Below are 102,345 nucleotides of genomic sequence, written 5' to 3' on the forward strand. Positions count from 1 at the left end.
TTTTTCAGTATTTAAAAAGTGTTTTGAATAATATATTAAAAAGTCTATTGTATAAATAAAGTCACCCTATTGTAAGTATTCTGTCTTTTTAAAATGTAATTGCAAGACACAAATACTGCAATTTTTCCATTTTACAGAAAGCAAGTTTTTTGTTTTTGGCGCCCTCATTTCACAAGTTTCTTTTTTTTAATGTACCTAAAGTATTAATGAGCATTACAATGTCCCAAAGAAACAAACAAGGACACTTCCAGCTATTCAGTTTCCTGAATGTGTAACAACGAGAATATTGGCTGTGTTCTTAATAATAAAAGTTTTATTTTTATACCGCCCTTCTTACAATCAGGGCGGTGCACAACATATCAACAATTACAAATTCAATAAAAATACAATTAAAACCCACATTAAAAACCCATTCTGGCCAGCTTGCCACTGCTGTCAGGGGGGGGGGGAAGACTAACTGGAACTTGTGTCCGGGAATGCTAACTGGAACAGGAAGGTCTTTAATTCCTTCCTGAACTGGGCCAGGGAGGTGGCCGAGCGGAGCTCTATGGGCAGCGTGTTCCAGAGGGTCGGGGCGATGATGGTAAACGACCTCCTCAATGTGGAGGCTAACCTAGCCCCTGGGACCCTCAGTAGTTGCTGCCCAGATGTTCTGAGGGTGCGGGGCGGATTGTATGGGGAGAGGCGGTCCTCTAGGTATCCTGGGCTCAAGCCATGTAGGGCTTTATAGGGTTTTCTTGGGTTTTGATTTCCTGACATTTGTTTAGCAAAGGCTTCACCTGGGTGCTACTTATAAAGGAGAAACATTTGGCAAAACGGATGTGGAATGTTGTGTCTGATACGCTGTTGGACCACAATACCAACCTTCACTACAAACACTGCAACTGTTAGAGAAAAACATGTCTGCTGCCCAAGACAGGAGCATCCAAGCATAACAAACACTATGCCGGATTGAGGCCAATAGCTAGAAGTGGGCACTTTGGCCTAAAGGAATGCAATGCAGAGTGTATTAGGGATCCAAATTTTCATTCCTCATAAAGCACAGAACACCTAAGAAATGTTACTTTCCCATCATCCCCATCACCAATCTGCAGCTATTTTACTTGGGGGCGGTGCACACCAGCCATAAAAGCAAGCCTGGGGTTGGAGTGCACATGACACATAGCCCAGCACCACCCTCAAGGCAGCATGATGCCATGCACTGCTCCACACGGCATTACAGCACTTCTCTGGCGCTGCATCCAAACTACACAGAGTGCCAAAGGAGCACCTTAGCTAATGCGTCTTTTCCAGGGTGCAAAAAGGAGCCATTTTTTTGTGGCTCCCTTTAACACCCTGGAAAGGCCAGATCGGGGCTGTGGCATGCAATTGCCGCAGCCATGATCTGGCTGTAAAAGGGGCGGCCTGCACAGCCCCTGAGGAACAATGTGTTTTGTTTTGGTTTTTAACTATCTCTGAAAAACAAAAGACACCCCTTTGAATGCATCAACAGTATTATCTTGAAATGCATGTGATCTTTTGGAATAGATGATAGTGAAGATACTGCATAGACAGTAGTTGGATCAGTAACTGCCTCTCATTCTATTGCAATGGTATTGTTTTCTTGAAGAAAGTGGGAAATGAGCATATGCACATGCTACAGTACATTTCAGGTAAAAATGAGCCTCTGTCTGATAATAGACATACAGATTGGACTCTTGTTGGCAAACTATGAGAGCAGCTACAGCAAAGAAGGCAGACAAAATCTGCCAGCTTATTTCTTTAGTGCTTTACCTCCTTCACAGCTGCTTCATCTGCTGCCTTTGCCCTTCTGCTGTCATTGTCTACACCAGCATACTTCTTCCTGTCTTATCATCTATGCTGATATTTTCACCAGCATAGTGCACAATGAGGATTCTGACTATGTACTAGGTTTTCAAAATAGGCTTCAAACACTGTTGACTCACCAGTAAAGGCCACAGTTTAACAGACGTTTTAAGTATAATTACAACTGAAGCTACAATCATAAGGTCATACGTTTACCACAATATAAAGTGGCATGAAAGTAATCCTAGTAGGGCAACACTCAAGAGTCAGAAGTTCAGTTAAAAAACTCCTTCTTACATAGATTGTACCTTGTTACAGTTATGTGGATTACTTTCTGCCAGCACCATGTATTTACCAAGTAAATGAATGTACAGATGTACCTCATACTTGGAAGGGTGTCTCCAATGTGACACCCATTGTACCTTGTAATACCAGCAAGAAGACTCCCCTACTATTTTTAATTAACGTTATCTTGGTATACTATAAAACATAGCGTTGGTCAAGTTCCAACTGCATGCCATCTTATTTTAAATCATCACTTTCCAGATCCCAGGCTGGCTCACAAAAGACAAAGAAATCCCTGCCAATAGGCTTACAATCTAAAATGATCGGAATCACATGGATACAGAGAATTTCTAGAGAAAGGAAGATGGCAGGGGGCTAAGTAGAAAGGAGAAGACACAAACCATAGGAAATGAGCAAGACTGTGCCCTCTGCAGACAGGGAAAGGAAAACAGAGTCCCAGTGGTGTTGAGGTTTATGTTTCAATACTGGAGGAGATTCAAAAAAGGGAAGGTTTTGTTTTAGAATTAAAGACCATTACTCTGAACTATTTTCAGGCATTATTTAGTAAGTGGGTTACTTATCTTTTAACCTCAGCAGTTTTTGAAATGGGTATTTTGTGATGCTCCACATCCATTATTGCAGAAATTTTGTGATAATGTCTGTAACAGCCTAAAAATTTTAAGTATATCAGAAAGGTTATGGATAACTGGTAATTTCTTGTTACTAGGACATCCTTATGTAATCTGTTTTTGTTTTCAAAACTGGTAATATTTTTTACAGCACCCAAAACATTTTTGGCATTTATGTGTGAACGCTATATAAGGCATACCTAGTCATCTGATGTAACTTCTGGAACTGATATCCTGTTGTGTATATCTGAATTTGATTTTTCAAATGTATGTGGATATATACTAATACAACAATGGAAATGAAGCTTTCAATATAATTTTTTTACTAACTGTTCCATAACACAAAAGCTTCATATTATGAAGATCAATACATTCATCATTATTATTATTTTGCAGGGTTTTTTTTAGCAATCCCTTTTCTGGTATTCTTTACACTTAGATCAAATGAAATGAAAGGGAGGGGAGGCTTAAATCTCAAGCCAGCACACTAAGTATGTCCCACTTCAACAGATGTATGCACCAGTTATCCACATGTGTCATGCAAGTGTATATACAAAGACATGTAAGGAAAACATACTTCTTGATCTAGCTTTTAACAATAACTCCATCATGCACCGTTTGTGCATACACTAATTCAAATAAACAGTTCTCAGGCACAAGGACTTCAATCTTCAGGTGGAAAACCTTACACACATTTTGATTCAAACTTAACAACAGATCAGGCAGGAATCCTGCTTCTTAAGTATTCAAGCACAGCATCTGTCCCCTTGGCAAGAATAGTTGCTCGAGGAGTCCGAAAAGGATTGCCTCCCAGCAAAAGTGTCCTGACAGAAGGATGAGAATCTAATTACCATTACTGTTTTTTTAAATGCATTGATTTATGTGTGTACACACAACCTTTATGTATAAAAGCAATAATAATTTCATTCCTACTTTTTAGGAAAGAGATGAGCAATTTTAGTAATTTCTAATTAAAATGAAGGTTAATTGTGCCTCCAGTCATTTATCTTCACCACCTTTCATTCATCTAAGTAATTACTGCAGAAAAAAGACTAACCATGGAATTATATTCTCCCAGTGTGTCTGCTCTCCATTATACTTCCTCTCACTTATCCCAATTGAAAACAACTCCAAATTTTGCTTTAAAACTGGTGATACTGTAGGCCTTGACCATGGCTGAGGCTGACAGAGGAAGCATACTGAAGTTCTTTTAGCCTGAATCGAATGGAATTAGAAGTATCCATCTCCATCAACTCTACTTGACTACATGAAGCCTCATTAGAACTTTGGTAGTTTACTGAATTTTATACACAGAGAGACATTATCATATCTTGAATAAGTCCCCATCACTTAAAATTGTCAGATAAGTACTTGTTTATAAGTTGAAAAATTTCTGACAAAAAACTGACCCCAGAATCATGGGTCGACTTATAGACAGCTCAACGTGATAATACTGCTCAGAAAGAAGTACCGTCCAACACCCCATTCCCCTTACTTTGGCAGCTGCTGCTCAGCCAAGAAGAGTTTGTGAGTGGCCCTCCTTCCCCAGGAAGCAGAGAGAGATGGTTGCTTTGCAAGGGCATGCACGCATGTGTGTATGTGTCCCTCTTTCCAAGGGAGCAGAGAAAGTTGGTTGCTTTGCAAGGTGCACGTGTGTGTACGTGTCCCTCTTTCCCAGGGAGCAGGGAAAGAGCTAGTTGCTTTGCAAGGCACACACGTCTGTGTGTATGTCTCTCTCTTTTCCAATGGAGCATGGAAAGAGCTGGTTGCCTTTGCAAGGAGAGAATTGGGGGGGGGGGGGGGCGGCTTTGTCATTTACATCCTTTGTTACATGCCCCTAAGTTGTACCCTCAACTTATCCACGGGTCATATCAAATTGGCCCCAAAACCTGTCTTCAACTTATACATGAGGCTAACTTGTACATGAGTATATACAGTAATTTTCTTTTGAGAGTACATTTTCTCCTGTACAGTGGTACCCCGGGATACGAATGCGCCGCCTTACGAAATTTCCGGGTTACGAAAAAAATCCATTGAAAAAAACATTTCCGGGTTACGAAGGTTATTTCGGGTTACGAACAAAAATTTGGTGTTTTTCGGCGCGATTTCACACGGAATCGCGGCTTTCGCTATTAGCGCCTATGGGCTTTTCGGCTAGCGAAAGTTTCCGGGTTACGAAAGCGGCGGCGGAACGAATTAATTTCGTAACCCGGGGTACCACTGTACTCCCCTAAAACAGTAAGGCCTAAAAACAGGGAAATTATTCAAACATACGCTTTCCAATAATACTTTTTATTTGCTTTAGCCCACAGAGTAAGGAGGTTGTCCACTGGCGTATTACGTTTTATTATACTCTTGCTTACAGAAGTACATGAAAGAACCACTGTAATGTCTGTGGGAGGCCAGGTATGTTATATCGTTCTAAACTAAATATAGGTAGTGCACCCAAGTTTTCTACTATAGTTTGGGGGGGGGAAAAGGTCTGTGGCCTAAAACAAGAAAGGGACTATACAACAATAAAATGTAGATCTTGTAGCCATTCTGTAAATCTGAATTACAGCGCGCCTGTGTCATATGCGGGCGTGCCTTACGCGGCTTGAGCATACGCACTCAAGCCGCGGGGGGCGTGCGGGGCAGCGCGTCCCATTCAATTGAATGGGCGCACGCGCCCGTTGCGCCCCGCGCGCTGCCGTGCACGAGCCCCATTGGGGCTTGAGCATAAGCGAAATTCGCCTTACGCGGAGGGATCCGGAATGGATCCCCACATAAGGCGAGGGCCCACTGTATTACACTGAATGGTTCTGGGTTTCTAAATAAAAAAAATAATCAAATTTCTGGCTTACACAGTTCTGGGAAGCAGAATATTATTGACAGCCTCTGTCTGAGAAACACTAAAAAGTACATAGTTTTAGAATTACAGCCTAATGCATTCAATTAGTTGGATACAAAAGACTGGATGTTATCCAATATTCATAAAGTGCAATCACCTGAGATTGATGCAGTTCCCAAGTTCTGGTGGTACATGCAAGAGATCATTGTTTTGAAGATCTAGAGTACTAAGCCTGTCCAACTTCTTTAATTGCAGAGGATCCAGGGAGCCAACTTGATTATTGCCAAGGAGGATTGCTTCAAGGGTTGGGATGCGGTAAAGAACATCTGGAAGTACTTTAAATCTATAAAGACAACAGGAACTTTTTTAGTATAATTCTAAGTAAACAACATTGCAGAAAAAGATACAGGACTACTACTAAGCAGCAGCAAAGGTACTAATTTGTTGTTATGTGCCTTCAAATCATTTCTGTTTTATAGCATGCTTAAGGCAAATCTATCACAGGGTTTCCTTGGCAAGATTTGTTCAGAGGAGGTTTACCACTACCTTCCTCTAAGGCTGAGAGAGTGTGACTTGACCAAGGCCATCCAGTAAGTTTGAATGGCTGAGCAGAGATTTGAACGCTGGCAATGAACCACGTGCAACGAATGTATTCTGCAAACCTAAACATGTACTAAGAGTACAGTGAATACAGTGGGACCTATTTCCATATAAACATGCATTGGATTTCACTGTTTATGCAACAAAATACTTGCAACCTAAGAAGAAGAGAAAAGTGCTTAAAGAACACTTAAAGAACAACTAGGCTTCTGAAGAAAAAAAACAGAATGAATGACAGATTCCTCCTATATAAATGGGTGTGCCACAACTTTTGATTGTTTTGATGCATAACCTATATTCAGGACAAGTGGCTATTGTTAGGACAGAATACAGAGAAATGGAATGGGTTAGGCAAAGATGCATCATTTCACCTTATCTGTTTAATTTATATGCTCAACATATCATGTGTAAAAAAGGATTAGACTCAGAGAAAAGAGGCATGAAAATTGGGAGAAAGGAACAGCAATAATTTAATATACGATGTTGATGATACCATACTACTAGAAGAAAATAGAAAGGTTTTGGAATGATTATTGAAGAAAGTGAAGGATGAAAGTGCAAAGGCAGGTTTATAACGGAACATTAACAAAACAAAAATAATGACCACAAATGACTGTAAAGTAAACCACAAAGATTTTGAAATAGGTCAAGATTTTCCATACCTTAGCTGAGTCATTAATCAGAATGGAGACTGCAGTCAAGAAATGAAAAGAAGATAGGACTTGGAAGGGCAGCTATGAAGGAACTAGGCAATATCCTGAAGTGTAAAGATATATCACTAAATACTAAAGTTAGGATTGCCCATGCCATTGTATTTCCCATTTCCGTGTATGGTTGTGAAAGCTGGACACTGAATAAGAAGAAAGACAGGTGATAAGAAGAAAATCGACTCATTTGAAATGTGGTGCTAGAGAAGAGTTCTACTGATACCATGGACTGCTAAAAAAGGCAAATGAATGGGTCCTGAACTGATTTCAAGCCTGAACTCTCCCTAGAAGCCAGAATGACTAAACTGGGAGTATTGTACTTTGGACATATCATGGGAAGACCTGACATATTTGGTATGGCAGAAGGCAGTAGGAAAAGAGAAAGACCACAGTCCACATCGATAGACTCAATCAAGGAAGCCATGGCCCTGAGTCTGCAAGACATGCGTAGGGCTGTTAATGACAGGAGGACTTGGAAGTCTCCCATTCATGGGGTCACCATAAATTGATATTAACCTGAAGACACTTAACAATAAAAAGGTATAATTGAAACTCTCTTTCTCTAAGGAACATATATTACAAATACAACAGTATTTTTTTAAAAAGTAGCTAAGAAAAAGTAGTTTCCAGAGTATATAATTTATCAATGCAGCAAAAACCTTAGCAGGGGTAGCACATCAGAGGATTTTTTTTTTTAAAAAAAAGTGGCTTCTATTGAGACTTTGCCTTACACACAGAGACACACACAAAGGCCCTCAGCTGAGGAACATTTTTAATTTCCAGCAGAGCATTTTTGATGGTGGAATGGGGAAGAAGCCCATTCCTTCCCATTAGTTCACTCTGCATCCTCCAGTCTTCTCTGGAAATCTGATAGACCCCTAGAACATCAAGGAAGGTAACATTGTGGATTGCAGTGGGAGAAGGGGGATATCAGAGAACACTGTTGCTCTTTAAAGCAGGTGTGTTCTCAAAGAGCATTCCTATGGGCTGAACAAACTCTGGCTCCAATCCCTGCGTAAACTAGATCACATAAAAATATTTCCCTCCGGCATATAAGTAGAATTCTTCCCTTCCTCCCAAAATGAGGTGATAAGTCTTCCATGAGTTTCAAAGGTTCTGTAAATGTTATATGTCCACATAGAAGAATTTTCTTGCATGAGCACTAGAACAGTGAAGAAAAGAACACAATATTTCAACATCTCTGAGCAGGAATTTTCACTTCTAAAACAAAGCCTATTCACATGAAGTGTCCAAGGAGACTACTCCTTCCTTCGAAATGATACTGTCCATATAAGTAGACTACTTTGGTGAACTTATGAATGCAGAAATCTGCTATGAGGTCTAAGATAAAAAGAACAGTGTCCCATGACATTATAAAATGAAGGGAAAAGACCAGCTATTTAATAACCTTGATGTGATGATAACTCTGATAGGGACTTACCTATTAAAGGCCAGATTTATTATTTGTAGTTTTCCCAGTGCTTCCATTTCATCAGGCAGAGATATCAAACAGTTATTTCTAAATTGTGAACAACAACAACAACACTCTAATCATTCATTTTTATTAGTTGTCAATACTGTATTTTAGATTTCTCTGTAATAAATAAACCTACACAAGTATCACTTCAGTAATTAAAAAACGACATCCTCCATATATACAGCATAATTTATGGATGGATGCACATAACTCCAAGTAGAATTCCCATGTTCAGGAAACCTTCTAACTACCAGGGGCTGGGGTTAAATAGCAGGGTGGATTGCAACTCCCATGTCCTACTTGGCACCAACAATCTACTCTGTTGACCTTCTAATCCCAGATTCAGCAGGGCTCATCTCATCATACATCTCAATTCTTCATCATAAGAATTGCATTTTGTAAAGCCACATATGGAAATCCCAGATATCTTTATGTATTGTAATATACATTTCTATCGTATGTGTGCTAACAAGTGAGTAGGGACACAGTTTTCTTTAGCATATGTATGGAAAATTTTGTTGCATATGTAATGACTCTTGGATTGAAATTCAACAAACTGGCATATATTAGTATACTCCAACAAACTGTTTATTTTATTTATTTATATCCCAGCACAAGACACAATAATATAATTTTAATAAATTAAAATAAAGTACTGCTACTATATTATTATAAAAAGAAGCAAATAACAAATAATTCGCTAGATCAAGGGAAGTAATAGTGCCACTCTATTCTACTTTGGTCAGGCATCACCTGGAATACTGTGTCCAGTTCTGGGCACTACAATTCAAAAAGGTGTTGACAAGTTGGAGTATGTCCAGAGGAGGGCCACCAAAATGGTTGAAGGGTTTGGAAACCATGCCTTATGAGGAAAGTCTTAGGGAGCTGGCTATGTTTAACTTGGAGAAAAGATAGTTAAGAGGTGATGTGATAGTCACATTGAGGATAGAGCAAGCTTATTTTCTGCTGCTCCAGAGATTAGAACATGGAACAATGAATGCAAGCTCCAGGAAAAGAGATTCCACCTCAACATTAGGAGGAACTTCCTGACAGTAAGAGCTGTTTGACAAGTGAAACATACTCCCTCAGAGTGTGGTGGAACTGCCTTCTTTGGAGGCCATTAAACAGAGGCTGGGTAGCCATCTATGGGGTGTGCTTTGATTGTGAGTTCCTGCATGGCAGGGGGTAGGACTGGATGGCCCTTGTGGTCTCTTTCAACTCTATGATTCTATGATTTTATGAATTCTATTAAAAGCACATAGCTTAAAAGTTTAAAACACAATAAAAAAGATAAAAACCAGAACACACCCTGTTAAAAGAACTTTGTTTATACCTTCCCATTTTTACCTACTGAGAACAGTTCATAAAGCATAGCTAGGGAATACTAAACAAACATAAATCATTGACTTAGCAACATGGAATTCAACTACCCTTATATTCTTATATAATCCAGTGTCCTTCAAATGTTTTAGACTGCAACATTATCTCTGCCCATGTTGACTGAGGCAGATGAGACCTTCAGTACAAAATATCAAGAGCACACCAAATCAGGGAAGGCTGATTTAGGGTTTTAATGTTGCCCCACTGATGGTTCCAATATCCACACACTCAAAAAGAGTCAAACAATGCTAACAGCTGAGCTGATCTTTATCAACAGAAGAAGTCTTAGGCCCAGAACAGACCGCTGGTTTGTGGTGGCCTGGGGCCAATTTTAGGGTTCTGGAGTGCGCAGCATCTGCACGCTCCAGAACCCTAACATGTATAGACGGCACCATCTTTACATGGCGCCGTTCATATGTGGCGCACATGCATGCCACTGGTGTACTGATGACGTTGTTCCCACACTCCAAAAAGAACCTGGGTTTTCCGGGTTCTTTTTGGTCCAGAGGGAAGCCACACAGTTTAGCTGCTGCAGCACCCCTCCACAGGAAAACAGGCTGCCACCAGCCCAGACTTTCCCACAGGTATGTACCAGGCCTAAGAGTTTTCATCCCTGCCAGGATAGCTCTTCTGTAAATCACATGGATCTTAATTACCCATTCTACTCTAAGCCATTCCCAAATATTCCATACATAGCTCACAACAGTATCTTGTTGTTAATAAAACTCCATCCCCCCTCCCTCCAGCTACTGTGAGCGTAACAGCTCAGTGCAAACAGGGAATCCCAAAGGCAGGGGATATAGGCGCTGAGCAGATGGAGGGGAAAATCTGAGTTGCCCCTAGAATTTCCTGATTCAGAGGGACCACCCACTATCTACACAGCCCAATCCCAGAATGGGCTGAATACCCATGGGCAGTCTGCCAATGCAAGATTGGAGCAGCCAAAATGGAGCAATTGCGGCATCAAGCCATGCACTCCATTATTTTTCCCCACCTCCACAAATGCATGCACATTATTGCATGATGTGATCTGTGATTGCTAATCATCTCCTTCATCCCACCTAGTTGCTAGGCCATTGGATGTTGCATGTCCAGCTTCTCAATCGCATGATCACATCGGCACTGTATTATGCGTACACAGGTGGGATAGTGCACACTTTCCAGCCTGGCCTGAAGCAAGTCCATGATTATTTTGCCCTGGCATTTAGCCTCAAAGTGCAACTTCATCCCAGTTCCCTCCTGTTTTGACCACATGCATTGTATAAACACATAGGGCTCAAAATGGAATGAAACTGCTTCTTTTTGTCCAAGCAGACTGCTCCATAGTCATCAATGATAATCAAAATCATCAATAATAATCAAAACCATCCCACTGCTTTGATTCCAGTACTTCCATTTTGCAAGTCCTGGTTCTGCTATACCAGGGGGGTTGCTGTTTAAACCCGACTGTTGGAAAAGAAGTTTAGGAGTATCCTCAGGTTTCAATCTTCCTCAACCTGAAGTCATCCAGATACAATGAACTACAACTTTTCCTATCTAGCATGTTGGAAAAAGCTATCACATTTAACCATATCCTTGATTCTGCACTGGCTAACAGCTATTACCATATTCATCAGGGAAAAATCTTCAGGGGCAATTAAAATTCACACATATCTTAGAAAAAAAGTTATCATTTACCTGATATCCAAATGAGTCAGTCTATAAAGCATGCAGAGCTCTAGGGAAATTGAAGTGAGCTTATTGTGGCTAAAATTAATATCACTGACAGTTTCTTTTAATTCCACAATTCTGCAAACAATTAGAAAAAGGGGAAAAAAATTGTCAACTATTTGCAGTTTGAAGAACTAGTTATGAAATCAGCCTATATATTAGCCATAGAGGTTTTTCATATCTACTGCAAGAATCCATCATATAAATTTAATTGCAACTGATTCAAAACAAATTACTAAACCTCCAAATCAGAACAAATATTGCTTAACAAAAGAGCCTAGTAAGTTGCTAATAAACACTATTAATCATTACAAACTTATATTTATTTCAAAATAAATCAAGAAAACCTATTCAAAAGCCCCATTTCAACTCAGTAAAAATAATATACCAACTGGCTGCTGGGAGATGATGCCAAACAGCTTGAAAATTTACTTCTAAGAATGAGGATGACATACTGAAGCCATCATAGGTCCTGGAGGATTTTCCTATCCTTGCTCAGCTATGGAGAGCTTCAGCATGTTGTTACAGTTATCTTTCTTCAGAATAATTTTTGACACTTTATAATGTAAGTAGTCCAAGGAATGGCTTGAAGGTTACAATTCTATTGATGAAACTAAACTAGCCTCATCCTTGCTTCTTTGTAAGAAAGACCACCTTGTAATAAACTGATTTTAATCTTCTGGTCTTTATTTTTACATCTAAAGTTTTAAATAGGGTTAGTTTATAATAGTGTCTGGCCAAAGAGAAAATTGTTGTCAGTAATTCTTGATAAACCAAGGAAACTCCCACATCCTTACCTTTCCTGGTGGCCAGGAATGAGGGCAGAGAATTCCAGGTTGGCCAGACCTGATTGGAGGGGCCTCAAATCTTCCTACTAGCATAGCCCAACACATGCCCTTAAACACATACACAACACACTATTTGGTCATTCCAACTGTAAAGAATAACAGAAGAACAGCTAGGTGGGCAATGCTGGTCAAAACCAGCCTGAGCACCACTAACAGTGTCAGCCAACTCACATGCATACACTACTAGTCTATCCTGATGGGAAAAGGCCAGCAGGGTAGAGTGGCTGTGGTTGTGGGGTGGGGACTAAGGCCTCTGCTTTTTTCTGCTCCTTATCAGGAACAGCTGAAGGAATACTGGTCCAATTTTCCTTAGGTCACTGGCCATTTTTCACACTTGCCATGGCAAGGGCATTTGTGGAAAGCGGATTTAAGCTACAGTGCCTTGATCCTGATTGATTTCATCAAACTATAATTTAAACTAACCATTGTTTCTCCTTTTTTGAAGTAACAATAAATAATTTAAAATGGGTAACAGACATTTCCAGTCAACCCCCTCACATCTGAGTCAAAGAAGGGCAACCATGTGAGCTGGACATTTGTTCATGTAGTAGTAAAGTATGGCTTAATGTTATGTCCAAATCAGATTACTGCCTTATTAGTGAATGTATATGTAACTCAAAATAAACAAAGATAACACAAGCACACTGTGAATTGTAATCTAAAGTGTAAACAGAAGTGAAATAATATTTTTTCTCCCAAGGACAAGACATGCCAGTACTGGCTTTGCAATAAGAAAAAGCAGTATTAATATTCCTATGGCAAAAATTGACTACCTTTCTGGAATTTCAGTCAGGTGATTCTTGCTGAAGTTTACAGTAGTGACTGGATTGTTCCCAACTGCATTTAGTACTTCATCTGGAATTACAGGTGCCTGCTTCTCACTAAATATTTTGTAAAAGTCATCTCATTTAATAGGATAATTATTACAATTTATTAAAATTATCAGCCACATTCTAAGAATATGTATGATTGGTTATAATTAAACACATAATATACAATATAAACACAAAAAGTTTAGAAGCAATTTTAAAATAGTTTTAAACACACAAATCAACAGCAGTATACAAACAAAGTTAGGGAAATAATTTTTACTACCCAGGGAAGGACTGTTTAAACAAAGTGTGCTTTGAAGAGGTATTTAAAACTTGTATGATATGTCTGTGTATATGGGGGGGGGGGGGGGGGGTAAGGGTGTTCCAAAAGATGAGTGCTATTTCTACTATTACTACTATTGTTGTTGTCATTATATCCCACCTTTTTTGAAGTATGACTCAAGGAGGCTTACAAAAGATAAAACAGACATCCTACAAAAGTTAAAAATATAATTAAACTAGAAGTGTTATTTTGCTAAAGCAACATAAGTTTTTTTTAAAATAAAAAAAATTAATGTATCATAGTGGATCATAGTGGACAAGTGACCAGATTCTTTTGCTTTGTGCAGAAAAGTAATAAAGATTGTAAAAAATAATAAGCTGAGGTCTAAGATATCAGTCATGCTGGAGAAGTAGCTGATTGGCAGGAGAGCTTACCCATCTGACCTCATGTACGAGATATTGCTCCACTTCTTGACCAGAATATAATCTTACTGTTATTGCCACAGATGACAAGTTAGTTTTAATGGAAAAATTATTGTTATTGCATTTTACTGATGAGCTTTGTATGTATTTTATTGGCTTGTAATCCCACCTTGATCCACCCTGGGAGAGGTGGGAAAATATAAATAAAATAATAATAATAATAATAATTATTATTATTATTATTATTATTATTATTATTATTATTATTATTATGCTGTTGCCCTTTGCCCTTTCAGTCAGTTTCTGTTCACAGATGGCTTTGTTAAAACTGGAGGGACACCCTATAAAACTGAAAACTTACAATATTTATTTTCATTGGTAAATCTCCTTCTCATCATAGAATGCTCCTACCTATAATCCAATGTTTTCAATGCAGTTATAGCATGCAGGTTAATTGCCAACTGACTGGGCAGGGTCATTGCTGTCACAGGCAATACTCCGTTTGGTCTAATTTCATTTTCATCTAAAGAAAACAAAAGTAAATATACTCAATGTGAAAAACATTATAACTTATGAACTGTGAAGGAGATAGAATTAAGTGCTGCCAGACGCTCAGGACTATTAATGTTTTCCAATTTTATCTATCAGTTTCATGTGTAGTATATAGCAAGTCATTAAATATTCAGTTCTCTCAATACATCACATCTGAAGTCTATGTATGTTTATTCGGTTCCAATGGGTTCCAAAAAAGTTTAAAAATCTGAAACAAGCCAAGGTGAAGGCTGTTTATTTTTTCAAAATAAAGTCTTTGCTTCCTTGTGTTGTTTTCCTTTTCTGAAGAATTTTGTTTTGTTTTGGAGCAGCTTCTTCACAGCCTGAATTGAGTACTTCAGTGCCATTCACATTTCAGACTACAAGCTCTTTTTGCTAACTAAACAATTTCAGCTAAAAAGTAATTTAATAAAAGTGGTGACTGTCATGGCACTGACACATATGTACAGTAAATATACGACAATGTAAAGCCTAAAAGTGATGATAGGAAATTCTGCTTTTTCACTGAGTGCTGTGGGAGGAGGAGCTGTATGATGAACGCTTTTGTTTCTTCGTTGAATTTTTCAGATGCCATCTCCAATTAATGATTAGGCATTACACACTGTTGTACTACTAACATCCTCTGGTGCAAACAGTTCAATGCACAGAGAAACAGAAATGCAATTTTATGTTTCATTCCTCCACCATCAGGAAAGCAATCATATTTACTTGGTGTGCATGCCTAAGCATATTTATTTCAAAACAGGCTCTTACATTAAAATCAGTAAAATTCTTCCAGACAAATATGTTTAGGATCAAGATACATGGTTTCCTTATTCAGTACAGAAGGAGAAGTTCCAGGAATAACAAACTAAGGGGCTCTACAAACTGGCACTTTGTGCAGGCCTCTAGGCAGAGCCATGGCATAGCATCGACACACTAGATGCTATGGCTCTGCACCCTTTTTACCATGACACCGTGCTCCCTTCTGGACAATGTAGCACTGAAAGAGCATCCAAAAGCCATGCCACCACGGCTATGACGCCCTTTCCGGGGCATAACAAGAACCTGCCGTTTGCGGTTGCTGCATCCCCAACCCAGTGCTTCTAGGGGTGGCATGCAGCTATCCCATACCGGCTGTCTGTACAGCCCCTAAGATTCTCAGGGATTTCTGCTTACACTGAGCCATTAAACATGATGTAGCAGGAGAGAAGAAGTGGATAAAGTACTGTAGTTGCCATGCCATGAGGGGTGGAAGTTGTCTGTGTATACACTGGAGTAAAATATACTGATGTCATTTCCTTTTGTTTTAAACCATTCCAAGATAAAAACAACCAGGTGGAAACAGCTCAAGTTATAGGTTTGATGCTCATTTGTTAGCTCCAAAGGCAAAAAAGTGTTGTTCATTTCAAATTATGCTACCATCGAATCCCAACTTATTGTGATTTAGTATCAGTAGGAGGATATATCTTAGCTATTCATGGTAAGTACAAAAACAATTTACAGGAGAGGCATAACTTTAACTTCCCAAATGTCCTTCAACTAAAGTCATGGATGGCAAAGCAGAGAGCCTCCTCTCAAAGAAGACTTGACATTTTTCTTTAGAAAAGTAGGCTGCACTGTTACAAACTGCTTTAGAAATGTTCTCTGCTTTCCATAACAGAATGCTATGCAGTTTGAGCAACCACTGTGTTCTGCATTCAGAAGTAGCTATGGTTGTGATCAATACATTTCACCACTGCAATGGTCCCACCTCCTTACTTAGGATCTACAAAAGAAGTAGCAGACATTCTTCTAATATGTAACTAAAAACTACTACTTTTTACAGAGAAAAGGAAAAAAGAATGTAAGCAGACATGGATGAATGGGCTTTCTAGTCATAATGTAATTTTTGAAAAACAAGATTAAAACACAGCTACCTCAAGCAGTCACTTGATTGTAACCTTGTAAAATCAGAATCCTTTACCTTCTCAAGAAAGAAAACACTTACCTTGTATTTTATTTCTTAGGTACTTCAAGACTTCTTGTGTTCCCTTCTAAAAAGAAATACAAAAGGCACAGAAAAGCTTGTCAATTACAACATATTCTGATTGTGGGGGGAGAGAAATAACTTCAGTTATTTTACAAATTATGTGTGCTTACTTGTAGAATATCTCTTCGGATTGTTCTTAAAGGATTTCCTTCCAAAGCTAGGAATTTCAGCTGTGAAAGGTTTCCTAGTTTACAAGGAAGGCTGCCAAGATAAAGTTCATTTTAGAAATCACCTCTTGTCAAAAACTGAAAATGTAGAAGCAAAACAGTTACATGGAATTCCAAACTTCATAATTAGAAAAATTTCCTTCATGGTTCCATATTACTCATAATGGTTTTTTAAAAATAAAATAAAATTATATTATTGATTTCAGAATTCAATCATTATATAAACCTGGATTTATTACTCCAGATCAATGGAGCCTGTTACACAGGACAGACATCCAACCAAATAATAGTCTTACCTACTAATATCATTGTTGGATAAATCTAGTCGCTCTATGCCCTCTAGCAGAACAATTTCATCTGGCAATGATTTCAGATTATTATCTCTAAGGTCCAATACACACAAGGAATTCAAATGTTTCAGGTGTTCAGCTTTCAAAACTTCAATTTGATTTTCACCAACATGCAACTCCTTTGAATAAAAAATATATATATAGCCATTAACTCTGTGAATATAAACTGATATCAGATGAACCAGATTAGGAATACTAAAATGAAGCATTATTTATCATTCTTCCACATGACTAACAGCAAACATCTATTTATTTACATAGTTATTTAATTCAGCGATTCTCAGGCATTGGCTCTGTAGTAACACTTCAGGTTCCTAAAATCAGTATTATGCGTACTTACGGAAATAAACTACACCAGTCACACTAACATTCTGACAATATTAAGCGCACACATTCCCACCACCATGAAAAAGTAGTACCAAAATGAATACTACACATACTTAAAGAAATAAACTTTACCAGTCTTACTAATATTCTGATTATATTAGCTCACATAAAAATATATTGCATTCATATTCTGAAGAAATGCCTGTATACAAAGCTGCATTAATTTAAAGGAATCCCATTAAAACAATATTCTCTGAAAGTACCACATAAATTATCAAACAGAAACAGATAGACAACCTATAAGATATGATCTAATCCAAGGAAACCTTGGATGTTTTGGCCTATAATTCCCATTGGGCTAAAGGAATGAGCCAAGTGAAGGCACAGGCTCAACTTCAGGTTATCAAGAGAAATGCTCAGTTTCAGGAGTGATCTCTTCAGAAGTAGAGGGCTCCTCAAAAGTATGTATTTTCAGGTGAAGGACCCTCCTCCCAAATAAAATTAATCTAGGGTGTCTGTACCTGAGTCCTGGGGAGGGCTCAGGCAAAGAGCCACAAAAGCCTCACTTCTGGCTCAGTAAAGTTACTAGGAACAATGTCTGCAGTTAAACCTCATCAGCCACTGCTTTAGAAAATGTATCTCTTGTGATTGCTTATCTGATTGACCTTGGACTGCATCTTAACAGATGATGTTCAGATGACACATGCCCCAAAGCAGCCAGAAGCCACTCCCAGGTCACCAAAGCTGGCCTGAAGCCACCGGAAAAAGGAGCAGATTTAATCCGCTCCTGACAGCAACCCATTTGGGACCACAGTGGCAGCCTGCTTTGAGAGTGGACTGTGCAGTCGCCACAATCCTGGGCTGATCGCAGTCCAATCACAACTGGATGCTGCTCCCTGCTTCCTGTCTGCTTCGGGCCTTTGTTTGTTATTTCCTCTATTTTTCTTATGCTCTGATTTTAAACTACCTGGTTATGCCTCTGTATTTATTTCCATTTGGAATTGTTATCAGTAATGCAGTAAATCTGACTTTGGCTTGACTACCTTGCTGGATTGTCAGATGGTGTGTTGCCTTCCCAGCACTGACCTTTGGGCTTGAGTTGTTAAGACTTCTACTAGAAACTATTGGATTTGAAAACAACACACTGTGTTAATCTGCTCAACCATGCTACAATGTCTGTTATCACATAACTCCTGTTTGTTAACTGTTAAGATAATTATCAAGTTAGTTCCTTCTGCATTTTAAATCCCCTACTTAGCATATTTGGAAATCTGCCAACTAAAGAAATCTTCATGCAGTAACCAAACTGGGATATAGCCCACAAAAACTTATGCCAAATAAAGCTTGATAGCCTTTACAGTGCCACTGAATTCTATCATTTTCTTTGTGTCAGTCTAATATAGCTGGCTCTTGGAAATGCCAACATGTGTGTATATGTATTAAACATAACCAAAATAATCTAAGAAAAAATGTATTTCAGGACCACAAGCATCAAATCTACAGAGAGTATGTCTTACTTTTAAAACTGTACAAGAAGGAAGGTCTGGCAGGTATCGTAATTTATTTCTTCTTAGATAAAGCTGTTCCAATGATGCCATGTTGGCCAATTCAGGAGGTATAGTTTCTAGGTAGTTCTTTGTGCAATCAAGCAGTCTTAAACCTATAGGAACAGGTCAAGTGTGTAGGAATCAGAATCAAAGTCAATAAAATACAATACCTTTACTGATTATAATAAAGGTGTATTTTATTTAAGGGTACATTTCCAGAAGGGGCTTCAAATATTAAGCACACAACCCAAATCAAATGCAAAGTCTTTCACAAGTATGCGTGCAAGATTTTACAGTTATTGCATTTTGCAAAGAGTGGGCAAGAGGTAGGATGTGTTATGGCTGCAACGTAAGACTGTGCAATGCATTAATGCCTTCAGAATATTTCTAAGTACCTAAGTTCTCCATAAACAAAACACAACAGTTTGGAGCCTTCAGTATGAGCAGAGGCACTTCCACTTACATAAGGTAGTGAGATCAAGTTCTCTTTTTAGGAAACAGCCCTCTGCACCTCATCACATAATGTTCCAGAATGTCTCCTAACACTCTGGAAGGTGTTTTCAAGGGTTTATTTTATTTATATTCTGCCATTCTCCAAACACAAGATCCAAGGCAGCATATAACCTTTTAAAAACACAATACAACTAAACATCTTTCAAGACAAAACTTGAAACACAATTAAATCAAACTTCTATTTAAAAATGCAAGTTTTAGAAACCAAAAACCTTCTTAAATAAAAAGGTCTTATCTGTTGGTGGAAAGATAGCAGGGAGGGGTCCAGCTGGACCTCCCAAGAAAGAGAGTTCCACAACCTGAATAGTGACTATCACCAGTGAAGTGGTAAGTAAGAACTGCAGTGGCTGACATTCTGTTCAGCATTTACAATGTTGTAAGCTAAATTTTTGTTGTTTTGTGCCTTCAAGTTGTTTCCTACATATGGCAACCCTAAAGCCATGGGGTTTTCTTGGCATGATTTATTGAGAGGAGGTTTGTCATTGCCTTCCTCTGAGGCTGAGAGCATGTCCAAAGTGACCCAGTGAAATTTTGCTACAGAAAGGTACAAGATCAAACAGGATCTGGTACCTCAAGGTCTGATCTTGGATGCTAAACAGGCTCAAACCTGATTAGTACTTGGATGGGAGACCATGAATGAATACCAGGTCCTGTGGGCTATATTTCAGAGGAACTGGCAAAACCATCTCAGCATATTCTGAAGAAATAGAGATTTATTTATTTTTGCTACATGAACTTTACAATAAACATGAGCTAACCAGAGTCTTCCAGCATGTGGTGTTATTCTTCAGGGTGAACACAGGAAAAACTTGTTGTGGTGCACAGACCACATCTGCTGACTACCAGGTTGAAAAATAAATGTTTTTACATGGAAATAAAGCAGCCCAGAAAACAACAGTCTGAACGGCACTTCCCAAATTCACTTTACAAAAACCAAAACACTATTTCACACAAAACAAGGCAAAATACCCAAAACTGAATACAGGTATATCAAGGTATAATTAATTACTGCCTTACTTTTCATTGCACTGATCTCTGCTGGTAGCATCTTCAACTCATTGTGAGCCAAATTAAGTCGCACCAAGTTTGTGAGAAATGCAAAACTCGTAGGGATATTAGACACATGGTTGTTGGAAATATCCTGAAGAAATGGAAGAAAGAAAGATTGATCAACACTATAGTTCTACATACACATACCTTGGGATAAGCTTCGCTGAACACAATACAATATATTTCAGAATAAATACACATAAAAACATATTTCCGCCAAGAATCCTTACACATCAAGAACAGTTTTTCAAGAGGCCTGACTGTCAGCAGAAGAGTCAATATGTTAAAGCCTTCTACTCACCAACTCTTCCAAACTGATTAACTTCCCAAATTCATCAGGTAAATTATTTAATTCATTGTGTTGCAGAAGTAGACTCCTTAAATGCTTTAGCTGGATAAGCTCCTTCGGTAAATATTTCAGTTTATTATGACTATTGACAAAATAATTATGAAGAGATGCATTAGTACCAGTTTCTTGTAAACATCCCTGGCAAAGTAAATGTCCAATATTATACCAGGAAATAAGGTGGTTTTTGCAGCCTAAAGCTACCTGGAGTGTAAATGGTCAATCATCTCCAGGTCTCTCCAGGGACAACCTGATTCATACCTATACAAGCTTTTTAAAAGTCACACACAGGCCTAAAATAGACCAGGAACCCCAAAATGGACAGCTGTGGCTTTGGAAGTTTCCAGATTATTTTTGCCTCCTTTTTATGGTGGGGGGGAGCAGAATGGAATTGCCCATCTCTCATATACAAGACTGCAATGTATATCTGCCATGTGTATAACAAGACAAATTTGACCAAGGTGAGGATACCAAGCTCTCTGGCTGAGAATTCTAAATGTCCCTCCTTAAACTACAAATTCCAGAATGCAACAGATGGCAGCCAGAGCAGTTAAAGTGGAATAGCAGGACTCTTATAGTGCGGTAATCTAGCAAATGTTTATTTCAACATTATCTTTCAAAATAATCACTGTTACCTATGTTAAAAAACACTGTACCATGATCCAATGAGACTATTTTGCTAACAAGAACTTCCGATAGCAAGACTGAGGGAGAAGCTATTCCACCCAAGCATGGTTCGAGGGTCAGGAAACCCTCCAAAAAAGAAATCCTGATGGCAAAGGGGAAACAGAGAACAAGAATGCTATACACAGTGTTAGATTTAACTCTACAGCTTGCAATTCTTTTATATTAGAAAGAAAGATCTGTAAATTAAAACACATTCCATTCCATAAACATTTTTCTGACAGTTTTACAATGTAGCTACCTCACATTAAGTTTCTGAAGGTTTTCCAGTGATCCTATAGCAGAAGGAAGACATGTCAGTTGATTATCATGCACCTAAAATGAAGAAGACATTTATCACAACATTTATTCTATCAGATAATAAGATAGTACTAGTGTCAGAAAGTCTGAATTTGAAAATTCAAACATACAAAAGATGCCTTTGCAATACATTTTAAATCAGAACTCCCCATTTTGTTTCTTTTTTGCCATTTCTTCTGTAACTGTTACTTAAAGGAGAGGCTAAAAACAAGTGAGGCCAAATGACAGGCTAGAAAAGGGGAGTGAAAATTAAAGGACCAAAGTCATACTGGGGGAGTTAGGTATCGGGGGCTCTGCTTTGCAGTGGTTCCATTCCTACCTCTCGGGCAGATTCCAGATGGTGGAGCTGGGGGACTGTCGCTCTGATAGGAGGGCCCTTACATCTGGTGTCCCTCAGGGAGCGATTTTGTCCCCTATGCTATTTAACATTTACATGAAGCCGCTGGGAGAGATCATCCGGAGACACGGGGCGCAGTGTTATCAGTACGCTGATGACACCCAAATAGTCTTCTCTGTGTCTCCGACTGATGCAGTAACTAGGGATGGCATCTCTCCTCTTAATGTTTGCCTGGAGTCGGTAATGGACTGGATGAGGGAAAACTGACTCAGCCTGAATCCAGAGAAAACGGAAGTGCTGGTGATTGGCTCTCCTGGCCCGGGTAAGGAAATTGTTCCACCTGTCCTAAATGGGGTCACGCTCCCTGTGAAGGACTCTGTTCGCAGTTTGGGGGTGCTCCTGGATTCGTCGCTCCACCTTACTGCTCAGGTGGATGCGACAGTCAGGAGCACTTGTCATCAGCTTCGGCTGATACGCCAGCTGCGACCCTTCCTTGGCCAGGGGGACCTTGAAACCGTGGTACACGCTCTGGTAACCTCTCGATTAGATTTCTGTAATGCGCTTTACATGGGGCAACCCTTGTACCAGACCTGGAAGCTTCAATTAGTGCAGAATATGGCTGCTAGGCTGGTTACTGGATGCCCCAGAGCCAGCCATATAACACCAGTCTTAAAAGATCTTCATTGGCTGCCTATTCGCATCCGGGCCAAATACAAGGTGTTGGTTATCACCTATAAAGCCCTTAATGGCTTGGGCCCAGAGTACTTGGAGGACCGCCTCTCCCCATACAATCCGCCCCGCACTCTCAGATCGGGTGAGAAACATCTTTTAAGAGTTCCTGATGTTAGGTATGTGTCACACAGCTCTGGAACTCCCTCCCCAACGAGCTCCGTACTTCCACCTCCCTTGATGTCTTCAAGAAGAACCTGAAGACTTATTTGTTCCGCCAGGCTTTCCCACCGTGAGCCTTGTTGTTATGCTTCCCCCTGCAGTGTTTCGTTGTATTCCATTCTACACAGCCACTTGTATGGTTATTATTGTATTGTACTGTTTGTAAATGTTTTTATTGCTATTTGTGATATTGTTGGGGAAGGGGGTTGTGATGTTTTTATCTGTTTTTATCTTGCTGTACACTGCTGTGATCTTTGGAACAGCGGTATAGAGATAAAATTTTATTATTATTATTATTATTATTATTATTAATTATACTAAGAAACATTGTTCAAACACATGTTTAAGGGTTCGGAACTAAAATCAAGTTCCTGCTTCACTATGCTAATCTTTTAAAAAAACCTTTGTTCACACATTCAACCAAGCTATACAGGCATACAAATCTCTTACAATGCAGCTCCTTTTTACAATTTTTAAACACTCACTCATCCCACCCTTTTCCTTGTACTCTGTCTTGATGGAGGGTTTTTAGCAGCATCAGCATTGGGGGACAGTGTTGGAAGACTGGACAAATATGTCCCTGCCTCTAGGAGCTAATGGGAGCAGCAACCCAATTCTCAGGAGGATCTTACCTTCTCCACTGGGAAATAGACTTTTGATCATAGACTGCAGCAGTGTGTCTGCAGCAAACAATGCAATAATGCTTAAGTTGGGAAACAGTGGGATTCTATTCTAGCCAGGCCTATTGCAGCTCTGTGTACCTGTCTACAACAGCCAAGGTAAACTGTCCTCAGCATGTAAATAAACATAGAAATATAAGCATGGCCACCAAAATGCAAATCACAAGTAGAGGCTGGTGAATGGGGGATCATCCCTGGATGCATTAAGCTTTCAAGTGGTTTTCAAGTGGAAACCTTTGTTCAAGTAGAACACACGCTGAAAATGAATTTGTTTACTTAAATCTTACCTGGCTTAGATATTTAATTGCACATATGCATATTGTTAATTTTGGTTAACAAGTTTGCTGAAACATGTTCTGACAGTGTGCTACAGGAACCTATCGTTATTCTTTCACTTTTATTTCTTCCTCTGATACCAATTTTTTCATGAAAGAGGTAATGCCAAGGAACACATCTACTTTGTTAAGTTTCTGAACAGGTTTTAAATACAAAGGGGACACATTTATTTCAAATAACCAAGATTCAAGATTTTCCCTTAGAATGTTGACAATTCCTTCCGTCTCAATCAAAATCAGCCACCTTTATACTGTTTCTCTTCCACATTTCCACAGATCTCACTAATCCATTCATTCATTTGCTATCCTGTGAGGGAAACAAGTAACTGTTCTAAGTCCAACCACTGGGCTAAGCAAGAATCTGTACTTGGGATTCTGTCATCAACTACACTTGCTGCATTCCACAGCTCACCAATGTGCATATATGTCCAGCAAATTCCTTTCTAATGCTGGTCACAAAGTTGCTTCCTATGTGCTGGTTGGGTTATAGACACATATTTTTACTCTAAAATCAGAATTTGCATCAAAACATTCACAGTATGCAAAAGGCGTATTTCCCCATCTTCTCACCAGCACATTATACAATATGAAAGAAGCATTTCACAGAGGTTTTTATACTCACGTCCAGCACAGTAAGTGCAGGTAAGAGTCTGATATCATCCGAAAGACACTTCAGTTTGTTGGAAGATAAAATTAGTTTGGTAAGATCAGTTTGCTCCCACCACCGATCACCACCACCGAACGAAAGATTCTGCTGTGCCTCTTCAGGAGTATCCAAGTTTATCCGCCATACATGTAGAGGCACTACATACGTAAAAGTAATATGCATGTATAAGTAAGAGCTTTAAATAACCATAATTCAACTGTCACTGGTACCTTTTTTGAAAGTTTTGACGGTTATGGCATTGTAACACAAAAAGAAAATACGGACCTCAAGATCCTACATGTAAGACATATGTGCATCACTTAGCTACATCTCCATAGCTACATGTTTCAATGTTACCCCTGAAACCCACCTTGTAAATAGTGAAGCCCCCAACACTGCCATTTTCATGTTGTCAGACACAGACCTGTGTGACTGGTACAAAGGCACCTGCGAAGATATAAGGAGCTGGTCACATTGCTCCTTAAATCCCCACTCTATTGTATTGTATTGGAGAAGCCAGCATCGGTTGCAACATAGCTTTTGGGTAGGATTTTGCTTCTTTTGTGGTCAGAAAACGAATTCTGACCACCACAACCACCAAAGAAGTGAGTTGCAATGGTCTAAATCCAACTTACATCTTCATATCATCAAGTCTTGATTAGGTAAATCTAAAAAGGAGAATAATATTTTAAAGCTTCCTGGCTTCTACCATCTACCCAGTTGTTCCCCATTTCTAAAAGGAGCACTATGATCCCTATCAAATAGTGTGAGATCCCAGAATTTTCTGCATTAAGCCCATTTCTCAGTCTTACACAAGTTTCATCTCCCTAAAATGCCCTCTTCTTTACCTTTTCCTGACAAACAAGCCAGATAACAAGCTGTGTGCCTTCACTCCAAATGTAACAGCACCAGAAGAAGCCTCCTGGAAATGTTATTTCTACCAGAAGCAAAGGGCACAGGCCTCCTTTACCAGAAACATACACTTCCAAGAGCATTCCAGTTGTGGCTTTGAAAGTAGTTTTGCACACAGCTTGTTTTTGGTCAAAAGATTGGGTGAGTGCAGTTTTGAGCACTATGGATATGTGCAGGGATAAAGGGTGTGTGTTGTATGGAGTCATTTCTGACTCGGGTAACCCTTGTTGTTGTTGTGTGCTTTCAAGTCATTTCTGACTTGTGGCAACCCTATCATGGAGTTTTCTTGACAAGTTTCTTCAGAGGGGGTTTACCATTGCCATCCTCTGAGGCCGAGAGAATGTGCCATGCTCAAAGTAACCTGTGGGTTTCATGGCCAAGCCAGGATTTGAACGAGTCCAACACTCAATGCTGGCTCTCAGGGGACAACCCTAAAAGCAACTTATGATAGGATTTTGTTGGCAAGCTTTGTTCACAGGAAATGTGGGGAGTCCACAGGACGCAGCCATGGGAATGAAAGTGGAAATCGTGGCACTGGCTGCATCTGCACTGGAGAAATGACACAGCTTGACACCACTTTTAACTACCATGGCTCCATCCTACACAACCCTGGGATTTTGTAGCTTTGTGAGGCACAGGAGGTTAAAGACGTTGTGAAACTACAAATCCCAGGATTCCACAGGATGGAGCTAGAGTTTAAAAGTGGTGTCAAACTGCATTATTTTCTACAGTGTTGATGCACCTGCTGTAGCTTGCAAAAGGGCCACCGAGAGGCAGAAATGGCCATTTAATCAAAGGCTGTGGGACTGAAGCCAAAGGCCAGGTGGCAGAGAAGAGGCCAAGGAAGTACTCTGACCTCCTCTTTCCTCAGTAGTGCCAAAGGCGAGGAAGAAACCCTCAGAACTTAGGCCCATCAGGGTGCATCTACATTGTAGGAACAATGCAGTTGGACAACACTTTTGGCGTCTCCATCCCGTGGAATCCTGGGATTTGTAGCTTTATACAGATGTCCCCAAACTGTGCCCTTTAATCAGAGGCTTTTGGGTTTGGGCTCCCAGAAGCCTCAGCCATGTTGGCCAAGGGATCCTGGGAGATGGCGCCCAAAATCTCTCATTAAACTAGGGCACAGTTTTGGGGAGCCACTGCTTTACAAGAGGCCTCCCCTTCTCTGCCGAAGTGGCGCCTCACAAAACTACAAATCCCAGGATCCATGGCGGCTAAAAGTACACTCCCTCCAGGGCGAAGAAGGCGCCTTTGTGTCCAGCAGGAGGAATCCCAAAAGGTCTCCCCTTTTGAGCATCACTGAGGAGGCTGTAGAGCCAGAAAAGAGTTAAAGCGGTGCCAAACCGGGTTATTTCTCCAGCGTGGATGCAGCCAATAAGGCCCATGATGAAATGATCGGGGCGGTTCGTGTCATCATGGCCATCCTCCTCATCATCACCTTGGCTGAGCTCCCGCCCAGAGAGGTTCAAATGGCCGCTCTTTCGCGCCGCCCGGATCAGGCCCTGAGGCACCGAGGAGGAGGAGGAGGAGGAGGGGCCCGCCTCGCCCGCCCTGAAGCCCGACAAGGACGAGGCCGGAGGAGGAGAAGAAGAAGGGGCCGCCCCGCGCCTCCGGGAGCCCGACATCTTCATGGCGGCCCTGTGCCTCAAGCCCCAGACGGAGGCGGGGAAGGAAATGGCGCCCAGGAGGAGGAGGAGGAGGAGGAAGCAGAACTAGGCCCGGGAAGAGAGCCCTCCAGATGGAGCAGGGAGGGAGGCTTTGTTGTCTGACCCGGAACAAGCCTCTGGGAAGGAAGGAAAGAGGAGCCAGGAAAGGGCCCAGGCAGAGAAGGCCTCCCTCCGTTGAGGGAAGGACTAAAACGGAGGAGGAGGAGGACACTGCTTGCCCCAGAGGGAGGCATTGGGGAACATTGGCCCAGAGGGAGGCATTGCAGGATCCTTGCCCAGAGGGAATCATTAGGGAATCCTGGCCCAGAGGGAAACATTGGGGAGGGAGTGCTTGCCCATAGAGAATCGCTGGAGAAGACTTGCTATGGGCAAGCACTCTCATTTGTTTTAGTACGGCCTTCCCTTGAGAGTGGGCCTCACAAGTTGTTGTTGTTGTGTGACTTCAAGTTGTTTCTCACTTATGGAGACCCTATCAAGGGGTTTCCTTGTCAGGATTAGGGTTTCCCAGCACCCAGGCTGAGGGGTTTTTCTCAGCAGACAATGTGCAGCCCACCCTTCTTATACACAGGTTTTTTTATCCACAGATTCAAACATCCATGGCTTGAAATATATATTCAAATAAAGTATAATTTCCAAATAGCAAACCTAAGGGCTGTTCGACAGTGGAACACACTCCTTCCTTGGAGGTCTTTAAGCAGAGGCTGGATGGCCATCTGTCAATGGAGATGCTTTGACTGAGAGTTCCTGCATGGCAGAAAGGGGCTGGGCAGGATGGCCCTTGCGATCTCTTCCAACTCTATCATTCTATATAAGGGACAACCAAGCAGAGCAGGAGGCTTACATCACAACTGATACCAAACAGGAGAGGAAAACAAATAGGTGTGCTATAAATTCTAAGTCCCAGTATCCATAAATACGACAAGACTACAACATTTCTTTCAAAAAATATGTATCTGGTGAAAGATATTTACAACAGTACAGGAAAAGTCTTGGAATAAACATACAAAGTTATACCATATCACAGTGGATAAATCTTCTGTATACTATACAGTTTGAGATGATGCTCCGTAAACAGTAGCAATGTCCTGCTAATTCACACTGAGGTGAGTTGGTTTTGTTGTAGAGTTACTAGTCACAATTGAAGCAATGGCAGTATATATGCACAGTACATCTTTCACTGGTAGCAGACGGCTACCTCCGGAGTGTTTGTGTGGCTGCTTCGACTCATTCGTCTTCTTCAGCAATGTGAAAGCATTCTATTCCGGATTATAATGCCAATGAGCTATTCTATGCTTCCAAATTATAGGTCAACTTCACTTAATAATTGCACGATCCATGATAAGAGACTAGTAGTATACTATACTACTAGGTCTTCCAGTGCAACTCTGTGGTCAACATCTTCCAGACATTGACCATAGAATTGTGCTGAGGAGCTGCAAATGCCTATTGGAGTGTTCTCTCAAGGAATCTCTAGGTCCTTCAGTGCCACTTTTGGTTATAGTTGACCATAGAGTTGCACTGAAGGACCTAGAGATTCATAGAGAAAACATATTAATAAAATCCTTGACTAATCAGGCCTAGAAACTGTAGTGCATGCACTGGTGACCTTACAACTCGATTTCTGCAATGCACTCTACATAGGGCCACCCTTGTACCTAGTCCAGACACTACAGTTAGGACAAAACATGGCACCCAGGCTGATCACTGGTAAAACTAGAAGTGATCATATTACACCTATTCTGAAATCTCTTCACTGGCTGCCTATTGGTTTCTGGGAGCAGTAGAAGGTGTTCATCAAGGTAATCATCCCTTTAAAGCCCTGCATGGCTTGGGTCCAACCTATATAAGGGATCGCCTACTTCCGTACAATCTGCACTGCAACACATAAAAACAAGACTAATGGCAACCTCCCAGAGGATGTTCTCTGCTGCCGCTCCCAGACCATGGAACGCCTTTCCAGAGGAGATCCCTCAAATGACCAAAGAAAAAAAAAGCTGTCAATATGGATCTTTTCCGGCAGGCCTTCCCAGAATCGTTCAGTCTAATTTCTCTACTCTCCCTACTTTATGTAAACATTACCTCTACTACAGAACTGCTATCATTTGAACAGGTTTAATTTTTAAACTGTATTGTATTTAATCCTGTTTCAAAGGGGGCGGGGGGATTTGTTTATTGAAAGTATTATTATACCTTGATTTCTGCAGCAGAAAGGCAGAGTATAAGAATAAAGTTTATTAGTATTTATTATTTCCTGAATAGACTCCCCGTCGCCAAAAAAGGGCTACAATGACTTCTGCTGCCGTTATATTTATTGTTGCCTTCCTTTATTATTTTATGCTATTTTTCAAATAGTAAATTCTTTAAGTGTATTTTGGGGGGGGATTTTGGGATATGGGTATGTATGTTTTAATATTGTAAGCTGCTCCGGTTGTGTTACACAGAGGGGCGGGATAAAAATAAATGTTATTATTTATTATTAATCAAACCTGCAAAAGTCAAAGCCGCAGATGTGAAGAGATAAGTATAGTCTCAAATGTGTGTGTGTGTGTGTATTCTCAAAAGGTCTCAATTTTGCTCCTATTGAACACCCGTTTTAAAAAAATAATACTTTTTGAGGGCAGCTAACCTTTCCAAATCTCTAATCCTAGGCTTGGTAAAACAGCCATTTAGACAGAGACATAAAATAAAATGTAACTTAAACACATACAAGCTTAGATCCACTGCTGTAAGTAAATTTTGGGCTGAAACAGGCTGCAGAAATGATCCATCTTGAGACCACTTTAACAGCCCTGGTCCAGTGCTAGGGAATTCTGGGAACTGGAGTTTATTGTGACGCCAGAGAAAGCTCTCTACCAGAGAAGGCTAAAATGTCTCACAAAACTACAGTTCCCACAATGCCCTAGCACTGAACCAGAGCAGTTAAAAAGCAGTCTCCGACTGGATTGTTCCTGCAGTCCGTTTCAAGCCTTTATGCGCACACAAAGGCTGCATCCACACTGCAGAAATAATCCAGTTTAACTGCCATGGCTCAATGCTAGGGAATTCTGGGAATTGTACTTTGTTGTAGTACCAGAGCTCTCTATCAGAGAAGGCTAAATGTCTCAAAGCTACAATTCCCAGAATTCCCTAGCATTGAGCCATGGCAGTTAAACTGGATTATTGGTGGTCTGTTTCAACCCTCAGGCTGCATCCACACTGCAGAAATAACCCGGTTTAACACCGTTTTTAACACCACAACAAACTCCAGTTCCCGAATGAGCAGTGTCAAACCGGCTCATTCGTGCAGTATGGATGCACAGCCAAAGCGACTCAGAGGGTGAATATAGCTCCAGCCTGCGACAAAGGCAAGCAATCCCATAATTCCCCGCTTCCCTCCTCATTCAATAGCAAAAAAGCCCCTTTCCCCCTAGAGCCCTGCGCAGATATTCTGCGCAAGACGTTCGAGAGTCGAAACCTAAGGCGCGCATGCGCAGCAGCGCCGCGTGGAAGGAACTGGGCATGCGCAGTACGCAGCACCTGGCCTTGCTGAGTTGTGAGCAGGCGCCGGGGGTGGAGGGAGGGGGCGAGGGACCGCTGAGGATTGTGGGAGATTGCGGCCCAGGCCTAGCGAGCGGCGTTCGACGGCGGTTAGGGCGCGCGCGCAGGGGGGGAAGAACAAGGGGGTCCCTTTTTCCTTCGACCGTTCGACGGGAAGCGCTGAGGGACAAGACAAAACAAAACTTAAGAAGACGTAAGGAAGCGCCTCCGGTTCCGCAAGGCCCCCTCGAGGCCTGTCTGCCCTCGATGCGCGTCTAGAGGCCGGAGAAGAGGCAGCGCCATGGCTTCCAGCAGCGGCACCGATGTCATCCAGGTCACCAACGTCTCCCCCAGCGCCACCTCCGAGCAGATGAGGACCCTCTTCGGCTTCCTGGGCAAGATCGAGGAGCTGCGCCTCTTCCCTCCCGAGTGAGTCCCCCGGAGCCAGGGAACGAGGAAAGAGGGGCCAAGGCCTCCTCCTGGGCCTCGCGCCTTCCTGCCTCCATTGGGCCCAGTGCCTTTAAACTGGGGGCGAATTTCAGCCCCAGATCCCTTATCGATCATTTTAGGCTGCATCAATAGAAGTATAGTGTCTAGATCAAGGGAAGTCATAGTCCCACTCTCTTCTGCTCTGGCCAGGCCCCACCTTGGAGGCCATCTGCCATAGGGCATGCTTTGATTGAGAGTTCCTGCATGGCAGAATGGGCTTGGAGTGGATCAGGGCCCTCGGGGTCTCTTCCAGCTCCATGGTTCTAGGATTATTTTAAACCCAGAATTTTAACCATAAATCAGCAGGGAGACCAAGTTTTTGTACAGCACCATGTACATTTACGGCACTTTATAAATAAAGGCAATAATAATAATAATAATAAGGAGCTTGACTGGAAAGGAAACAGTTTTTTATTTTTAGCTGCAGCGTTGTTCCCAGTAGGAAATTCATCCAAATTTCTGGGAACCTGAATTCAAAATGAACCCAGGTTTTTATAGTATTTTGGACAAAGGAAACTACAAATCACATCTTCATTGGTTACGTCAAATTAAAACACTTACACCCCCGTATATTCATTGGATATCCCAGCATACGTCTCTATCCCACGTCGATCAATCTTTTATCTATCTATATGTTTCGTTTCACTGTCCTTAAAAGCCATTTTTGCATGCTTCCTTTTCCTTGGTTTTAAAATGTTAAGTTAGGAGCCATTTCCAAACGGTTTACATCCCAAAGCAGAGGATTTTGACACGACCCGAATCCTTCATCCTCCTGACAAACTTTGCCCTCAGTTTCATTTCAGTACTATAACTTTCAACCCCTGAGCATAAGTAAAAGTATAAAAGGGCCGGGGTGATTTGATGTTCTTTTGCAAAAAGGTATTTTCAGGATCAGCTAACATAGAGTATATATACTGAAGTATACCCTTCTGCTTCATAAATTCAAAAACATAGGATCACATGGACTTTAATGTTTTTTAAAAAATAATTAAAGTCAAACGAAGACTGCATTGTCCATCTCCCAGATCTGTGGACGACATACTCTCAAGTCAGTATGCTGATTCTGTGTGTAGAGTGTCAGATCGTGGATGGCTTCAGTAATCTGTAAGACTGAAAACTTGGCTTCCATGCTCTAGAATTCTGATGCTTGTCCAGTGGAAGTGTAAAAAAGTATAGTCATTTAATCTCACTTGAGGTGCAATTGTCCCTTCTGATCTCCTTCCAGGACACAACCCCCCCCCCCCCCAGATAACAAAAAAATGCTCCATTCTCTTCTATGACTGTACGGTGTGTGTGCAGGCGCAAGCATGCATATCCATTTAAAAGAATGGGGCTTGCTGCCCACGGAGGCTCACGTTTGTGGACAGCAAGCCCGCAGATAAAAAGAGCCCACTGTATTAAAATTTCAGAAGCTTTTTTCAGTGTCTCCTAATAGTTGAGCTGAAATATTTGATTGAAGGGAAATATCAGGAATAAAATCCTGAAGAAACTTACCAGGGGCTGGGAGTATGTCTTAGTAGACATAACTTATTTCTGAGTAAACAATCATAGGATTGCTCTGTTGAGATTTAACAGACCCATTCAAAAATTGACTGAATATGTTGGGCCCTTTTGGTTTCAGGACCCACCATGTATACAAAAATCTGTGGATGCTCAAGTCCCATAAAATACAATGGATAGTTAAATGATGTATAGAAAAAGGCAAAATCGAGGTTTGCCTTTTGGAATTTACATATTTTTTGAATATTTTAAAGCCGTGGATAAAGAATCTGTGGATATGGAGGGCTGACTGTATTTTTCTTTGAAAAAAATGTAATTGTAAATATTTTAAGACATGAGAATGCAATAATATGTACTTCCCCTTATAGTGTTAACATTTTTAAAAAACAAATAAAAATGAATTGAAATCCTTGAAAGTACATGCTAACATAAATCAGTTAGTCCTTAAAGTGCCACTGGATTTCTTCTCTTTTCATGCTGGAACAGACTAACACTGTTATCCTTTTGGGAGCGGCTACAGTGGATGGTGCCAGCTGGATCAGAAATCCATTAGCCTCTTCAAAGAAATCTCCCACATACACGGAGACCTCATTTAACATGCTTCCTAGGATTGTAATCTGAAAAGGGTTAATCAGAACTTTTAAAACATCTTAATAATGGGTCTTTTTATCGGGTTTGTGGTGGCCTGGAGCCAATTCTAGGGTTCCAGAGCACACAGCATCTTCATGATCTGGAACCATAGCTCGGAAGGGCAGCGCCATTGTTATGCATGGCAACCACACAGCCGCGACAAAGATCCAGCCCAAAAAGGAGCGCCTTCCAGTGACGCCACCAGAAGCGCCTTGGGGTGGTGCCATGATGTCATGCGCGTGTTGATGGTGTCATTGCCCGTGCAGCATCCAAACAGCACAGCGCGCGCATGACATCACGGCACCGCCCCAAGGCACTTCTGGTGGCGTCACTGGAAGGCGCTACATTTTGGAGCTCCTTTTTGGGCTGGATCCTTGTCACGGCTGTGTGGTTGCCATGGGAACGATCCGGAGAAGAAAAGGGGCGGCCTCTAGCTGCCTCTTTCTTCTCATCTGTACTGGGCTTATGTCACCTATTAATTTTATGAAACTGTTTTTTATAATGTTCAGATTGGTTTTACCAGTCTTAAGGCTTTCGGGAACTTCTGTGGAAATGAAACATTTTCAGTCCAAATGGGCCTGCCTTTGAGAGGAGTGTGGAAATCTGGTACTGAATGACCTCTTTCCATTTTTAGAATCCACTAACCACTATTTGAAATGATGAAGAGGATAGTGAATTGGCAAATTTACCACCACTGCCTCTAGAGGTCTCTTCTTCTGAGTTCCTTTTTATCGATTTTGTTAATATTATTATTATTATTAACCTTTATTTATAAAGCACTGTAAATTTACACAGCGCTGTACATACAATCTTTTTAATTGGACGGTTCTCTGCCCTCAGGCTTACAATCTAACAAGACACGACACAAAAGGAGAAGGGAGTGGTGGAGGGGAAGGGACCTCTCTAGTAGCATAATACATATAAAGTACATAGCAATACAGGAAATGATTCAATAAAACAGGCAACAAAAGGACATCAAATAGCAAGTGACAGTTATGCAATGCCTGGGAACACTTCCCTGAACAGGATGGTCTTCAACTCTGTTTTGAAGCTGGTTAAAGAAGTGATGGCTCTTGCTTGTGGGGGAAGAAGGTTCCAGGAGTGAGGGGCAGCAAGTGAAAAGGGGCGAATCCAGGATGGGGCAGAGGAAATCCTGGGTTGGGACAGCAGACCTTGACTACCAAAGCAGAGGGCCCGAGTGGGAAGGTGAGGAGAACGAAGGTCTGATAAGTAAGGAGGGGCCAGCCCATGGAGGGCTTTAAACGTCAACAGTAGGAGCTTATACTGAATGCGGAAAGGGAGGGGAAGCCAGTGAAGGGATGCCAACACAGGAGAGATGTGGTCAGAGCAGTGGGCGGATGTGATAATGCGTGGAGCTGAATGCTGGACAGAGATTAAAGGGCGGAGGTGAGAAAGAGGACGTTACAGTAATATTAACAAAATACAGAAATATGTATTATAAAAGTTATAAATTTTCCTTATGTACCTGTCCAAATTATATTTTCTTATTTATTTTATTTAGGTCCAAAACACACTGCAGAAGTAATCCATCTTGGCTCAGTGCTAGGGAATCCTGGGAACTGTAGTTTATTTGTGGCATCAGAGCTCTCTGACAGAGCCAGGGCAGTTAAAGCAGTATCAAATTGGATTATTTCTGCAGTGTGTTTTGGACCTTAGTTAGTTTGTTAGCTGTTTTCAAGTCATTTCTGACTTACGTTAACCCTGAGATTCATGAGGTTTTCTTGGCAAGATTTGTTCAGAGGAGGTTTGCCATTGCCTTCTCCTGAGGCTGCTAGAATGTGACTTGCCCAAAGTCACCCAGTGGGTTTCATGGCCAAGCTGAGAATTGAACCCTGGTCTCCAAAGTCCAACACTCAAAACCATTACGCCATGCTTATTTGTATCCTACGTTTTTCCTAATACTGGAACTCAGGGTGGCTTAAAAAATACTGACACCAATACAGGTTAAAAACACAAAAAAGCTTGAGAGAGAGAGAGAGAGATTTAAAACTATTAACTTATAAATTTAAAACCATTAAAAAAAACCATTAAAAGACAGAATATAATAATCAAGGAAACAGCACAAAGTTAAAAGTCCATTGCAGCCAACTCCAGAAAGTCTGTCAGAACAGGAAATTTTTCACTAGCCAGCAGAAAGAGAGCAAGGAGGGGGCCATTCCAGCCTTCCTATAGAAGGAGTTTCAGAGCTCAGAAGCTGATAATACCCTCCCTCTGTTTACCAACAATGCACCCAGGAAGATATTGAAACCTAGCAGCCTTCCCTGAAGCTCTTGGGCAGGTTCATACAGGAAGATACGGTCTTCTAAAAAGCCTAAAGACCCACCCGTATCTTGAAGTGTGCAGTTATTTATGACGTTACATTGTAGTAATTTATCTTGTGTTTTACTTGCATGCAATAGTAATGAGCAGATCCTAGCTGTTAGAGCAGGGTGATAATGGTCACATATCTTTTTTTTCTTCTTGAAACTGCTTATGCTGTAATGACAGACAGTAGTGCAAAGTTAAAACATCATTGCAGTTCATTTTCCTTTCTGTTTTTAAGTCAAGAGATTTTCTTGTGTTTGTTGATTTGTCACCTAATATGCTTACTGGTGTTTTCTCTCTCTCCAGTGACTCTCCTTTGCCTGTTTCTTCACGTGTATGTTTTGTAAAGTTCCAAGAACCTGACTCTGCAGTTGTGGCACAGCATCTGACAAACACTGTATTCGTCGACAGAGCATTGATAGTCGTACCATATGCAGAAGGTTTGTGAATTGTTTAATGATCTATGAAGCCATAGAAAAATAATACTAAATCCTGATGTAGTTTAATAGCATGAAGCTTAGTATATAAAATATGTCAGTTATATTTACATTTTTAAAACCCTTGGTATACTGATATCTCTAGTATTGTATACAAAATAGATCACACATTTAATCATCAAACAAAGTCTGAAACTTGCCTATCAGTCTTTTTGGAGAGACTGTAAGAATTCTAATATAGTTAAGCAGCATTCTTTGGTATCTTATTTTCCTCAGGTGCCCTCATTGGTCTTTGGAGCTGTCTTTTGCAACTAAAATGCATAAACAAAGTGTTACTTTACATTATCTGGTCTATTTTGACCATGATTCATTCTCCCTCCTAAAGGAGGGCTGGAAATTTACTGACATTTACAAGGCAGTGCACTGTCTACCGCAGTTGACACTTCAGACACATTTATCCTTTCTAAAAATTCTGGTATACCAAGGGTTTTATCTCTGTTAGCCAGAAAATATTTCCAAAGGTGCTTATATGGGCACTGGGTGTTAGATCTTATTCCTCATTTTCTTGTTCAACCTTGCTATATTTTCTAGAATTTCACTAAATAATAAACTCTTCTCTCTGTTATTTGTGTGTGTGATTTTATAGTGGAGAAGGCAAATGCAAAGGCCCTTCCAGATGACTGAAACAGTGGGGTCCTCTGCAGCTACAGGGGATTCTAGACATTAACTAAAGGCCAGCAAGCACTCAAGTCCCCCAAGTGTTTTCCTGGTGTAATCACTTGTTAACAACATTTTTTCTCTTCTTTTTCTTACATTTTTAGGCTGTTACAGTAATTTGAAAAACAATGAGCAGGGTTGGGAACATAACTATAATTCTGTACCAAGAAGACTACTCTTCTAACAAGTTCTGTTGAACTTCTGTAGATTCCATCACTACTGTTTCAAGGGCACCACTTACTGATCAAGTAGTAATCTTCTTAAATCACTCAAATACAGTAAAATGTTTGCAGTGTTACGCTGCATTCCTACACATAAATTGCTAAATCTCATTGGAGTTAACGGGATTTAAGCAGCATGGCTTTGTATCAGATTGCAGTGTCTTATATACAGTGCCTTCTTTGGAACAAGTCTGTTTACACATTAACAAGGCAGAGAAATGCAGTGTGCAGACAAACCTGGTAGAATTTAATTGTTAGTATTAAGATATTTCTAACTGAAACTGTAAATAGTGTAAGCATCTTCTAATCCTTGTCCATTTGAAAATGCCCCCAATCCCCTATTTTTAAGGATTTAAATCTTTCCATGTTGTTTTGGGTGAAATTTTGAGATGACTTGCAATTAAGGACAAATAGATGTGACAGTGGTAGTATGTTTAAACATGGGTTTACCCCAATTTCATAGAAGGCAATGTGAAAATCCATCTTTAACTGTAAAATTGGTGCATGGGTGAAGACTGCAGAATCCTACCTGTACCTGCAGCTTAATTTCCTTATTGTGTGTTTTTTCTTCATCTGAGTGCCACTGTGGAAATGTGCTCTCTGCTTACAGAAAGGGGCTTGAGAGAGATAAGCAGCAGGTTGGGGTAGGCTTCAGAGCCTTTCACTGTTGTGTTACTCCTGCTGTTTTGTTGATGTAGATCCTTTTTATGTTATTGGGGCAAGACTGCTACTGTCATACGTACTTTAACTCTAATCAGTAGCAACTGATGTATCTATAAGGCAGTGTTTAAATGCTTAAATCAGAGATTGAAGTATGGTTGATGTAATATTTTTCTCTTTATAAATTTGATTTTATACTTGCACTAGAATGCTACATAACTCATAAAAAATATGACAGCCAAAGGGATAACATAAGAATCTACTAATGGTTGTGAAAGACGCAATTTTTGTTGGGGATCTACATACATTCGTAGTTTGTGGAGGATTGCAGTCCTGGACACAGTACTGTGTCAGAATGATCTACTCTTTTTAATGACTTCTTTCTTCTTTTAATTCTTTATTTACGGAAGCAGATAGGCTTCACTCTTCAGTTGTTTGTTTCAAAATTCTGATTTCCACCAGGTACCTTAGCATTATTCAGTCAGATATTTTTAATTCATTGGGATGGCTCATGGGTTTTCAGGTACATGCTTAAGTATTCTGCTGAATTTAAGTCTACTTTTTATTATTCTTGTCATATGTTTTGACATTACCTAGTTCAACGCATTAAAATGCTGCATTGTGTTGATCGTAGACCTGTATCAGCAACATTCCAGTTCTTAGTGTGTATCTTGTACCATATCTTGGTATTGGTTGTTGCTTTGTGTTCTAGACTTAACACAAAGTTCACGGTAAGACAAATACTACTGTAAACTTTGCTGTAAAATTCAAGGATTTCAAGAAGCTCAAATATTAACAATGGCTTTGGGTGGGGTTGTGTAGGTTCTTTGGTTAATGTTTGTTTCTTTTGTCTGTTTCTTTTTCTTCATTTCTACACATTCATGCAGTATGTCATGGTTCTAACAAAGCAGCAGTAAAAAACTCTTGACGCATGAAAATTAACTGGTGAGGGGCCTCATTGCTTTTTTAAAAAATTGTAGTTTTATTTCTGAATAACTTTTTTCCTAAAAATGAGAGGATCAAATGCATGACTACTTAATGGATGCTGATCTTCTGTGAGGTGTCTCAAGATAAGAGGATGTTTAGTTAAATGCCAGAAATGTTATAGTTGCACTAAATCTGTGTAAGCATAAATAATATCCTCTGAGACATAATTTTGCATGCAAAATTATCCCATAATCTCTATAGATGTGTTTATATTGATGCGTTAATGCCCTGTATCTAAATGACCTCCCCCTCCCCCCTTTTCCCACCATAACTTTTGGTATTGAAATTATGACAGCTCAGTGACAGAAGAAAGATAACAGTGCTGTGTATTATACATTTGTTTATATTATCGGCACTTCTCAGTATAGGTGGAAGGAACCATTACCTTTATTTAACAGTGGTTTTTCTTTTTTGTTGTTGTGTTTTACAGTTCTTTTCCCTGGTTCAGCCTGAACTATATACCAGGCCCTGCTGAAAATACCACCCAACAGTTTTCTTCTGCAGCTTATCCAGTTTCTCTTAAGTGCCCTGTACATATTGTATGTTTTATGATGAGATGCAGTCTTTTTAATATGTATTGCAGAAACACTACTGGTATTTGCAAATATATAGTACAGTTATCTTATTGAACTCTCATATTGGGGGCTTGGGCACATTAACAGATTAATCCATATGTATAGGGCTTTTGCTGTTGGTTAAAATAACAACGATCAACATTACTGTTTGTCTCACGTTGGACCTTTTGTAAGGTTATTCTCCTTGGAGGATAGGCTGTAAAACTAGACACTTAGCAACCCACAAGGCTGTAGATCAACAGTTTCTTATGAAATGACAGTACATAGCTACATTCTTGGTACAGTGAGCTTGACACACATTGGAGTGTGTATTTTACTGCACAGGTAAGGAATGTGCCATATTTAAGGTGCTTACATAAATACATACACATGAACACACATGCAGAATCTATATATGGAGCTCTGTGGAAACCTCCCCATCCATGTGACATGTCAGCAAAAGCCCTACACGTTTCCTTACCCTCTCTTAAGATTTACAAAATTGTATGGTAGGTTTAAAAAAGAAATCTTAGTGAACTGTACCATATTATTAACCCCTAAATCAAACTTTTTTTGTCTTGTGTATCTTGATTTTTCTGTGTGCTTTATAGTGAAGCAGCCGACACGAGTCGTTGTTCATAATACAGCTTTTGAAAGTTGAGAGCACACCCCTGGAGAACCGACTGTGCTTGCTTACGTTTGGTTCATGACTTAAAAATCGAGTACAGGTGATGAAATCTTGGCAGTGTTAACAAAAAAGTAGTGTGTATTGTGCTATTTTTTTATTCTAGAACTTAACCTTTTGTAGAGAAAAAGGAACAGTCAAATTTTCACACATTCTGAAGTTTCATTCTGACATACAAATTAATGATAAATTATTAAGAGATCAAACATTGTATTGTAGCCAACATAAGTACTTTCAGCAAACTCAGGTGGTGTTTCAGGGAGACATTTTCTGGGTGTATTTGTGTGTGGATTATTTTTTTAAAAAAAAGAACATTGATGAGTGTCTTCTAATGCAAAACTGTCTCTCTGCAGGAGTTATTCCTGATGAGACTAAGGCTCTGTCACTCCTGGCTCCAGCTAATGCTGTGGCAGGTCTTCTGCCGGGTGGTGGACTCCTGCCTACCCCCAACCCACTTTCTCAGGTAAGCTTTCACATTATGTGGTATGTAAAAGATGGCACAGCATGTGCTATTTTAGTCTTACTGTGCTAGTTTATTTAGATTTCTATTGTATTTAGACTTGTACTAGCCTTTATAACAAAATAATTGCAAAATGCATGTTGGTTTATAAATGTCTAAGTAACAGTTTGTTGGATCTAGCCAACATTAAGATAGTCTTTTGATACCTATCCCTTTATTGTCACTTTGGAAGTATATACTGTGGTCTCACTCTGAGTAGTCACATTTAACTAGTGGAATATACATAAATGTTTTTGCATCATTCAAAATTGATTCATTAGGCCTACTATGGTTGGGACTACCAGTAGAACTAAAACCTATGGCATGCTCCTTTGAAGGCTGAGTGAAATATGCATACCTTTGCATGCCAGTCTGATAATTTCAGCAAGTGAGATGAAGCTGGTGATGCTCTCTTGGAATTTGTTATACAGTGGGAAGGGGAAGCCAAGTATAGTCAGACACATATTCTAGAATTCAAGAAAGCTGATTTCTGTAAACTTTGGGAATTACTGGCCGTAATTCCGAGAACAAGAATACTGAACGAGAAGGGAGTTCAGGATGTATGGGAGTTTCTTAAAAGTGTGATACTAAAGGCATAAAGTAAAACTGTTCCAATAAGAAGAAAAAAATGGGAGGAATCTAAAGAAACCAGAATGGTTAGCTAAAGAACTTTCAACTGAGCTAAGTGTTTAAAAAATGTAGAAGAAATGGAAAAATGGGGAAACCACCAAAGAGGAATTCAAGCATATAGCCAGTATATGTAGGGGGAAGGTAAGAAAAACTAAAGCACAGAATGAATTTAGGCTTGCTAGACAGATTAAAAACAATAAAAGGCTTTTTTTAGTTCTGTACACAGCAAAAGGAAGAAAAAGGGCCGCTGCGTGGAGAAGATGGCCAAGTACTAACTGAGAATAGAAAAAAGGCAGAACTATGCAACACCTTCTTTGCCTCTGTTTTCTGTAGAAAGGAAAACAGTGCACAACTTGAGAAGCGGTAGTCACCATTAAGACTCAACATGGGTTTCTCAAAAAGAAGTTATACCAAACTGATCTGATCTCTTTTTTTTATAGAGTCCCAGGCTTGAAAGATGAAGGAATGCTGTGTATATAGCATATCTTTATTTTAGTAAGACTTTTGACAAATTTCCCCATGATATTCTTGCAAAGAAGCTAGTAAAATGTGGCCTACACAGTGCTACTGAGGTGGATTTGTAATTGGCTGACTGACCGAACCCAAAGGGTGTTCACCAAGGGCTTATCATCATCCTGGAGAGACATGACTAGTGGAGTGCCACAGGGATCTGTACTGGGCCCTGTTCTATTCAACATCTTTATCAAATGACTTGGATGAAGGAATAGAGAGCATGCTGATTAAATTTGCAGATGATATCAAACTGGGAGGGTTGCTAATTCCCCAGAGGACAGGATTAAAATGACTTTAACAGGTTGAAGGGCTGGGCTAAGCTAACAAGATTAATTTCAACAGGGGGATCCTACACCTAGGCAGAAAAAAATGAAATGCGCAGATACAGGGTGGGAGACACCTGGCTAGTTCATGTGAAAGTGATCTAGGAATCTTAATAGACTACAAGTTGAACATGAATCGGCAGTGTGATTCAGCAGCCAAGAAAGCCAACTCGATTCTTGGTTGCATCAACAGGAATACAGTGTCTAGATCAGGGGAAGTGATAGCACCAATGTATTCTGCTTTGGTAGGGCCTCACCTAGAATACTGTGTCCAGTTCTGGGCACTTCAGTTCAAGAAGGATCTTGATAAGATGGAGTGTGTCCAGAGAACCTTAATGGTGAAAGGTCTGGACGCCATGCCCTATGATGAGTAGCTTAGGGATCTGAGAATGTTTAGCCTGAGGAAAAGAATGTTAAGAGGGGACATAATAGTCATGTTTAAATATTTGAAGGGATGTCATATTGAAGAGAGAATAGGCTTGTTTTGCACAGCTCCAGAGAATAGGGCAAGGAGCCATGAATTCCGACTACAGGAAAAGAGATTCCATCTAAATCTCAGGAGGAACATCCTGATGGCCAAAGCTGTTCAACAGTAGAATATGCTACCTGGGAGTGTGGTGGAGTTGCTTTCTTTGGAGGTTTTTAAACAGAGACTGGGTGACCATCTGTCTGAGGTGCTTTGATTGGTGTTCTTGCTTGGCAGGGAGTTGGACTCAATGGCTCTTGTGGTCTCTTCCAACTCTATGATTTTGTACGAAAGCAGTGATGCTGGGCAGCCTATAAGAGTTCTGAGTTCTTGAGCTCTGGCCAAGATGTCTCACAGCATAATTTACCTACTGCTCCTAGGTTTGCATGATTTATTATTATCTTTAAGTGTATAAAGATATGGAAGGTTTCCACAAGTAGGTTGCCCTACTGTGCATTATTTGTATGTCTTTTTTGCTTGCGCTTCCCTCCTCTGATGGTTTAATTAGCAGATTATAAGTATTAGGTTACAGTTGCATGGTAGTGTATGCTTTGAACACAAGGATTGCTCAGTCAGTCCAGTTAAAGGATCAGGTGGGAGGGGATTTGAATATCCTTGCCAGAGAACCTGAAGAGACAGTAGGTCGCAGTGTCTAATGGTTTGATTTGGCAAAAGGCATGTCACTGGAGAAGAATCATAAGTTTATTGGAAGAGGACCTGCTTTGTATGTGGAAGGTCCCAGGCTCAGTCATGGGAAATGTCAGTTGAAATGGATTTCAACTAGCAAATGATGCAGATCCCAGAGAGCTGCTGCCAGTCAGATGATGATATACTCAAATTAACAGTAGTCATCCCTCCGTTTGTGCAGACTTCAGATCTGCGACCTTCACTTAGTTGCAAGGAGCAAACGGGGGGAGTTAGAATGGGGTATGCGGGGCTGCACCACCATTCAAGCCAATAGGGCTTGAATATCAGCGGATTTCCAGACCGATTCTCTTGTGAAAACTGAGGGGTGATTGTATATGGTATAGGCAAGGTTCTTGTGTTTTTTCTGATTTATGCCACTGTTGGTAATCATACAGCAGTATGTCTAATTTAATCAGAAGAGTTAAAAGCTACTGCCTGTAGAGATGGTGAATGCTATTTTCAACTGATTTTATCTTCCTTGTCAGGCAGAAACATGCTATGAGCTGCATACTTATTTGCCTTCTGAAAAAATATTGCTACCTATATTTCAACTGATTCTCTTTACTACAGATTGGTGCTGTCCCTTTGGCTGCTTTAGGAGCTCCAACGCTTGATCCAGCTCTGGCCGCTCTTGGTCTTCCTGGAGCAAATTTAAACTCTCAGGTGTGTTGAGCATGTGTCCTTGCACACACATTGTTTAGTCTCTTGCAGGTTTTTAGTTGTGAACTTTTATGCAATATTTTAGTCTTTCGAGCCAGGCATTAATAAGCCTCAATTGTCAGATAACAAACACATCAAGAAGTTCAAAGTGATTTAGTGGGCAAATGTTTTAGTATTTTGTTTCAGAGAAACTGGCTTAATGTAAAGTAGTGGGGTTGTCCTGTTTCTAGCAGATATAATTGCATGTATATATAACCTTGTCGAGTGCCTTTTGTAGAAAGTAAAGTTCTGTAAAGTTCTGTTACCGTATATCCCCTGTTCTTTTTAACATGTACTTAAAACCACTGAGTGAGGTCATCTGGAAATTTAAGGTGTGGTGTCATCAATAGCAAGTACATCACTGTATTTCTTCTTTCTGGTGAAGTAGTTGATTTGTTGAACAAGTGGCAGAGATAAATATTGGATGAGATGACAGCTAATAAATTGAAGCTTAATCTAGGCAGAACATTGGGTGGAACGTAATTGCATAATGGATTGTATGATTTATGAATAAAAACTACTGTAGCTTCTCCTAGTAGCTAAGGTCATGCTTAGTAGTCTCCTTTTTAAAAAAAAACTTCATTAGCATCAAGATTGTGATCACTTATCCTCTATGAATTCTACAGTCTATCAGGGAATCTTGCTGACAAATCAGAAACTGAACTCAAATTCAAACTTAATTTATACTTTAGATTCTAAAATATGAATCTAAACATGCTCCTTAGGACTGGAGCATGGCTTTGGCGTGGCTTCCAGCCTCTTAGGATGCATGTATCATTTAAAAGCATACCTCCAAAGTGACTCGAAACAGCTTTATTTTGGCCTGTTCTATATGGGCCCATAGTAACAATTAAAGGCCAAATGCTCATATTAACTCTCAGTGTAAGACTGCTGATGAGAACTAAATCTTGGAATTTACTGAACCACAGCAGCTACAAGGTTAGAACATGTTTAATCTCATTTAGCTAGTTATGTGTTTAAACTTTTGGAAACAAACCTTAAAAAGGCTAGAACCACTCTATCAAGGCAGCTGATAAGTAAGTGCTTTCTTTACTAAGAATAAAAAAGACAGTGTTTCATTTTACCTGGAATGATGCCATAATCTCAGAGAATTTCAGATGACAAACTTGCATGTGGCTGGCAAACAGTTGTTACACAGTGGCTTCTTTAATTTGCAGGGTACCTTCTTGTTTTTTTTATTTTGAGTTGGTTTCAATGTAATTTCTTTTCCTTTCCCAAATTTTCATATGTAAAACAATTTCTTGTCAATTTTCTTTATAGTCTCTCGCAGCAGATCAGCTATTAAAGCTTATGAGCACAGTGGATCCAAAGTAAGTATGAATTTTCATTTTTGCACCGTAACAAAGGTGGTTATGACTGTACTGTATTCTTTTGCCAGTAGCCAAGTGAAATAAGGGTTCTGTGAGACTGCTCACAGACAGTCTTTGGAAATGTTGCCACGCAGATCTATTGTTTTGTTTTTACCAGCAAAAATAGTGTAGTGAAAACTTGATATTGCACTGCAGTGTATCACCTTGATCTTGTCCCGCCTCTCCACTTGTAGCAAAAGGAATGCTAACAAGCACTGATCAGCAGTCTCTACTTCCTTCACAGTCACAAAGATTGATTCTGCATCACATTTATGTGGTTTGTGTTTGCCATGAAAGGTACCACACAAAAGGCAGTATTTTATTTGTGCAGTGTGCCCTGTGACTCCAGGGATGAAGTGCAGCTTGGGGGGTATGGTCCTGTTGGGTAAATAAAATGAAATTATGTTTAAAAAGTGAGGTAATATTGCAGTGATGGCACTGGAAATTTATTGGAGCTTGCATATGAGTCCTCAGTGCATTATTGAAACAACTTAAGACTTCTGAATATGGACAGTGAGGAAGCTGCTACAGTCACCTGCAGCAGTTGTGGTATGTTTGTTTTCTTGCCTATAGGTGTGAGTAACTTCACTTGCACCATGTGCAAGATGGTAGCCCTGCTGGAAGAGAAGGTCCAGCAGCTGGAGGCCTGGATGTGTACACTTCAGCATATTAGTGAGCAAGAGGTTTTCCTGAATAGAACAGAATGGACAGCCCTGGATGGGGAACACACAGAGGAAGTTTCTGGGGAGGAGGTCACTTCACATACACAGGAGGTAGACATTTGGAGGAATGTGTCATACAAGTAGAAAAACCAGGGATTGCTCTGTGAGCTTGCAGCTACAGAATCGAGTTGAAACTCTCTCCCTTATCAGGGATGGTGAGGAAGATCAGCAGGGCCAGTTGTTAGGGAAGGTGCAGGAGACCTTGGGAGCACCACAACAGGGAATAGCTGCTGGTAGAAATAGATAAGCACTGCACAGAACTGGAGAGAACCAAGGCATGTAGTGGTGGTGGGGGACCCCTTGCTGAGGGGTACATAATCAGTGTTTGTGGTCCTGACAAGATGTCTCAGGAAGTGTGTTGCCTTCTTGAGGCAAAAATCTGTGATATGACAGTGAGGCTGCCAGTAGTCTCAAAAGACTGATCAAGAGGACTTTAAACTGAATTATATGGGGGAAGGAATAACGCAAATATGCAAGGACCAAACAGTGGGAGGGAAAAACATTACACAGGCAGCTAGGGAAGTAGGGCCCATGGTCTTAGATGTCTCTACACTAATGCACAGAACATGGGAAATAAGATGAACTTGAACTCCTAGCACAACAAGGCAAATACGGTATAATAAGCATCACTGAAATCTAGTGGGATGAGGCTTATGATTGGAATGTGGGGTATAATAGACAAGTATAACATTTTAAAGAGAAATAGGCCAAACAGGAAAGGAGGAGGAATAGCATTATATGTCAGGGATATTTACATCAGTGAAGAGATCCAAGATCAGTCCTGAAAGCCAGGTGGAGAACATCTGGATAAAAATTAATAATAATAATAATTTATTTGTATGCCGCCCAATCACTGGGAATCCGGGCCGCTTACAACAGAGGGGTTAATACAAAGTAAAGCAATAACAGTAAACATGAAATAAAAAACAAATGTAACATAGCAGCATATTTAACAATAACATAACAATTAACAATAGCAGTAAATAACAAAAACAAAAATACATTAGCAAATCAACAGCAGCAGATTACATAGCAAAATACATAGCAATTAACAAAGCAAAGCAAGTGAAAAGAAAAACTAACAATAAGCATTCCTTGCAATTAAATAATTAAAATGAACTCTAGGGAGGGGGGCGAGTTCCTTCAGCATCCTCCAGCTGGCCCTCGTTGGAATTTGGGCAGGAGATGGGAGGAGGGCGCTGGTTCCCCCTTCCCTCTCATAGCTGGAGGAGAGGTCTTCCTGAGGCAAGCCCTGAGACTTATAAGTCCTAGCCTCGGCTGCCATGGCATCCTCCAGCTGACCCTTTTTGGAGTTTGGGCAGGAGGTGGGAGGAGAGTGCTGGGTCCCCCTTCCCTCTCATGGCTGGAGGAGAGGTCTAGGGGAGGGAAACAACAGGGATGTTATTGTGGGCATCTACTACAGACCCCAAGTCGGATGGAGGAATTGGATGATGCCTTTCTAGAAGATGACCACACATTCAGAAAGGAGATATGTAGTAGTGATGGGTGACTTCAACTATGCTGATATTTGTTGGAAGTCAAACTCAGCCAAAACTTTAAGGTCTAGCAGATTCCTCACTTGCCTGGAAGACAGTTTCAGTATCCATAAGGTGAAAGAGGCAACAAGGGGATCAGCCATTTTAGATCTGATCCTAACCAACAGGGATGGCCTGGTTAATGGGGTGCAAGTGGTGGGATCCTTAGGTGGGAATGATCATGTTCTCCTGGAGTTTGTTATACAATAGAAAGGTGAAGCCAGACATTGTCAGACAGATTTTAGGAAAGCTGATTTCAGTAAATTTAGGGAAATACTGGGGGTCATGCCGTGGTCTGAAAAACTAAGAGAAAGGGAGCTAGCATGGAGACAAGAAGTTTAAGAAGTGATATGATGACCCTGATTAAGTATTTGTAGGAGTGTCATATTGAGGATGGAACACACTTGTTTTCTGCTGCTCCAGAGACTAGGACACGGTGCAGTGGATGCAAGCAACAAGAAAAGAGATTCCACTTCAACATTAGGAAGAACTTCCTGACAGTAAGAGCTGTTTGACAGTAGAACACACTCCCCCAGAGAGTGGTAGAGTCTGCTTCTTTGGAGGTTTTTAAACAGAGGCTGGATGGCCATCCTGTCAGGGGTGCTTTGATTGTGAGTGCCTGCATGGCAGGGAGTTGCACTGGATGGCCCTTGTGGTTTCTTCCAGCTCTGTGATTCTATGATTCTAACTCTTTGGAAAACTCTTAGAAAGAATGTAAGATGGGAGGAAGAAGCATAGATTTTCAGTTGGTACTAGGACAGCACATTTCTCATTTTGAATCAAATCCCCTAGAGTGGCTATGGTCACTGAGTGTGCATTGAACACATTTTTATTTAAGCAGACTTTTAATGTGTCAAATTGTTATAATTTACAACCAGGATTAGAAACTTTTCTCTACAGCTCTGGACCTACTTTTTCCTGTAATGGAGGTCCCTGCAAGTTTCAGCTAGTCTCAACAAAGATTCAGCATCCCTGCTCCTTGGCTGTATCTACACTGCACAAATAATGAAGTTTGACATCACTTTAACTGTCATGGCTCAAAACTATGGGATTCTAGAAATTGTAGTTTCGTGAGACATTTAGAGAGCTTTGGTGCCACAACAAAATACAGAGTAACAGGCTGGGAGCAGCCACTGAGAATGGTGCTGTCCAGTGTCCTCACTAGACAGGTCTGCAATGATGGCAGGCCCAAGGGAACACTGAGGATTTTAAGACATGGGCTGGTTCATAAGGGGAGAAACGTTTTTATATTCTGGACTTAAGCTGTATAGGGCTTTATCAGTCATAACCAGCACTTTGAATTGTGCCTAGAAACAAATCGGTAGCAAGTACAGCTCTTTCAGCAAGTTACATGTTCCCTGTAACTGATGCCAGACAGAATTTTGAACCCACTGAAGTTTCCAAAGGTAGTCCCATGTAGAGTAGGATACATTTGCCTTCTCTGGAAATGGGTGCAGCTGGCACACTAGTCTTAACTGTACAAATGCCTTCCTAGCCACCCTTGAAACTTGTGTGTCAAGGCACAGGGTTGAGTCCAAGAATACATTCAAGCCACAAGCCTGAGAATTAAGGGGCAGTGTATTCCTTTCAGTACAGTTTGAATCCTTGTCTTCTTTCTGATCTGCTCTTTGATCAGGAACACATCTGTCTTGTTTGGATTAAGCTTCAATTTATTAATTCTCATCTAGTCTATTACTGACAGCAGACACTGGTTCAATATCAAAACAGCTTCTTTGGCATCTGATGGAGATGAGAGAGAGGTATGTCACCAAACTCCAGATGACCTGTCCAAGGGGATTCCTACACACATTAAAGAGCATCCAGACAAAATGGCTCAGAGGGATCCCATAAGCCAATAACCATGGTGTCTTAACAGGCATCCCTTAGCACAATCTTCTGAGTTTGTCCCCAAGAAGGATCAGAACCATTGTAAAATAGAGCTTCCAAGTCCCATCCCAGAGCAGCACTGTGGAAGGATATAGTTGTTGATGGTACTGATGATATGGTTGGTGGCACTGAAAGCGGCTGAGAGGTCTGACACAGGAAGCACATGATCACTATGCAGTTCCAGCACAGGTGTTCCACCAAGGCAGCCAAACCTGTCTTGATCCCATAGTCATACTCTCTTTGGGTAAAGTGAGACTGGCACAGTGGGCAGTCTCCTTTATGCAGCACTGGTACTGTGTCTTGAAACTAATGAGGTGAGGAGGTTCTTTGTTGTAGTCCAAGTACACCCTGCCTCCACTTCCTGAAATCCACAATAGTTTCCTTGGGCTTTTGATAGCATGTAAATATCTGTCGGAGGTGTGTTTGATAGAGATGATGTAGTGAAATAAGCCATACTATTTCTTTTTTCTTTCAAGTAACTGCAATGATGTCTGTTCAAGAGACCCTCTTCATTAACTGATATTATTATTATTATTATTATTATTATTATTATTCCAATAAAATTTTCCAAGTACTATACAGTATAGAGAAGGGAAAAATCCCTGACCACATGGATACAGCGTTATACGTATACATGAAAGGGAAGGAATGGAAAGGAGAGTAAAGGCAGGGCGGGAGGAGTAAAGCTAAGAGATATAAACCACAATTTCAAAAGTTAAAATGTTGCTTTCAGTCTGCCATGTATAATTTTGAAGCAGGCATTTCACAGAGTGATGATGTTCTTGCTTGGGATAGTGCAATAACCAGCTGTTAACTATTTTTTTCCCAGGCTGAACCATGTAACTGCAGGCCTCGTTTCACCAAGTCTGAAAACAGATACCTCCAGTAAAGAAATAGAAGAAGCCATGAAACGAGTACGAGAAGCACAGTCTTTGATCTCTGCTGCTATAGAACCAGGTAAATCAGATCTAAAGTACTCCTTAAATCATCGTGCTTTACAAAAATCAGTTGTATCAGACAGCGTGCTTCTCACTACCAGGTAAGAATAGCTCAATCAAAATGTGTACAGCAGCTGTGTAAAAGGGGGAAACAATAACGTTAAGGATAATTTTTGGGTGGGGGGGACAGCTAATATAATGTCTCCAGTTCCCTATGAGTAGAGTATTGTGTAATATTTACAGACAATTTGGTGGCAATCTTTGCAGATCCCTCCTTCATTTGTGCTTCTTAAAAGCTGTTTCAGAGTGTTTGCAGACTGTTTGAAACAACATGGGACGTGGCAGAGGGGATGTTTGAGAAAACAATTTATATGTATATGAAGCCCCAATTTAACAAGGTCCCCCCCCCCCCCATATATGAATATTTACACTCTTAACATGCACAGGTATTTCAGCTTCCATCTTAGGAAACTGTTTCATCTATCTGTTATTTATTGGATGGCTTGTCTTAGACTGGGGCTAGGCCAAGGTGGTAGAAATAGATAAGCACTGCACAGAACTGGAGAGAACCAAGGAGATTTCTATGTTGCCATCATTATTAGTCATGAAAAATTGTAGATAAGAATATTTTTAAGATATTCCCTTTATAGGTAAAGACAGGGAATTGTGCAAAAATATAAATGTGACAAATAGATATTAGGTTTTAAAAGAATGAAATAGCATTATAAGTAGTACTCCAGTTGTAATTTAACATATTTTATTGTGCAGAGTATCACCATTTTTTAGGAAGTGAATGAATAACATGACTATGTAGTGATGCAATTGGACTAACGTATACAGTTCTGTTTTCTGCACCTTAAAAATAATATTGTAGATCTGGAAAAGGTGAAGAAATGAGCATCTTGAATCATTGGATTTGAGCTACATTGCTATGAGGAACGATTGCACAGTTTGGGGCTTTTTTATTTAGAAAAAAAAAGAAAGGGCTGTGATAGCAGTATATAGAAGTGCATGGTGTGGAAAGGTGGATGGAGAGACTTTTTTTCATGATAGTAAAGTCATACAACAAATGTTAATAGTAGGAAATTCAAGAGTGATAACATCCACCTGGTGCTATCACAGTATGTGCTGTTCCACATTTCAATTCCTACTAGGTCTGGTGTCTGTATACTATCTCCAGGATCAAAGATAGTATGCCTCAAAGAATTTCAACAAAATTACCAACTTTTTGCCATTGGGGAATTTTTTTGTGTCAACCAGTATAAGGTATTAGGACAAACATTAATGGGCACTGCCATTTTTAAGCAAACCAACAAAATAGAGGTTATGTACCCTGGCTGTCAATATAATGGTTCCTTGGGAGGGAAAATTAGCATTTCTCCCTTCATGAGACCAAGGTGAGTCTGGAAACAAACCAGGTTACAATGTCATTTTAATTTGCTTTTCTTCCTCCTTGTGTTCTCTGGGTTTTGGCTGTGGCTATTTGAGTTGAACATGCTGTTCTGCCCATGCAAAAACATTCTTTTGGGTATGGTGTACTATTTGTATATTCTGCAATACATTGGAATTGTGACAGGGGTTAGAAAAAAATGCAGGATTCTCACTGCAGTTTTTTTTTATTCCACTACATGAGATTAACAAAAAATAGGCATTCTCCACCTCCACCACCACTAAAGCCCTGCTTTTAGATAAGAAACCCATCCTGTTTTAGTTTTACACTAACAAAGCTTAGAAGGGTAGATCTTGGCTAACCTTTTTATAACCAACAAAACATTCTTAATCGTTTAATTTTAGATAAAAAGGATGATAAGAGACGGCATTCAAGATCCAGATCACGTTCAAGGAGGAGGAGAACACCATCATCTTCTAGACACAGGTAAAACTTTATACTCTGGGATCACTGACATTCTCAGGATGACACAGAGGAACAATTCACAACAGTTGAGTTTATTCCCTTGTGGCAACATTCTTTTTCGTTACTACTATTAAGACTGCCTCCCCCCTTCTTCTTCTTCAGTTTATTTTTTCCTGCCACACCAACCTGACATGGGTTAGCCCTTTTCTGGTAAATTAGAACAGTTAAGAAACAAAGGTGGAGAGAAGACAGAAGGAAGAGAAGAAGGTAAAACATATTGAAGGAAAGATAAAAGTAATGGGAACAAAGAGCAAGGAACACCCAGTGTCGTTGAGACCAGAAGTGAATGGAGAAAAGGAAAAGCAGAAAACTAGAGCCACCCAGATGATCACTGCAGAGCAGAAGAAATTAAAAAAAATAGGTACAATATAAAAATGGAAAAGAGATTAGACAGAAGCGTGGCTTGAACCTTGAGGAGTCAGCAAGTGCTTTGTTTAAGGGGAAAAGAGGAAAAAGACAGAGGATGGCTTAAAATTGGATTATGTTTGCTTGAGTAGACCAGAGAAAAATGCTGTGCTAGCATTGGAATCTCTCAGGATTGGTTCCAACCACCTTTTGAATACTCGGAGATCAAAACAAGGGGAACAGCCAGATTAGGACATAGCTCTGCAGTAAGGGTAAGCATGGCTTTGGCAGCACCATCTGCTGGGGCTGATTACAGCAAGGTGAAAGGGGGAAATAACCTAGTAAATTTAAGCTTTGCAACAGATGCAGCAGCATCTATTGAGGCTTGCTGCAACAAGGTGGAAATTGAGAAATTTTTAACAGCAAGGCACTATGTATTCGCCAGTGAAGCACATGACACCAAAGTTTATGTCCTGTTTGCAAATAGTGTTTTCAACAATGCCTCATGTGAGTGGGAGACAAGTAGATATAGATCAGAGACAGCCATCCACAAACAGTAATGAGGATACTGCCTGTTTATAATGTGGGGAAATACAGGGAGCAAGAAAGTAAATCAACAGATCATCAGTGGTGTTCCCAATCAAAAAAGGAAGAGCAAAGGAATTTAAACAAAAAAATTGTCCAAATCAAATTTAGGTGAAATTAAATCAAAATGAAATGAATGTATTTAATTTAATTAATTATAAATGTAATGAATTTCAACAAGTGGATAATTGTAAAGAGGGAACACGGTTTGACGATAGTTGGAAACTACTTAAAGGCATACACAGAGAGAGAGAGATTATCATTGTGATTATTTCATGGAGAGATGGGCCAGAAATCTAGGAATAATTTAGCATTTGTACCCTAGGACTGCAATTTGGTTAAGAGACTTTAGACAGGGTACTAGTGGAAAATAATAATAAGAAGCAGGTTATGACAACATTACAAAATAAAAGCTTGGATAGGAGATATTACAGAGGAGGATTTCCTAGTTACAGTTCCTTTCATGAGGGAAGAGGAATGGATAGGCAGATAGATTATAGGGAATGTAGACAGCCATGGTAGAGACCAAGGACAACTTACAGAAAGCAAAGTTTCCCATTCAGATAGAATCAGGGGAAAGGAGGTGGGTCTTCCTCAAAATAAGGTAGAACACAATACAGGTAAGGACTCCACCTGTGTGTGGGGGGTGGGTGGGGGGGAATTACTGCTTTTCAGACATTTCTGGTTGGAAAGGGATCTAGGTGTCTTCGCAGACCACAAATGGAACAAGAGTCAGCAGTGTGATGCAGCAGCTCAAAAAGGCCAGTACAATTCTAGGCTGCATCAATAGAAGTACAGTGTCTAGATCTAGATCAAAAGGAGTAATCATGCCACTCTATTCTGCTTTGGTCAGGCCTCACCTGAAATACTGTGTCCAGTTCTGGGCACCACAGTTCAAAAAGGATATTGACAAGCTAAAGCATGTTCAGAGGAGGACAACTAAAATGGTGAAGGGTCTGGAAACCATGCTTTATGAGGAGAGACTTAGGGACCTGGGTATGTTTAGCCTGGAGAAGAGATGGTTATGATAGCCGTGTTTAAGTATTTGAAGGGGTGTCATATTGAGGATGGAGCAAGCATGTTTTCTGCAGCTCCAGAGAATAGGACCTGGAACAATGGATGCAAGCTAGAGGAAAAGAGATTCCACCTAAACATTAGAAGAAACTTCCTGATAGTAAGAGCTGTTTGACAGTGGAACCCTGTCTTGGAGAGTGGTTGAGTTGCCTTCTTTGGAGGCCTTTAAACAGAGTCTGGATGGCCATCTGCTTTCATTGTGAGTTCGTGCATTGCAGGAGGTTGGACTCAGTGGCCCTTGTGGTGTCTTCCAACTCTATGATTCTATAATAGATCAATGGATAAACCAATTGGTAACAACTGGCTACAAAATCTCATTCAACAGAAAATCAGAAAGCAGTTATTTTTCTTGTGGTAAGAGATATTGTCAAAGAGGGGATAGTGTTAGCAGAGATTCTACATCTGTTAGACATAAGGGCCATAGAGGACTCTTCTTTACTGTACCCAGAAGCAATGGGACTTATAGATTGTATGTACAGCGCTGTGTAAATTTACAGCGCTTTATAAATAAAAGTTAATAATAATAATAATAATAATAATAATAATAATAATAGTCTGGTATTGAGTCTCAGACATCTCAGTGTCTATGTGAGATACATGGGGTTGAAAATGGAGATGCTTCAAACAATAAAAGACAACTCGAGGAAAGAGGATCTGATGGTTTCCATAGATATGAAGGAAGCTTATCTTCATGTTTCTATGACAATGACAGACTGGAGAGTACTAATACCCCTTCTGATCTAAAATTGACAGTACATACACTGGTATGAGCCCTGGTGGTGTAGTGGTTAAATGCCTGTACTGCAGCCACTCACTCACAAACTGCAAGGTTGCAAGTTCAGTATCAGCCAAGGGCTCAAGCTCGACTCAGGCTTGTATCCTCCCAAGGTCGCTAAAATGAGTACCCAACTTGTTGGAAGCAATTAGCTTACACTCTGTAAACCGCTTAGGGAGTGCTTAAGTGCACTGATAAGCAATATGGAAATGTAATTGCTATTGCTATTGCTATACTTAGGAGCACCACAGCGTTCTGATAAATTTCAAGAAAAGATAATTGATTCCAACAAATACATTGCCATTTAGGAGCACACTTTGGAACACCACAGATATGACGCCATCTCATAATATTTGCTCAGATTTATCTTCATAATCCACAAGAACAAGAATATCGGATTTCTTTTTTTAAAAATCCTTTATGTGCCAAGATTGCTATGATAATGAACTATTGTCATAGGAAAAATTGTCCTTCATGTGTTTATTTTTCTGGTACATCTGTCAGTTATTTATTTGGCTCTAGTCCATATTTTTCCTCCTTGCTAAACTTTATTGCTTTGGTAGTTCATGATCTGTTGTGGTCAGATTCATAGATAGAGTGGTGCCTTGATATCTGTTGAGGTTTGGTTCCAGCATCCCCCATGGATACCAAAATCCATGGATGCACGTCTCATTATATACAATGGGGTAGTAAAATGGTGTCCCTATGAGTATTTTCAAGCCATGGATGCAGGATCTGTGGATATGGAGGGCCGACTACATTATTTTGATAGTGAATGTTTTTGTTCAACAGAAGATCAAGAAGCCGATCAAGAAGACGATCTCACTCAAAGTCAAGAAGCAGGAGGCGGTCTAAAAGTCCTCGACGGAGGAGGTCTCATTCCAGAGAGCGCACTAGAAGGTCTAGGAGCACATCCAAATCCAGGTACACTCAGCAGACTGTGAAGTCCTAAAACATATTTCGGACTGGAGCATTTTGCCTATCCTAGCTGAAAGGATGTCAGAACTTAGATCCATTGGAGTTGAAATGGGGGTGAATGCAGTTTACACCAATTTCCTTCCACTCTGTAGTCCCTACATTACCATCCCACTAACTTTCTGGAGCAGATGGAATAGTGGGAGAGATGGGGCTATAAAAATGCTTCCTTTTCAAGAATTTTATAACAGTTTATTATTTTGGAATAAAGTAAATAGAGCTTAATTACTTGTACTTAGCAATCTTGGGATATTTTTAGAGATAAAAAGAAAGAAGAAAAAGAGAAGAAGCGGTCTAAAACTCCACCAAAGAGTTACAGCACAGCCAGACGATCCAGAAGCACAAGCAGGTATCTTAGCTTCTGTTACTTTGTATTTCCCTTTTGAAACATAGTTTTAAAACCATTGTGGGAAGTCTTTCAACTGTTTGAATGAGAATTGTGTCTTACAGAAAAGCTCTTTTGTGAGTGATACTGCTTCAGGTTATAAAAACATGTTAAACAAAATAACTGCACTTATTTATTTGTTTGACTCACGTTCTATCTAACAGACATATGCCGTTAAGGTGGCTTACAGTCCTGAAAATCCATGATAATAATACACCTACCAAAACAGTAACATAGTTGATTAAAATACTAAGATATTCAACAGCCATTAAGAAGGGTGATAAAAGCAGCAAGTTAAATGTAAATGTCAAAAGAGAAAAGTCCAGCCTGGTAGATAAATGTATATAATGAGGATGCCCTGCAAGTCAAACCTACTTAGGACTTTGAAAATCAATACTAACACTTTGAATTGGGCTTAGAAACTGACAGTTAAGTGAGTACTGTTTGAAATAACCAGTTCCAGTGTGCAGCCATGGACTTAGCTGGACCATGCTCAGATATAATACGAGGGTGTGCTGAAAAGTTCTTGGCCCAACCAAGAAAGGAGGGGCCTAAAACCATGAAACTTATGTGCTATTCCATATATTCACCCCAAAGACACAGTTGACACACCATTTCTTTTTTCTTTTTCTTTTTTTTTAAACCTTTCCAAAAACATTCTGATGCCTGGTCATAAAATACTGCTCTGCTTCTCCTATCACCTCTGAATCATTAAAAAAAATTTCCTTCCTTCCAAACATTTTTTAAGGTTTTCAAAACTAGAAATAATGAGATTCAGTAAAATATGGTGAGTAGGGTGGATGGGGTATGCCCTCAGACCCCAAGGTCTTCAAATCATCCATCATCTTGCCAGCCCTGTGAGCAGGTATATTGTCCTGCAAAAGGAGAATATCTTTCCAGAGCTTCCCTCACTGTTTTTCCTCAATGCCTCCTTTAATCGGCACAGCAAGTTAAGAGTTTTATTCTGCATTAACTGTTTGGCTCTTCTGAAATAGTCATCAAAATATTTTCCTTATCCCAAAAAACTGGCCATGATCTTTCCTGCTGACCTTTTAAGTTTTGAATTTCTTCAGCCATGGAGAGCCTAAGTGTTGCCACTGCAAGGACTGTTTGGTCTTTGGATCATAGGGCCAAAACAGGCGGCCCAAAAACACCAGATTGGGGCCGCCACATAGCCGCACACCACACCCCAACCCAACATTTTCCTGGCACAAAAAGAAATGGCAAAGAGCTGCTCCATTTTGCTCCTGGAAAAAGGTGCCTTTGCTGCCATGGCGGCGGTTTTTCAGTGCTCTGGTGGCATGCGGCATCTAAACATCATATTGCTGGAGCACCCAAAAATTGTGGGCAGTGGGCAGCCTCATGGTGTTTTGCCAGCATCTTGGGGACATGTGTCACTGCATTTTGCCAGTCTGTTTATCCCCATAGTGATATAACCATGTTTCACCAACCGTGACAAGTCATTCCAAAAAATTATCACTAGATCACTCAGAATGTTACAAAATCAACTTGAAGGTATCCAGTCAATTTTTTTTCTGGTCACCATTTAAACATTTCAGCACCTACTTGGCTGATAGAATTTGCAGTGTGTTCCTAGAATATCTCTAATGTCTCAGTCATTGTTTTAGCTGAGATTTGCTGATCTGCCATAATCATGTCATGAACATGCTCAACGTTTTTAGGAGTTGCTTCATCTTCAGTCTCAAAATCTCCATGCTATCAGTGATCTGGAAAATTCAGAAATTAGAGCAAGAATTGGCAGTTTACCATACAAAATAACAGTTTTTCAAGCTACAGTGACAAAATTACACTCAGATTTTAGGGAGTGGGTTAGCCTGAGAACATTTCAGCACCTCCTCGTACATTACTACAGTGTAGATGAAAAGGTACCAGTTCACCGCCAGCCTCCAGATAGCCACTCCTAGCAATTTCATATATAAAAGCAATGAGAACAAACTATAACTCTGAGAATGCCAAAGTAAGGTCCCCATGAGGCAGAACTATAGTTTTGCAGCACCACCACTTCGATAGACCATCAGGATAAGAATGTTACCACTGTAAAAGGGTGTCAGGGTCCTAGTTGAAACAACCTTCTGGGCTGGAAACTATAGTCGATTGTATTGAACAAAAGTGAGAATTCCTGGAAGAACTGCAGCTTGTTTCTCTTGATTCTCCCAACAAAGCTCATTCAACAGGGCCAACCCCTTGATTGAAATGGCTCTAAGTACAGCCGACCCTCCTTATCCATAGATTTTTTATCCACAGGTTCAAGCATCCACAACTTGAAAATATTCCAAAAAAATATAAATTCCAAAAAGCAAACCTTGATTTTTTCATTTTATATAAGGGACACCATTTTGCTCTGCCATTATATTTAATGGGACTTGAGCATCCACAGATTTTGTTATCCACGGGGGATTCTGGAACCAAACCCCAGTGGATAACAAGGTCTCACTGTAATATCATCTAGAAATGCCTGAAGCTGACCAGCAAGTTGACCCAATGGGAGAACATCCACAAAAAACCTCTTCTGATCCAACCCCAGCTTCTTCAGGAGAAGATGAACCAATGTCTTTTAAAGAGATTGTTAAGGTGGTCAGTCCTCAGGAAAATGTTGATTACTTTCTGAATCTAAGTCCCCAGGCCACATCTATTGGCTGCAGTCTGTCAGGATGCACAAATAATCAAGAGCACAAGGACAGATAAATCCAACATCCTGTTCACATTCTGTTGCCTCAGCAAATGGAACTCATTCAGTAGATGTTAGGTTGATGCACAGCACACCTCCACCATCTGGTTCAGTGGTATGTTTTGATTTGGAGGGTCTTTGACTTTTTATTTCTGATTACTACAGAGAAAGGCGTCGCAGAAGAAGCAGGAGTGGCTCCAGGTCTCCTAAAAAGCCCAGATCTCCTAAGAGAAAGATGTCTAGATCTCCTTCACCTAAAAGGTTTGTACATGTAATAAACCCACAGAGATCAGAAAGGTGTAGGAAGAACTTAGCAATCTCCCTCTCTGTGATTGTTCTTTTAGGTAGTTCCTTGCAGTAGACACCTTTTTGTTAATAAGTGTACTTAAGGTTTGTTGTTGTGTGCCTTCCAGTTGTTTCCAACTTATGGTGACCCTAAGGCAAAGCTATCATGAGATTTTATTGGCAGGTTTCTTCAGAGGGATTTGCCATTGCCCTCCTCTGAGACTGAGAGAGTGTGACTTGCCCAAGGTCACCCAGTGGGTTTATACAGATGAGCCAGGATTTGAACCCTGGTCTCCAGAGTCACAGTCCATTGCTCAAATTACTGAACCATGTTATCGTGGCATTATTCAAGCAAATAATGGATGGGACTGAAACATGTTAGAAGAATTACAGCTTTTTATTATGTTACATGTTCTTTATTGCAAGTTTTGGTCGAAAGTGATTATATAAGCAATTTTGTGGTCAAATGGTTGCCTTACATCAGTTTCTTTGATGTCCCTGTTGTACTGCTTTATAGTTAAACAAAAATATCTGTTCAGTCCAGTATTTGGGGAAACTATTAGCTTAGGGTGAAATGGCTGTTAAATTCTCAACAACAACAACAACAATTTAGTGCTTGTGTCTCATGCAGTTGGTGTTTGTGCATATGTTACATAGATTTTAACAGGCAGGAGCATGGATAGTATGTGGATGGTTTTAACAAAACCATCTTTTATATACTTAAATATTTTTAGTAATGTTATTCTTTGCTTAAATTTTAGTAAGCTAAGAAGAGACATTACCAGAATTAGTCTTGTAAAAATATCTTTGCATTTCTCACAACTCAATCCATTTCATCTAAATAAGCCTTGGTGCAGTTTTCCCTATAACCATACTTGGTGTTTGAATTTGACTGCCAACTTTCAAAAGATGATTTGATGTGTATGATGCAAGGAGTAGAATGCAAACATTTGATTATTATTTCGATTAAATATTTTCTCAATATTTTGAAATATCTTTTCATTTCAGACACAAAAAAGAGAAGAAAAAAGATAAAGACAAAGAGAGGAGTAGGGACGAACGAGAAAGGTCAACAAGCAAGAAGAAAAAGAGTAAAGACAAAGAGAAGGATCGGGAGAGAAAGTCAGAGAGTGACAAGGATGTCAAAGTATGTTTAAAATTTTGTTTTTTCCTCTGTGCCTGTCTGTTACCCTGCTAAATTCTGTTTCCCAAATACTTTGAAACACGTCTTACATATTTTGCTATGTGTTTTATCTCGGCAAAGCAGGTCACAAGAGATTATGATGAAGAAGAACAAGGCTATGATAGTGAAAAAGAAAAGAAGGAAGAAAAGGCAGCAGATGCCAATTCCCCAAAGCTTAAAGATTCACCTGCTGAAAAAGGGAGTGGTGATACAAGGGAATCCAAAGTCAATGGGGATGATCATCATGAAGAGGATATGGATATGAGCGACTAAATAATTGCCTTTGCAATGAAAACAGTTGACAACATGCATCAGTGTCATTCCTGTGTGATTTCTTTATGCTGTACTTGTTTAACCTTTTATGCTAGATGTATACAACTGTAACTATAATTGGTTGTAAAGCTCCTAATATTAAATACTTACATCAGAATTTTAGAGAAAGTAATATCTGGGTTTCCATTCTCGGTATTGGCCAAATTGAATTGAGTAGCCCAGCAGTTCTTACTCGCTTGGTGCTGCTTTTTCCATTTTGAGCAAAAAGCTGCATGCATCTTTGGCAGGCATGGACTGTTTGTGTTGTATGATCTTTTTAGTAAACCAGCTCACCTACAATAGTGTTTATAGAGTTTTATTCATTTACGATAATAGAGCAAAATAGGGAATGCACTGGCTGCATGTTAACTGTGGCAAGAACATCCTCATCTCCTACAACAAAGTGGATCTACTAAGGGTCTTAAATATAGACAAACTAACATTAGCTTCATCTGGAGACAAATGTTCTGATAGAGATAGATAATCCTTTTGGCCTTGTGGCTGAATCTTTTCATTGTGGATTTGTTTGGCTCTGACAAGGTTGAAATGCACTAGCCTTTTTTGATGCCCAATGTAAGGAAAACTTTTGAGTCTAAATCTTTCTCAGGTGGTGTGCTTGATTTTATTTTTATTTTTTGGCAACTTGGATTTCTTGATGCTTATGAAAATCCTCTGTATTTTGCAAGATGAGCAAAAGTTAACCTTGTATCTTTTTGGTAGAATTTGCCTTTATTTCATTTTCTCTGTGAGTATAAAAACCCTGCAAAAAAGGTAGTGCATTTTAAAAATTAAACTTCATGATGATTTTAAAACAAGTCTACTTGATAATGTAATTGATCTCAAGTTGTATAAACTAATAAATTTGTGTTCCAGTCACTGAAGTAGTAACCTTTTGCACACAGTGATTTTATGTTATGCAAAGTAGTTGGGCAACCTGTTCTTTTAGTTCTGAAAGTTTTTGAAGCATATACTTTTGTGCAGGTAAAAACAAGAGTAGGCTACAGTCTGTGCCATGTTGATGTACAGTTTCTGAAATTGTTTTACAAGACTTTGATAATAAAACCCTTAAATATACATTTTCATTTGTACTAAAGTATACCTGTACCTATTTATGCTCTTGACTTGTACAAAGTTTGTTGATTCCCCCCCCCCCCCCCACTAATATTTTCATTTAGGATCACAGTCTTAAGAAACAGCAGAAATCTAGTAATTGATATTTAACTGCTTCTTCTAGTTATTTTTCTTTTTATTTTGGTAATGAGTGAACAAACACATAGTTAATTGTAGATCCCCTTAAAAGGTAACAGGCTTTATAAATCAGATGATGGTCTTTATGAATCCTATTGTTTGTCTCAATTTAAGTAGACCCATTAAATCAGGGAAACTTACTTACCTGTTTCACTATTCAGTATGTCTACTCTAATTGAACTAACCAATATGATTCAGGACAAAATACCCAATGTATCTAATGGTGTTATCACTGGAACATTTATAGAAGAGTGGGAGAAGGCTATAGTAATAACCAAAAATATCAGTCTTTATTTAAACAAAATGTTCTCAAAATTGATTTCAGTAACCAGTGAAAATTGGTTATGCAGTTATTTCTACAATTTAGTACATTTTTAGCTTGTTTGAATTTGGGAAAGTTAACTGCAGTAGTATATAAATATTTTCCACAGGTGTTCTTCCAGTGACAGTATGCTATTTGAAACAACTTTTTAGAATTTATTGATATGTAACTTCTTAAATGGTGAGGTATTTTATCAATATAGTGAAGTATATAAATAATGTCTCCTAGCTTTTCTTTCCAACAAAAGGAATGTAAAGTTATTGAAAGTGTTTTTTTAACCCCTTAAGGTTCAGGATTGGAGTCTTGTAATAGATGGAACTCAGCCATTTATTTAATGGCACAGTGCCAGGTAGGACTCTGGCCTGGAAGCCCAAACAAGAAATTAAACTTTATATTATTCTTACAGGCACACACAGTGGCTACAGTTGAGCAATAGCTAGACCATTGATACAAACTGAGCAATATGGATAAAATACCGTTTCCAATTAATTTAGGTCACACTTGTTCTTTTTATCTTATTCTAATGCTCTAGGACTAATCAGCAGACTATGTTCAGATGTTTTGAAAAATGGCTCAGGATGTTTTGTGCATGTTGACTAGGAATATCAACATTTTCCCTGTACTGTGGGGACAAGGTTTTGCTCTTCCCATTCACACCAAGGCAGGGCTTCAACCCAATTAATCTTCCACCTTAAGAGGGAGAGTTAGTCTCTGTGCCCAATCCATTTTGCCTGGTGCATGGAGAACAACCTTGTGTAGTTGTCTTCTGCCAACACTTCACCCTAATGGACCTCAGCTAAAAGGGATAAATTGGTGATGGTTTAGGGGATGGAAAGAATTTACATAAATTCAACCTAGATAATGAGGAAATCGGAAGAATTAAAAGATTTCCCATACCTTCGAGCAAACATTGATCAGAATGGAGACTGCAGTTTAGAAATCAGAAGAGGATTAGGAATAGAAAGGGCAGCTGCGAAAGTACTAGACAAAATACATCTAAAGATATACAGTTGAACACTAAAGTTAGAATCGTTCAAGCCATTATATTACCATCTATTACCATGTACAGTTGTAAGAGCTGGATAGTGAAGAAAAATAGGAAGAAATTATGTCTAAACTGAGGCTATCATACTTAGGCCACATAATGAGAAGGCACGACTCACTACAAAAGACAGTGATGCTGGGGAAAGCGGAGGGAAGTAGAGATATGGAGGGGCAACTGTAGCTTCTTAACCCTATGATATTATCCCAATTCAGATATGGTGATTTGAAATATCCTATTGGCTCTACTGTGTTCTTGTTTTCTTTTAACACCAATAATATGTCTGTCAGGGTTTCCTCATATTCACAATATCCCGCTGTGTTTAGCGCCACCTGGAGGAAGCTTGAGTTACAAGTTGATCTGAGGGAGATTTCCTTCTGACTAGGGGCTCTTATTATACCACTAACTTTTCTGGCTGCCTCCTCCTGTTGCATTCTGAGGCTTGTAGTTCAGTGAGGCCTAAGAGCTCCCTGGCTGAGCATTCTAAATGCCCTTTCCCTAAACTCCAAATCCCAGAATGCAACAGGAGGCCGTGAATGTGGAACAGTAGCACTATAAAAAGAGAGAAGTCAGAAGGAAATCTCCCTCAGATCAACCTGTAACTCAAGCTTCCTCCAGGTGGCGCTAAAGAGACCCTCCTCTCTCGCCGTCCTCCCGCCCCTCCCATCCCTGCCTCGATTTGATTGGACAGAGGGGTTTGTGACATGGTCGAATCGGCGACGCCGGCTTAGTCTCCCTGGCTCGCGATTGGCCCGATGAGTCATCAAACCCCTCCCTCCCGAAAAGGCTCGAGGGACTGAGAGCGAGCGATGGGTGTCAATGTGAAGGTGACAGTCGGCGGAGCTACGTAGCCTGCGCATTGTTCTGGGCGTAAGTGGGGTTGGTGCATTGTGCGCTGCGCAGGGAGAGCGCGGCGGCGGCGCTGCTGGGGAAAGAAAGGCGCCTCGCCACCGCCGCCATGGAAGGGAAACCGAGCGAGCAGCTGCTCCTTTGCGACAGCCTCGTTCTCTGGGTAAGCGGGCTACAACTCCCAGGGTCCTCAGCGGTTTATGGGGGGCATAATAATAATAATAATACATTTTATTTCTACCCCGCCCTTCCATAAATATGATCAGGGCGGCTTACAAAATTTAAAACATTACAATAAAAGATAAAAATTGATCTTAATTTATAATTGATATTAATTAATAAATATTGTCTTCCAGGCGAGGCCTGTTGTTGCTGGCCTGCCTCTCTCCCCCTCAAGATGGTGGTTGGAGGAGGGCTCTTTTTCTTCAGGCCTGGCCTCTCTCCCCCTCAAGATGGTGGTTGGAGGAGGGCTCTTTTTCTTCAGGCCTGGCCTCTCTCCCCCTCAAGATGGTGGTTGGAGGAGGGCTCTTTTTCTTCAGGCCTGGCCTCTCTCCCCCTCAAGATGGTGGTTGGAGGAGGGCTCTTTTTCTTCAGGCCTGGCCTCTCTCCCCCTCAAGATGGTGGTTGGAGGAGGGCTCTTTTTCTTCAGGCCTGGCCTCTCTCCCCCTCAAGATGGTGGTTGGAGGAGGGCTCTTTTTCTTCAGGCCTGGCCTCTCTCCCCCTCAAGATGGTGGTTGGAGGAGGGCTCTTTTTCTTCAGGCCTGGCCTCTCTCCCCCTCAAGATGGTGGTTGGAGGAGGGCTCTTTTTCTTCAGGCCTGGCCTCTCTCCCCCTCAAGATGGTGGTTGGAGGAGGGCTCTTTGTCTTCCAGGCCTGGCCTCTCTCCCCCTCAAGATGGTGGTTGGAGGAAGGCTCTTTGTCTTCCAGGCCTGGCCTCTCTCCCCCTCAAGATGGTGGTTGGAGGAGGGCTCTTTTTCTTCAGGCCTGGCCTCTCTCCCCCTCAAGATGGTGGTTGGAGGAGGGCTCTTTGTCTTCCAGGCCTGGCCTCTCTCCCCCTCAAGATGGTGGTCAGGAGGAGGGCTCTTTGTCTTCCAGGCCAGGCCTCTCTCCCCCTCAAGATGGTGGTTGGAGGAGGGCTCTTTGTCTTCCAGGCCTGGCCTCTCTCCCCCTCAAGATGGTGGTTGGAGGAGGGCTCTTTTTCTTCAGGCCTGGCCTCTCTCCCCCTCAAGATGGTGGTTGGAGGAGGGCTCTTTTTCTTCAGGCCTGGCCTCTCTCCCCCTCAAGATGGTGGTTGGAGGAGGGCTCTTTTTCTTCAGGCCTGGCCTCTCTCCCCCTCAAGATGGTGGTTGGAGGAGGGCTCTTTTTCTTCAGGCCTGGCCTCTCTCCCCCTCAAGATGGTGGTTGGAGGAGGGCTCTTTGTCTTCCAGGCCTGGCCTCTCTCCCCCTCAAGATGGTGGTTGGAGGAGGGCTCTTTGTCTTCCAGGCCAGGCCTCTCTCCCCCTCAAGATGGTGGTTGGAGGAGGGCTCTTTTTCTTCAGGCCTGGCCTCTCTCCCCCTCAAGATGGTGGTTGGAGGAGGGCTCTTTGTCTTCCAGGCCTGGCCTCTCTCCCCCTCAAGATGGTGGTTGGAGGAGGGCTCTTTGTCTTCCAGGCCTGGCCTCTCTCCCCCTCAAGATGGTGGTTGGAGGAGGGCTCTTTGTCTTCCAAGCCAGGCCTCTCTCCCCCTCAAGATGGTGGTTGGAGGAGGGCTCTTTTTCTTCAGGCCTGGCCTCTCTCCCCCTCAAGATGGTGGTTGGAGGAGGGCTCTTTGTCTTCCAGGCCAGGCCTCTCTCCCCCTCAAATGGTGGTTGGAGGAGGGCTCTTTTTCTTCAGGCCTGGCCTCTCTCCCCCTCAAGATGGTGGTTGGAGGAGGGCTCTTTGTCTTCCAGGCCTGGCCTCTCTCCCCCTCAAGATGGTGGTTGGAGGAGGGCTCTTTGTCTTCCAGGCCTGGCCTCTCTCCCCCTCAAGATGGTGGTTGGAGGAGGGCTCTTTGTCTTCCAAGCCAGGCCTCTCTCCCCCTCAAGATGGTGGTTGGAGGAGGGCTCTTTTTCTTCAGGCCTGGCCTCTCTCCCCCTCAAGATGGTGGTTGGAGGAGGGCTCTTTTTCTTCAGGCCTGGCCTCTCTCCCCCTCAAGATGGTGGTTGGAGGAGGGCTCTTTGTCTTCCAGGCCTGGCCTCTCTCCCCCTCAAGATGGTGGTCAGGAGGAGGGCTCTTTGTCTTCCAGGCCAGGCCTCTCTCCCCCTCAAGATGGTGGTTGGAGGAAGGCTCTTTGTCTTCCAGGCCTGGCCTCTCTCCCCCTCAAGATGGTGGTTGGAGGAGGGCTCTTTTTCTTCAGGCCTGGCCTCTCTCCCCCTCAAGATGGTGGTTGGAGGAGGGCTCTTTGTCTTCCAGGCCTGGCCTCTCTCCCCCTCAAGATGGTGGTCAGGAGGAGGGCTCTTTGTCTTCCAGGCCTGGCCTCTCTCCCCCTCAAGATGGTGGTTGGAGGAGGGCTCTTTTTCTTCAGGCCTGGCCTCTCTCCCCCTCAAGATGGTGGTTGGAGGAGGGCTCTTTGTCTTCCAGGCCTGGCCTCTCTCCCCCTCAAGATGGTGGTTGGAGGAGGGCTCTTTGTCTTCCAGGCCTGGCCTCTCTCCCCCTCAAGATGGTGGTTGGAGGAGGGCTCTTTGTCTTCCAAGCCAGGCCTCTCTCCCCCTCAAGATGGTGGTTGGAGGAGGGCTCTTTTTCTTCAGGCCTGGCCTCTCTCCCCCTCAAGATGGTGGTTGGAGGAGGGCTCTTTGTCTTCCAGGCCAGGCCTCTCTCCCCCTCAAATGGTGGTTGGAGGAGGGCTCTTTTTCTTCAGGCCTGGCCTCTCTCCCCCTCAAGATGGTGGTTGGAGGAGGGCTCTTTGTCTTCCAGGCCTGGCCTCTCTCCCCCTCAAGATGGTGGTTGGAGGAGGGCTCTTTGTCTTCCAGGCCTGGCCTCTCTCCCCCTCAAGATGGTGGTTGGAGGAGGGCTCTTTGTCTTCCAAGCCAGGCCTCTCTCCCCCTCAAGATGGTGGTTGGAGGAGGGCTCTTTTTCTTCAGGCCTGGCCTCTCTCCCCCTCAAGATGGTGGTTGGAGGAGGGCTCTTTTTCTTCCAGGCCTGGCCTCTCTCCCCCTCAAGATGGTGGTTGGAGGAGGGCTCTTTGTCTTCCAGGCCTGGCCTCTCTCCCCCTCAAGATGGTGGTTGGAGGAGGGCTCTTTGTCTTCCAGGCCTGGCCTCTCTCCCCCTCAAGATGGTGGTTGGAGGAGGGCTCTTTGTCTTCCAGGCCTGGCCTCTCTCCCCCTCAAGATGGTGGTTGGAGGAGGGCTCTTTGTCTTCCAAGCCAGGCCTCTCTCCCCCTCAAGATGGTGGTTGGAGGAGGGCTCTTTTTCTTCAGGCCTGGCCTCTCTCCCCCTCAAGATGGTGGTTGGAGGAGGGCTCTTTTTCTTCCAGGCCTGGCCTCTCTCCCCCTCAAGATGGTGGTTGGAGGAGGGCTCTTTTTCTTCAGGCCTGGCCTCTCTCCCCCTCAAGATGGTGGTTGGAGGAGGGCTCTTTGTCTTCCAGGCCTGGCCTCTCTCCCCCTCAAGATGGTGGTTGGAGGAGGGCTCTTTGTCTTCCAAGCCAGGCCTCTCTCCCCCTCAAGATGGTGGTTGGAGGAGGGCTCTTTTTCTTCAGGCCTGGCCTCTCTCCCCCTCAAGATGGTGGTTGGAGGAGGGCTCTTTTTCTTCCAGGCCTGGCCTCTCTCCCCCTCAAGATGGTGGTTGGAGGAGGGCTCTTTGTCTTCCAGGCCTGGCCTCTCTCCCCCTCAAGATGGTGGTTGGAGGAGGGCTCTTTGTCTTCAGGCCTGGCCTCTCTCCCCCTCAAGATGGCCTTCCCCAGCATAGAAATGGAGATAGCAGAAAGAACTAGATGAAGCATGTCCTCTATCCCCCCGAACGTCCTCCATTTTGAGCAAGGATTTGTCATTGCATTCTATGAGTGCTTTCAGCTTTTTAATATGTGGGCATGTCCTCCATTTTTCCCCTCGAATGTCCTCCATTTTGAGGATTTATATTTCTATGAGTGTTTTCAGCTTTTATATGTGGGCATGTCCTCTGCTTTTCCTTAAACGTCCTCCATTTGGATCCTGGATTTAGATTTATATTCTGTGTTTTCAGCTTTTATATGTAGCCATGTCCTCCATTTTTGCCTCAAATGTCCTCCATTTGTTAATACGAGTGTTTCCAGGTTTTTACATGTGGGCATGTCCTCCATTTCCCCCCAAACGCCCTCCATTTTGAGCATGGATCTATATTCGTTGAGTGTTTTTCAGCTTTTATACGTGGCCATTATTTCCCCTCAAATGCTCTCCATTTTGAGCATGGCATAAGTCTCAAGCAACTTGAAAGCGCACAGCAAAAGCAACAACAACAACAACAAAGAACTGTAAGCATTGTATGTTCTTGGAGATCACTGCGCAGGAGGCCCATTAGAACAGAAGGAAATATATACAAAGTGGGGTTTTATCAGTAAATAACCCCTGGGTTGCTGCCACACTGCAACCCTTTAACTGCCATGGCTCAGTGACATGGAATTGTAGGATTTGTTGCTTGTTGTGGCACCAAAGCTCTTTCGACAGAAAAGGGTCAGTATCTGATAAAACTACAGATCCCAGGATTCCATAGCATGGAGCCACGGTGGTTAAAGCGGTGTCAAACTGCATTCATTTTGCAGGTGTAACAGCACCGTGCTTCTGCCTCCTGTGATATTTTGTTGTTGCTGCTGTTGTTGTTGTTTGTGGTGGTTGTTTTGCAGCACCTGTCGTTGTGGACTGGGCACAGTGCTTTGTTTGACAAAACGCTATAACTTCCAGAATGAATTGAGGAATATTCTATCTATCTATCTATCTATCTATCTATTGACACACACACACACTGTTTGTAATGTGTACCAAAAATGTGACTGTCCAGTAATCAAAACCATTTATAGAAACGTAAAGAATGAATGACTTCAAAGACATAGCCATGTTAGTCTGGAAAAACAGTATGCAAAGGGACCTTGCAGCACCTTTGAGACCAGCTGAAAGATACAGTAGAAGCCAACGGCATCGGCTTTCATTTCAAAGGTTCCCTTTGCATTGAAAAACCCCACAGTCCCTATGAATGAACAAGAAGAACTACCAAAATATGAATTGAAGAAAACAAGCTGGAGAAGACCAGTCAGGCCAAAATGCCCAGTTCAGGGGCTGGGAATGGACTGAGTTGCTTATATCATTCATGTTTTGCTGTCTTTGACCTTTCTGTACATCACATCTGGACTCTGTTTATAAACCCAATTAGTGATTGCGGAACCAATTGTCTGTTCTGCAGTTACACATCATATTGTATTCTGCATGTCTTTTTTGTGACACAAATAACATGTCATTGTTTGAAGTTTCTATAAATTGTTTTAATTATTGTACAATCACATTTTTGCATGCTTTACAAACAGTATATATATATATTTATACTATTTATTTATACTATACTGCTTGATCCATTATGGAGATGATAGTGTTTTGTCTGCCAGAGGGGAGAGTGCTGGACTTTGCCCTGTATGTTGTACACTGCTTTCTTTGCACATCCTATCCAGTGTGTTCAGGCTGAGTCTCCCTTGTCCAGAATTCAGAAATTCAAAATATTCCAAAATTGTCCACATGGACGGCTGAGTCAGTAAAGCTTTACTTTCTGATACTTCTGTGTACATACGCTTTGTTTCATGCACAAAATTATTTAAAATATTGTATAAATTATCTTTAGGCTATGTGTACAGTATATGAAACAAATGAATGTTGTGTTTATGCTTAGATCCTATCTCCAAGATACTTCATAATGTGCATGCAGATATTCCAAAATCCAAAGAAATCTGAAATCCAAAACACATCTGGCTCCAAGCATTTCAGATATAAGAAATGCAACTTGTAGAGTGCAACAGGAATGCTGTAGGTTTGCCTTAGTGTCGCCATTGTCAGAAGTGACTTGAAGGCACACAGTAGCAACAGCACAGCAACCGAACTGAAATCCTCAACTCTTCCTCATATATTCATTTGCGACCTTTGTTCTGTACTTTAGATGACACATCTGTTGCCCTTTATTATTTTAATAGGTTTGCTCGTTTCACTTACATAGTTCCCTGTATGTATATGTGCCTTCAAGACACCTGTTGACTTATGGTGGCCCCATAAATTTTACAGGGTTTTCTTAGGTAAGGAATACTCAGGTTGTTTTGCCACTTTCTTCCTCTGAAATTTAGCCCACAGGATCTGGTATTGGTTGGTGGTTTCCCATCCAAGTACTAGTCAGAGCCAACCTTGTTTCACTTCCAAGATCAGACAAGATCTGGTGTCTTTAGAAACATACACTAATTTCCTCTTCCCAGTGAGTTGTGAAAGACATTGTATTTTGCTTATACAGTATTGTTAATGTGCCTACCAATACACTTGTCAGTATTTCTCAGTGTGGATGTCCAGTGATTTCCAATTGGTAACTCTCGAAGTTGCTATTGTTGTTGTTTTCCTCCAGGCCATTTCAGACTTAATGGCAACGCTAAAGCGAACCTATGACAGGTTTCCTTGGCAAGATTCATTAAGAGGTGGTTTGCCATTGCCTTTCCCCGAGGCCGAGAGAGTGGGATTTGCCCATGGTCACCCACTGGGTTTTGGTAGTTGAGCAGGGATGCAAATCCTGGCCTGCCAGAGTTTTAGCCCAACACCCAAACTACTACACTGTGCTGGCTCTACTGTAATGTATCCTCATTATTTTTCCACCTGGAGTTTAAAAGTAATTTGAACCTGTGTAAATCCAGAGGGATGACTCCTGGTGCTACCTGTTAAAAGACAGAAGAAGGAGAGTGAAAAGATGAGTAGTTTGCAAATGTAAGGTGTTATTATCTGGAGCCTCATTCCCCCAACGTCTTGGGATGTGTAAAATTAACTATGACATAAAAGCTTTATCTAAAAGAAACTTATGCATATCACTGTTAATCGCAGCCTATATTTTTATGCATTTCTCAAAAGCAGTTTAAGGTTGCCTGGAAATGTTCTATTTGTAATTGTTTGCACTGTTGTTTTCCTTTCTCTGTTAAGTTATCTTCATTATCCCACATTCTTACATGAAATGTTTTCTTATTACCAGCACCCTTTTACACTTAAACTTGGAAAGGGGATGTTAACATTACAAATAGAAAAGCTTCAAGCTGGCTATACAAACCCAAGGAGGAACATATTTGGGGCATCCAATTGGCCATGTTGGGAAATTAAATAGACCTTTGGTTTGACCCAGCATAGCTTTACTTTTAATTTTATTAAAAACTTTTCTTTATGTGAGAAGGTTTTGTAAATCTGTATGGCTTCATGGGCTTAAGCATTCCTTGGGCTCCAGTATTATGCAGTTATTTATTAATAAACTGACTTCTGAGCAAATATTCATAGGATGTAATTTCTGTAATGCCTTGGAATTTGGAACTTAGGTTGCAGATTATTCTGTCCAAAGGAAAGCAGTGCCATTGTTTGGGGTTAGTGTTTTTCAGCCCTAATGTCTTTTCTTCACGTTTCAACATTTTTCATTAGAGAGCTGAAAATGTGTATTTTCTCACTACAAAGTTGGTAGTGAGTGTAAGTGCTGTTCAAAAAAGATACGGTGAGATTTCCATGTGTTTTCGTATTCTATAACATGCTCTTGGTTAAACACGAGACACAAGAAATTCCTTCTCATAATTTCATTATTTGGTGCTATTGTAAAACAAACAAAATTGAAACCATCTATATTATCCTAATGTGATATTTCATTCTGGCAAAAAATAAACAGATCTGGTATGCAATTCAATCCAATGTGCATATGTTCTGACAGGTTCAGTGATATTTATTCCTAAATAGTTCGTTCAGGCAGCGTGATCCCATCTGTGTGTTACACATAAGTCAATATGTTATGCCGAGGGCAGCAGATTAGTTGCTTTAACTGTTTCTTCGTATTGATAAAAATATCTTACTGCAATTATTCATGTTGCCAAGGACATTTTTCTGGAGGTTTTCAGTCTTTTCTAGTACATAATAAGAAAGTTGTGTTTGGTTGGCAGCCCTGATCCCCCCCCCCAAAGCCAAAGGTTGTTTTAAAAGAAGCCAGTAAAACCAGTAGATGATAGCTAGATAACTGAAGATGGATAATTGCAGTGTGGCTAGCCATATTAAATTAAACTTAATTTTGCTGGGATATGTAATAGTAGCTTATGTTAAATGGTCTGTGTAGCAAGGAACAACAGTCAGTTGTACAAGCAAATGAGTAGCCTTTTTATTCATACTAGATAACAAAAGACAGATGCCATATTTTTAATCTACCATAGATAACTTTGGGTTTGTCACAGGAAGTGGACATTTTAGATTTTTTTGTTAGAAAATAATAGAAGGGATCCGAGAAAAGGAAGTACAGGTAGTTCAGAATTTCTCCATTGGCTTCTCTGTTTGAGTGTATTCCTCTGGAATGCAGTGTTCCTCGTTTCCTACTGCCCTCCACTTTACCAGGCTTTACAGTTTTTTCCAGTGAGTCCTTTCTTCTCATGATATGGCCCAAATACGAGAAGCTCTATTTAGTCATCTTTGCTTCCTGGGAGCGTTCAGGCTTGATCTGATCTAGGAGCCATCCATTGGTCTTTTTAGCAGCCCATAGTATTCCCAGAACTCTTCTCCAGCACCACATCCCAAATGATCTGATTCCTATCAGCTTGCTTCACTGTCCAGCTTTCACAACCATACATAGAAATAGGAAATATGATAGCGTAGGCAATCTTAGCTTTGGTATTTAATTATATATCTGTACATTTTGGGATCATGTCTAGTTCTTTCCTAGCTGCCCTCCCAAGTCCTAGTCATTTTCTGATTTTGACCTCGGTCTGTGCTCTGATTGATGATTGAGCCCAAGTATAAAAAATACTGGGCTATTTTGATCTCTTCATTGTCTGCTTTAAAATTATGTAGATTGACTGTAGTCATAATTTTTGTCTTCATCATTTTCAACTGTAAACCTGCCTTTGCACTTTCTCCCTTGACATTTTTCAATAATCTTTCCATATCTCTGATATTTTCTCCTAATATTATGGTCTCATCTGCGTATCTTAGATTGTTGATGTTCCTTACTCCAATTTTTACTCTTCCTTCCTCTGAGTCTGATCTTGCTTTCTGTAAGATGGTCTCGTCATATAAATTAAATAGATATAGGGACAGAATGCAGCCTTGCCCTGTTTCCAATTGAAAACCATTCCGTTTCTCTGTATTCTGTCCTAACAGTAGCCTCTTGTTCTGAGTACAGGTTATGCATGAGAACTATCAGCTGTTGTGGCACATCCATTTCTTTAAGAGCGATCCATAGTTTCTTATGATCTACACAGTCAGCTTCTTTGCTGTAGCCTGTATGGCAGCAGCTGATCTTTTTTTGAAACTCTTTAGTACTTTCCATTATCCGGCATATGTTTGCTATATGATCCCTAGAATCTCTTCCTTTCCTGAACCCTGCTTGACCATCTGGCAGTTACAGTCTGAGAGCCATCATTTTGTTTTCCAAATTTGTTGATATATCTTAGTTAAAACTAGAGTTTTATCTCTGTAGCTTGGAATTGTTCTATTCGTATGCCATCAGTTCCTGGAGATTTCTTTCTTTCAAGTGCTTTGAGTGCAGCTCTCACTTCACTTTTTATAAATCTAAGGTTTGTATTCATATGGTTCTTCTTTAAATGAATCTGTCTTGAATTTGTTCCTTTTATATAGTTGTCCCATGAATTGTTTCTATCGTCTTTTTATTTCTTCTTGGTCATGTAATATGTTTCCCTGTCGGTCATTCAGCATCCCTGCTCTCGGCTTAAATTTTCTCTTGATTTGTTAAATCTTGCTGAAGATCCAAATAGAAGACTGCTCTTGTTCTGTTGTTGTTGTTGTTGCTAGCTTCATTCCATTCCATTCTCCTTATTCCTGTACACAAGTCATTGTACATTTGCATTCAGGGTTCTGGTCCTATTTCAATTGCCATCCTTTTTTAAAACTACTTTTCTATCTTGATTTCTTATAGAGTTTTGTTTGTCACCCCCTGAGGCATTTCTTTCTTTTTGGCTGGGAATATATAGTTCCTTGAAACCTAACAAACGAATGTGCTACACATTTTTAGGACAGACTCATTGTTAGAACAGACACTATTTAATCTTTTTTTTTAAAATGCCCTGTTGACCCACTATGATACTGTCAACAATAACCACCTGTGTCTTTAAGGCAGAAACTGGCTTACACTGCAGCTCTGGTTTTTAGGTTTCACATTATTTATGCACAAGTTTGTATCTTTAAGGCGTCATGTGTAGAGAGGGAGGAGTGTGGATTGGGGTGTGTGAGCCATTTTTGAGTTTTCCAGTATAGTACACAGAAAGGGTGTTGGTGATTTTGTTATTGCTGTTCCCCTCTGTTTCCACTGTGTGGATTAACTTTTATCCCCATGTTAAATGATATCCACCATCAGGCGCAGTTAGAGATCCAAAGATCTTGGGCGGGAGAGAGACACTTGAGAAATGCTGATCTTTTGTGTATTTTTGTTTTCTTAGGACCCGTAGAGACAGGCCAAAATAAAGCTGCTTTGGGTCACTTTGGAGGTATGCTATTTAAATAACACACACATCTTAAGAGGCCAGAAGTGGTGCCAAAGCTGCGCTCCGGTCCTTAGGACTAGAGCATGGCTTTGGTGCAGCTTCTGGCCTCTTATGACGCATGCATCATTTAAACAGCATACATCCAAAGTGACCCAAAGCAGCTTTATTTTGGCCTGTCTGTACGGTCCCTTAGTTACACATCCTTTCAACCTACAGCCTAATGTCTGGCTGAGAGTTTGAGGGAAATGCACATACATCGCCTCTAGTCTTCCCATCCACTTTTTGTCCTCTCTTCCCTTTTGCAAATCTTAGGTGCTGCTCAGGTATGCAAAAAACATCTTTCTGCATGACCTCATTTTACTGATTTACGTAAGACTTGGCACAATGTCATTTGCTTTGCTGTCGGAAGGATTCGGTGTTGCTTACTGCTTGGTGGAGGTTTTCATGTTTCTTTAAAAAAATCTTCCCTGATGTGTTAGCTTGTAAAGCTTAACAGTATTTATAGCCAGAAATTTCCCCAGTATGTGCAGCTTTAATTCTTGCTAATTGTTCTATTTTTTAATGTATTCTTAATATTTAAACGTAGAGGAAGGCTTTGTATTTAGAAGAAATAGTTGAGTGCCTGGCTATATTTAATTGTTCTCATCATGGCAAGCATGATTTTCTTCTCAGTGTTTGCTATACTAAAATCTATTCTATATTTCTGATTATTAGCAGGTTTACTTATTTCAACTACCTTCTGTATGAAAGCAGTTCAGACCTACAAATCGCTATCAGCTTCCCCCCAATTTTTAATGCCAGTTGTTTTCTTGCAGATGGACAAATCAAGCCCATATTTTCATCTAGATGCCTAAAGAACAAAGTCTGTGAAAATTTAGGAACGCTAGAAGGAGCAGAATTTCAAAAACAATGGCAATATGAGCCAAATTAGATGGGATATTGTCATGCGCTGAAGGGCTGTGAGGGTCAAGGAAATGTACTGTCTAAACAGTAAGGCACTGTTTACACGAATGGACCATGGTTTGTTCCTGCAAAACAATAGTTCAATTCCTACAGAAGAGTCCAAATTCAGACAACATCATACAGGATACTTATGTCTTAGGTGTTAGGATCTCTTGTATACACTTATTTTGTACATTTAAGACCAGTTTATTGATTGTGAAGACCAAAACATAAATTAACATATGACCATTTAAAAATGAGGTCATCCCATTCTAGATGTATGCCATGTGCAATATCAACTGTGTGGACCTGTCCAAAACAATTTTACAGATGCTTATTTGGGAGTAAGCTCCACAAAAATCGGTAGGACATCTGGATAAACATGTTTTATTTAATTAATGAACAGACATATGGGTGTTTTGGTACACTACTCTGGAGTTACGAAAGTATATGCCAGTGTTGCTGCTGGTAATCCCACACATATTGTCATGTGATACAGACAATACAGAGACTTTTCTTTAATATAGTAAAGGAGAAGAGCAAGAGGACATCTAAGAGTAAAACTGCTTCTGAATATTGTCTTCAGTACACCTTATTGATAAAACACCAGTTTATATATCGATTTGTTATATGTGTCTCTTGCACAGTTATCACCAAGAATACAATACTTACAGTTCTATAAAGTCTTAATTGTCATTTGCAGAATAGACTTTCATTCTTGATTAACTGTAGTTATTGCTGGAAAATGGGTTACCAAGTGAAATTTTGATTTCTTTTTTCCAACACAATTATGAAGTGAACCTAGGATTATTAGGACATTCATGTTTATAGTTCAGAGTAACAGATGAGCTATGCTGTTCTTGGCAAATGACTCTGCTTGTCTGCTAATCCTAATTATCTACTTCTATTCAAGGAAATACTAACCTATATTAAGAGTTGTTGTTCTTCACTCTGAGGTTTTCTGTGGCTGCAGTCATTTACTCACTGACCAGAAAACAAGTCCCAATGAACTTGCTTATTTTTATTTTTATTTTTAATGTAAACATGCAAACTATGCCACCATATAACTTGGTTTATGACTTCCCAAAACCGAGGCTGCAGCCCCCATCTATCTTTATTTAGAAAATTTATCTGTGTTTTTTTTAATAACTAGAATAGCTGTTACTCAGTGCATCATGCAACACAGATTGAAAACAAATTGTTGTTGTTGTGTCACTTCAGGTTGCTTTGACTTAGGGTGAATCTGAGGCAACCTGATCATGGGGGTTTCTTGGCAAAATTTGTTCAGAGGGCATTTTTCTTTGCCTTCCTCTGAGGCCATGAGTTGCCCAGGGGTTACCCAGTGGTTTTCCGTGTCTGAGTGGAGATTCAAAGCCTGGTCTCCAGAGTCATAGTCCAGCTCTCAGCCCCACTGGCTCTGAAATACATATCTATATAATCACAGAAGTATGATAAAATAACAGAGAGGTCTTAACAAAATTAAAACAACCTTGGAACCCAAGAATGTTTTACCAATATACTAAAAAGGGGGTGGTCATAAGGCTATAAAATTTTCAGAAATCTTGAAGCAAATAGCCCCCTCCCCCCCCCAAGTTTTTATTGCGGGCAGGAAGTTTGGGGAAAATAGAAATATATGCAATACAATATTTATTTTATTATCAAACCTTAACTTATATTAATGTTATAGTAACAAAAATACTTTATTCATTACTTAGCATATAAAATTTTACTGTTTCGGATGTTTATGAAATTTAAAAGATATAAAAGCCTAGTTTTGTACAAAAAGTGTGAATACACATCATAATAAAGAGAGAATAACAAACTTTTTAACCATTATCTTGTCTAAGCACATGTATCTTAGTTTATGAGCCAAGGCAGACAGCCCTGAAGGAGCGGCCAGAGGCCACTCCGACCCCAATTGGGCTGGGACCACAGCAACTGTGTGGTCTGCTCCTGAAGTGGACCACCGCCACCGCTGTCCTTAACAGGCTGCCGGCAAGAGCGGATTAAATCCACTCCTGAAAAGTCCAGCTCCTGCTGCCTTGGTGAGGGTTCGCAGCGGCTTCAAGCTGCTTTGGGGGGGTATGTCATCTGAACGCCGTGCCCCCAAAGTGGCCAGAAGCCGCTTCTTTTGGCCCTTCTGTTTCATCCATAGTCATCTGACAAGTAGGAGAAAATGAAAACAAAAACCATACATTTTGCAGTAAAATTAAGTGTTGCATTTGAACCAGAACAGTTTCATATAGTCTTAATCTTCAGATTTGGCCAGGCAGCATATTATGGTATAATTTAATTCAGTATTACACGCTTCATTTGTATATTAGTCAAGCAAAGAAATGAAATCCAGAGAATTGGTACAATTTAGCAGAACTAGAAGGGTAGGTTTAGAGAAGTTAATTCATACTTGAGAAGGTGAATCACATAGCTGTGATACAATGAAATATCCTTGTTTGAATTATTCAGCTTAAATATGTTCAGCGCTATCTTCTGCATGGTTGTCTTCTGCAATTCGCAGATGGCTGTATTCTCAAACTGGCTTACTTTTAAATAATTGACAGTTCCTTATATATAAAACACTCTAATCCCATTTCCTACCTGTTCTTCTGATTACAGTAAGCATTTATTAGGGATTGTCCAAAGTGTTTCATTTAAATTATTTTTTTTACACAGTCCTGCTGCATAGACCAATAGGATTAGCCTTTTTTTGCAAATTGGGAAGTGTTTGACAAAAGAGGCAATGGCTTGTCCTGCAAAGGCATGGAAGAAGTAAGATTAGAAAAGAGGGATTAAGTCCAAAACATACTGCAGAAATAATCCAGTTTGAGACCGCTTTAACTGCCCTGGCTCACTGCCAGGGAACTCTGGGAAATGTAGTGTTTGCGAGACCTTTAGCCTTCTCTGTCAAAGACCTCTGGTGCCACAAGAACCTACAATTTCAAGGATTCCCTAGCACTGTTTATTTTGTACCTTTCCCCTCAATGTGTTTACTGAGTTGGCTAATGAGGATTCTACTGTTATGGCTTTTCAGCTTTTATAGCTGCCTAAGCTGGACGTTCTTAGAGCAGGTGTCTTGATTTTATTCCTGTCTGCTGCTCTGTTGATGCAAATAGATGATCAAGTGATAGTGGTTGTATAAATATGTTCACACTGCTGAGAATGATTTTTTAAACATTCTTACCAAACTGAGAAAGCAACAGTTGTTTTTATTTATGCTTCCCTCTAGTTGCAGACATTTAATACTGCTGCATCCTGCAGGGACATTCAGGACTTAACTAATGGTGTTGCTATGGCACAGGTCCTTCATGAAATGTAAGTTAGTTTAAAAAATATATGTTGAATTTCTTTTTTGTTTCTCCCATTTTCCCCATTAACATGCATATGTAATGTAAGGCTATATCAGACTGAGAACGTCTACTTGAATGTGGCAATGCTGTCACTGAGTAAATGGATAATTGCCTTTTCTTTATTGTAAGATCATTGAATAAACATGTAAATATGAAGCTTCTGGCAGTCTCCATTAAAAAAGATAAAGTGACAAGTTTAAAAGTGTTTTAATATAACTGCCTTGTTCCTAATGCAGACATGGGTAGTTCATATGTGACCCTTGAAGCCCAGCTGTGTGAGCTGACATTTGTGTCCTTTGCCAACATCTCTCTTCTCTCTTCCCTGCATTTCCCGCATCTTTCTACCTGTTGCACATACCCAGCACAATGGCTGTTATTACCATTGTGCCAGTGGAGAGGGTGCACAGGAATGATTTATCCCATCACTACCTTCCTCGGTGCTACAATGGTCCCAATAGGGGCCAGACAGACATTAGCCTTGGGGAAGAGTGCATGCAAGAAGAGTAATCTGCACTGACCTCTTTCCCAGAGCTGTAACAGATATAGGGCTAGAACATGACTTCAACAGTTTTTGTAATGTTTAATAAATATAAATTAATTTTATTGTAGTGATGCTGCCTGGTTTGACAAAGCATGGCTAAGCCGTATTAAAGATGATGTTGGTGACAACTGGAGAATAAAGGTAATGGAAAACACATATTTACATAGGATAAGATTTCTAAGTTAAAGTTCCATACTCATAAACAAACCAGTTTTAAACTGTTGGAGACTGTTTGGTTAAGTAATTTTGAATAAGAGTTTAGTTAGACCAGAACTCCTGCTTGTGCTCTTGTATGTAAGCTTGCCTTTATCCTCAAGGGGTATCCAAAACGGCTTATTTCTGAAATTGTTCCTTCAGATGAAGCTTATCTTTTTTTATATAGTACCATTGATTTTCCGTAGTGCATGGCAGCATGCAACAGATCCTGTCACTTCAGATACGCCATATTTGTTCAGTAACGGCTATGGGAGAAATTGAATAAGGTCGTTCCCTGCTAATTAGACATGTTAGGATCAGGGCCTTGTCGAAAAGTGGAAATCTTCAAAATGCAGAGTCTATAGTGCTCTGGTCCCTAACTTGTAAATAAGCAGGTAATAACTAGATTTGACTGTACCTGGAAGCATTTAAGAAAGTTTGGAAGTGGCTTGAAAGAAGCAAGTGGAGTGTTCTGACTCACACTAATGAGGAGTGTGAGGAAGGGGAGAAAAAAGAAGAAGGAAAAGAAAGAATGCATATATGCCCTGTATGCACACATGTTTGATCCCCATGGCTTGGAAGGCAGGGGAGAATTCCTTACATCCCTAAATTTTGCTATCTATAAATAGACACCTCCCTGTCGTCCCTCCTTTCTCGGCAGACACCTCAATCCTCCTCTGCAGAGCGACAGGGAACAAACATGTTTGCATACAGTGCCTACTCCACACCCCGCATTTCCCCTCATCCTGCTTTTCTTTTTTCCCCTCCCCTTCCACACAGAGTGAGCTGGGATGCTCTGTTTATTCATTTAAAGAAGCTTCCAGACTTTCCTTAGCACTTCCAGGTGCGACCCTCTCAACCATCTTCCCTGGCATGGGAGAAGGAGGAGAACAAGCAGATGGCTGCAGCTTTGTTGTACTATACACAGACAACAAATGATGGCACTGGTTATTTAAAAAAGCACCACATGGTTGTGAAAGCCTTGTGTGCAAAGCACCATCTTGTCATTCAGTCTGTATACAGTACAGTAGTAGCTGCAGCTGCCAAACTGCTCTTTCAACCCTTTTAAATTATACATAACCAGAACCCATTAATCTGACGCATAGTTGAAAGAGCAGACCATATGTCGAATATGCAGTACTGGGTAGTAAAGAACAGGTCAAAACGTGACTTGTTAAAAAATGGGGGATGCTTGTACTATAAAAAAAAATAAGAAAGTCTCTGTAAAATGAAAATTGTAATCAGTGTATTTTTTCAAATATTCTTAGGCTAGCAATTTGAAGAAAGTTCTTCAAGGAATTACCGATTATTATCATGAGGTATGAAAAAAACAGCAGTCACATAAACACTTTTTCTCACTCTCATTCATCAAAACATGAGTTTCAGTTTTTTGAACATCTGGTGGTTGTTTGCTATAGTTAACTCGTGGGTTATATTTCTTTGTTATGTGTAGTATTTTACACTCTATGGATAATTTCCTGAGCAACCCACACTCATGGGTTTCCCCTTGTGCAAACTGACCAAGATAGGGGTCCCAAGTTTTTTTCTGTTGAAGACATTAACTCCACCCCATCTCAAATCAGTTTTTAAAATCCTGCCTTGCCAGCTGGTTAAGGTTTGTTTCTTTGTTATGTGTAATATTTGATGCTTATGTACCAACCCAAACCCTAAGGTCCAAGGCATGTGTTTTCATAGGCGTATTTCATTCTAGGGTTTCATAGTTGTATAGGCTGTATGTTGTATTACTGTACATAAACTCGTGTATAAATCTAAAAAATTTAATCAAAAATTGTCCCAAAAACCTGGATTGACTTTTCTGCCAGTCAGTATAAGGAGTATACCTTATCAAAAATAGGAGCCAGCCCCTTCTCTGGTATAGTAGCAAAAGACAACACCTTATTCCATCCTGGGTGCACCTGAAAAAAGCACCCTCTTCGCTCTCCACAGTGGCACTGCTTCTCACATTTTTGAAAGCCTGGGTGGGAAAATAGCAGTGTTCTTTGGCATCATTTTCCTTTACTTTGCTTTCCTTTACATCCTTTCTTACATGCCCTTGATTTTTTTTACTCTTGATTTATCCACACATTGTATCAAAATCCATAATTTTGCTCTCAAACCTCACCTCAATTTATATGTGAGATTAGCTTTTAGATGAGTATATACAGTATTTGCAAATTTCAGCTGTCGATAATGTAAAATTTACTTAGTGTGTACATGACCAAAAAAGGGTCATTTGCCTCCTAAATTTCTAACTAATCCAATAAATATGTGATGGACTTAATTCCCTCCCTTGTCATCATGATGTTTTGTAACTCCAGATTTCCTTTCCCCCCCCTATTGTGCAGTTTTTGGGTCAGCAGATTTCAGAAGATCTCCTTCCTGATTTGAACCGGATATCTGAACATTCTGATACGGTAGAGTTGGGCAGGTTACTGCAGCTCATTTTAGGCTGTGCAGTCAACTGTGAAAAGAAACAAGGTACAGATTTCACAGCAAACCAGCAGTTTCTTTCACCAGACCTTCATAAGTCATTAAAGTATCTTGTTTTTGAGTTTCCAGACATGCTTTTACTGTTTTGGTGAATAGATTAAGTTGTACAGTATTTATCGTAGCAAATAATTATAATAAAGAATTACATTTGAGACTCAAAGTATGGACATCATAAGATAAAATACAGTTGGCTCTTCTTATACATGGGTTTTTTTATACATGGATTCAAGCATCCACGGCTTGAAAATATTAAAAAAAAAGTATAAATTTCAAGTATCAAACCTTGATTTTTCCATTTCATATAAGGGACACCATTTTGCTATGCCATTGTATTTAATGGGACTTGAGCATACATGGATTTTGTTATTCATGGGGGTTCCTGGAACCAAATCCCAGCGGATAACAAGGGTCCACTGTAATTCTGTTTCTAACATTTCTTACTGACTTAAGGCCGAAATGTAACATACATTTACTTGGAAGAAATTCTTTTGAATTTGGTTAAGGTCCACTTTATAAGTATTTCTGCATTTTACAGGGAATAAACAAGTTACATCTGCACTGCAGAATGAATGCAGTTTGACATCAGTTTAACTGCCGTACAACCCAGTGCTATGTAATTCTGGAATTTGTAGTTTTGTGAGATATTTAGCCTTCTCTACCAGAGTGCACTGGTACCACAACAAACTACAAATCCCAGGATTCTATAGAATGGAACCATGACAGTTAAAGCAGTGTCAAACTGCATTAATTCTGCAGTGTGGCACAATCTAAGATTGTGTTTGATACAGCTTTCCTCTATGTTTTTCTACACTAATCAATCTTATCCAGAATAGAAATCAATGGCACATGATTTTTTTGTGACAAACAAGTCCCATTCATTTTAAGCCCAGAGGCAGGGATTGTGCAGTACTCCAGATGCTGAAGTACAGTTCTTCACTGTTGAATGTGTTGGCTAGGCTTGCTGGATATTTCTGTCCATCAGTATGTGGAGAGCCTCAATTCTACCCCATGTGTATTTCATTAGTAATGAGTAGTAATGATGTTTAAGCTGCACCTCTTATACCCACTAACTGACAGTAAGCCTAGTAATTTCTTTTAGAGCTGTAATATAGATATAGATACGGATTGCACTGTTAATATACCATAGCACTCTTTCTATAATTAGTATTGCAGAAATGTGGGAATGGGTAACATGCAGCTCGAGAAGGCTTCAGAAATTAAATTTGGGACAAGGAGTTCCTTCTGTGTGGAAGGTCTAATACACCTCTTTCTGACCTGTAAAGTATGTTATTACAAAAAACAAACCTTTGCAAATTTTGCTTTGTAGAACATATACAAGTTATAATGAGACTGGAAGAATCTGTGCAACATGTTGTCATGGCTGCTATTCAAGAGGTAAGAAAAGAAAATTAACATTTACCAAAAATATAAATGTACTCACAGCTTTATCTCATTTGAATCCACAACAGTTTGACAACAGAACAGGGAACAGGAAAAACAAAAACTGATAGAGTGACTTCTTTTACTTTTTACTCAGGACTCAAAAAAATCAGTTCATGCTCTTTTTTTAGTCACTCCTCTCAGGCCAAAATGATATATTCTAGCTTGGAATTAGGATACAATTTCACACATGCTGGCTTTGGGGTGCAGGGCATCAAAACGCCACATCCCCAAGCCATCTGAAAGCCGGTTTTTACGGCTGGTCTCTTTGGCCCTAGGTCTAATTAGAACCTGGAATCCATAAATACTTTATATTGGGTACTGTCTGTTGTCTCTTTAGATTGTAAGCCTGAGGGCAGGGAAATGTCTAATTAACAATTTGTAAGCTGCTCTGATAGCCTTTTGGCTGAAGAGCGGGGTATAAATAACAATTATTATTATTATTATTATTATTATTATTATTATTATTATTAAATAGCTTCCATGAGAGCAGATTATGTCTCTGAACATATATATTTATGTATCTATATAATTTTTTAATTATTGTTGCAGCTAATGAGCAAGGAAATAGTGGGCTTTGTTGCAAGTGACTTACCTGGTGATTTGGACCAACAGGTAATTACTATACATAATAAATATTCCCAGCAGCATTTACTTAAGTTAAATTTTAAACTAAGTTAATTGAGCATCGGGTTTGTGCAGCTATTTCTTCTGTCTGGCCTCAGGAAAAGTGGGCTGCTGCCACACTGAAAAATTAACACATTTTGATGCAGCATTAACTGCTATAGTTGAGTAATATTGAATCCTGAGATTTGTAGTTTGTTGTGGCACCTGAGCTCTCTGATTTAGGTGTCTTCACATAGACAGATTTGAGTACTGTTCTTGTGTAGAAGTAATCTAAAAGGTTGGGGTCATAACTCTTAAGAATTTGTTTTTCCCTTAATTTTCATGGGGGCAGTTTGCTGGGTTTGTGGTCATGAAATGTAACACTTTGTGTTCTCTTCCAGGCTAGTAAATGTGAAATCCACGAGTGTATAGGAGCTAGTGTTAGCAGTCTCCAGGAAAAAGGCATTTTGAGTCCTAGTACGATTGGTAAGTGGCAATGACACCCACAGCCTGCATTCCAAAACACACACAACAGCACAGTTGTGCATTTCACATGACTTTACTTAACATGGCCTCTTGCATATTTCAGAGGCTTATTCCATAACCAAACCCCTTGGGTTTAACACTTAGCATGGGGAACTATGAGGGGCCACTCCTACGGTGCTTGCAGGCCGGATGCGGCCCGTGGGCCGTAGGTTGCTGACCTCTGGTCTAATTGTCCCTTCTTTATCCCTCTTTGTTTTTTTAGCACCAATAATTACTGAAACAAATCTTGAAAGTTCTTCATATTGTAGTGTGATACCAATACTACAAAGTAATGATTTGAGCATCTCAACTGATACACAACCGTGTGAAATAATTACAGCTCTCCGAAAATCGATTGATGAGAATGAAAGGAATTTGGAACATAAAATTAGAAAAGTTCACCGTTATGAGGCAGACCTTCTGACAAAGTTAGATGCCCTAAAAAAACTTGTTTTGAATCCCGAAACCAGCAGATCTTCCATTTTAACTTTAATGGACGAAATTTTGGAACAAAGAGAAAAACGAAATGAATTAAATATTGAAATCAAACATCTAAAGGATAGCCTTGTTAATTTGCATATTAACATGCAAAGCAAGTGCCAAACTAAATGCAGTTCAAGTGAAGATGAGAAGGAAGAGGAACTTGAAGACCAGTGTGACCTCAGTTTACAGGGACATTCGGGGGGGAAAAGCCGCATCCCATTTCAAAAGAAGAAACCTATTCAATTTAAAGGCAAGCCCAAAACCAGTGGCAAAACACTGAAAGTTCGGTCTGGTAAGCACATCACCAGTACCAAAGGGGCAAAAGGAGCTCGTTGATTGGGCTCTTATCATTGTGTTTATGACATTGTGCATTCATTTAGTTGCAGCAGTTAAACTTCATGTTCATTGTTCTCTTTTGGCAAAGAAATTTATTATATTATTATTTAATTTATTAATTTGTGTGTGTGTGCGCGCGCACGCCTTCACGTACACGCCTTCAAGTAATCTTCAAGTTATGGCAATTTCACAGGGTATTCATAAGCAAACTTGAGTATACTAGCTGGGCTTTTTTGATATTAATTATATGTAAAGAAAAGTACATATGTTTATACAGGGTAAGACAATATAAATATAAGTAGTTTAGTTTTGTAGAAAGTGTTTAAAAATTTCATCTGGTTAACAAAATTGTTGTTATTATGTGCCTTCAAGTCATTTCCATGTACTAGAACATGTTCCCCAGGTAAAGTTGTGATTTCTTCTTTTATACAAGCAAGAAAATACTAATGACTCAACAACCATGTTCCTACTTAAGATGGGCAGAATAAAAATAAATATTTTGAACCACTCACTTTAATTTTCACTGTTACAGAGAACTGAGGCACTGAGCAAAACTTTAAAGTGCTGATTTAACTGTCTTTCAATTAATGATGTGCATATGTGCCGTTATGTTGTATGTGGGCAGAGGTTTTGTGTTCATTATAATACTTATTAGTTAATAGCTGAATGAATTATCACCCTTAATTTAAATTCAGGGTATTTCCCAATTTGGTTGCAAGTAAATTAGATAGAAAACATGGATGTAAAAATGCAGTAGTTAAATGTAAAAATGTAAGTGCTGCAAATCACAAAAATTATAAAATTAGGGCTGTGAAGTGAAAGACTCATCAAAGTAAAAGGAACTGCGACTAAAAGACTATGAAAATAAAAAGGGATTAACATATGTGCTAATGGGGTAATTAAATCCTTAGCGTTTTCACTGTAATGATTTTATAGCATCTTTTTACGCTTGCCAGTTTGGAGGATGCCAGTAAATATTTTCTTAATTGCAAAAAGAGACAATATGTGTCCCACTGTTTCATTCATAACATTTGATTAACTTGAGGAGGCTGCATCCTTACATTAGAGAACAAAGAGCTTGAAGTGGACACATTATGGGCAAGAAAACAGATCCCTGGAACAAATGATTAACCAGAATTTTTACGGCAAGGAAGAATAGTAAATGAGGGAGAGAAAGAGAGAGAAAGAGAAGGAAAGAAAAAGTCTACTTGTCTTGACAGAATAGCCTGGTCCTGTAATAAACCTTCTCAAAGTCAACAGTTCATAAAGTCTTTTGTTCTAGTAAGAGGGTCTTTAATTTTTAACATAAACTCACAGTTCGGTATGTGAGAGCTTAAGTAAAATTAGAAGACATGTATATAATAGGATTTAATGGATTATCATCTGCATTTTCCAAAGATGTCAGGTTCTCTCAGCCCTGATGGAGTAGCACTTAATGTAAATTTAATTTGAAGTGATGTATGGAAGGCTTGAGGTGATACTCTGTGATTCCCTAACTGCCTAGAGAGCCTCTGTGGGTAGCATCTGGATTTGGCTGCTCCACATGCCCAGCAGCATCTACTAACTAGGATTAATGAGGTGGCCTGTTCACCAGTGATCCAAAGGAGGTATGCTACATTTACTCTCAACAATATGAAGAGGAGGGTGAGTTTCCTTTGGGGGCACACTGTTTGATGAAACTTAATGATGGTCTTGTGAGGTGTAATAAATACACTGAGTTGAAAGCTCTCCTGCTCTGTCCAATTTAAACGCTGTTTTGCCATAAAATGCTGTTTGGAATAGCGAGTCAGTTTTGAGATCTGAATAAATGTTTACTAAATTGTTGTTGCTATTGATGTTCACAATTGTGAAAATCCAGTAATGTTTAAAGATATGTAAAATGCCTAATTTGTTTTTGGATACTTGCCATTTCCCCCCAGAGGAGTATGGTGGGAAGGTGGAAAAATTCTCAGGCTGTCTGTTTTGTAAAGTTTGAAAATTCCCGGGTGGGGAGAAGAGGGAAGAAAAAAAGAAAGTCAACAATTTCCACACGATTAAATGTATGTGTCTCTCTATCACCTTTAAATGATTGGCTATTAAGTTAGACAAAACTTCTCCATGTGGTCTCAGCTTCATTTAGAGATCGGGATTGTATTTTGCCTTTGTGTCTAACTGAACCCTGAATGAAACCTCAGCTAATTTCAAATTCCCTTTGTCATCATGGTTTTCAGCCAAAAGTCTATAATAAATGGTCAGAAGATGAGCTGAGACTGAATGAATAGTGAATGGTATTCATCAGCCAAACATAGAGTCCAGATCCAATTATATGTATTCATTAAGTGATAATGATATCATGGTCTTTAACTAGGAAGAAAAGAGTGTAATTGAATAATAACAGTTGTACAATCCCAACGGAACACACTTTCCATCCCAGCATAGCGACCCTTGGGGATGATGCAGGATTGATGGAATTCTATTACTCTTTGATAGATTTATTATGAAAGGCTGAGTGGAGTTGCTGCCCCACTTTGTCACTCACACTAATCAGTATCGTAAGGCCCCGAGCGTACAGGCTTTTGTATCCCTTTGACAAAGACAAGGTTAGGGGAGGATGACAGACACCCAGACCTTTACAAAACCATACCACAAGATGAAATGGGCCAGCTGAGCTCTGTGCTGGGACAGAATTTTAATTTGTTTATCAATGGCTCACATGGGCAACACCATAAGGATATTTGTCAGAGGAGTAACACTGAGGCTAAACTCTTTTGTTTGACAAGTGGAGCTTGGGAAAATATTTATTGAACTGTAAAAATCAGGGGGAAATGAAAGAAGTTTTTTTCAAAAGTCTAAGCCGAGTGAAAAACAACTCACATTACTGGGCATGATAATATAAATATGCAGGTATTTCCTTCTTTCTTTTTTAAAAAAATAAATTATTATTATTATTATTATTATTATTATTAATTACAGGGGGTAAATTAATTGCATGGTATTATTTAAAATCAGTGACTTGCTAATTAGCTCTTATTCACAACTTTAAAAATGCAGATGGATAAATCAGTGGCCATAATGTTGGGTTGCTTCTAAACCACATTTAAATAACTTGTATATCAGTTTTAATTTACACAACTTAAAAAAAACCTAATTATTTTAAAACTAACAGTAAGATGCTGTTGTTTCAGCAAGGAAATCTAGAATTTGCACATAGAGGACCTTAGAAAATTCCCTCTGTGTGTGCATAAGATAGTCCCTTTCTGCTCTTCTCTTTTGAAATTCAAATGCAAGCAATGATCTCTGTCACTTTGGCCTCCATCTATCCTCAGCCCATATGAATCAGGAGAAGAGACAATTTGTTGTGCTTATGATCATTGCTAGATCTGCAGTCACAATTGGCATAAACAAGGCCTTAAGTACACTACAGCTGCCAGGGTTTGCTCTTCATTTGTGATGCTGAGTGATATATATTTGAAGTCTCCTTTTCATGTTGGATCGTTTCCCAGCATGGCAACATTTGCAATCTAAGTTGAGGCTGTCAGATTTGTCTCTGGCCACCAATGGCTCAATCTCTCTGGCCAAGAAAATCTGGCCCACCTAGGGAAAAGGTTTATATTTCCCACCTATGCAAATGAATGCTTCTTGCCCTTCTACACACAAAGTGTCCACAGTGAATCTAGCAAGTAATAGAAAAATAATACCCTGGGAGCAAGTTCTGTGTGTAAGGCTAGAGGAAAGTCTGGGCTGAATTCTGGTTCTATGAAACAAGGCAAAATACAAATGAAGTGGATGATGATGATAAACATAGTAGAGATGTGTTCAAATACAAGAGGACCCATCTGAAATACCACTTCAACTACAAACTCATTTGGCATTTGGGGCAAATGATTGTATCTAAGTACCAGTTTTCATCTGTAAAATGTGGATAACAATATTGGTCGGTCTGGCATGGTTGTTGAAAGGAATAGTAAAAAAATGTGTGCAGTACTTGGAATACTCTGGAGTGCTATGTAGATACTTATACTACAGTCCTCCACTCTTTTACCTGTGAGCAGGGCCCATTGAACAGAGTGACACTTTCTTTGGTTTAAAAATGTGTAAGACTGTGCTATACATCTGCAAAATTATGTATATAATCAGATATATAAGTATACTTGAACTAGACACACCAACATTTCTGTACAGTGAGTAATAGGATTGTTTCACTGCCTATGGCATTTCAGCCTAAGAGGTATATACTGTAGGCCCTTATTATCTGCTGGGGTTTGGTTCCAGAACTCTCCATGGATACATAAATCCATGTGACCTTGATGCCTGCTGGGGTTGAGGTGAATGTTGTTCTATGCCTAGCTACAGTTGCTCGCCCCTTGTTTAGTCCTTCCTAAAGTCATTTTAATTGATGACTATTAGCACATTTTGTATAAATTAATTCCCATAGTTTAACTATGCTCAGTATGAAAAAGTAACCCCTTTGGAATCATTTGTCACTATAATGTTGTTGTTGCTGTTGTTATCCACACACGAGTTGATCTCAACCCAGGGTGACCCCATAGATGACACATCTCCAAGATTCCTTGTCCTCCAGTGCTCTGCTCAGTCCCTGCATATTCATACCCGTGACTTCTTTTATAGAGTACATCCATCTAGCATGCAGTCTTCCTCTCTTTCTGCTTCCCTCCACCTTTCCTAGCATTATTGTTTTCCCCAATGAGTTATACCTTCTCATGATGTGGCCAAAGTACAACAGCCTTAGTATAGTCATCTTGGCTTCCAGAGAGATGTCTGCTTTAATCTGTTCTAGCACCCATTTGTTTGACTTCTTGGTTATCATGGTATCCTGGCCTTAATCAACTTTTTTGTTCCAAGCTAGGAAGCCACAAATCTTGTAACCTTACTCATTGGGGAGTTTCTCTAGTTTTTTTTTATCAGTGGTTGTCCTTTTTGTCACCTTTTCTGTTTTTACAGTATGCTTTTTCAGATGCAACAACCAATGACATCATAACAAGCACGGTTATGTCACCAGTTCATATAAAGGCAATATGATATTAACTTACGCAAGAGCCAGCCACAAATGTCTATCTTTTTCTGCATTATTCAATACCCCCCTTTCCTGATGCACTAAAGAGATACAATTGAGATAGGACATCACTTACCGTCAGTAGTACAAGGATCTTTTCTTACAGAGCAGATGTCATTTGCAATGACACAGAGACTGCCCGTGTAAACCCTGCCTAACCTGGCCAGTGAATGAACCAGCTTGTAGGAACTGTGCCTTATAAACAGATGGGCAGGAATAAAATCAGGCCAAAGGACCATACATGAACATGAGGTGACACTGTGGCCAGGAACATCAATGTATCTTTTTGTCCTAGGCCTTCCTTATAAAGCCAAAGGTACTTTGTACACTCATCCAACTCTGAGCTTGAATAGAAGAGGCAAGTACCAGCCTGTGATAAATGTGGTTATCAAGAAGAGATGCTGGCAATAATCCTAACTTTACTTATTTGGAGTGAATTCAATAAGATGCATTTTTTAAGTAAACATGGCTAGAATTTGGTTAAAAATGGTGATGCATTTATTTTGAATATCCCCATCCTTGTTTGGCCATTCAGGAGAAAAACTGGTAGGAGAAGCCAGGACAGCACTTTTTCAGGCTGGCTGAGTTCAGGATGTTTTGGCCAGTGCTGAAACCTGTCCTATGCAGTTACTGAGGGGAAAAAAGACCCAACTGATATGGTCATAGGCAGGTTTACAAGAAGACATTGTAGTCTCTGACTACCACTGTTTGAAGAATTTGGAAAACTGCAGCCAGTATTTGAAAAGCAGGAAATTGATTATATATACACATTTTTTAAAATTCCCAAATCTTCAGCTGCTTCAGATATTATGGGGATATCACTTCCTCTTGGTGAGTTGGGTTTTCTCTAGTGTTATACACATTTTTTGTAAAAACGAGAAAAAAAATCAAAACTATACTTATTTTTTAAAAAACAACAACAATTACCTCACAGTCTTTTTTAGTGAGAGGATGAGAATGTTTATCACATCCATGAATACCATAAAAAAGGATATATTGGGATGCTGGCATTCCCCCCCCCAACTAAAAATGCAAATAGCATTTTACAGTAAGCAAATGCAGAAGGCTTTATTTGAAAAATGTCAGCAAGCTTTCCACCTAAATAGCCAGAGAGAACAGCTGAAAGGCTGCCTCATCTTTGTAATGACTTTTGGTTACAGGATTTCAGGATACTTAGATTTCTAGGTTTTTGCAGAGCAAAAGGATCAGCAAGAGGACCTAATAATTGAAAATCCATAAGTTTATTTCCAGTTGTCGACAAAGGAAAACATTGAACTCAGTGGAATTCAAGTTCCAAAAGCTGAGAACCCCGAACAAGACAAAATGGCTCTTTTTATATTATTCAAGACAAAGGAGCTTCTTCAATACACCTGATTGGCTAATTACAATTTAAACATATAGAATTCTTACAATCAGAACAGAAATACATGCATACATTAAAACTGCATCATCAATCTTTACCCCTCCTGTAGGAATTCAGTGGCCTTCCTTCCTAACCTTGCTTCTGGATGTCCTTATCTCAGTAGTTTATGTTATGTCTTTCTTACTGGTGCCAGCTTCCATTCAGGTCAAGATGCACTCACTATTCCTTTGCTCTAGTAACTCCAAGCCTTTATTTAAAAACTATCTCTCTGGCTGACAAAGGTAACTCCATTTTTCTATAGTTTTTATATTTCAAAAAGGAATTTCCACCACATTCCCCCCTTTTGATGTTTCATCAATATTCATATTGCATGATACTATCAACTATTAACTATGTTTATATGACACTCTAAACTCAGAACAAAACAAAACTGTCTAGCAGTTACCAAAATATTAATATTCTTACCATCACCAGGCAATAACATCTTCCAGGCGTCCAATTTCAGAAAGACAGTGTATAGCATTAATTAAACACACATATTCTCATTGCTTTTAACCCTTTGACACTTTTGTTGGATCTGATTCTCTGTAGTTTACTCTGGACACCAAGCTAATCTTCTAATAGTGATGTATTGTGTATTAGTTTCATGATTCAATAGGAAAACTCCACTATAAAGAATATTGTATCTGCTGTCAGAATCACCTCTCATTGAGAAACTATAATTTTTAGCCTGATGTTACAGACTCTTGCCAAGCAACTGTTACTGTGCTTCTCTGGACTACTCTCATAACAGAATAGGAATGCCCAGGGTGTCGCCATGTTTCAGATGTTCTTCCACTCCAGGGGCATCTTCCATCTCACGTTTCTTCAGGGAGATCACTATGGAATAGCTCTTGTTGTGTAATGCCATTTAATCAGATCTGGCCTTCACACTTTAAGACTATCTCCAGATGTATAAAAGTCTCCCTCCTTTCAAAGAGCGTCCTGAGAAAGAAAAAACTTACCATGCTTGACTTGAATTTCATGCCAATTCCACAGTTAACAATAGGAATCCTGACGACAAACACAATTATGTCTTTGATCATGGAGCTTGATGAGCTTATTTCTTCTTTTCAATAGGATTGCTTTATTAACTTTATTGTGAAAATCATATGGTTATTGCTTATGTCAGGAACATATGTGCATGTATATGTAGGCTTATGTTTTGGGATGTGATTTGATTTGAGAATATGTATGATTGAACTTTATCACTTTTAGCATTAATCACTTATAAAAACCTCAGACAACAAACAGAAACATGAATAAAGAACACAAACAAGGAATATAGACAAGAAAAAGAGGCAATGTCTCTGGAAAAAATATTTTGCTGGAGCTTTAGCTCAAACTTGATTGAAGTCCAAGGTGGTGCCCATTTCAGCTTCCGGGGTGTGAAAATGGGACATGCACCTGTATGTGTATTCTTATTATTATTTTGTGTATCACTTATAACAAACATATAGGAAATCATAAAAGAGAAAAATGGTGATAGAGAGCATTTGAAATCTTTCTTTCAGAGGAGCTGGCGTAGAGCACCTGGAGTCTTGGAAAGGTGCAGCCTAGCTTTTCTTGATTGATGGCAAAGTAGAGCCCACTCAGCTTCCGGTTGTAAGTGGGGCTTAAACTTCGCTCCTCTTGTCTTTATCTGTGGCCCCCCCCTTTTCTCAGGCAAAGGAAAAGCAAAAACACTGAAAAATACTAATTGACAAGTTATTAGAATGTTATGAATACATTAAAGGTATACTTTAGCCACATTTCATTAACTCCCCCTTATAGGCTTTGCTAACATATTTCTCTTCTAGAATTTATGTCTCACTGCTAACTTTAACTAACAACAGATCCCCTAGATCATTCTTGGGTCATTCTGAGCTTTATGCTTTAGGTTTTTATCTATGCCTGCATCTTTGGACCTTTTGAATCCTTTTTTTAAAATACATATGTAACCTTAATTTTACAGACTGCATTTACATGTACATACTGAATATGAAACTTTAACTCTGACCCAATGTACTCACAGCTTTATCTCATTTGAATCCACAACAGTTTGACAACAGAACAGGGAACAGGAAAAACAAAACTGATAGAGTGACTTCTTTGCTTTTTACTCAGGACTCAAAAATCAGTTCATGCTCTTTTTAGTCACTCCTCTCAGGCCAAAATGATATATTCTAGCTTGGAATTAGGATACAATTTCACACATGTTGGCTTGAGTTTAACTTGATTAATTTTGATTACGTCTGGCAGTGGAAACCAGAATTTGAATCTGTAAAGTGTTTCCAAATTTTCTCTTGCTGCAATATAGTAAAATACCAATTTCTTTAATACTTTCATATCCTTATTCCATTCCAGAACCTCATAATAATTCAACATAGGATCAACTGGCTCGCCATGTTATTTTTTCAAAATAACAAAAATTATAAATTTCAATGAGTGTGAATCAAATTGACAATCACTAATTAACCAGAATATAACAATTATATTCTGGATCTCTGGGTTCCAAAATCACAAAAAGACACTTCGGGTGAATCAAAAATACATTTAGATATTATAAAAAATAAAAATAAAAATTCAAGCTAAAACAATATACAAAAACCTCTTGGATGGGCCATTCTCAAAACTTAAAAATATAAAAATAGTTTTCATTTCAAAAACTTTAGGCCAGAAATTTAAAACAAAAAAACAATTATTGCAGTCAATAAGCAAGAATCAAAACAAATCAAAATATTCAAGAGCAAAATTAAAAATTAAAACCAGGAACAAAAAATGATTTAAAACAAGCCAATTTAACATGACATTGGCAAGACTTTGCAGGCATCTTTGAGCTCAAAAATACAAAAGCTAGCTCATGATATGGCCTCAAAAATTAGCAGTTGAAATAAGCACAAAATCAGCACACAATATTCAGATAAAAGCAAAAATTCAATAGGCCAGGAAACAGGCCAGGAAACTCATGGATCACAACTTAAAACTCAAAAAATAAAAAAATAAACCAATTCTAACCAGCAGCAGCAAACTTTACATGACCTCAGGCTTCAAAAGAATTCAGGCCTAACAACACTAATCTTATAAACTTTAATTGGAAAAATAATTTAGCTGGATTGCCAATCAGAAGATTGCAGGTTTATAATTCAAAAACCCCAAAAGCACAATGCTCCAAAACAAAAATTTCTTTGGTCTTCACTTAAAAACAATTGCATTTAAAAAACATATACAAATTCCCAAAGGGACAACTTAAACTTCATTTTAAAAAACCCATGAGAGCATCTTGAGGCCAGAAAATAAAAAGCTGCTTGTCTGTAAATTTAAAAAAATCTCAAAAACAAGCTTGCATCTCTCTGGTCAGATAGGATCCAGTCTGGCTGCTGCTATTCATGTAATATGAACTCTCTCTATACACACACACTTTCTACTCAAAGGAAAACAAACCAGCTTAATGCAATCTCTTATCAAAAACAAGCTTCTTCAGAGATCACACTTAACAAAACAGTTACTATTCTTTCATCTAAGTCTAAAGCACAACCTCTATTCTTTTGCCTTTAAAAATAGTCTATAAAAATCTCAGCCAGAGGGGAAGAGGAAAAAAACAAGCTTTGAACTTACAACGCTTTGCTGCCCCATCTCTTTAGCCACAGCCAGGAAAAAACCTCACACAGTGTAGCCAACAGGCCTCAAAGATAATTCCCCAAACGTTTGGCCAAAACTCACCAAATATTTAACTTTCACAATTACTATTAAAACCAATCACCAAAATCACACCAAAGGCTCTGAAAAGTTGGTGTGAAAGTCATCACATTGGCAACACAAAACTCCATTCCAGGTTTTCTTTCCAACATAGCTTCTACTATTCTAGCCTTAGCCAAAGGAAAAGTTTTAAAATGCAAACCGTGGGCTTTCCCTAACCCCCCTTTCTCTCTCTAACTCCAGCCAGAACTCAAACCACTTGTCCTTCTGCACCAAACCCATTTCTAAATCTTTCTCAGCACTTAAACATACTCAAACCTTTTACAACATGCTTGAGCCTTCAATTTCACAACACAAACCTTGTTTATACTTTCCTCTGTAAGCATTCCAACCATTATCCACTTGCTACTCGCTCCATAAGCTTTCAACTTTCACACACCATCATTTTCACATCCTCATACCTTCAAACACTTTCTTTTATCTTTCTCACAATTTTCTCCTCTTTTAGATAACTTCCAGCCACAGTCCAGTTCACAAAATCAGGCCACAGCTGAAGCTTACTAGCTAAGCTTAAAACTCACTATTTTATTACTAGGCCATAACAACAACACTATAAAGCACTTATTTCTGCCCATCTTGTTAAAACTTTCACTGACAAAAGAATTTGCAATGTCTTTGGGAAGGCACAGGCTTAATATTCAATTTAGAAAGCACTTATTTCTTTTGGCTTTAAATGGGTATGCATTCAAATTTAGGGCAGAACTTTCCCAAAGGCACTGATCATTTAAAATCATGAAAAACCTCAAGTTAAAACACCAATTTCCCCAAAATTTATCCACAATATACACAAAGGCAATTTCCAATTTTATAATTTAAGCAATTTCAATTTCCCAAACAACAAGTTTCTATCTCTGGGTTGCTCCTGGCCACTATCTAACACACAAAGCTAATTCAAAATACAACTTTTCTTGTCATGTGAGGGCCTTCTTCCCTGATTTGCACCTCTCTCTACAGAGTCTATCTCTATCCTTTCTATCTCTTCCACAATCTGAGCCAAATCAATCTGAATCTTGAACACAGCTTCTTTAATACCAGTTAATCTCTCATCCTTTCTAAACACCAATTCTCTGCAACTATTCAACCCAGGTGGGCTCTTCTCAACAGTCTTATACCAATAGAAAATATACAAATAATCATCGAGTAACCCTCTTTCTGACTCCAATGTTTTAGAATACAACTGCAAGACAATGTCAATGTCTATACTACCCTCTCTCGGCCAATTTGGCAAAATCTGACTCCAAACATCTTTACACAAAAAGATTAACCGCTCCTTTTTCAAATGTTTCCCCATGCCTTTCCTAAAACATTCATCAAAATGACCAACCATGTAATCCAAAGGAGTTTTACCTCCCTCAGCCATCCTTAGACACTTAACAACCAAAATGACCACAAGCACAATTTCAACAGGCACAAACACTATAGGATTAGGATTTAAAAGTACACACTGGACAGATTGCAAAACCCACAAATATCACACACTAATCAGCAGACAAATTCCACATGTTTTCAACCCACGTTTTACTCTTTACTGGAACTCAACAGTCTTTACTGGAGCATCCACCACAACCAGACAGAATGAAACAAAATACCACAACCACAATTTATACTCACAATAGACCAATGCTCTCCTCCAACTCTCCACCAGCACCTAACTTCTAGCTATTTAAAACAAAACACCACAGAAGGGAAAGGTTTGCCACCACACAAAAGGTCAACAATGTATTGGCACTTGGAGATCAGTAGATTAACTACCCCCAGCACAACTGAGCAAGTGCCTTATACTTCTCCACACTAATTCCACACTTTGGCAATCAATTCTTACATCACAATGTTTCAGTTCCCAGTTCCTTACTTATGTTCCCTAGGGGCCCGGTTCCTGAGTTTTGGCAAGAAGGCTTCTCTGGGCAGAACCTTTGCTACTGGCTCAGCTAACACAGGGAGGGGGTCCTTTCTCCCACTCGCATCCAAAGATTTGGACCGGTCAACGAGGCTCCCTTTTTAGTGCACTTTTCCTATATTTTATACTTTACCTGTTCCTGAAGAGATGATTCTTCTTTTTATTTTTACTTTTCCCTTTCCTTTTCCCCCCAGTGAATTTTCAAATTATTAAGTGGTCTCCTTGGCTAGACTCTGACTCCACCACTTGAGCCAATCCTTATCTTATCCCTCTTCAATCAAAAGGTATTGAAGTGCGCGCAGGGCATTGATAAGAATCTACTCAGTAGGTAGAAACATGTACAGCCAGGAAGGAGTTAATTTCTCCCACTCTTTGCCAATTCCTGCTTGCCTTGCCTCCTGGCTGGCTCGCCAAATATGTAATAGAAATTTCAGGATACTTAGATTTCTAGGTTTTTGCAGAGCAAAAGGATCAGCAAGAGGACCTAATAATTGAAAATCCATAAGTTTATTTCCAGTTGTCGACAAAGGAAAACATTGAACTCAGTGGAATTCAAGTTCCAAAAGCTGAGAACCCCGAACAAGACAAAATGGCTCTTTTTATATTATTCAAGACAAAGGAGCTTCTTCAATACACCTGATTGGCTAATTACAATTTAAACATATAGAATTCTTACAATCAGAACAGAAATACATGCATACATTAAAACTGCATCATCACTCTTTACCCCTCCTGTAGGAATTCAGTGGCCTTCCTTCCTAACCTTGCTTCTGGATGTCCTTATCTCAGTAGTTTATGTTATGTCTTTCTTACTGGTGCCAGCTTCCATTCAGGTCAAGATGCACTCACTATTCCTTTGCTCTAGTAACTCCAAGCCTTTATTTAAAAACTATCTCTCTGGCTGACAAAGGTAACTCCATTTTTCTATAGTTTTTATATTTCAAAAAGGAATTTCCACCACACAAGGAAATCACTGGATGAAGCCAAGTGCATATTTTACTCCTGGTTCATAGAACGTGGGCCATTTTAACGTCAGGATGAAAACAGCCTTTGAGCCTCAGTTGAAGCATTCTTTGTATTCAACATGTATATGTTGTTAAAAAGAGCAGAGAGTGAAAGCAATTTCCACACTAGATTTTGTGGGGCACAGTGTTCACAGTGGGCTCCTGTCTTTGAGCAGCAGAACCCACTTTCTTCCCACTGTGACAACTGGCTGTTTACTTTCCCCCTCCCGGTAGATCCAATCTGCACTACCACCGAGGAGAAATGGGAGAGAAAATGAAATCCACTCCTTCATCTCCTTGTTCTTGCCGCTTCTAGGATGCATGGTGGGAATTGTTGAACAGGCAGTCACAAGGTATGCGAAACAAAGCCAAAGATATTCCAGGAATTAGCAAGAGCCACTCTTGCTGGGTTGTGACTCTTAACTGGTGCCCTATGATGCCCACTGCTGAGGCTGACTGAGTTTGAATTACCAGATGAAATAAGAGTCAGGGCACCAGTCCCTTTGATAGTTGTGTAGAAGAACACCTACTGAAAACCCCTCTTCTATGCAACCATTAAAGGGACAGGAGCCTTCTCCTTTATTTTATCTACCTTGAACAGAAGATACCTGTTTTGTTACTGAACACACATTCTCAACAGAACAGATTCTGCAACCCGGTTGGTAATATGAGAAGCAGAATAACAAACTGATAACTACAAAACATTTTCAGCACCATGTAAAAAATATTTGTTGTGTTTGTTAACTGCTCTCAACTCAGCTTCAGCCCATGGAGACCCTATGAATGGGAACCCTCTAAGTATGTATCTACAGTATATAGATATACATAGATATTGTGGTATCCTCCATTTGCATTCTGACTGTTGCAGAACATTCTCCCGTGTTTAGCTGCATTGATAGAACTCACTTTCTCTAGTTAAGAAATCAGTGGAAATGTTCCACTGTGGATTTTATTGAGACGGCACTCAGCTTTGATACTACTCTACTACTATGCTGTTGATCTGAAACTGTGTCTATGTGGCAAGGGTGTTCCCTAAAATTTATCAGGCATGAACAAAACTCCTCAGAATTGCATGTGGTCTAAAATAAAATGTATCACACCCATCACCATAGTCATAAGGCTTGCATTCTTGATAGAAAATGGAATGTCAGCATAATGGTTAAATTGGAACTGTGAAGTGGTTGATAATAGGAGCAGCTGCAATATGCAATACACTTATCCAAAGCAAATATTGCAGCAACAGTGCCATCTGATTTAAGAAGATGCCAGTCTCAAGTATGCTGGTAAGAGATATGTAATATCTTGATTGGCACAAGTGATTAAAAGTAGGACAAGTTCCCAAAGGAGTTGCAATATTAGTTTGATTGATTATGCTTATGAGTCTAGCCTGTCTGATCAAAGTTCATAAAAAAGATGTACATAATGAGGGACAAATCATATGGAACCAGTAGTGACCCAATGTCATGATTCGAAGACACAATTCTAAGCTGCCACCAGACAAAACCTTAGGGTTCCAAGGTTTCCCAACACACTGAGTTTTTCCAGATTGAAAATACCTCTCTTAAACTCTTTTTGTGTAGTTTCTTCTTAAAATCTCTGGTACAGATTTGTTGCAATTTCCTTGGTCCACTTTTCTTTTCCTAATACAACCAGCTTGGATGTTTCTCCTAATAGTTCATGTGGCAATAAAAGACTTGAGTTTCTGTGAAGGTAAAATTAAAGTGACTCTGGATGTACTACATAAATCCTTTCCCACACAAATTGAATAGACCATAGTAAGACGGGTCAGTTCTACCCTATTGACGAATACTAATCTTGCGATAGTAATTCTGCTTAGTACAAGAAGTACCGTAGGTTCAGACATTTGGTGTGTGTGCTTGGCTGAGGAATGGAAAGAAGCTGTATTTGTTTGATTTTTTTTCATATTGGGGTATTCAACCAATTTCTACCATACATACATTCATTGTGTAAGTGGGGGAGTGAAGCCATGCCCAATAGTTCCGTGTATGAGAACAGTGATAAGCTGATCTGTAAAAAGTGACCAATGACAAGATAAACTTGGCTAAGACTATTGTTGATGAAAGTGAGAGTATTCTGATGACCCCACATGAGTACAGTTGGCCCTCCCTATCTACGGATTTCTTCATCTGCAGATTCCACCATACATGACTTGAATTTTAAAAAATCCAAAAAGCAAACCTTGATTTTATTCATGTTATATGGATTCAGTTTAAATGGATCCATTTATGCCATTTCACATAAGAGGCACCATTTTACTACACTATTGTATTTAATGGGACTTGAGCATCCACAGAATTGTGTATCCACAGGTGGTTTTGGAATCAAAGTACAGCAAATACCAATGGCCCGTGTAGATTCATTGCACAACCCTACCATTAGCTTATAGGTGTCATGAAAGTGCAGCAAATTCTTGGTTATCTTGTTATTGCCATTTTTATACTGTCTGGAATGGGGAGAGGCATTTGTGGGATTTTCTGTGTCATGTTTCAAAATAACTTGGCTGGCATTAACTATTATGCCCCTTGATTCAACTGGGTGTGTGAGGGTGATAGAGATGGTGTTTACTGTTTTGTCTCAGGCAGCAAAAGGACTTGGGTAACCCCAGTGCCTTTCAGTGTCTGCACATGAATTGAAATCACTTCAAAGGAAATCTATATGTGTACCTAAGCTCTTGCCCATCCGTGAACTGTGGGGGCACAGGATTTTTAACTGACTAGAGAAACATCAGCCCTCATGTAAAGACTGTGCAGAGCACACAGATATTTGGGATGGTTAGCCTGGTTCTTGAAAGTGAGGCAGGGAGAGTGGGTATGGTTCTGCTGGTGCTCTCTCATGGTTGGTTGGAGTACAGTCGGCCCTTCTCTTATGTGGGGGATCCGTTCCGGACTCTCCCCTGTGTAAAAGAAAAAAATGCATAAGCTCAAGTGTCATTAGAAATAATGGGGCTTGTGCCTGCCATGTGGTGTTGTGTGGTGCCATACACACGCCGCAGAAACACGCCCCATTACTTCTGGGGCACATGAGGCTTTTTTCCAGTGCAGTTTCCAGCATATTCTGGAAGCTGCGTATGATGTGGGTGCATTGTATATGTGTATTTGACTCTCATTAACATTTCCTGGGAACATTGTGGAATGTGTCACCTTAATACAAGTGAATAATTCAGGAATGGAAGTTGGACCAAATGGGAAACAGATCTAAGACTAGCCCAGTCCTTGTATGTGTATTGTGTGTGCCTTCAAGTCATTTCAGACTTATGCTGACCCTAAGGTGACTGTACCATGGGGTTTTCTTAGCAAGATTTGTTCAGAGGGGGTTTGCCATTGCCCTCCCCTGAGGTGAAGAGATGGTGACTTGCCCAAAATCACTCAAAAGGTTTCATGGCTGAGCCAGAAATTGAACTCTGGTCTCCAGGGTCATAGTCCAAAACTCAAACCACTACTGGTGAAATAGCCTAATGCCATGATAGATTTGGGGTTATCAGTAATAAGAAGTCAATTATCACCTGTTTAGAATTTTATTAAGGATTTGCTATTATCAAGGCACGCCGTGGATTTCCCCCAATATCTTGGTTCATCACT

The 102,345-nt window shown here is 40.0% G+C and overlaps 3 protein-coding genes across 5 annotated transcripts; 2 read left to right on the top strand and 1 right to left on the bottom strand.

Moving 5' to 3' along the window:
* Window positions 1-305: 305 nt before the first annotated feature.
* On the bottom strand, window positions 306-27,227 carry LRRC40 (leucine rich repeat containing 40). Of its 2 annotated transcripts, XM_089515430.1 has the most exons (15): window positions 26,879-27,226; window positions 24,502-24,683; window positions 21,578-21,651; window positions 20,608-20,737; window positions 20,274-20,397; window positions 18,714-18,856; window positions 16,816-16,988; window positions 16,463-16,553; window positions 16,311-16,356; window positions 14,201-14,312; window positions 13,046-13,153; window positions 11,392-11,502; window positions 8,299-8,376; window positions 5,708-5,893; window positions 306-3,544 (listed from the first exon to the last, which is right to left on the bottom strand). In XM_089515430.1, the coding sequence occupies exons 1-15, from the start codon at window positions 27,069-27,071 to the stop codon at window positions 3,439-3,441; spliced, it is 1,857 nt and encodes a 618-aa protein (XP_089371556.1). In that variant the 5' UTR covers window positions 27,072-27,226; the 3' UTR covers window positions 306-3,438. The 2 variants fall into 2 exon arrangements, with proteins under 2 accessions (XP_089371556.1, XP_089371557.1); XM_089515431.1 differs by lacking the exon at window positions 11,392-11,502 and having other exon boundaries at window positions 26,879-27,227.
* Window positions 27,228-30,698: 3,471 nt separating this feature from the next.
* On the top strand, window positions 30,699-61,508 carry SRSF11 (serine and arginine rich splicing factor 11). Of its 2 annotated transcripts, none has more exons than XM_089515433.1 (12): window positions 30,699-31,052; window positions 35,874-36,007; window positions 40,182-40,291; window positions 43,517-43,609; window positions 44,927-44,976; window positions 49,989-50,116; window positions 51,892-51,973; window positions 55,584-55,715; window positions 56,026-56,115; window positions 59,006-59,101; window positions 60,134-60,272; window positions 60,390-61,508. In XM_089515433.1, exons 1-12 carry the CDS (start codon window positions 30,925-30,927, stop codon window positions 60,579-60,581), a joined length of 1,374 nt encoding a protein of 457 aa, XP_089371559.1. In that variant the 5' UTR covers window positions 30,699-30,924; the 3' UTR covers window positions 60,582-61,508. The 2 variants fall into 2 exon arrangements, with proteins under 2 accessions (XP_089371559.1, XP_089371560.1); XM_089515434.1 differs by having other exon boundaries at window positions 60,393-61,508.
* Window positions 61,509-64,217: 2,709 nt separating this feature from the next.
* LOC149316412 (uncharacterized) lies at window positions 64,218-87,736 on the top strand. Its single transcript, XM_089515435.1, has 9 exons — window positions 64,218-64,244; window positions 78,916-79,001; window positions 79,646-79,718; window positions 81,041-81,091; window positions 82,118-82,250; window positions 83,590-83,657; window positions 84,255-84,317; window positions 84,710-84,794; window positions 85,057-87,736. Exons 2-9 carry the CDS (start codon window positions 78,979-78,981, stop codon window positions 85,650-85,652), a joined length of 1,092 nt encoding a protein of 363 aa, XP_089371561.1. The 5' UTR covers window positions 64,218-64,244; window positions 78,916-78,978; the 3' UTR covers window positions 85,653-87,736.
* Window positions 87,737-102,345: the final 14,609 nt, after the last annotated feature.

This window comes from Sceloporus occidentalis, unplaced genomic scaffold (genome assembly GCF_023333645.1).
Source record: "Sceloporus occidentalis isolate IW3139 unplaced genomic scaffold, rSceOcc1.0.p SCAF_3, whole genome shotgun sequence".
NCBI lineage: Eukaryota > Metazoa > Chordata > Lepidosauria > Squamata > Phrynosomatidae > Sceloporus > Sceloporus occidentalis.

What these genes read in the sequence shown, in the direction of transcription:
- LRRC40 (XM_089515430.1), bottom strand. Translation starts at nt 27,071, where the DNA reads ATGAAGATGTCGGGCTCCCGGAGGCGCGGGGCGGCCCCTTCTTCTTCT. An exon ending in TGGGCGGGAGCTCAGCCAAG is followed by an intron (nt 24,684 to 26,878) that starts GTGATGATGAGG and finishes TTACGTATGTAG; the next exon opens with TGCCTCTACATGTATGGCGG. An exon ending in ATAAATCTGGCCTTTAATAG is followed by an intron (nt 5,894 to 8,298) that starts GTAAGTCCCTAT and finishes TTGTCTTTATAG; the next exon opens with ATTTAAAGTACTTCCAGATG.
- SRSF11 (XM_089515433.1), top strand. Translation starts at nt 30,925, where the DNA reads ATGGCTTCCAGCAGCGGCACCGATGTCATCCAGGTCACCAACGTCTCC. An exon ending in CGATCCAGAAGCACAAGCAG is followed by an intron (nt 56,116 to 59,005) that starts GTATCTTAGCTT and finishes TGATTACTACAG; the next exon opens with AGAAAGGCGTCGCAGAAGAA. An exon ending in AGATCTCCTTCACCTAAAAG is followed by an intron (nt 59,102 to 60,133) that starts GTTTGTACATGT and finishes TTTTCATTTCAG; the next exon opens with ACACAAAAAAGAGAAGAAAA.
- LOC149316412 (XM_089515435.1), top strand. Translation starts at nt 78,979, where the DNA reads ATGGCACAGGTCCTTCATGAAAT. An exon ending in TTACCGATTATTATCATGAG is followed by an intron (nt 81,092 to 82,117) that starts GTATGAAAAAAA and finishes CCTATTGTGCAG; the next exon opens with TTTTTGGGTCAGCAGATTTC. An exon ending in TCATGGCTGCTATTCAAGAG is followed by an intron (nt 83,658 to 84,254) that starts GTAAGAAAAGAA and finishes TTATTGTTGCAG; the next exon opens with CTAATGAGCAAGGAAATAGT.